The sequence below is a fragment of the Hevea brasiliensis genome, chromosome 5 (genome assembly GCF_030052815.1).
Source record: "Hevea brasiliensis isolate MT/VB/25A 57/8 chromosome 5, ASM3005281v1, whole genome shotgun sequence".
NCBI lineage: Eukaryota > Viridiplantae > Streptophyta > Magnoliopsida > Malpighiales > Euphorbiaceae > Hevea > Hevea brasiliensis.
The window spans coordinates 11,990,632-12,134,810 of NC_079497.1; the positions used below are offsets into that span (position 1 = coordinate 11,990,632).

A 144,179-nucleotide genomic window follows, 5' to 3' on the forward strand; every position below is an offset into this window, starting at 1 on the left:
TTATTGATGTTAAATACCAATTTTATAATAAAAATTACTATAATTTAAATTTTTATAATGTTGTAAAAAAAACTACTATTGATTAAAATTCCTGCACACTCTAAAAAAAACAATTTTTTGTAAGTGTAAAAGTAATTTTTTTTTTAATTATTATTGTTAAATAATATTTTTATAATAGAAATAACTGTTGTATAAAATTACTATTGTGAATCTTGAGATAATTTTTATTTTTAGGTAATTTTAATTTTTGTATTATTGTTGTTATATGAAAATCTAAATAGAAATTGATATATTAGATGTAAATACAATATTGTATTTGTTAAGTTTTTTATATAACGTGTTATAATAGATATTAATATATTAAAAGACTAATAATTAGAGTGATTGTTTGTTCATTTAATTTTATAATAAAAGAGTAATAATACGGTGCAGTGAAAGATTAATAAGTTGATTATTACCCTTGATAGGAATGGAAGGAGAGCAAATGCATAGTCGAAATTACCTGCGGCCAAGTCCATCTGATCCTTCAATACTTAGACACCAGAGACTTCATCGGTCAAAGTCTATCTGGGAAGGTACAATGCAGGAAGAGGTGATAACTTGCAGAAGACATGCAGATGTTCTTCACTTAGATGTCCCTCCACAATTGATTGTTCCTCATTTGACGAAAAGTGGTTTTATTGGAGTATCTCGAATGAGATTTTTTGCATTAGATTGGCATCTAATATCAACTCTAATTGAAAGGTGGAGACTTGAGACGCATATATTCATGTTGTCGATAGGAGAGTGTACTATCATTCTAGAAGATATCGGCATAATTACTGGATTGCCTATAGATGGTCATGCAGTAACTGGTAATTCTAGATTGGATTGGCCATCTGTTTGTGAAGAATATCTAGGCATAAGGCCACCTCCACATGTATTTAAGGGATGTGGATTATATATGTCATAGCTTATAGGTCAATTTGAAGCTATTCCTGAAGGAGCTGATGATGCCACTTTACTTATACACGCACGAGCATATATAATGCGTCTAATTGGAGGTTTACTTTTCAATGACAAATCAAACGCTCATGTTAATTTGATGTTCCTACCATTGCTTGCGGATATGAGACAGGCTAGGCAATATAGTTGGGGTTCAGCATGCCTTGCATATCTATATAGGGAGCTTTGTCATGGAGCAGATCCTGAAACTAAAGAGATATCCCGTGCCCTTTTCATCTTACAGATTTGGGCATGGGAGAGAATTAAGACGGTTGCTCCATCATTACCAGATCCAATACCACATGATAATGCTTCATTGGGTAGTAGGTACACATATTAGTATTGATTTTTTTACATGTAATACAAAATTCAAACATTTATAAATTAAGAAATAAATTAAAGGGTTACTTTACAGGTGGAGTAATATGCGACAGGTGTCACAGGTTACCACACATGTATTAATCCAAATGAGAAATGGCCCATTTACTCCACCTGCAAAGTAACATGTATGGTAACCTGTGTTAATATTTACTCCACCTACAAAGTAACATGTGTGGTAACCTATGTCAATATTTACTCCACCTCCATTCTATCAATATTATCTCATTTGGATTAATACATGTGTGGTAACCTGTGTCACCTGTCGCATATTACTCTACCTGCAAAGTAACCCATTAATTTATTTCTTAATTTATAAATGTTTGAATTTTGTATTACATATAAAAAAATCAATACTAATATGCGTACCTACTACCCAATGGAGCATTATCATGTGGTGCTGGATCTGGTAATGATAGAGCAACCGTCTTAATTCTCTCTCATGCCCAAATCTGTAAGATGAAAAAGGCACCAGATATCTCTTTAGTTTCAGGATTTGCTCCATGGCAAAGCTCCCTATATAGATATGCAAGGCATGCTGAACCCTAACTATATTGCCTAGCCTGTCTCATATCCGCAAGCAATGGTAGGAACATCAAATTAACACGAGCGTTTGATTTGTCATTGAAAAGTGAACCTCCAATTAGACGCATTATATATGCTCGTGCGTGTACAAGTAAAGTGGCATCATCAGCTCTTTCAGGAATAGCTTCAAATTGACCTATAAGTCATGACATATATAATCCACATCCCTTAAATACATGTGGAGGTGGCCTTATACGTAGATATTCTTCACAAACAGATGGCCAATCTAATCTAGAATTACCAGTTACTGCATGACCATTTATAGGCAATCTAGTAATTATGCCGATATCTTCTAGAGTGATAGTATACTCTCCTATCAGCAACATGAATGTAAGCGTCTCAGGTCTCCACCTTTCAATTAGAGCTGATATTAGATGTCAATGTAATGCAAAAAATCTCATTCAAGATACTCCAATAAAACCACTTTCCGTCAAATGAGGAACAATCAATTGTGGAGGGGCATCCAAGTGAAGAACATCTGCATGTCTTCTGCAAGTTATCACCTCTTCCTGCATTGTACCTTCCCAGATAGACTCTGACCGATGAAGTCTCTGGTGTCTGAGTATTGAAGGATCAGATGGACCTGACCGCAGGTAATTTCGACTATGCATTTGTTCTCCTTCCATTCCTATCAAGGGTAATAATTAACTTATTAATCTTTCACTGCACCGTATTATTACTCTTTTATTATAAAAATAAATGAACAAATAATTACTCTAATTATTAGTCTTTAATATATTAATATCTGTTATAACACATTATATAAAAAACTTAACAAATACAATATTGTATTTACATCTAATATATCAATTTCTATTTAGATTTTCATATAACAACAATAATACAAAAATTAAAATTACCTAAAAATAAAAATTACCTCAAGATTCACAACAGTAATTTTATACAACATTTATTTTTATTATAAAAATATTATTTAACAATAATAATTAAAAAAATTTACTTTCACTTACAAAAAATTATTTTTTTTAGAGTGTGCAGGAATTTTAATCAATAGTAGTTTTTTTTTACAGTATTATAAAAATTTATATTATAGTAATTTTTATTATCAAATTGGTATTTAACATCAATAATTAAGAAAAATGTAATATGAATAATAAAAAAAATTAGCTCAAAGTAAAATTTACCTCAAAATTCGTAATGCCTTAATTTCTCTATAGGCAGAGAGAGAGAGAGAGAGAGAGAGAGAGAGAGAGAGAGAGAGAGAGAGAGAGAGAGAGAGAGAGAGAGATTAGAGTGTCATAAAAAATTATAGTACAATAATTTATAATATGGCATCAATAATTAAAAAAATACGTCAAAATGCATTGGAACTTACTTTCACTACAGGCTGAGAGAAAGATATATTGATAGAAAAACGGAGAGAGAGAGAGAGAGATGGAGATTAAAGTGTTACAAAAAATTACATAACAGTAATTTTTATTATAAAATTATTATTTAACAACAATAATAAAAAAAAATTAACTATTACGCTTACAAAGTATTATTTTCTTTTACAGTATCTGTGAATTTTGATAAACACTAGTTCTTTACAGTATTATAAATAATTATATTATACTAATTTTTCTTATAAAGTTAGTATTTAACATCAAAATTAAAAAAAATCTCAATATAAAAAATTACTTTAAACTTCACTGCACCTATAAGTTCTCTACACGTCGAGAGAGAGAGAGAGAGAGAGAGAGAGAGAGAGAGAGAGAGAGAGAGAGAGAGAGAGAGAGAGAGAGAGAGAGAGAGAGAGATATTAGAGGATCATAAAAAATTATACTATAACAATTTATATATAAATCAATAACTAAAATAATACGTCAAAATGCACTGCACTTTACTTTTTTTATAAGTTGGGAGAAAGAGATACTGACAAAGAGAGGAGGAGGGAGATATTAGAGTATTATAAAAAATTATATTGCAGTCATTTTTATTATAAAAATATTATTTAACAACAATAATAAAAAAAATATATACTATTACACTTATAAAAAATTATTTTCTTTATTAGAGTGTGTAAAAATTTAAATAAATAGTATTTTTATTAGAGTATTATAACAAATTATACTACAGTAATTATTATTACATCATTATTATTTAACATTAATAATAATAAAAAAAATTATCTCAAAATAAAATTACCTCAAAATTCAATGGACTTTAATTTGTCTATAAATAGAGAGAAAGACACAGAGATAGATAAAAAAATATATCAAATATTATTGGATAGAGATATTAGTATATAATATTTATATAGCATGAATAATAAAAAAATTAACTATAAATATATTTATTTACCTTTTATTTCTTCTATAATCAAAGAGATAGAAATATTGTTAGTATATAAAAAAAATATATCAAATATTATTAGATAGAGATATTAGTATATAATATTTATATAGCATGAATAATAAAAAAAATTAACTATAAATATATTTATTTACTTTTTGTTTCTTCTATAATCAAAGAGAAATAAGCAAATAAATGTTTACTAAATTTTCTACACAAAGTTGATCTATAGCAAAATTTTAGAGGGAAAGTAGAGTAGGGTTGAATTTTTTTTTTCTTAAGCTAGCTGATGGGTTGCTGAGGGACGTGAGGTTGGTATAAATAGTGGACTAAGACTCTATTATTATTCACATCCACCTGCATGACGAGACCCCTCCATCACAGGTCTGACTCCCCTGACGCCTCACGGGTTCTAACGCGACAGCTGGGACAAGAGTTGACGCGCAACTGGGTGCTTCCTTTGGTAGCGACTAGCTATCGCGTTTGACGACGTGGCAGCTAGACACTACCATGGGTAGCACTCAGCTGCTCAAAATATGTGGCAGGTAGACTCTATTATGGGTAGCACTCAACTGCCATTTTCATAAAATGAAACTTTTTTCGTAAAACGAGAGAATATATACAGTTGTCGTCAGCTAGACTCTACTATGGATAATACCCAACTGCAACTGTCATTTTATTTTTTTTTTTACATTTTAATCTAAAAAAAATTATTATTACAAGTTAATCCTTAGTCGCTACTCATAATTCAGCCTACCTATCTTCCTTCATGTCATAAAAAATATCTCATTTTGATAAATATTTTCCCTCCCACCTCTTTAGGTAATTTCCCCCATCACCTTCGCTTATTGCTTCCGCTTTTGGACTCAAAGGAAAAACCATGTGGGAGATGAGATTGTCGAGCACCCCACCTCCCTTCTCTTCATTTTTTTCTTCTTCTTGTTTCCCTCCATCAGCTTCTTGTTTCTCTTCATCTGCTTCCTCTTTAGAGACCAAGTTAGAGATGATATGTTTTAGCAATCCAGGAGTTGTGTCTTGGTGATGATCGTCTTTCTCATCATCATCGTCTTCCTCTTTGGGATGCAAAACACTCTCAGCTTCAATCACGCCATGGCTATCTTCCATTTCTTTTGTTGCTCTTGGCTTCTTTCTGCCTCATCGCACGCCGATTATAAGTAGTAAGGCCAGAGACAGGGCCGTGGGACAAACGTCTTTCCCCTGAAGAGGCTTTACTAGGGAACTGTGAATTTCCTACACTTATTTCGTAAATTTTCTCTGATGGAGCTTAAAGTGTCCAACAAACAGATGAAACATGTCACCTCGGTGTACGCTTCTGAGCGTAGATTATTATCATTTCAATAAAAGGTCGGTGGGAAATATATGTTTTTAATCAACCCGATATTTATGGATAATTTTCAAAAAATTGTCCTTAATTTTAGAGATTTGTAATAAAAAATGTTTCCACACTCAAATACATAATATAAAATCTTTTGATTTTTAAAAATTTACATGGTAAAATTTTTTTAATTTTTAATAATTTATTTATAAATAATATGTTCATATAAAAAATTTCTTTAACCATCCATTATGTATTTAACACTTTATTATTATATAGAATTAAATTTTTTTTATAATTATTCTATAAAATAAATAATAATCAATTATAATCAATTTTATTATTATCACATAAGGGAGAACGAACTATTCATATCACTAAATGAATTATTGAAAATTAAAAATATTTTACTATATAGAATTTTAAAATTCAATGATTTTCAAAGTTTAATTCAGAAATAATTCGGCTACAATCTCATGGATACCTATCGAAATTTATCCCAATACTTATCGACAGAATTTTGGGTTGGCTAAGCATTTGCAACTTGTTTCCTAATCACTTCTCTTGTGCTGCCATTGCTAATATCCTCATAATGGCCAATGGCAGAAGGATTCGTTGTTCCCTTTTCGCCATATGAAGAACCTCAATAGATATGTAACTGAGTACAGTTGCGCTGAGCTCAGATGATTTTGGATTTGTTTCGGATTGACTTGTTAATTAGACAGCCTAAAAATTAAGCTTGAAATTAGCTCCTTTAATACCAAGTCCAAGCTCTTTGTTCTCTCCATTTTGCTGCAATCTAAGACAATGCAAATTTTTATCTAAACCCCAATTTAAACAAAAAAATAAATAAAAGAAAAAAGCATTCAAAATAAAGCAAGAATGTAAAGGAAAAGAAATTCTAGATCCAGACCCATTGAAGCAAACCTTGGGTAAAAACACTGCAACCATAAATAGATTTAGTCCAGCTTGCTTCCAAAAAAAATATGTAATAAGATTTAACTCCATCTTTGTGTTTTAGATGGGTCACAATGGTGATCCATGCAGTACAAAGCGTTTGATGTTCCTTCATTTTGATGCTAAAATTGCCTGCATAAGGCATGGAGAGATTGTTGAAGGTGACTCAAGATCTGCAGCACTAGCAAGTAGGAGAGGACTAACGCATCAGGGTTCTTTGTATGTGCGTCGTGGACCCAAATAAGTTTCCAGTTTCCACTTGCCTATGTGAACTGCCCTGGTGCCACACTAGATGCCACCTCATCATATTTTGGAACAAGAAATAATTAGATACACCTGAAACAATACTCTTTAACTTGTATAAATGTGGACTCCACCTCCCATGATTCGTGGTGGGATCCACATGTGTGTGAGTGTAAAAAGCGCTAAATTTTTCTATACAGGGGTTATCTAATATTCTCTCATTTTGAACACATTGGATGGCCCACCTTCAACACGATGATGCAATAACAAATAAAATGAATGAAGTTCACATAGCATGATAGAAATTAGTGAAAAGTACAATAACTAGTCATGAAATTCTCAACATTAGAGCATGAACCATGCATCTCTGAAGTGATCCCTATCTCACGAACACATGCACAGACAATATAGCTCTATTGAAGCTAGATTTTACCATTTGCCCTTGCATCATTATAAATTAGTACAAGCAGTCAAACAAAAGGGGCATCAGCTATTTAGCTTTAATTTTCATGCTTGACCAACTTTAGAGGGGGGAAAACAATAAAGCTTTGAAGAATCAAGAACTAGCTCTTATTTTGAAGTAGAACAATCACACCATTTTGTCCAAAATTTTCCATAAGCCAAATATGGCAGTAGAGAATATACTGACTAGGGGATTACCATCAGATTGTCTGAAATTCACGAACTTCAAAATTGTAATGACACTATGGATCAATCTTAAGCCGTCTGTTTAACATCATTTCCTGCTCAACTTTCTTTTGTGCCTCCCTCCTCTCCTTACGTCTGGCATCCCTGGCAGCAGCATCAGCCTGGACTTTCTCTATTATAGTATTGAAACCAGGAATTGTCCTCTCCAATTTGTTGTAAACTTGGATGCTGAGAGTGTAGAAAATGCGGAATATTCTCTGAAGCACAGGAAGTTAACTATGCTAAGGCAGATCCAATAACAGTCAAAGAAAATCTCTAGTGGACCTTTTCAGTTATAATTACCAATGTCCTTTCCTATGTCAAGCAATCCTCACTAGAAATGGTATAAGGCGGTCTGCCTAAACTTCCAAGCACCAGCAAGAAAAAAGCGTAGATAAAAAAATTCGAAGTAAAAAACAAAACATTACCTTGACATCCTTGTTCCAATGCCTGATGTATGGAGGACCTGTTGTGTAGGTGCCAAGAGGCTCACGGTACCACTTTCCGCCAAATGTTATTTTATCCATTGCTTGCTCAACACTTAGAACCTCCCAAGGCCTTAAACCAGGGATAATTTTAGCCAATTGGAGCCTGACTCAAAAAAAAAAAAAAAAAAAAACCAAAATAGTGAAATAATTGAGATGGGCAGCACCAGTTATGCAACAATCCACATGAATAACATACATGAAATAGTTACTAAAGAGTCAACAACACAACCTTGCTCTTAACCAGTTTGACTATCAACAAAAGATGCAAGGAACTGTACCTGAGATCTTTTGGAATGTATTTGTTAGGCACATGGTCAGCTTCCAAAACAATAGTAAGCTCAGAACCACTTGCCCAAAGGAATAAGGCATGGCTGGGAATTCTAACTCCTGGCCATACACCATCATTAGCTTCCAAAACAGCTAAGTCACGTCTTTTGCTCTCTATAGCCTCTTGTTGCAACTGCTTATAGGTTTTCTTCTCATGTCCCTTGAGAGGAACCCAAGGAGGAATTCCTTTCTGGAGTTTGTGTAGAAAAGCTGTTGCTGCTGCAGCAAGTCTAACTGAGATAACCAAATCATATCCAAGAGTTAAGGCATTTGAAATACTAAGTTGACATCTTACAGAAATGAAAGACACGATAAACACTAGTTAATCTTGTAACTAATGCAGTCAACAAATTTAGGGCTTGGATTACTGCCTTCACACATAATAAAAATGTTGAATATGCATGCATGGTAGCCTAGTTCAGTTGCTGTGTTCTGATTAATTTGATAAAATGATGCTCGATAATCTTTCTTTCAATCTTCAAAATCTCAACATAAGTTTTCACAAAAGGAAGTTGACCTTTGATTCCCTGCATTTGAAGCTAGGCCATCATTGTCTATATTTTTCTTCCTACTAAATAACTGTAACCAAAAATTCCCTGATAATGTGAAGCATCAGATGGCAACATGGAGAAAATTAAATATAAATATTTATCCTAAGAATGTAATAAAAGTCTTTATTTTGAAATTTCTTCCCAATACATCCTAACCTTTAGCCTTTCCAGGACCATTTGCACTTCCAGAGACACCCTAGAGAAGAAGAAGGATTAAGTGATCCAATCTTTAGAATCATAACATATCATTTAGCACTTGTCTGTGTCTGTTGCTAGACAACTTGTGTGATTTTGAAGCATTAAGTTACAAATTCAAAAAACTAAAATAAATGGACGTTCAAAATCATATTCTTCAATTGCTTAAGTATAAAATAGACCATAATATACACAAAATTGAAACTGTACAGACCTTCCCAAGTGGCAATTGCGCGTTCCATGCCATAAATCATGTGTATGGGTGCCCATTCATCCATGTCATCACCCCATATGAAAGTGTCCTTATCAATTATACCAGCACCCCATGCAGTTTTAAGTTGTATTAGCTCCATTGGTCCTCGTGTCCGGCCCAAGCGATCCTTGTAGTAAAACCCTCCACTTTTCATGATAACTGCAATAATGAATTATAACATCAAAAGAGAAGCAACATAGCAATAAGACAGGTAAACTGGTCATAAAACAGAAGTATTGTTCGGAGGAATCACATGAAATAGAGAATAATGCCTTTAAACACCACACAAACTTCTACAATTAGCTGATATTTTTCCCTTTGCGATTGATATCGACCATAAGCTTTTCTGAGGCAATCAATTCAGTCAAAAGTTCCAAACTATTTGGAAATGTCCTCACAACTTCAGTACAAATCACATATACGGAAAACAGCATTAAGAGTAAATCCTAACAGACATCCCTTCCATTAGCATACAAGAAGTTGATCACAAGTTTCATAGTGCAAACTTACAGTCATAGTATCGCTTCTCCAGCCGCTTGTAGCCAATAGCTTGAGCAACATCAATTGGTCGGCTAGATGGGTAGGGCCTCTGTCTAAACCCCCAAAGCCCAAAAAAGAACTGCCTTGCAAAATCCCAAAACTTATCGTCACTCTCTTGCTTCGTATGTATCGCCTTTCTCGGCATAGGCCGTCCGTCCGGCCCAATGACGTGAGGCACTGCTTGCCACATCTTCCTGTCCTCCCACCGGTAGGGAAGCTGGTTGGCTTTCAGCTCCATTTCGTTCATCTTATCGGCAATTTCCTCAGCTCGGGCCAAAAACTTAACCACCGGATTGGACGTAAACTCCTCCCACCATTTCTCATTTTCTTTGATTTCTTCTTCAGTTGGGTTTTCTTTTTTCTCTAAAAATGGGTGTTCGTTGAGGATCTTCTCAACTTCAGGAGCGTGACGGTAGTCGGGTTGGTTTTCGTCCTCCCAGAAGTACTGGTCCAGCATTTGCTGCCAGTAACCCGGCTGTTTGGACTCTGGTTCGGGTTTCTTGGGTTTGTTAAATGGATTTGACACGCCAATAGAAGCGAAGTTAGTGGTGTGACAGGATTTAGTGGATAGAGAGCGGATAAACGGAAGAAGGTTGATAGGAGGAAGTGGGTTCGGGGGCTTATTGAACCAGTTGTCGAAGAAATTGAAATTGATAGATGCCATTTGTACAAGATTGAAAGATTAGGGTACAAGGTTTTGGTCCTGGCTAAGAACAACAGAACCTGGATGTTGAAGACATACGGAGAAGATAGAGCGAGTGTGTGCGAAGACTGCAGAAGTTAGTAACTGGTCAGTCAGGGCCTTTAAATGGGCCGTAGAGAGTTTGAACTGTCAACTATTAAAGGCCTTTTTAGCTTCAAATGCTTCGGCCCAAAGGTTTTGCTAGTTGGATTTTTTTTTTTAATAATTTACTATTAAGTCTATGTAGAGTTCATAAATTAATTCCTAATTTATTTTCGGGCAACGATTCCGTTAATAAATTATTATATTGAATTTAAAATAAATTAATTTTTAAAATTTTATTAATTAATAAAATAGTTTATATATTTAAATTTTATATTTCAATGATTATATAAAATAATTAAATTATTTAAATATAAAATTTAAATATATTAATAATTTTGTTAATTATTTCAAATTAAAAAGTAATTAATTTACAGTTAAATTGGACGATTGTCACCAATTGTTAGTAAAATTTAAATATAAAAATAAAATTATTAATTAAAAATAAGGATTTAAATTTTCCGAATGAATATACCAGTCCCATAAAAAATATAATTGATTGATAATTTAATTTAATTGTAAATTATCCTTTGTCATTTAATTAGTTGGGAAAATCTAAATAAACTAATTTTTTTAATTAAACGTAATACAAAAAGTGAAGATTATTTGTGGTCAAATACTGGAAAAATATTTTCTGGGGTAGCTAAATTTAGTTTTATATAGAAAAAAATTTAATATTTTTAAATATATATTAAAATAATAAATATTTTAATTTTATATAAATTATATGATAGATATTTAATTTTAAAAAAATTAAACTTATAATTTTCCTTAAAAAAAAGGAAATTAAACTTATTTCTAATAATTTAGATTATTATTGAATATAATGTGAAAACAATAGTAATTAGCTAATTATTCACTTGATTCGAGACTTTGAAACTTTTGTGCAGCTGAAGCTGAACAGTTGGTTTAACCACCCATTCCTTTTGAGCTCATGTGTGGCCTCGTTAACTGTAATATATATATATATATATATATATATATATATATATATATATATATATATATATATATATATATTTATTTATACACACACTTCACTCAGATTTTTGAATATCTCATGAATTAAATCATTAAATTTAATTATGAAGTTGTTTTAATCAGTTCAACTATAAAACTCATTTAAGGAAAGAAAAAAAAAATTTATTTAAAGATAAATAATTTTAGTGAAATTATCAAATATAACAATACTTAAAATTATACACTATAAATATGAATATAATTTTATAATTATATCAATTAATAATATTTATATAATTACATAATTGATTGACTATAACTATTTATTATCTATATCATATATAAAGAGATCAAATAATTTATGGAAGTATATTATTCTCCCTAATTAATATGATATATTATTCTCTCATATCAACTCTAATTTGAGCGCAAAAAAGTTTTTACTCGAAACACTCAGTAAATGTCTGAGCCATTTTTAAAAGAATTATTTTAAAAAAAATAAAAAACAACCATGATTGTATAAAAATTTGGTTAAATTCTTTTTTTAATGGATAATTCATTTCAAACAAAATTAACAAGATTCAAATTCAATTTATTCAAATTATTTAAGTTTAAACACAATTTGATTAGAATTAAATTAAAATTTCTATTACTACTAAAATTTCATTTAAGCATTTGTTTGATTTAAATGGCCTTCTGACATTATAATTACATTATAATTAATCATGTAAATAAAATTTTAATATTTCTTAAAAATTTAAAGCTCTTGAGTTGAGTTTCTCTGAAATATCTAAACTTTGTAGGTAGTTGCACAATTTCTGCTTTGGATAAAGCTATTCCAAGTTCATAACGTCTCTAATATTGTAATGCAATTGATTGACTCTTCATGATCAGCTAAAACCCAACAAAATTGGATTTGTAACTTTGAAAACATTGTCTCAATATCAATGTCAACACTGTCTAGTTGAAAAAAATTTTAATATCCTTATATCAACATTTAATTCTTTAGTCTTCCAAATTTGTAATTTTAAATTAATTAATTATATATATATATATATATATAGTAACTAATTTCTTAAACAAATTAATAAATGCATCGCTCAGTCACACTAATTTATCTATTTCTAAATTATCTTTTTTTAATTTATCAAATTTAACACATTTTTATTGATAATTATTTTATCTTCTTTGTGAGATCAAAAAAGAAAATATTTATAATCAAGAACTTTTAACTATTTATACATATGTATAATAATTTAAAATAAAATAAATATTTAAAAAAAATATATTGGCTAGACCTCTATTAGAATTTTAGATTTCACTGTCTTGTTGTGTCACACCTTACCCCTCTGTAAGGCATAACATAATCCTGTAGAATACCTAATGAACTACCGAACTTTACCTACGGAAAACTCATTAAGTACCCTACAAGGGATTTTAAAACAATTTTCTTACTTTTGATAAGTGGTGAGCATTTTCTAATAAGTACTTAAAACATTTAGTTAAAATTAAAACTAGTTAATATTCTTGGCCCATTTTATTTTTACGTAAATTTTATAAAAATTTTGACAGAATTCTCTCTGTATTTTGAGAAAACAGTTCTTCAAATACCTGTAAAAAGCACTTCTAAAAATGTTTTCTCAACAACTACTTCAATTTTTCAATCATTCAATCAATTTCTCAAGTTCAAAATTCAATAATCCTCAAAATACTAGCAATACATTTCATTTAAATTAAATAAAATAGTTCCACTCATATTTCATTAAAGACAAAACAATTTATATACATCCTTACAAATTTACATCAAAAGAAACACAAACTAAACTTTATTAGAAACTTCATACAAATTTTGTACAAGCTGCTCAAGACTCATTTACATGTCCATACATTTATATGCAATACATACATCAAAAGAAATATTTACAATTAGGGTATAAATTATACCCGATGACTTCAAGCTGATAGCTCCTCACACCTCAGCAGCTCAGTCTACTGCTCCTCTAGTCTCTATATCTGCGACAGCAATAAAAGCCATCGCTGAGTACTAGGATTCAGTGATGCACAACATATTAAAATAATCTTTATGCAGAACTTAAAATCACATTTATTCAAAAATTTGACTGAATATGAGAATTAAAAACAAAACATGGGTTATGAGATTTTAATGCAAACCAAGTTCGTTTCGAAGTATCAAAACACATTTCATAAAACCCACAGTTAGATCATGCCATTCGAAACAAATAGAATCTCAATAGCCAGAGGCTAAAGAGAAATCACATCACAAGGCTAGCTAGCTCAAATATATGGATATCCATTCACATCCTCTTCTACTGGCACACCTCAACACTTCTCTAGAGAATGAATCAAAATTTGAAACTAATTACCCCCACTAGTCGTGCTAGTGAGGTGTTCAAATATATGGTCATGACACTGTGGTTTCAAAACTTATCTTAACAATTTGCTAAACATTGTCATTTCAAATATACACAGTAACTTTCACAATTTAAATCAAATATCATAAGAATGCCATAATCCAATATTTCACATTATTCAAAACATATGCAAAAGATGATTATAAAAAGTATACGTTGTGCACAAACCTCAAGCGAGTCGTCTCTTGGCCTTGACTCGGTTCCTCGAGTTCTTTCCCGGTATTCTTTTCAATTGAAACACACAATTTCATAGTATTTCAGTACCATAACTTGGCATAAATCCAAAAATAAATTTAACTTCACTTTTACCTAGCTGTAACGTGCTAAATTCGACGTTCTTGAAATTTTGTGTTTCGGATTACTATTCACTGCACTTTTCAAGTCAAATTATTGACTTTCTAAGGCTTAATAGGTATGGGAATTCCAACTTTACCCACATACCACATTTTGGTCACCAAACTTGTTGGTTTTGGTCATTTTCTCAAAACTTAGGTCTTTTAGGCAAAATTGCCAAATTTTCAATTTTTGTGTCCCTAATTGTACTGTTTCATTGGTCAATTTACTGTTGGAATTTGGTAAAATTTTCTTCATAGAAAATGTTCTTTATTGTCTTAAATTTATTCTCCTTTTTGAATCACCCCAATTGGAGTTTTGTAGCTCAAGTTATAAGCAAATTATATTTACTGTTCATGCTGCAGAATTTTATTCTGGCAGATTATTGATTCCAAATTCGTTCAGCAATTTGATCAAGTTAGGTCCATAATTTGGTCTAACTTTCTTCATATGAAATGTTCTACTATGCCTTAGGTTTCCATCGGTTCAAGAATCACCTAAATCCGAGTTTTCTAGAGAGAGTTATAGCCATTGAAACTTTACTGTTCATATGGCAATCGGCAGTTCTGCAGATTCAGGTTACCAACTTTGCTCAGTAATTTGATTGGGTTAATTGCATAATTTGGGTTAGTGTTCTTCGTGAAAGTTTTAAGTCTATATCTTACCTAACCACTGGTAAAATTTCAGGTCATTTTGACCTGCCTAACTCGAGTTATGACCAAATAAACAAACACTGTTTATTTGGTCAGGTTGTGCAGGGCAGCCTGCGATTTCTCAACTTCGGTCACTTTGTTCACTAGGTTTTAGTCACTTTTTGGGCAGGCTTCCCAAATAAAAATTGTGTCATTTAGTGCTTATTTTCATCCCTAATTGGTCCCATATTCATTGGACTTATAAATTTTCATTTTTGGTCCCTCAAAGGAAATTTTGGTCATGCTGCCAGCACATGACCTTATCCAATCAGAATTGGCTTTTAATTCCAACACTTCTAACACACCTCATTTGGTCACAAATGACCATTTTTCACTTTACATTAGGTCAAATATATTATTTACCAATTTCTCATAATTTTGCCTCCCAAACCCTAGGTCCAAACCCTAACTTTCATATCTTACTCACTTGTTGAATTCTAAATGCATTTTTAGTACTCATACCCTCACTTACACTTAACCACTTCATTATTTGTATCAAAATTACCCATTTCAACATTAGTTTGCTGTTGGCCAAAATTCTTAGGGTTCTAGATAGGCATGATTTTGCACGTTTTCATGTATTTCTAACCACTTGCATCTTACTTCTATACTTATAATTCAATCAAAATTAAAGAAGAGAGCTTACCTCAAATGGAGCTTTCCAACTTCTTGATTCTTCAAGCTTCTTTCAATTTTTCTCTTTCCAATCTTCTTAACAAGACTCAACTACAAGTTTTAATTAAGAAACTTATAAATTTTATGGCTCAAATCTTGGGTTTAAGAAGCTTTTAGTGAGCTTCAATGGAGGAGGTTAAGAAAATGAGAGAGATGAGAGAGGAGATGAGAGTTGACGGAAATGAAAAAAAAGAAACCAATTTTTTTTTTTGTTTTTATTTTGTCTTTTAATTATTAAGATTTATCCCCAAATTTTTAATTATTTAAATATTAGGTTTATTGCATCATGCATGATGTCATGCATGATGTAATAACCTTTTTCCAACCCCTTTTTTTTTTCTTTCTTCTTTTTTTTTTATTTTTTCTATTAGTTCTTTAATTTAATTCTCGATTCCGAAATTTTCTTTTCTCTGATTTTATTTGACAGTTAGGTCAGGAGTCAACTCTCGGGATCAATTGACCAAATTACCCTTCGCCTGTTCAACTCGGTTGGCAAATAATTCCATATTTCTTCCGGCTCCTTGACTTAATTATTTGACTGGCTTAACAGCTCTTTTTCGTGATTTTCTCTTTTTCACTGTGTTTATAAGGGTCCTAAGGACCGCAGCGTCACTTTTTACGGTTCGAAATTTGAGTTTAAAATGACTTCGCAGTCGTTCCCAAGAAGTTCACCCATCGCTATGACTCTCGTCTCTTTTAACTTCTTATATTCTATTTTTTCTTGTTTATACTTAACTAATTGGACATTACTAATTATTTGTCTAATCCCCTTAATTGTCCGGACCGACACCGGTCACCGGAACAGTGAAATCTACCAGGCTATACAAACGGGGGTGTTAGATGTTGACAATTTAAGATTCAAATATTAGTGAAAAGGAATAATCTATATTATGGTATGAGCAAAGAAAAAAAAAATGCTTATAATACCTAGGCATGTAGGTAGAGAACGGTTGGGTCTGTACAAGAATTTTCCAAATAAGGTAAATTACTGATGAGATGGATACTTGAAATCTCTCACCAGTCATCAGTCATCGTCACTTGGGAAGTGCTATTGCCACACTGCTATATCAAGGTTATAGATTTTAATTTAAATTAAAAATGGAAATAGAAGCATGACAATCAAAGCATGCAAAACAACCAATCCCTGAGAGAGTGGAAAAAGAAGAGAAAAAAAGTTGAAAAAGCAAATGAAAGAGTAAGACCACGTTGAGGGAGAGGCCCACTGTGTGTGAGCACAAGAGTTGTCCTCCTCTTCTCGCTGTGCTTTTTTAATGGTGGCATTGGAATTGGCATTGCCAACAAATGATTCTAAAAACCCATCTCTAAGAGATTCATTTTACTTTTGCAGCTCAAAAATGGCTTCACTTCGTCCACTCTTCGCTTTCTTTCTTTTCACTTGTTTATCATCTCCTTCCACCAGTCAAAATGTGACTCTTTCTTTGTACTATGAAACTCTTTGCCCATATTGTGCAGATTTCATTGTGAATCATCTGGTGAAGGTGTTTGATGGAGGACTCATTTCCATCGTCGATCTTAGGATGATCCCCTGGGGCAATTCTTTTATCCAATCTGATGGTGCCTTCGTTTGCCAGGTTACATTTCTTTTTCATCCTCAGCCTGCATTCTTTATGCTTGCTAAACTTCAATCTTATGAACAAAACCACCAGATTTTGATCTTATTCCAGTCAATTTACTTGTCGATGTTAAAAATATAAACAATTAGTAAGCTGAGTTATGCTGGGAAATCTGGTGGACACGTTCCTCTACTGTAGTCTAGCTAGTTGCTGATGATGAATAAAAACATATGATTAAATGCCAATGAGAGAGTTCAGTTCTAATAGATTTGTGTGTTTCCTTTGACCCATAGTGTTCGTTAAATTTTTTAACGGCATCAATGTTCCACTGACAGCTCCTGCCGCAAGGTACTGCAAGCTGATAGTAATCAATACATCTGTCAACAAATAGTCCCACATCACTGAGATTCATTGTTATTCTCTAATTTGAATTTGAATCACTGCTTGAGTGGGTTTAAAATTTTCTTTTAATTTGAAAAGAGAGCTAGGAAAATAGAATGAATAGACTGTATATTTCTGTGTTTTTAAAGTGCAAAGATACACAGGTATTATACATACAGACCTATACTGAACTAGAGAAGATACAATATCTGTTGTACATGATTTGTGGGTAAATAATGATAATTTAGATGGAGCAATCCTTAAAATTATGCAAATTGGACAGTCCTCTAATTATGCTGGCTGATATCCCACTGATTATGTTAATATAATTACTTATAACATGTTGCAGCATGGGCCAAATGAATGCTTCCTAAATGCCATTGAAGCCTGCGCCATAACTACCTACCCTGATGTGGTAAGCCTTCCTTTCGTATTTCTGGATAGAAAAATTGCTTTTTATTCATAGGATTAGTGTTAATTTTTGTCCTGGACCAAACACCTTAATAGTCTTCTAGTAGTGCACTAATGCTAAAGCAAAATGTCATCATACATATAGCTTAAAAACAGCAGATGGGTGCTATCATTAATCTTAATTATTTTTTCCTGATATTGCAGGAGAGGCATTTCAGTTTTATACAATGCATTGAGCGCCTTTCCTTAGAGAACAGACTCAATGAATGGGTTAATTGCTTTGAAACAGCTGGGTTTGGTAAGGATCCCATTGATTGCTACACAAGTGGATATGGGAATGTGGTTAGTCTCCTTGCTTTTTTGCTTTTGTTCTAGTATTCCAACTACTAAATTCTTTTTATTTTCTTTAATATAGTAATCAATTTTCTCTATCAGCAAACCTTTCGGGAACTTGATCAATTTCATGATAACATGCAGCTTGAACAGCAATTTGCTGCTGAAACTGCCCGGCTTAATCCACCGCATAGATTTGTACCATGGGTGGTCGTAAATAATCAACCTCTCCAAGAGGTTAGTCCATAGTTTTAAGCCTCTAATCCCACCCTCTCTTTCGATTCTCAACAATGTTTTCGTTGGCACAGGACTTCGAGAATTTTGTGAGCTATGTATGCAATGCTTACCAGGGGACTCAAGTACCAGGGGCATGCAAATCCTTTCCTAGAGAGAGCAATTCATTGCGGAAAGAAATTCCCACTAGTCTAGTTTGCTCTGCAGACAGAACAGGCAACTTCATATCCTCGTCGCCAGCAATTAATAGAAGCCCTGTGATCAACCCATGATTTATGGATTCAGTGAACTACGATGTGGAACCTTTGGTGTCATTACAATGGTATTGTAGCTAGTCCTGTAGTGTGCATATGGTAGCTGCTCCTGCTGATTATAGTATTCAGACTGGCTTGTCTTATTTGGAACTGTAGGGATTGAACTTGCCACATACCAGAAGTAGTACATATTCAGAGTAAAATCTATGTACTATTGTAGTATAAAACAAGTTTTGATAATAAATTAGAGTTTGGATGTCTGTTATTAACGTAGCAGTTCTGTTCCTCTCTGTACTATTTAAAGCTTTCTCATCTGGAATTGAAATGAATGAAATATGATCGCGGTCGAAACATGCAACCTAAATTCAATAATTTGGTTTGAAGCAAGAGTGGATTCACAGGGTAATCTTCTTGTTTTAGATATTCAAACTTTGTTTACGCTCTCTAGGGATAGTAGTCTGGTGAAGAGTTAGAGACTTGCATATTATGAGCAGATAAACCAAACTACCCTGCAAAGTTAGGTATTTTTGTCAGTTTTCAGACTTTAGTCTCATTTCTCAGTAGCTTTTTTATTTAACACATTCCAAAGAGGCGTTTCATTTGTTTTGCAATTATTATTTGACTTGGTAGTCAGTGTGAAAATATGGATAAACATATGACCAGCAATTTACAAGAGGTCACTGTGTCTATGGAAATTAAACTAAATTACTGCAGTAAACCAGGTGAACTACTAGAATCTTAAAAGACATTTCTTTCTCAATGCCTTTCTTTTTTTGTTGGGTTTTAATTAATATATAGAGAGTATTTGATTTAACTTATAAGTCAACTAAATATGCTTGTAAATAGAAAATTATAAGTTCTGATTTGAGGATTTTAAGTTAAAAAAAATACTTAAAAAAGCTAAAAGTAGCAAGTAAAATGCTTAAAAATACCATATATGGTTTTTATCGTTTTAATAGATTAAATCACTTGGAGTTGTCGTGCCTCAAGTTGCCAACACGTTCATTTTAATCTTTGGGTGAAGAATAAACAGTGAAGGTTAATAGATCAGATTAGAGTTAGACAATGAATGACACAATATACCTAAACAACCAGAATGCATCCAAATCGCGCAAACATTGATCCATCTCATGCAGGCCAAAATGACACCCAAACATTAGGCACTATCTCCTGTCCTTCTTACTAGGGTCCTATAATAATTTGAAAAGATGGGGAGCTGTAAAACAAGAAATATTAATAAGGAAGTTGATCAATATCAAGACCATAATCACCTTTTTTCTTTTGGGGAATTATGGGGTGCAGTTAAGGGAGATCTTGACAATAAAAAATACAAGTCTTACTGTGAGACTGTTACTGTACACCTGTGAGTTACAATGACTGCTATATATCACACACATAAATATAGTCTGGCTATAAAGAAGCCATCTGTTTTGCTGTGTATTACATTGACAAAAAATGACTTGCTGCTGGAAATCATTAGTCTTCTTATTCTTCATTCCTTTTCTGTTGTTCTTCTTATCTCCATCCACTGTTGCCTCTTTTTCTTCGGATGTGAAGGCTTCTACCTCTGTTAAAGTTAATCTTTCTGTCTACTATGAAACTCTTTGTACATCTTGTGCAAATTTCATTGTCAAGAACCTCATGAGTATATTCAATAATGGCCTCATTGACATCATCAGTCTCAGGATGGTACCTTGGGGTAATGCTCATATCAACAGAGTTGACAATTCCATGGTTTGTCAGGTCAGGCTTCATCTTCTCCATGCTTTTTCTTTTTCTTTTTTTCAGTTTGTTATTTTCCATTACCATCTTGCATTGACTTGATCAAGGCTCAGAATACAATAATTAGAATCTATATGGTTTATGTGGGGTCAAATCTTGAGAAAATTTTTTAGGGTTCCAATAGATTAGGGTGTTCTTGTTGAACTAGGCCATGCCATGGCAGGCAAATCCTTTACAGTGAAAGTTTTAGTTAAGCGGACTTTTTCAATTCTCAATGAGCCAAAAGCTTCAAGAGACTACATTTTCAACCTGGGTGTACTGGAAAATGAAGCTTCATTTTGGTGGTTTCCGGAAACACTCTTGACACTATAATGAGTCAACTCATTAAATAGCAGGGCCCATCTTCCTTCTCTTGATTTAGTGTTTCACCTTGTTGCTTTCAAAATTAGGAAAAAGGAAAAAGAAAAGAAGAGAAAGGGGGAAAAAAAATGCATGTCCTGTTTGCAAGACTCTATTTGCTATGATCTATTAAGCTTTTAAAGTGCTTTACGCCTCCATAGGCACTCCATTAAATGGGTTCAAAGAATTCCCTCCCACTATATGAGAAAAGTGATAATGAATGTGATACACCGACACCAAAAAAAAATTTCTGCATTTTTTAAACAATTTTGATCTATTATTTGCTTGTAATTATGCCAAAATTTGCAGAACGGTCTTGATGAATGCGAGTTAAATACTATTCATGCCTGTGCCATCAATGTCTGGCATGATGTGGTAGGACCTGCTTTCTTTTTCTTCATTATCTGAAATTCGTATATCCAAGCCCAGCAATTGTACTTTTCCATTTTTATTTTTGTGATATATACTTATATATATGTGTGTATATACGAATAGTTCAGGGGCATGTGATGTTCTGCTACTACTAGTACCTCAGTAATTGCCATTTGCCTAATCTTTTTAACAGTATGCGGTTCTTAAATCTAATGCAGAACAAATATTATGCTTTGATATACTGCATTGAGTTCCTAGCCATTGAGGGAAGGCATCGGAATTGGCAAACTTGTTTCGACTCACTGGGCTTGCCTGCAAAATCTGTTTTGGACTGCTACAACAATGGCACAGGAACAAAGGTTAGTTTCATTTGTTTATTTTCTTGAACCAAAAATGTAGCAGGAGCAGGAATGATAATGCTGTGATAACAGCATAATAATTTTAGATTTCTGCTATCCTATTTCAATTTTCTTTTTGCAGTGTCAATAATTATACATCCTAAATGATATTTTTAATTTTTGTCTCCTTCTATCATTTCTAATATCAAGTGAAATTTAATTTGCAGCTTGAAGTCGAACATGGTTATGAAACTGCACATCTTGATCCCCCTCATGCTTTTGTGCCATGGGTTGTTGTGAATTATCAACCACTTGGAAATGTTAGTCTCTAAACCTCAGTCTCTCCCTCCTTCCCTCTGCACGCTCGTCCTTGTTAATGACACTGCTGCTTTTTAGTGCAGGACTATAAGAATTTTACAACCTATATATGCAATGCTTACAAAGGCATTGTTATACCTAGTGTCTGCAAATTGCCTGCAGCAAAGATCAACTCAATTAAGGAAGCAAGTCCAGTCCGTCCAGTCTGCTGCAGAGGTGACGCTAAGAACTTGACTTCTTTGAGACCAATAAAGAGAAAATCAAGGAAAGCTTTCCAAAAGGAGGTTTCTGAAGGATTCAGGGGCTGAAATATGATACTCATATTCACGTTACAGACTGAATGGTACTATTTGAAATGATGAATGTTGCTTTTCCATCAACCTGTGGTTTGACACTGCTGAAAAACTGAAACTGTTAAAGTGGCAGTACACTTCATTTCCATTGTAAAATATAAAATTACATAGTTCAGGGCCTTGACTTGCACTTCACTGAAGTCCATGTAGATTGTTGGGGAATAAGACTAGGGAAGTTCTCTTTTCTAAGCAATATGGGACAAGAAGTTTTAATAATTTTCCACTTATTTTACAACATTACTTGCACTGGACGCCAAAACTGGAAGAAGTAGATGGTATAGGAATTCAAATGGCGCATCAGACAAACACTTAGTCATGAATGGACGAAGTAATGCCAGGTTCCCTATCAAATGCTGAAATTTTTACCAAAAGATGTGTATTAGTTTCTCGATTTATTTGCCATGGGGTGCATAAGAAAGCTTCAATGAGGATCATCTTTTTCTTAACGCATGGCTCTGAAGATGGCATTTTACAATTATCCTCTTCTCACATGGATTAGACTTTGAATTTCTTATACAACTCAACTACCTAATTGCTCTATCAACTTGTAACCTTGATGATGCTGAAAATAGAGTGATGGACATCTTAACCATGGATTCAGAATTAAAATTACAGAACAAACCCTTACTGGATTAAGGTTTCTGTATATTAGATTTGAGGGTGTTATATATAAGTTGCATGTTTTGTGAAAGAAAATGTAGCCAAAACGTGATATGAGGATTTTCTTGATTAGCAAAATCCATTCTATGTGAAATGTTGAAGCCAGGTCATATTACACCTTAATGGTGATCTGGTTAATGTTTCAGGCAAATTGTTAGCACCAGTAGCAAGGCTTAGGGTTTCCAAAGTTAATCCACGGAAGTACAGATAGTTAATTGACAGTAATTACCAGCTGAATTGCATGCAGAAAAAGAAATAATGATTGTGAATGAATGAAATTCGATTGAAGTATTAATTGATACATCCATTTTCTCTTTTTGAGTTTTAGTGAAAGAGAAATTTTATATCTGAGTTGAGCAGGAAAATGAAGTATCTGCCCCATAGGCCCATATAAATGAAAAAGCCAGAAAAAGAAATTCTTAGAAGTATCAAAAGTAACAGTTATGAACCAACAGTTTTACTTATTGAATAAAAACTACATAATTAAGTGGAACCTTATGAGGCCATGCTCCAGTGGCACAAGTAGGGAAAAGAAAGCTTTCTAATGCATGTTTTGCCATTGCAGCACAAATAAGCGTACAAGATCTGATCAGTAAACACCATAGCCCACCCCATCAGCAGCACTTTCCATGTGAATAATAGTAATATAAATTTGTTATAAAGAGAAACATACAAACAAAAGATTCACAGAATCATTAAAAACTAATGTATGACTGTTGAATGTAACAATGTACAACATTTATCACATATTTATCATCTTCCAAATGCTCTGGTAAGTATCAAAGGCAGCCATGTTTGTTGGGTCAAATTCAAATTTCTTGACCATCTTTTTATCGCTATCAACTCAACTCAACTAAGCCTTTATCCAAAAAATTTAGGATCGGCTATATAAATTCGCTTTTTCCACTCTGAACGATTTTGGGTTAAATCCTCAGAAATGTATAATGTTTCTAAGTCATGTTGTACTACTCTACTCCAAGTCAATTTAGGTCTACCCCTTTTTTTCTTTCTATCCTCTAACCTAATGTGCTCTACTTGTCTAACTGGAGCCTCCGTATGTCTACGCTTCACATGACCAAACCACCTCAATCTCCCTTCTCTCAATTTATCTTGCACCACTCCTACCTTTTCTCTAATACTCTCATTATGGACTGTATCTAGTCTAATATGGCCACTCATCCACCTTAACATTCTGTAACTCTTATCTTAGATGCATACGGCTCTTTCAGTGCCCAACACTCATTACCATATAACATAGCCGGTCGTATAACTGTACGGTAAAATTTTCCTTTCAATTTATTGGGAATCTTGCGATCACATAAAACTCCCGTGGCACGTCAACAATAGAAAGAAAATAGTTAACCTGAAAAAAGAAGCATGCAAAAGGTTGCAAAACAAGTATACGGCCTAAGATTTTGTAGTGATCATCCAAGCCTGGAATGATATTAGTGACAGAAGCATACATTGAAAGCTTCCTCCTGCAAGATGAAATAAAACTGCTTCATTTTATGATCTGTGGGAACTGAACTAACTCATTAGAAATGAAACTATAAATGTGATACGACTCACAATTGGTACATAACATAAAATCACCAAGACTCATTATCTTCAATCTGCAGAATATGAGTGGATATATACAGCTGCATAGTATGCTAATCATGCTCAGTCATTTTAATCCAATTTAAATTAGACTAGTTCCACACAATATGACCACATGTTATTACCACTAACTTAATGATTCAAGTACAAATTCAAAGATTAATGCAATAAGGACATAAAAGATAAAGATTAGACAACTCTAACAACTCTAAAATGGTGGTATTGAGGTTCTGTTTATATCCTTACTGTGCCCTCAGCTCTTCTTGCTCAAGTTTCTTTTGAGCTTGCTTTTGTTCTTCAACAGAAATCCTTAGAAGTTCAAGATCATTGATGTCATTGTTGATGACTGTGTTTACATCAAATACACATAAACAACCAATCAATTCCACCACACAAAATCAAGAATCTCAACAACTAAACAATTAAAATCAACCATATACTTATCTGAGCTCCTCCATCAACAAACGTTCTTTTTCCTGCTCTGCTTCCAATTCCTTCTGAAGACAGTCCAATTCGGACTCAGCAGGAACTTCAAGTTTTGCCTTCTCTGTTTTCTGCTTACATTCATCTATCTTTCTCTGATAATCTGCTTAATATATAAACATGTCAATTGCAAATGCATGATATAGAACAAACTGGATCAATTCGTATGATGAAAATTTTCAATAATATCCTTTAAACTTGTTCATTATGACATGGTATTCATTAAAAATCATGGAACCTTGTCTCTAACATCAACTTAACAAAAGGGGAATTCTTTCCCATTACGCTCCTGACTCATCCATGATGTTTGAAACAATGCTTCATAGACACGCTTATCAGAAACAACCAATGGTTTTTGAAAGCTTTTATACCAATGGAAAATAATTCCACATGGACAAAGATAATAAATAAATGAACAAAGCCAACAAATGTATGATTCCAGAGCGCCAAGAGATCACAGAACATAAAATCTACTGCAATATGGGCACAAAAGAAAATGTTTAGGCCCTAGTCCAAATAACAATAATAACCCACAAAACAAAGAGAAACAGCCCTTCGCAAATGTGCATGAAAAAAAAGGTGGGTTTCGATCTACGCAGGTAATCATTAAGTAAACTAAAGCAATAAAACCACCATGACAACTATAGAAGCAAAGGAGAAAGTATAGAGAGGCAACGAAAAAACCTTCAAGAAGAGTCCGAGCCTCGTTGAATTCGACATCGCAAGAGGAGCGAAGAGACTTAGACTTGTCAAGCCACTGAGTCAAAATGTTAATGTCCCTTTTCTCCTTCAAAAGAGCCACAAGATCGTTGCCATACGATATTACCTTCTCCACATCGATCTTTCCAGAAAAATCCCCCATTTCCCAATTCGATTGCAAATCAAAGTCGTTTGTGAGTCTCTAGGGTTCTAGAGTTTGTATAAATCAAATAAAAAACAAGGGAAATGATCACGAAGACCTAGAAAGGTTTTGTAATTGAATAGCAGAGAGTGAGTGTTGGTTGCTTAGGACTCCCATCATCAGATGAGCTTATCAGAGAATTTTCGTGAACAGGGAAATGAAAATGCAATGAGAGGGAAATAAGCTCGATGTCCATCAATTTGAAAAAAAGCAAATAATAAATTCTTCCAAAATAGCAATATTAATCATATTATTTGAAATTCTAATTCAACCTAATAATTTTTTTTTAATAATTATTTCTGTTTTAAAATTAATATTTTAAATTTTAAATTTTAAATTTTAAATTTTAAATTCAAATTCATAAATTCAAACATAACATAAAAGTAAGCATAGAATATTATTAAATAAAACAATTATAATTAGTCATTTTATTGTATATTATGTTAATTATTTATTATTTTATTTTAATAATATAATTTCATATTTATTTTTTATATTTTATATTAATAAATATATATATTTTAATAACAGTTAATGTAATTCTGTATTTGATAAAAAAAAATATAATGATGCATCTCATTTAATTTTAAGATTTGAAATAAATTAATTAATAAATTATTTTTATTATTTTTTAAAATTACATTATTTTTTGTTTTTAATATGCCATAATTTTTAAAATATCCATATTAAGTTGTAACTTAATTTTATAAGTATTAATATGCTATTTGACGATTTTTAATTATTAATATTAAGTTACGTGACACAATTTTACACACCATTTCTTTTTATTGTAAGCTTTGCCGTCGTTCCTTCAGAGCTGCAAACTCTGAGGCTTCAAGATGGCCCTCAGGCTTTTTAATGCAACGTTTCGAAGCATTTTCAAAAAAATTGAATATTGGTCAACAATCAATGCTCCCAAAGTGATATATTTTGCTCAATTAGCTGTTAAGATGACCCAAATTAATTCATATGGCATATGGGACTCCTAACTTTTTGAAAATTAATTTTTAAATAAATATAAAAAATTAGATTAATAAATTAATCTAGCAGTTAATATCGTCGTGCTTTATTCTCTATCTTTTTTATATAATCATTCTTTTTAAATTTAAAGAGTGTTTATTTTAGTTTATAAATTAATCAAATTAATTTATAAATTTTTAAAATAAATTGATATATTTACTTATAATAATTTTTAAATTTATAAGTTAAACTTATAAATTAAAAAGAAAACTCAGAAAAGATCAACTTTTTATTTTAATATTTACAAATCTTATACTTATAAGCTAATTTAATAAAATATTTTATCATAATATTATCATTTAGTCTTTAAAATTTTATCAAAAAAATATTATTTAATATCTTTTTTATTTATTTTAATAATAAATATACTTATAAACTATTTTTTATTAAATATATAAATTATTTATTAATCATTTATAAATATTTTAACTAAACACATTACTATTTAAAAACTTTAAATGCTTATAAGCTTAAATTGACTTAAAATACTAAACTGATTTTCATAAGCTAAGTCAAACACTCTCTTCATGTTACCTAAGTCTCTAAACTTGGAAAATTATTTCAGTATCATCGTTTTTTTTTTTCTGTCAAAAGTTAGATACACACACACAACTCAGTGGCATAACACTTGTGGCTTATATAAAAACAAAACGTGACCTTAAGTAAAAACAAAAGGTGATGCTGAATATCCCGGTGTGCCCTTAGCTGAGATCTGAGAGTGAATCAGGCGTGCCAAGAAATTAGTCATTCGAAATTTCACATCAGTCATAGACAACATGCATATGCCACTTATATGAAAACAATAACCTTATTAAAATTCCATTATCATCATTCAATTCCAATTTATTTTAAAAAATTCTCAAATTTCAATGTAAAAACATTTAGTGTTTTTTGTTTTTAGTCAAATTTCATCGGATATATCAAAATCCATTTATGATAAAAATTATTCAATTTTAGAGAAAGTTTAGATATTGTTAAATTAAAATTTAAGTATTTTTGTAATGTAAATTAAAATTGAGATATAATAAATAATTCATTGAACCGCGATCAATGAAATTAAGGGGGTGTTTGGTTTACCTGTTGGGTGCAGCTGATAGCTGATAGACACCAAAACAGGTAAACTATAGTGTTTGGCAAGCTAAAAAAAATAGAGCTGATAGCTGATGGGCAACTGATATGATACTCACAGTTTGTATCAGCTCTATTTTTAGAGCTGTTTCTCATCAGCTGATAGCTGATTTGGTTTTATTTTTTATTTTGACCATATTATCCTTTTTTATTTAACTAGAAAATTAATATTATTAATATTTTTATTTTTTCATTTTAAATTTTAACATTTTAATTAACGTATTTTAATTTTGATAAAATATTTTTTATTAATAACATAAAATATAAAATATTTATTTATATCTAAAAACTTAAAATTAATTATAAATTTTTCTATTAACAATAATAATTATTTTATTATTTTATTTATATTTTTAAAATTATTTAATTATCTTAAAAAATAATTATTTTCTTATTTCAATAATAAAATAAATGATATAATATAAAAGATTAATAATTATATATTTATTTAAATAATATAATATATTAATTTAATAATTATATATTTAATATAATGTAATAAATTTATAATTTTATATTTATTTAAATAATAAAATAAATTATATGATATATACCCTTATTAGTCATTTCACATATCAACAGCAACAGCTAAATATAATTTTACCAAACACTTAACATAAAACAGCTATCATCATTTATCGCTTATCACTATCACTAACAAGATAAATATCACTTATCGATTGTATTCAACAGTTAAACTAAACAGGCCTTAAGCCTATTCTTTTCTAATTCAACAATTATGTTAACAATACAGTTAATAAAACGTGGAATATGAAAACTAGTTTTTTTAAAAAATTAATTTTAGTCTTGCTATAAGCTTCTTAGCCCAATTTATTGTTTTCAATTAAACTTTAAAATCTTGTTAGCATGATTATTAATTAATCCGATGACTAAAATTAAAAGTAGGGATAAAATTTTTTAACTTAATAAAATTAAAATGTTTATTAAAATTAACAATATTTTTTTTAATTTTTTTATTAATAGACCTTAATAATTGAGATTAAAAAAAATCATAATCATACATTTTGACAATTGTTTATATTGTGTAATTAAGCATTAGAGAATTACAACAACAAAACAAATCTATAAATTCAATTTCCAAACATTGATTGCCGGAATTGAAATTAATGCAATTCTTTCGATAGTATCCGTCATTTATCTCACTTCTCTCTGCATTTAATTAAATGGTTATGTAATTGAAATTTATAGAATGCTATGAAAAAACACACACAAAAAAATTGCAAGAATTAACTCATTTATAGGGCTAAGTATTTGATTTAAATTAAATCGAAACAAATTAAACTATCAAAATAGAATTAACTAAATTATTATATTTTAAAAATTAAATTAAATTAAAATAAATAAAAAATCAAATCAAATCAAACCGCTTTATTTTTATTTGATTCGAGCTAATCAGTTTTTGAATTTTGATATGTTTTTTAATTTAGGTTTAATTTTTAAGTTATTTGGTATGATTTTAACCTTATTTTGAATCTAATAAATATTAATAAATGAAATTAAATAATTTATACATATAAAATTACATATAATTCATAAATTTCTTATAAAAATAAATTAATTTAAAAATTAATAAAATAATTTATTTGATTCAATTCAATTAATTTTTTTGGTTTTGGTTATGAGAATGTTCATGGAGGTTTTGGTTTTGGCAGTCGAAATGAGGAGGGAAAAAGCATCCTGGATTTTGCTATGGCATACGACCTAATACTAGCAAATACCTACTTTATAAAAAGAGAGTCACATTTAGTGACTTTCAAAAGTGGGCAACATAAAAGCCAAATCGACTTCCTCTTAACCAGGAAGACAAATAGAGCTCTATGCAATGATTGCAAGGTCATTCCAGGAGAGGCTTTAACAAGTCAACATAGGTTGGTGGTATTGGATGTCAAGTTTAGGAACAATTCAAGTAAGGTTAGAAGAAATAGTGTAGCTCGAACAAAGTGGTGGGAGTTCAAAGGAGTAAAGCAAGTGGAGTTCAAAAATGAGCTTCTCGAGTCCGAAGTATGGAAGCTAGATATGGAGGCCAATGATATGTGGATACAGATGGCATCAAAGATTAGAGAAGTAGCTATAAAAGTACTTGGAGAGTCTAAAGGACATGGACCACCCTCAAAAGAGAGATGGTGGTGGAATGAGGAAGTACAAAAGGCAGTGAAGAGAAAAAGGGAATGGTATAAGAAATTACCTAAATGTGATAATAATGAGGCATATGAACAGTACAAGATAGCAAAGAAAGAGGCAAAAAAGGCAGTTAGCCAAGCAAGAGCACAGGCCTTTGAAAAGTTATATGAGAAACTTGGAACTAAAGAAAGGGAGAAAGATATTTATAGATTAGCAAGGAGTAGAGAAAGGAAATGTCAAGATCTCAATCAAGTTAGGTGCATTAAGGATAAAGAAGGAAAAGTGTTGGTAAAAGATGAGGACATTAAAGAAAGATGGAGAAATTATTTTAATGATCTCTTTAATAATAGTCAAAATGGTAATAGCGTGAATATAGATTATAGAACAATAGAAAAGAATGTAAATTATACTAGAAGGATTCGATCTTTAGAAGTAAAGGAAGCACTTAAGAGAATGAAAGTGGGTAAAGCCTGTGGACCCGATGAAATACCAATTGAAGTGTGGAAGTATTTGGGAGATATGGGAGTGGCATGGTTAACTAAATTATTTAATAAGATTCTAAACTCAAAGAAAATGCATGATGAATGGAGGAAGAGTATTTTAGTACCTATTTTTAAAAATAAGGGAGACATACAGAGTTGCTCAAACTATAGGGGAATTAAACTCATGAGCCATACTATGAAGTTGTGGGAGAGAGTTGTGGAGCATCGACTACGTCATGATACTTCTATCTCTCTCAATCAATTTGGTTTCATGCCCATTGCTCAACTATGGAAGCGATCTTTCTCATTAGAAGCTTGATGGAGAAATATAGAGATGTGAAGAAAGATCTACACATGGTTTTTATTGATTTGGAGAAGGCTTATGATAGTGTTCCAAGAGAGGTCTTATGGAATGTGTTAGAACAAAAGAGGGTATCTATTAGGTACATACAAGTATTGAAAGATATGTATGAAGGAGCAACTACTATTGTGCGCACAGTGGGAGGGGACACGAGTGATTTTCCGATCTCAATTGGATTACACCAAGGATCAGCCATTAGCCCTTACCTTTTTACATTAGTTTTAGATGAACTGACGAAACATATACAAGAGAGTATTCCTTGGTGCATGATGTTTGCGGATGATATTGTTCTGATAGATGAGACACGAGAAGGAGTAAATAGGAAGCTAGAACTTTGGAGAAGTACTCTAGAGTCAAAGGATTTTAAGTTAAGTAGAACGAAGACAGAATACATGCATTGCAAGTTCAGTGAAGGCCAAACTGGTGATAGGGAAGGAGTTAGTTTGAATGGAGTGGTACTGTCCCAAAGTAATCACTTTAAATATCTAGGCTCGATCCTTCAAGTAGATGGGGATGTGAGGAGGATGTTAGTCATAGGATTAAAGCTGGATGGTTGAAGTGGAGACGTGCACGGAGTTTTATGTGATCGTAAGATTCCCAATAAATTAAAAGGAAAATTTTACTGCATCTGACCATACGACCGGCTATGTTATATGGTAGTGAGTGTTGGGCACTGAAAGAGTCGTATGCATCTAAGATAAGAGTTGCAGAGATGAGAATGTTAAGGTGGATGAGTGGCCATACTAGACTAGATAAAGTCCGTAATGAGAGTATTAGAGAAAAGGTAGGAGTGGTGCCAATTGAAGATAAGTTGAGAAAAGAGAGATTGAGGTAGTTTGGTCATGTGAAGCGTAGACATACGGAGGCTCCAGTTAGACAAGTAGAGCACATTAGGTTAGAGGATAGAAAGAAAAAAAGGAGTAGACCTAAATTAACTTGGAGGAGAGTAGTACAACATGACTTAGAAGCATTAAACATTTCTGAGGATTTAACTCAAAATCGTTCAGAGTGAAAAAAGCGAATCCATATAGCCAACCCCAAATTTTTGGGATAAAGGCTTAGTTGAGTTGAGTTGAGTTGAATTCAATTAATTTTTTTCTTTAAAATCAAATTGAATTAAAATAATTAAAATTCTTAAAATATAAAATAAAATTAAATTAAATTAAATTATTTTAAAAATTAAATTAAATTATTAAATTAAATAAATTTAATTTATTAAATTTAAATTAAATAGTACTCAGCCCTATCCATCTGACCACTGCTTTTTTTCTCGGCTCACTCCACCACCCACCAGCCCTCACCCTCTTTATCGCTTTTTCTCCCTGTAAGAGAGAGATGAACCCAATCAATTTAATTTGAAAAAAAAAATAAAGGAAAATGCTAATTTGAGGAAGATGCTATATATTTTAAGAGAGAGAAAAAAAAAATCGGTATCAATGTGATCCTATGGAGCTCCAGTCCAAGTTAGATTGAAATCGGATCATGGGCGGGTATAAGACATATAATGTTAAGATAAAATAATTTTATTTTAAAATAAATTTAATTATTTTAATTTTAATAATTTAAAATAAAATTTATTAATTTAATTTAATAATTAAAAATATATCATTAACTAATAAATATTAAATTAAAAAAAATAATATAATGATTATATTTAATTTTTTTAATTAAAATTAAAAATTAAAACAATTTTTTGATTTCGTAAATTATTAAATTGAATATAATTAATTAATAAATTATAAAATTTATTGAAATTAGTTGAATTGGACGGTTCTTACAGACCTAGTATCTATGCATTTAACCCATCTGACCATCAGATTTTATCGGCCCACTCCACCATTCGCCAGCCCTCGCCCTCTTTTATCTTTTTCTCTCTTTTTCCCTCTGACAAGGGAGATGAACCCACCGACCGACCATCGCATAAGACTCATCGAGCATCCAAACCCTAACATAGCCCAGAAAACACTTTACCCAAAACCACAAGAATTCTGTTCTCTGCTTCGCTAATCTATCTAGTCTTTCGCGATCGCTTCCTTTCTTTACTTGTTCTACTCGGTATCTTCTTCTGCTTTATTTCTCTATTTCTGCAAGCATTCTTTGCTTGCACTTATCTGTTTCAATTTTAAGCTTCTTAAATATTTGATTATTCGCTACTACTTGATTGGTTGCCGAGAAAACTCAAAATCGAGAGAAAATTTGGGTTTTGATTACTTTGCGTCTATATAAAGCTGTGAACCTTTGTTTTTTCTTTTTTTTTTTTTTGTGGAATAAGAACTTATAATTAACGTACCGCGTTAATAACCTTTAGATTTTTTTTTTTGAAACAATAGATATTCTAAAATAATTTACTGATAATTTTGGAAATGGGATTGGATTTGGATAGTTCACCTCACTATATGCTTCCTAGCAAGAGAGCTGGTGGAGGAGAGGTTGTACTAGAACAAGAGGGACCAATCCGCAGCGCCACGGGATCTGTGACTAAGAAAGCCCGCGTGGATCACGTCGCCTCGGCCGCGGCCACCACTGAATCACCCACAAGCACGGGGAACGCTAAGAGTACCGACAACACCACTATTGTCGCTAACAACAATAACAACCACAGTAGCGGCAACGTTGAATCATCGATCATGACTCTTGGGAATGGGAACTCGCAGGACATTGATGAGGATCTTCACAGCCGTCAGCTTGCAGTGTACGGCCGTGAGACCATGCGGCGGCTCTTTGCTTCCAACATCCTTGTATCGGGTATGCAAGGTCTAGGCGCGGAAATTGGTATGCAGGATCTTACATTTTTTTTCAATGATTTGATTACCTTGTTTTGGTTTTTGCTTTGATTTGTGATACGGGATACTGTTTTCTATTTAAACGTAGTATTTATGTGAATACTAAACATGCACTCGAAGTTTCATGCATTTATTTTACTTTTTCCCTATTAGTGTAAAAGAATGAAATTATTTAAGAAAACTGACTAATATTTGCAATACATTTTATTTTTAATTTGGGGTTTAAATAATCTTACATGCAACGTTAGGCACTGATCTATTTTGGTATTACAGATGGATGATAAATAGCAAACCAATAAGGATTATGTTATTAATTTTCGAATGAAAACTGGTTTTTAAGGAAATTGAATTTTCATGCAGCAAAGAATCTGATTCTTGCTGGGGTCAAGTCAGTGACCTTGCACGATGAGGGAGTTGTTGAATTGTGGGACTTGTCCAGCAATTTTGTTTTTACTGAGGACGATGTGGGGAAGAATAGAGCCCTTGCTTCTGTTCAAAAGTTGCAAGAATTGAATAACGCTGTAGTGATTTCCACTTTAACTACTGAATTGACCAAGGAACAACTATCTGAATTTCAGGTAATCTTTCTTTAATACCTGGATACTAATACAATTGTTCTTTGCTGCTGCAGTACGTTGCAAACACTTGCTTAATGAGTTCATCGTATAGATAGTTAAATGTATATATAAATTTCATTGATCTTATGCCAAAGTTTCTAATGGAATTCTTGTAATAGGCATTTGACCAATTTATTGAATCCTATCAAACTAGAATAATGGCATTAGTTTTACCTGACATTTGCAAACAATGTAAATGATCCCTTGTTTGATTGTGTGCAAAATGATATTGAAAAGAATTTCGAGTTCTTGTATGCCTAAGTAAATATCATAGGATCTTCTATGGTGCATAGGTGAGAATTTATGACTTCTATTTAGAATCATACACGTTCAGTTGGAAGCCAGTTTGCTGTTCTGTCATTTGCATATATATTAACATGTGACATTGATATTTGCTTTTAATATTCTTTATTTTGCATGTTAATTGACTAACAGCTATGAGTATATTTGCAAATTTTGGAATTACAAAATTATTATTGCTCAGTAAAAAATAAAATGCTGTCTTGCATTTAGATGTTTTGCTGCTCTTTTAAATTCTGTCATTTAGCAAATGATTTTCGTATATCCACAGGTTCTTCTATTTATATACATTTTTGTGGATTTTATTGTTAATAACTCTGGAATGTGATTTATATTATCAGGCTGTCGTATTTACTGACATTAGCTTAGAGAAAGCAATTGAATTTGATGATTACTGCCACAATCATCAACCTCCTATTGCTTTTATTAAATCTGAAGTACGGGGCCTTTTTGGTAGTGTGTTTTGCGACTTTGGACCTGAGTTTACAGTGCTTGATGTTGATGGTGAGGACCCACATACAGGCATAATCGCCTCTATCAGCAATGATAAATCTGCTCTTGTGGCTTGTGTGGATGATGAGAGGCTTGAATTTCAGGATGGCGATCTGGTTGTGTTCTCTGAAGTTCAGGGAATGAGTGAACTGAATGATGGAAAGCCAAGAAAGGTTACAAATGCAAGACCGTACTCATTTCAAATTGAGGAAGACACCACAAACTATGGTGCATATGTGAAAGGTGGTATTGTGACACAAGTGAAGCAACCTAAGGTGTTGAACTTTAAGCCATTGCGAGATGCACTTAAGGACCCAGGGGATTTCCTTCTTAGTGATTTCTCCAAGTTTGATCGTCCGCCTCTCTTGCACTTGGCATTCCAGGCATTGGATAAATTTATTTTAGAATTGGGACGCTTTCCTGTTACTGGTTCGGAGGAGGATGCTCAAAAATTGATATCTTTGGTCACCAGCATCAATGATAACTCAACAGATGGGAGGCTTGAAGAGATTAATCAAAAAATTCTGCGCCATTTTGCATTTGGTGCTAGGGCTGTCCTTAATCCCATGGCTGCTATGTTTGGTGGTATTGTTGGACAGGAAGTTGTGAAGGCCTGCTCTGGGAAGTTTCATCCTCTTTTTCAGGTAGTTATTTAAGTTCGGGTTGTTCTTAATGGGGTATGGGAACTTGATATAATAGCCCTTGGTTGAAACTATGTCGAGTCTATTGGGGACTGCCTTTCAATTGTGTAAACTGAGTATGATTATGAATTTTCTGTTGGATTGTGCATTACTCTTTGTTTGTAAAAGATTTTGGGGGAGAAGGAAAATAATGAGAGAAAAGTATTTAGGGAAGAAAAACCAAATTTCCTCTTGTTTGGATATTAGGGAAGAAAAAGCAGGAGTAAATCTCTATTTTAGCTTGTTATGTGTAATTAAAATAAATAATTTGAGGGGTAGAAATGTAGTGTAATTAAGTTTCCTTGCACTTTCTCTCCAAATTTCTATCCAATTTGGAGAGTAAGCGAATTGTGGATCCCATGTCTTGTTTTTCCCTACATGTCCCCATGTCTTGTTTTTCCCTCCATTATTTTCCTTTCCCATAAACCCCTAATTTTCCTTATTTCCAAATAAGAGAATGGTGGAAATTTCTTTAATTTCCTTGCCATATTTTATTTTGTCCCTTTTTTATCCCTCTTTCCAAACATTGCATTAGTCTCAAAATTTACTTTCCCTCTTTCCAAACATTGTGTTAGTCTCCAAATTATTTAAGCATCATATGTTATCTATATTTATATTATAGCCTTGCTAATGCGAATGTATCTTATTATTTTTGTGGACAGTTTTTCTATTTTGACTCGGTGGAGTCCCTTCCCACTGAACCATTGGATCCCAATGACTTAAAGCCCTTGAATAGCCGTTATGATGCACAAATTTCAGTCTTTGGGTCTAAGCTCCAGAAAAAACTTGAAGATGCTAACGTTTTTATGGTAGGATCTGGTGCCCTTGGGTGTGAGTTCTTGAAGAATTTGGCTTTGATGGGGGTTTCTTGTCATGAGAAAGGGAAGCTGACAATTACAGATGATGATGTTATTGAAAAGAGTAACCTTAGTAGGCAGTTTCTCTTCCGGGACTGGAACATTGGACAGGCTAAATCAACGGTCGCCGCTTCTGCAGCTGCTTTGATTAATCCTCATCTCAACATAGAAGCACTGCAGAACCGTGCCAGTCCTGAGACTGAGAATGTCTTTGACGACCCATTCTGGGAAAATCTAAATGTTGTTATAAATGCTTTGGATAATGTGAATGCTAGGCTTTACGTTGATGCAAGATGCTTGTATTTCCAGAAGCCTCTTCTGGAGTCGGGAACCCTAGGTGCCAAGTGCAACACTCAGATGGTCATTCCTCACTTGACTGAAAATTACGGTGCTTCACGTGACCCACCTGAAAGGCAAGCACCTATGTGCACAGTTCACTCATTCCCTCATAACATAGATCACTGCTTGACATGGGCTCGATCTGAGTTTGAGGGTTTGCTTGAGAAGACACCTACTGAAGTTAATGCCTACCTGAGAAACCCAAATGAGTACACATCTGCAATGAAGAGTGCTGGTGATGCACAGGCGAAGGACAACTTGGAGCGTGTTCTTGAGTGCCTTGACAAGGAGAGATGCGTAGAATTCCAAGACTGCATCACCTGGGCTCGTCTGAAGTACTGCTCTTCCTTGTTTCTTATGTTTGTTCTATTTCACATTATAGCGCAACTTTTTCTTAACTAGACTTCTGATGGTATGTTTTAAATGGAACCAGATTTGAAGACTATTTTGTTAACCGTGTGAAGCAATTGACATTCACTTTTCCTGAGGATGCAACAACTAGTAATGGAACACCATTCTGGTCTGCTCCTAAGCGATTCCCCTGCCCACTGCAATTTTCCACTGATGATCTCAGTCACCTCCATTTCATTATGGCTGCATCCATCTTGCGCGCTGAAATATTTGGCATTCCAGTTCCTGATTGGGTTAAGTCTCCTAAGAAGCTGGCTGATGCCATTAGTAAAGTGATAGTCCCCAAATTTCAGCCCAAGGAGGATGTGAAGATTGAAACTGATGAGAAAGCTACAAACCCCCTTCCATCATCAGTTGATGATGCTATAGTAATTGGTGAATTGATCATGAAGTTAGAAAATTGCCAGAAGTGTTTATTGCCTGGTTTCAGGATGAATCCAATTCAGTTTGAGAAGGTTTGTTACTTTTTCCTTCATTTAAATTAATTTTCATGGATGATAGAATCTTTGGCTGTGTATTTATTAGTTGACCCATTTACTGTTGTATGTCAGTATCACATAGTTCGCTGCCTGATTAGGTTCATTGTACGAATGGTTGGGTCATTTGTTAGTTATCTGTTATGCTATGTACGTCTGTTGTATGTGTCAGGCAAGAATGACACAGCAGCTTTCTTACTAGTTTTAATATTTTTGGGTACTTTTAGCTGGTTTATTAGGTTTTTGGTAATAATTATTAATACAAATTTTCCGTTGTGTAATTTTCTAAGGTGAGGGAGGTCTCTTTCTAATTATAAAGAAGTTTGGTGACAATGCCTGCCTGTTTTCCTCTCGTGGATCTTAGTATTCTTTGTTGTGCTTAGTGTTCTTGATAATAGATTTGCTATGCAACCTATTTCTGCTCTTCATGTTCAACACTAGGAATGGCTTCTTTTTGTCTTTAACTGGTTGGTTTTTGATGAATGCATGCGCCATACCTGTTTGTGCCGGCTTTATATTATGTATTTTATCCTATCAAGTACTGTATTATAATTTTTCATCGTGACATCCCAATTCGGCTTCATTGATATGAACTTTGATGATGAATCTCCTTCAACATCATCTCCCTCGCCCATTTATTATGTGTTATTTTAACCTTTAGCTCTGTTTCTTTTATGGAAGATATTTTCCTTTCATATTTTGCTTTCTCAGGTGTTTGTGACGCTTGGGAAAATTAGTCGAATGTTTTCTTGGTAAAAGAAAAAACTTGTAAATGACTCCTTTTTTAAGTGGAAAATGTTTTCCAAACTTTGATGATCTCCTTAAAAGTGAATTAACTTGTAAGGGAACCACATAAACACTTATCCGTTATTCTATTGACTATCAGTAGTCAACTTGGCTATTATTAGCTATTGACAACTTGGCTATTATTAGCTATTGACTGGTGGCACTGATTGCAAGCAACAACCACAATTACTTCTTTTTTTCTTTCCTTTTTTTCTTAAATTATATTGAACAGTAAACAGAATAAGTTGAAGTTTGTTGGATCTTAACATTTTCATAAGCTTACTATTGAAAGGATATTAATGTTTTCTGATGTATTCCAAAAATCAAAAAATAATTTTCATTTGATTTTCAATGTGGCAACCAAAAAATGGAAAGTAGTTATTTTCTCAAAAAGATATTAGTCTTGTAATTATTTTCTATAGACAAGTTATTTTATGTGAAACAATCATGAGACTTTATACTCTTTGCAATTTTTTCCATTTGCAGGATGATGACACAAACTATCATATGGACTTGATAGCTGGACTTGCGAACATGAGGGCAAGGAATTACGGCATACCTGAAGTTGACAAGCTGAAGGCTAAATTCATTGCTGGAAGGATCATTCCGGCAATTGCAACCTCCACTGCTATGGCAACTGGCCTTGTTTGCTTGGAGCTATACAAGGTTCTTGATGGAGGACACAAATTGGAGGACTATAGAAACAGCTTTGCTAACCTGGCACTCCCACTGTTCTCCATGGCTGAGCCAGTTCCACCTAAGGTGATCAAGCATCAAGATATGAGGTGGACAGTGTGGGATAGGTGGATCTTAAAAGACAATCCAACATTAAGGGAGCTTCTTGAATGGCTACAAAACAAGGGCTTAAATGCTTACAGCATTTCCTATGGCAGTTGCCTGCTTTATAACAGCATGTTCCCCAGGCATAAAGAACGCATGGGCAAGAAGTTGGTTGATCTGGCGAGGGAAGTTGGCAAGGCAGAATTGCCTTCATATCGGCGACACTTTGATGTGGTTGTTGCTTGTGAGGACGATGAAGACAATGATATTGATATCCCTCAAATTTCCATTTACTTCAGGTAGCTTTCTGGCTCTTGAAATTTAGCATTTGATCGATTGTGAGGGCTATAAAGTTTAACGACATTGGTTATGAATTTTAGTTTATATGAACGAATTTTAGATGAATGAAAAAACTGGATATTTGTTAACATTCAATCTGTGTACTATTTTGATACATCCTCTGCATTTGTTTACTTGTGCTAGAAGTTTTGTGCGGGTGCTTCATCTCTTTCATATTCGCTCTAGTTGCCACTGGGCAATATGTCCGCCATATAGTGTTGGGATTAAGAGTTCAAATCTTTGCATTTTTTAAAAATATTAAAAAATTTGTCTGATTATTTGGTAAAATAATATATAATAAGAATTAAGTTTTTATTATAATAGTTAAGATCGATTATACATATGATTTATGATCATTAATTTTGTTTAAAATCAGTTTTGTATTAATATTTTAAAATTATAAATATTTTGATTTTTTTTTGCACATCATTTTAAGTTTTTTTTTTTTTTTTTCACTCGGGCTGCTAATTTATTAAACTTTTGGTGCTAGGGTATTCGATATTTTACGTTAGGCATGATTAAGACGTAATATATTCATTGTCCTGTTACTAAATGTCTATATTACATTTATATTTTTACCATATTTATCTTGTAGATATCTTAAAAATTTTTAAAAATAAAAATCATAATTTTAAACTTCTTTTTATCAACCATCTAAAATGTTTTTTTTTTTTTAAACAAAGAAATATTTTAGATTTAAATCTCAATCTCTAATTGGCTTATGAAATGTACTCACCTGATTCACTCACTCGAGCACGTGGCGGCACTGCATCATTTGGATCGCTGGATAGATCAGTAATTAAGAGCGTGTAGAGGGCGGCGTGATGCAGAGATGCATATACTTGAAGACGAAAAAGCATATATGTACGGGCACAATATTCATTCAGAACAACACAAGCAACAAAGATATATGAATATTCTGGTAAAAAAAAAAAAAGATATATGAATATTCTGGTAAAAAAAAAAAAAAGATATATGAATGTGAATCATAGTTGACAATAGAGGATGGACTACCCGTCGGCATTAATGGGTATATCATGTTTAGTTTAAATTCCCATAAATATATGTGTATATTGAAATTTTTAAATTTTAATTTAAATAAAAAAATTTGACAGAAATTGAATTTATTAATTTTTATTTAAATTAAAAAATTTTATATATAAATTTTAATTTTTAAATGAAATTGAATTTAAATTAAAATTCGTCAATTAATTTAAACAAAAAAGTAAAAAAAATGAGCCAAACTAATCTTTCTTAATAAAATAAAAAGGCAAAATTAAATATTTTGCTAATTAGTTCATGTATTCAATTTTTGATCCCTAGGCACTTGTGTAATTAGTAAGATAATACTTTTAATTATTAAGCTTTTGATTATATGTGAGCGCATACCACATGAACGAGATTCATTTATTTATAGTTTAGTTTCATAATTTTCACTTATTTCTACATATGTTTTTTTAATTAATTTACATATTAAAAAAAAAAAAAACCACCAAATGCACGATTGCTTAGACGTATAGATTTATTTATGTATTTTTTTTTTCAATCCTACATTTGAAATTGAAGGTGGTTGAGTCCCTACGTCTCTACCAACTAATTGCAAACATTCCCGGATAATATATATATATATACACATATATATAAAACCAATATCTTTTCATGTTTAAATATCTTTTCATGTTAGTCCTATTATTATTAATAAATTATAATTATAATGAGTGAAGACTGTTGTGATGGCTTTTTCCTGCCTAGTAAAAGCCCAGGAAATTTGGGGTCTTTTCTCAAATAAATAACTAAATCATCATTCATTTATTCTGTGTTTCCTACTCTGAAATGACATAGAATGAGGGATTGTTGGTATATAGTGAGAGACGTATGGCACACCCTCACTTTAACTACTTTTTAATTAATATGGAGTTTTTGTCAATCAACTGCCTAGCGTGTACTTCCTCCTTTCATTTTTTCTAGTGTATTTGGATGATTTTTTTTTTATATATATAATTATTTGTTATACTTAAAAAATTAAATAATATTAATTATTTATATAAAAAATAATTAAATAAAATAAAAAATAATTTATTTGATTATTAATATATTTTTATTCATATTTTTGTAATTCTATCAAATTTTTTTAATCGTAACACAATCAACCAAATTTTTAAAATGCATAAAAATTTTATTCAAATTTTTCAAAAATTTAGGAAGTTCTTGTAATTTTATTGTAAATTTTTCAAAATTTTTAATCATTTGATGAAATTAAATAATTTTAATCATGTACTTTTTTTTATTATAATTATTAAATTTTATCACTATTTGATGTTCAATGATTATTAAATAAAATTATTGATGAATACGGTAATGTTAAAATTTTAATGGTACTTATAAATAAATCAAAAAATGAAGTTCAAAATTTGATCGATAAAGTTGAATAAAATTTTAATAATTTTAAAAAATTTAACTATTTTTTAATGGAGATTAGGAGTTTGGTGGAACTAGATGAAAATGATCGGTTGTATTAAGCTATTGTCGTTTTGATGTTGTTGAAGCTTAGCTTCTACTGCTTATAGAATAAGTTTATCCAATACCGCAGGAAGCCATGGTATTGTTCTTTTATTATTATTATTATTAATTTTTTTTTTTTATATTTATTCTCCTGTAGTCACCACATGCATACTCCTGTGTGTGTGCATCAGTCATATTCAATGACCGACACAAAGAAACTGATCCCCCTAAAATTTTAAATTTTAATTGAAAATAACTTATTTCTATGTAAATATATTTTTAATAAATTATTATGTTTGATCTTTTAAAAAAAAAAGTCAATTGTCATTGAATTATAATTAAAATAAAAAATTAATAGCTTATATGTTTTTTTTTTAAATTTCTTTTTAAGTAATAAAATATAATTTTTAAAAATACTCAAATTATAAGTGAAATGTATTAAAAAATACTTAAATTTAAATGCAATATTTATTACTGACCTCTTAAATTTAAGTGCAAGAAAATTAGTGTACGTTCACATACCACATTTCTTTTTTTATTTTTCTTCAACTTCCTCACATTAATTAGAAATAGTTATATATATATAATTTAATTTTTATTTTTTTAAAAAATAGAGTTTGAATTCTTGATATTTTATTCTGCAAAAATTTATTAATATAGCAATGGATTTTACCAACAGATTTGAATTCATTAGTAAATTGAGAGATAAAAAAAATTAAATGTTCAAGTTACCAACAGATGAGAAATATGTTGATAATTCTCATCTGTTGGTAATTTGTGAGATTTTAAAAAAACAATTAAGTTTTCAAATTACTAATTGATTAAAAATTGATTGATAATTTACTAATGAATTTTAAAATTCATTAGAAAATTTTAAAATAAATTAAAAATTTATTTATAATTAATGAAATATTAAAAAAAATTTAAGTGTTTAAATTACCAACAAATGATGACATGAAACTTATGTTTACCATTCATTAAGAGCCTCTAGTACTTCCATTTTAATTTATGATGATTATTATATCAACCTGAGACCCTTTTCACGTAAACAAATATGCATAACATTAAGGCAATTCTGTGGAATTTTCGTGATACTTTTATATTTAATTAATTAACATGATTATCCCCTTAAGTAATCAAGCATTGAATACGACTATCTGAGCTGCCGGTTAGATTAATGAAATTTGGGTTAATTATTAGCTGCTCTCAACTTTTATCTGTGGTTTAAAATTTGTGTATGATAATTAAAAAATAATTAAACTATTTAAATTATAATAAAATATTATTTTTATTCATTTTTATCTATAATATTTGAGTTTTGTACAGTGATTATATAAATAAATGATTAGATAGTCTCAATTTTATAAAAACATACATTTTTAGTGTAAATAGACAAATAAATATATAATTATTTTTTTTAAAAAAAAATTATAAGATGATTATAAATTTTTGAGATTTATTCATGTTTACTCATTGAAACTCACGTGTATATATATATATATATATATATATATATATATATATATATATATATATATTCACCCATTATTAAGTTGTCATTCTATATAAAATATATCACATGAAATCATTATTATATTATATAATTTCTCCATAATATCAGAATTTATTATTCGTAGAAATTTCTAAACTAGCTAGTATCCATTAAGGCGTTGTCCAATAACCAATAATATTTCCCTAATTATTCCTTAATCAATTTGATTTCTTTATTTACTAATCTCATGGACCTATGTCAAACAATTAATATAGAAAATGGGAGGTTATGTCTCATACATTTGTTTATTTATGTAAGAAAATTATAAAATACTATCGATATATATAAAAATAATATTCAATCTCTCAAAAATGTAAACCCCCTTCAATTATGAAAAGTGAGTCTTAAACATGGTGTACCTAATAATAATCTCTTCCCTAAACATGGTTTTAACTTTTGTACGTACAATATTCGAATTTTTGTAACAAAGAAACAGTCAAGGAATGGATCAACGCGTCGACGTGCCTGGTCGTCCTGAACCTTGTATTGCGTTGCATGAAATTTTGAATGTATCCTCTCTTTTGCGATATTATATTTCTTTTTCTTCTTAAATTATTGTGGAAAAAATAGGACAGAGGCCCTTGGAATGGAACTATCTCCGTAAACAACAGTAGATAGGTTAAAAGGGTCATAAGAATACTATGAAATAATTAATTAAATTTCCTTTAATTTATTTTGAAGTTGAACCTTCGTTGCCAAGAAAAAGATAGCAAGGAATCCTCAAGAAGTTGGTAATCGTTCTGGCATGAAAATATCTTCTCTTTTGTTTTTTTATGTTATTCAACCTTCATATATACCCATATCTCTTAATCATACACAAATTATAATTAAAACTCTCAAACTAGGTAAGCCCATTAATTGCCCTTCCAAAACATGTTAGAATCCCAGCTTTTCCACCTTCCATTTCCACATGATTCTAACATTGACGTAGAGTTATTTCTTGATAATCAATATGCAAATTATGCGCTAGGCAACGATGCTTATGTACATCACTCTGAGATCTCTCCTATTTTTCCTTCCAATACTGAATTTGTGGATAACATGAACTTGGAATTTCCGCTTGATAAGTGTTTGCCATTTGATTTGGAGGAATCAGAACTCTTTTGGAGTCAGGAAATGCAGGACATATGTGGATGGCTAAAGGGTGCTGAGGAAAATAATTCTTCCTTTCATGATCACCATAGTGAAGGAAAAACCGGTGGTGAAAGTTGCAGCCATAGCCCATCCATTGTCTCCGGTGATACGTCCATGGACCGTCTCATCCAGCAAACACTAACCATTCCAAATGAAGGGTTCGAGATCAATTATAAAGTCAGTGTGAACCATCTAGCCAAGGCATATGGAGAGGCGGTGGAAAATAAACTGGCCGAACTTGCAGAGGTGACCATGCGACGCATTAGTGAGAAAGTTAGTCCCATCAGTGAGATCGGGGAGCGTCTTTTGTGTTATGCATTTCAGCAATATTCGGACAAGAAGCAAGCAGACTATCTTAAACAAGAATCTGGCAGGAACTTTGCCACAGCCTTTGAGGGTTTTTATCAAATTTTCCCTTATGGGATGATTGCTCATTTCACAGCCAACTCGGCGATCCTTGAGGCTAAGCCTCATGACGCTGAGGTTCTACACGTAGTAGACTTTGACATGGGAGAGGGGGTACAGTGGTCTTCATTCATCATGTCTCTTTCCCGGCAAACTACTTTAAAGCTTACAGGAATCAAGTGGAGAGAAGAGGACTCTGATTCTGTTCCACTGAGGAAATTTGACGAGACAAGGAGGCAGCTTCAGGATTTCGCAGGCTCTTTAGGCATAAGATTGCATGTGGAGGAGATGGAGCTGCAAGATCTGGCGAGCGAGATGAAGAGAAAAACAAAAAGAGGAGGGAAGAGAGAATGGTTGGCCTTTAATTGTATGTGGGCACTTCCCCACATGGGGAAGAGAAGAAGCAGAAGGCAAGTCATGGAGTTTCTAGCAGTGGCTAAGGATTTACTAGCCGATTCGGCCTCTAATAATAGAGGTATAGTGACACTTGGCGATGGTGGCGATTGCCAGACATTGAAAAATTGTCATGGTTTTGGATCATTTTTTGAGAGTTACATGGAACGTTACCAAGCCTTGTTGGAATCAATAGAACTGAACTTTCCAGTTCTTCTTGTAGAAGCAAGATTATCAATGGAGTGTTTGTTTATTGCACCTTATGTCTCTTCTGTTACTGTGATGCAAACTTGGGAAGAAATAAAGGAAGGAAGTTGTGATTTTATGAAAGGATTAGGGTTTGAAGGGCTGATAGTGAACAACCAGAGCTTGATGGAAGCCCAAGAAATGGTGAGACAAGGAGAGACTCCATATGGAGTGAGGACTGAAGGAGAGAACAACAATGAAATGGTCTTGGAGTGGAAAGGAACTCCATTGTTGAGAGTTTCTTCATGGAGATGATGATGACGAGTTTCACACAAATAAAAAAATAATAATAATAATTAACAGAGAAGACGGCATTAGGGAATTAAAATGTTGATAATTTACTATTTATTTATTTATTTAATTATTTGTTGACTGTGTAGTATACATATAATGAAGAATTGTATATTTTGAAAAAAAAACTTAAAGAAAAATAAAATGTCTATAAATTCATTTATATATATATATTATAATTGACTTTAATTAAAATGTAAATTTAAAAATTTATAATTTTAAAAAGATTTCAATATCACTGAATTAAAAAATTTCAGTATCACCTAATCGAAACTCTTATTCATACTGTTTATATTTTATTTGTTTATTTATTAATTTTTTATCCCAAATTTTATAAAATTTGGTATACTAAAAATTTCTCCAAATGTTATTTAAAAAAAATCAAATAAAAAATTATTTAAATTTAATTTATCATAAAGTCAATATAATATATAAAATATATAATTAAATTTATTTATTAAATATATAAATGTGACATAAGATACAATAAAAGAATTAATGTAACCTTGTTGTTTTGGAAGCCAGACAACAAGCGTGTTTCACGGGCTCCACGTAGCCCGGCGTAGATCTTTCTCATACGCGCTTTACGACGGACCATCCGTCGCACGGGATGCGATCTTAGCCGATCCAATTGAATGGGTTTGGTCGAAGAGTCAAAGGTCAACGCTACAAGCAATGTCTCCCCTCTTTATATATACTTCATTTTCAGTCCTCTTTTTTCTAATTAAATTTAAAAAATATATTCATATAAGACTTTTATTAGGAAACAAGTAATTAAACTTTGATAATAGGAGATTATAATACTATAATAAATATATTATTATCCCAATAAATTTATAAAAAGTTGAAATGTCAACGTTGACTTCTTAAGTCTTAGCAATATGAAGATGAGTGCAATATGGCCAAGTTAAAACTTGATATATAAGACTTCTTTTAGTTTAAAGAGGGTATATGTAGTTGGCCTATTGGTCAAAGATAGAGCAATCATCATTTTTTTTTTTTTTTAGTTTATTGGTTATAAAACTTTGATAGAAAATATAAATATTTGAGAATAATGCCATAAGTTGGGAGAGAAAATATAAATATTTGAGAGAGAGAATAATGCCACTAACCCAATTCAGCATTACTTATGAATACGAATTTGTATTCAATTTTTAATAAGCAATGCACACGAATCATGTTTATTTACAATTATAATCAGAAAACATATTTATTTCAAGGGATTTTATTAGGTGTTCTAGGAGCATATGCTTCTTCTTTCATAATGAGATGTGGTTCATCTCTCATGATTCATTGGATAACTGATTTTTTGTGAGTATATAATGTATTAAAAATTAATACACCAGGAGTATCTTATAGTTTTTCTTATTTGAGGTGTTTTAAGAAGCTTGATTTCTTCTTTCATAATGAGATGGGGTTCATCTCTCATGATTCATCAGATAACTGATTTTTTGTGAGTATATAATGTATTAAAAATTAATACACCAGGAGTATCTTATAGTTTTTCTCATTTGAGGTGTTTTATGAAGTTTGATTTCGCTACTCAATTAGTCTATGAGAATTAAAAAAATAATAATCTTCTTAATTTTTTTTAATTTATAAATTTAAAAATAATATAAATAAATAGATAAATTTATTTTTAAAACTTATAAATTAATTTATAAGCTAAGATAAATACAACTAAAATTGTCTCTTCTTAACATAATAAACTGTTACCTTTCTTAAAAAAAAAAAATGGTTATCTTCCTAGCATCAAATAGCATGTGCAGTAAAGGGACCACTAATACTAAGTCTTTGTTTGTATTAAAGGAAATAAAAAGAAAAAAAAAATAAAATTTTTTTTTAGACATTAAATAGAGAAGAGAAATGAAGAGAATATAAGAAAATTTTGATTTTTTAAATTGTCTTATTTGAAATTGTCTTATTTGATCCAACATACTTTTCTCCAAATTCAAGTGAAAAGGAGAGAAATTAATGTGGAATAAAAGTATTATTTATATTAAAATTACTTAGATGTCCTTATACAATATAATAGAAAAATAGGATATAATAGTTATTTTCCTTTAATTTTTAAGGAAGAGATTATATTTATCTCTTATTCTAGTAATTAATCCAAATAATATAAAAATTATTAGAATTTTTTTTCCCTTTCTCCTCATTTTCTCTATTCATTTCTTACGTAATTTCTTCGGATTCGTGACTATCCCTATTAATAATATAATTTTTAAAGATTGAAACTTGAGTTTTTCTTTAAAAACGCAGTGAGTTTTACCACTAAGGGTTAGATTTAATTAGCTGATAACGAGACTGCGGCCTTCTGAAATTGAGGGTCAACAATACATGTAAAAACTTAATGTAATCGTCAATGGTGTTTGCTGAACAAGCTAGTCATCCTTACAAGACTTTGGGAACTTTGATGTGAAAATTTATATGAATAATATTTTTCAATTTAATAAATCAAGTAATACAGTGAAATTAGTAATCGTTCCTTCATTATAAAGGTGATAAAAGACTTTCCTTGTTTGCATTTTACAGGTGAAGGAAGATAACCATAAATAATATTTAAGGTCCAGAACGGACTGAAAATTCAAAGCCTAAGATATACGGCACTGGACAATGACACTAACGCCTTTTAGCTTATACACAGGTCCACGGAATTTGATGCCCAATTCCCCTTCACCTTAATTGCATCTACATGTTCTGGACTTTTGACAAATTCAAGTCTTTCATTTCTTCTCTTTATATACCCATCATCTCTTTTGATCCTTCTTGGTATTATCTTCCAATTCCACAGCAAAATAGGAACCTCCATCATGGCCTTGTTGTCCATGATCTCCTTAGCTTTGCTAGTCTTCTACTTTTCTGTTACTCTTCATGAAGCTCAATCAGAAGAATTCATTTTCGAAGGATTCATTAATGGAAATGAAAGGAGGATTCTTCTTGATAGAGCTTCTGTTTTGAAGCCTAGTGGTGCCCTCAGGCTCACTAACAAAACGAAAAATGCCATAGGACATGGATTCTATTTCAAACCTATACAAATGTTTAGCAGCACATCACCAAATGCTACTTCTTTCAGCACTTATTTCGTCTTCTCAATAGTTCCTCCTGCTTCAGGCCAAGGAGGTTATGGCCTCGCGTTCGCTATCGCTCCCACCTACCAGATCGCAGGAGCTGCTGCTGGGCACCACCTCGGCCTCTTTAATGAGTCGAATGAAGGCAATAAATTAAACCATATTTTCGCAGTTGAATTCGATACTGTTAAAGGGTTCAACGAGCCGAAAGATAGCAATGGAAACCATGTTGGAATCAACATTAACAGCATGGATTCCAAAACGTCGAGGCCTGCTGGTTACACTGACATCAACAACACACAGAAAGAAGACGAAATAGACATGCATAAAGGTGACCCAATTCAAGCCTGGGTTGATTATAATGGTGTGAGTAAAACTGTGAATGTAACAATAGGTCCGATGTGGCAACAGAAACCAGTCAAACCACTCCTCCAACATTCTGTTGATCTAACTTCAGTTGTGAAGGAGATTATGTATGTTGGTTTCTCTGCCGCCACAGGGGACACACCAGCAAGCTCTCATTACATTTTGGGATGGAGTTTTTCCACAACAGGAGCAGCCCCTCCATTGAATCTCTCTCGACTTCCTATACCTCCAGCCGACAAAGATTCATCGTCTTTCCAATTCTCATTGATTGCTCTTATCGTCGCTTTATGTGTAGTGACCGTTCTTTTGTCTGGGTTACTGCTCTTTTTCAAGCTTTACAAAAGAATGAGGCAATTTGAGACACTTGAAGATTGGGAATTGGAGTGTCCACACAGGTTTCGCTATCGAGATCTTTATACAGCAACTAAAGGTTTTAAAGATACTGAGATCATTGGAGTTGGAGGGTTCGGTACAGTTTACAAAGCTGTAATGCCTAGTACTGGAAATGAAGTTGCCGTTAAGAAGATCACTCGTAATTCGATTCAAGGGTTGAAAGAATTTGTAGCAGAGATCGAAAGCCTGGGACGATTAAGGCACAAGAACTTAGTGAATCTCCAAGGATGGTGTAAAAAGAAAAATGATCTCCTTCTAGTCTATGACTACATTCCAAATGGAAGCCTCGACTCGCTGCTATTCCATCCGAAAAATGATTCGGTATTGAGCTGGGAACAAAGATTCAACATCGTTAAAGGCATTGCAGCGGGGCTAATGTACCTGCACGAAGAATGGGAGCAAGTGGTGATTCACAGAGACATCAAGTCTAGCAATGTCCTGATAGACGCAGAAATGAACGGACGATTGGGAGACTTTGGTCTTGCTAGGCTATATGATCATGGCATAAATTCACACACCACAAACGTCGTCGGCACTATTGGGTATATTGCGCCAGAGTTGGCACGCACAGGGAAGGCCTCGACTAATTCAGATGTGTTTGCATATGGGGTTCTGCTTCTTGAAGTCGCTACAGGCAGGAGGCCTATCGAGTCAGGCCAGTTCATATTGGTAGATTGGGTAATGGAATGCCAACAAATGGGAAGAATTCTTGATGCAGTTGATTCAATGTTGGGGTCAAGCTATGTAGAAGAAGACATGAAGTTGGTTCTGGAATTGGGTCTTCTTTGTTCTCATCAGAGAGCAGAAGCGAGGCCTAGCATCAGGCAAGTTACAAGGTATCTTAACGGAGATGAGAAGCTTCCTTCAGTAGAAAACTGGGGGTCAATTGATTCTAGTCGTCTGAGCGAAATAAACGCAAGATTGATGCAACTGAGATCAATTGAAATGACAAGCACATCGTATAACTCATCTTCCAATAGATTCATGTCCACAAATTCTATAGATGCCGGAAGATAGTTCTGTTTGACTTGCAATGTCCACAAATTCTATAGGTGCCGGAAGATAGTTCTGTTTGACTTGCAGTTTTTCCATGTCGTTTTGTTGTTCATCTCCGATCGTTTTAGAAATTAGAACAGGATTGATTCTTTCTTCTTATTTTTCACACAAAATTCTTGTATAGATCTGATTTATCATAAATTTAATATATAAATACATGACATTCATATATTTAATATATAAATTTTACCATACATCTTATATTTTAAATTTATAAGAATCGTGTGCGGATAAAAAAGATACTGACTATATTAATTATTTTAGAACAAGATAACTTTTTACTATTTTGTTGTCCAAGTTCTATTCATATGGATTTATTCAATTAGAAATATAAATAAGTTTTATAAAAAAAATTCACAAAAATTAAAATTGCAAGTCAATTTTTTTAAAATATATTATTATTATTATTAGAAAATCATTTTATTAGTCTAATTTTTTTTATCATTAAATTAATTTCAGATGTATTAAAAATATAATTAAATAAACATTAAAGCAACTAATTTAAGAAAGAAAAATCATAAAATAATTTATACTATGCAAATAAAAATTAGTTGTAAAAAATGATAATTCTTTTTTTTTATTTGACTCCTACTGAAAAAAAATTATTTAATAATGTATATAAGTGACTTTTTTCATAAAAAGAATAATTTATATCAATGATATTTAAAGAAGATAATTCTAAAACAAATAATGTGATTGACTTCATTCAATAAAAGAGTAATTTAATGAATATGAATCTAAAATATATTTTCTCTAACATTAAGAAATTTTATTGTGAAAACATCCTACTTTGATATAGAGCAAGGGTAAATTTTATCCGCTAGTCATGAAGTACAGATCACAATTAAATATTCTTTTTACTATTTTATATTATTTAATATATATTGTTTATTTTTTTATTTATTGATGAATTCTTAATTTAAAAATATATATATATCTAATTTTTTTTATATCTTTTATTAATTTTTAAAAAGAATATGAATAATAAACTTGGGTGATTTTATCATAATTCTTTTTAGCTACTATCCACCTTTCAAACAATGAATTAAGAAGATACTACTTTTTCATCCATGAATTATGATTGTGACACTTGAGCCTTTAGGATGAGTGATTAGTAGGCTACTTCTTATAGGTTTCTCTTTTAAGTACAATCAATTTAATTTAATTGTATCAATTATGATATATAAATAAAAAAAATAATTCATAAATTTTAATTCCATCGTACACTTATTTATTTATTTGCATCAATTTAATCATTAGTTAAGAAATTAATCTTTTAGAAGGTATGAATTTTTAAAATAATAAATGCAAGAATAACTTATTATTTAAACATTCAAAACCCCCAATTTTTCAACCCATTAATTTAATAATCGATAAGAACTTGATATTTTTATCACCAATTCAACCCACCAAATTTTCAACCTACAAATTAAATAATTGATAAGAAATGTTTCATCTATAAGAGGATTTTAAAATGTTAATTATGACTTCATATAGGGAAAAAGAAGTAAAGGTAATTAAAATATTTTAAAAAAAAATAAAGATGGCTAATAAAAATAGATGAATGATTCACATTGGGAATTAATTAGTCTTAAGGCATAAATTATAATTTATTGTCTGTTGATTTTCTATTCAAATATTCGTTGACAATGCCTGCAGACGGAAAAATAAGGTTGAGAAACAGCAGGAAATAATGGGCATCCCCAACGCCACACAAGAATGAGATGATGAATTCTTCTTATTGCCTTAAAAATCAACCAGGTAGAAAATTCCAAAACGCATATATATGGGGATGGCAAAAGAAATCAATAAATAAAATGACCTAATAAACCACCGATCAGTGGCAGAGTTCAACAAAGCACTTAACCAAGAATCTCTCCCATCCCATACAGAGTCCACTAAAAGGAAATCATCATGATTCTCATCCGCAAATACAAAAGACACAGGGATGCATGGCCTCATTCTCTTTCTGGGCCCTTGACAATTTTTAACCAGAGACTTAATTGGAAAAAGAGCTAAAAAGAAGTGTCCCATTTTGAACTAACCAGAAACAAATCAGCATAAACAACTAATTTACTCACAGACTGATCTATCTACCTACATCTCATGAAACCATAACCCTTGCAATCATCACCTGGGTCCAATTCGCGGTCTCCTTGAGCTGTTCGTCATCAGATTGAAGACACTCACCAAGAAAATCGACATAGAATGTGTTGTCTCTAAACAAAATCTTTGTGTTGGAACCAAGAGAGTCTGCCAGATCACCCATCACTGCAACTGCAGCTTTTGTCACACTCTCATCCCTGCAAAACATGGGAATAAGATAGTAATATTAGTAAGGAAGAGAACAAATGAATTACAAGAAATCAGTGAACAAAACAAAGGTCAGCAAGGGGGATAGAAAATAGGAAAACATGCCTTTGACTCTCTCTGAAAACCAGTTCTATGAACTGCAAAAGATGTCCAGCATGTGGAAGCATCACCTCTGGCTTGGAATTTTTGAATCCCTGAAGAATACCAGAATAAGCTTCAAAGATGCTACGTTTGAGCTGGTTGCCATAGTCTATAAACTCCTCATCACTGGTATTCATCTGGGCACAGATCTGAGCAGCACTGTGCATCATTGTTATCGCAGACTCGATGTACTTCAAGAATTGCTCCCCTATCGCAAGGGCAATGTCCCCGAAACAAGAGAATATGGGAGGCTTGACAGACCGGTGAAGTTCAGCACTTTGGAGATCATGGATAAGGTGGCTCATGATCCCATCACAGTAAGGTAAAACCTTGTCATCCATTGCACGGCATATATCACCAACCACTCCAACTGTGATGGCACAAACCTGATACTCCTCAAAATTCTGCAATCCCATCTCCAGATACTTGTATAACTCAGGCATGTACTTGCCAAACTCTGGCCCAGAGGCATAAGCCAGAGCACCAATTGCAAGCATTGCTTCCTCATGCACGGTAGAGCTCCGGCAAGCCAACACTCTGAGGAATAGAATCATAATTGGATCTGAAGCCTGGAGTATAATGGGCTTGGTCTCATCAGCACTGCTAAGTTTCTGGATGATGACTTGTAGAACACCACAAAGGGAAGCCTGCACATCTCCTTGCTTCTCCCTGTCATCTGAAGTTACAATCTGAAGATCTAGGGTCTGCCCCAACTTGTTCATGATGACTGGGAGCAGCTCCGTAATAATATGAGATGTTTCCACAATATTGGATGATCTGACAACCTCATTCAAGGTTTCATATGCAGAAGACCTGAGCTTCGAGTCACCCCCATCTGTACGCTCAGCAGTTTTAAGAAGTTGAGAGATGATACCAGGAAGGCAAGGGCTAAGAAGAGAGGAGCCACTTTCTGCATCCTCATATCCCTGGGCAAGGTAATAGATTGCTCCACAAACCTTCTCAGCTACATGTGGAGCATCATTAACACTCTCCAGTAGAACTGCCACAATCCGGTGGAGGTTCTCAGGACAAATCACAGAGAATCCATTAGCGGGACTGTGCAACAACTCAAATACACGACTGAGAGTCCATGCAGTTGTGTCTTTGACATGGTTATTTTCATCCTTCATAGCATTAAGCAGAAAATCCAAGCCAGCATTAACCAGTGGGGTAAGCTTATCAATACTTGGACCTTCAAGAATTGAGCCAAATGCAAATGTAGCTGCTTCACGACAATGCCAATCTTGCTTTACTATGTTAGCCTCCACAAAAGGCATTACAAGGGGCACAACATCATCCCCAACAGTTCTAGCAACAAGACCAAGACATGTCCCCCCGGCCATGGATAGATTCCAGATGCTATCATCCTGATCTTGATCCTCTTCCTGCTTCAATAATGTTTCCAGCAACATAGGAACAAGAGATGAAAGAGCCTTCTTTATGAACTGGGAATGAACAGGCCCAGAATCCCCACTTTCAGTACTCATATACTCTTGAAGCTCTATCTCTTCATCACAGATGGAGCTCCAGAACTCAATTGCTTGGAGGGCAACTGTCTCTTCATCTCCTTTTACCGCATTTGATGTAAGTTGAAAGAGGGTTTGCATATATGGTTCAAGCACGTCATAGTATGTTGACGCTATTGATACAAGACACTCAAAAGCAGCCTGTCTTATCTCTGCCTCTTTGGACAAGGCTGTCTCACAGACCACCTTCATTATGTAATTTCGCTCCATTTCATTTTCAAAGTTGGTCTGTGCAAATTCCAAGGCATTATATAAAGCCCTTGTTGCAGCAAGGCGAACTTCAGGACCATGTTGTGCAAGGTTCATGCCTTGGACAACTGCAGTCAGAACATTGTTCACTTCATCTTGCACAAGTTCCTGACTGGATATTTCCTCACAAACATACCCAAGAGTTTCCAGGGTTGCCTGTTTTAATGCTGCAGGACCATCTTGCTGGGTCATATTGTTAAGCAATGATCCAATTAGCTCAGGCCATTGCTTCCGGGGAACCTCAATGGAAGCAACTTTGGCAATTACCTGTGCGGATGTATGTCTTGCCTCCTGTACAGATGACCCAAGGGTTCTCAATAACAAGTCTTTGATTTGAGATTTAATAGAAATTTCAATCACCATCCATTGTTGGACAAGATGTTCCTTTCTCATGGCATCTTTTGCATCCAAGGAGTTCTTAAGCACAATACCAGCCAACCGACGAGATTCATTAGGTTTCTCATTGTTTGCAAGTTCAACTGATAAAGACAAAAGGAAAAGAGGCAAATTCTGCTCTTGGAACTGCCTAAGATTAGCCTCTGCCTCATTTCGGACTTTTGCATCCAGAGATTGGGCAGACAACAGAATTGGAGTGATCTCCATAGCCATTTCTTTCAACACTGTAGCAAAAAAATAAACAAAATTCCGTAAATGTAAATGCTAACAATAAAGGTACACACATTACCAAAATTAACAGTGCAAAGAAACATTCCAGAGGTTGGAGAACCACAGAATAGCGAAGAAGCAAACGAGCATATAGATAAAAATAAAACCCCACTTTGAATGATGAGGGGACTTAAAATTACATCAAGCTACTATAGCACATGCACACATGTTACAATCTATGTGCATCTGGTTGAAATTAAATCTCTAAATTCTCTGCATTTCAACGCTGAGACTTCTAAAAAATAAACAAATAAATAAATAAGAAAAGCACACTTCAGCATGTTATAAATTGAATTATGAAAATGATCCATATCTTAATCGAAACACCAATCAACAGAGGATTTGGATCAAAAGCAATTACTAGGTGTTCCAATTTAGCAAAACCAGAAAAAAAGAGCAGCAACTTACAGCCCACCTCAGTAAGTAACTATGAAATTAGACTGTGTATCTTGAAAACTAATTCTACATGCAGAATTTCCTAAAACTTCAAGCTGCTAAAGCAGAAGAGTTTTATCCAAGGAGATGTACCTCATAAAATCATTTTCCAACAGAAATTGGAAACACAACCAAGTGCATAATTCTATTACCTATAAAGGCCATACCCCTATCCCACATTCAAATTTTATATCTCCCTACTTCTCAGCCAGCAAGTAAGCAAACAAGGCCTGATGAAAAGCATTAATATCCTCTCACTCTCTCTCCGCTATATCATGCAAGAGCTTTTCTTCTTTTTATCACTGACTTCGAATGACCCAAAAACAAAGCAATTGCTTTTCTTAGACACTTAAATCTCAAAAGAAGAAATAGACAGCAGGAGAAAAAAAAAAATATTACCATCAAGCAAGCCATAAACAGTCCAAAGACAAAACCAACAACAGCAAGAAGAAGCGATTCATAAAAACAAGCAGCAGGAACTAGATCCTTTGATTGAAGCATAAGAAGTAACAAAACCCAAAAACCCTAAAAAGTCATAAATTCCATTGTTGCGCCACAAATAATCAAACGAGAAACCAGATATAAGCAAAAATATGAAACAGATCTCTTAGTGAAACAAAAAATCAAAAGATACATATAGAGACTAAGATCAGAAAAATACCTTTCAGTAGGAACGTGATAAAACCCTATAGAAGACCAAAACCACGCCGAGAATGAACTTAGGGCTCTCTCTCTCTGTGACTCTCCGCGCCCTCTCACTGTGCTATCGTCGAGCAAAACGAAGAGAAGATAAGAGAGGGATTGATGATTGGAGTATATAGGATTTGAATCTGGGAGTTTTTGGGGGGTATTATATAATCTATTTCGAATGCAGAGAAGAAGCGGGAGGTGGGGACTTTCTTGGGAAATTATCGGGCCGGGTTTTGTGGCTGCCCGACACTGCCCGAGATCACCGACCCCAAAAACCCTAGATTTTTGAAATTTCTCACGCTGTCACACGTGTGGACTTTTAACGATAAAAGAAAATTAATTTCTCTATTGGGCGGCTTATAATTTTCGATTTCATAAGTTTCCGGCCCATCACCCTCTTCCTCTTTTTTTAATTTTTTTTTTAATTTTTAATATTATCGTTGTAATGTCCTAATAAGTTTTTTCCTTCAATTTTAATAATTCTACCACAAATATTAGTTGGGAAATTAGTATAAAAAATTAAATTTTTATTGAATATTTTTTTACTAATTTTAATTTTAACTTGATCATAATTTTTTTTTATTGTTAGATATTATTCGAAATATTAATTTAAAGGCATTGCATTGCAGTGAAGACAGAATACATGCATTGCAAGTTCAGTGAAGGCCAAACTGGTGATAGGGAAGGAGTTAGTTTGAATGGAGTGGCACTGTCCCAAAGTAATCACTTTAAATATCTAGGCTCAGTCCTTCAAGTAGATGGGGGATGTGAGGAGGATGTTAGTCATAGGATTAAAGCCGGATGGTTGAAGTGGAGGAGTTTTATGTGATCGTAAGATTCCCAATAAATTAAAAGGAAAATTTTACTACGACCGGCTATGCTATATGGTAGTGAGTTTTGGGCACTGAAAGAGTCGTATGCATCTAAGATAAGAGTTGCAGAGATGAGAATGTTAAGGTGGATGAGTGGTCATACTAGACTAGATAAAGTCCGTAATGAAAGTATTAGAGAAAAGGTAGGAGTGGTGCCAATTGAAGATAAGTTGAGAGTGGTCATGTGAAGCGTAGACATACGGAGGCTCCAGTTAGACAAGTAGAGCACATTAGGCTAGAGGATAGAAAGAAAAAAAGGGGTAGACCTAAATTGACTTGGAGGAGAGTAGTACAGCATGACTTAGAAGCATTACACATTTATGAGGATTTAACCTAAAATCGTTTAGAGTGGAAAAAGCGAATCCATATAGCCGACCCCAAATTTTTGAGATAAAGGCTTAGTTGAGTTGAGTTGTATTAATTTAAAGGCAATGCTATTTGCAATACTCCATTAGTTATATTGTCCCTTCATATTATTATCTTATATATTGAATTGATAAAATTATTCTTACATATATCATTTAATATTTAAAATGTAATAATTACTCCATTAAATGTTTTATAATATCTATAATCTCTTTGTATTAAAAATAATATATTTTATACTATAAAATAAATGCTCGACTATTAAATTATACCTGTTTCAACTTTCAACCAAATAAAAAAAAAAAAAAACTTTTCTCATAATCCAATATCAATAATATATAGCACGTAGCGTTTAGACTTTGCTTGAGGGATGTGTGAATTAATTAGTCTCGAAATGCATATAGAGGCTGTTGAGAAACATTGCCTCTGAAGAATATGATCCCCCAGCTGTTTGTGAAGTATGCTCCTCTGCAAAAATAAGGAAGCTTTCAAATTCTTTGACGAATAGAATGCAAATGATGCTGAGAGCAGTGAGATTTTTCCTAGATGGGAGCTTAGTTCTTATTGTCATTTTGTCTATTTTAATGTTATTTTGTGGATTTTGCTACAAATCAATTGGCATGTTAGTCAACTTGCGTTAGGTTCAAATCTGGTCCTTGAATTGGGGAATATAACCATGATTCACCTATGACTTTATTACTTTAGTGGTTCTCTTGCATGAAAATATTAATGAAATCTCTCTTGCAAGCTACTGAGGGAAGTTTATCAGAAGAAACACTTTCTTTTCAGTTTTTCTCTGTATTTCAGTGCAGCAATTGCAACAGTTACAGCCAATGCATTAGGAAGAAATCGCTCGATCATGAAATTCGATGACTTCCTACCTCTAGACTCCACACTCTCCAAATTTGTCTTGTCTAATCCGTGATGACTTTCAGTTTTCTGGACAATGTCTATTGCTTCTGTCAATGATAGCACATCCACAGCATCTGAAAACAAATCATCCTTGTGTTCAGCATCATCGACATCAACATCGCAACCATCAGCGCCTTCATGAATGCCAACAGCATTATTTGTGCTTGCCTTTGACTGTGGCTGCCATCTACATGGTGGGAGCCAAGGACGCGGAGTGTCTCTCTGATGGATGCCATTTCTCTCCAGGTTATTTGGGTTCCCAACAAAATGGAATCCCATCACCTGTATCCTGGGAAGCAATATGTGAGTTTGTAAGAGGGCAAACACCGGACCGCCTAGTTGATAAGAGTGGCAAATTGAAGTCCAGCTTTCTGGGACAATTTGTATTCATAGTGTTGCGGTCCACGAAAGTTACTCGTGGACCTGCAAAACAAATAATAAATGAATCAAATTGATTAGGGAGAAAGGACTCCTCTCTATAGATGATTTGATCTTTTTTTATATAAGATATAGATAATAATTGATTATGATAAGTCAATTATGTAATTTTATAGATATTATTAGCTATAATAAATATAGGATTATATTTTTATTTATAATACATAATCATGAACCTTGTTATTTTTGACAATCTCATCAAGATTTTAGATTAATTATATATATTTTAAACAGCTACACCATATAGCTTCTTTCAATGATTGTTTCATATTGGTATTCAGCAGTTTCATTCCACCTAAGAGACTTTCCATGGAGAAAAAACGGTGAAGTAGATGCATTTAGAAGAACGAAGAAATGTGATAAAAGGCGGTTAGATGATATTATCAGAAAGCAGTTGAAACTATAGGTATCTCGGGCAAACCATTACAATCTTTTTTCGACTATGTTTAAGCTCACAGGTGGGGCAGAAAAGACTCCCAGGATTGAAAGAGACAGTTGTACTCTACTTCTACACCAAAAAGGAGTTGCTTCTAATAATTATATGCGCGCCTATTTCAACTTACCTGCTCTGAGCTTCTGATGAACATAACTAAGAAATTCAAGGATGTAATTACTGCTAGGAGAAACCAAGAATAATTATAATAATATAGCATATACATTATGTAGTAACAAATTATTTCCAATGACGTAAAAGTAGCGTTGAATAAATGAGAAATAAAGAGCTGTGTAAATTAAGTCTTTTCCAAGAGTAATTGCTATGCAGGAAATTTGTGAAGCTCATAAATCAATACAATGAACAGTATCAGAGAAGTTACAATACATTGTAAACCCCTTCGCATAAATTAGATAAAAATGAAAACAAAAAAAAATCTGCGAACCTCTAAAGGGGACAGACTTCATCACTAGCTGCCATTTCATGTACATGTTTCTATTGACTCTGGCTCTTCCGTTGCAAAATTACAATCTTTACTGAAGTGAAATGTTGGGGAATAGCAGAAGCAGTCTGCAGCACTTATGTCATACGTTGATCCCACAACATAATAGAGCACAGATATATATTTACACGCTATCTCACTCTCTACTTTTCCTCTTTACTTTTTTTTTTTTAATCCAAATTCCCCGTTCCTTTTCTATGGAATGCCCTGGCACATCTGCATCTCAACGTTCCTAGATAGAGAATCCATAAAGATTCTATGCCCATACAAACCCTGGCCTTTGTTGTACTCAGAGGAAAGAAATAAAACAAAGATGTGGCAAATATATTATTGCCCAGATAATGAAGATACGATGCCAATCTTGTTTTCAAATTCTCGTTTTTGTTGTTCATCAGCCTGCTTCCGTGCTCTATTATAGAGCTCAATAGTCTCACCATGGCCTGAATCAAGACAAAGGGCAGCTTCACAATCTTGAAGGGCGGAGATATTATCACCCATAGAGTCATAAAATGCAGCACGAAGATGTAGCAGCTGCAGATCTGGCTTGAAAACTATAGCCTTCGACAGCTCTGCTATGGCCTCAGCTTCTCTGTGGTCATCCATTAAAACTGAAATAAAAGTATTAGTTGTAGTTAGTTCAATGTCTCTCCACGTGCCTACAAACATATTATAAACACTCGCGACAAAAATCAAGTTTCCAAATTTATAGTTTTTTCAGATTTTAAGAATATTATTGAATTCATCTCAAACTCTATTTGACATAAATAAATACAAAAAGGCACACAGGCTATGCCTTGGCTACTTCAGAAACATTTAGCAAATAGCATTAGATGAACTTTGATCCAATGCCCATTCCAGTCAAGCACTCTACTAAACCATTGACATTAAAACTTATCCCATCAGCACCAACCTTCAAGATTTAGGCGTTTGGAACTTGGAAGCCCAACCTGACATAAAGGCTCAAATAACAAAACTAGATTTCCAACAGTTTAGAGGAAAAAGTTCTCTTCTAGACATAATAACATCAGCAAGACCATAACACAAAACAATTGTCCAGTTTAACCACCTTCAATTTCAAAGGCTGGCAAAAATGACTTGTAGGATAATTTTAAGTTTATAACACGACTTAACATCCTAAAGTCAATCCAAGGCAACTTTAACCATGGCCAAAACCCCTATTTCAGATAAATTCAACAAGATCAGGAGTTGCAAGGATCTCACAAAGTCCCCCTTAGTGCTTGTAGCTATCAAGTATCAAATGCATCTAGCCAGATATAATCACATTTTAGCTACATATTGTGCAACTGCAAGATTGAAGAAAAATAATAATAACTAAAGGTCAACTAGCATAGAAAACAGAATATTTATTCTATATTGACCGTGGCTATTAGAGTGCAGGGTTCCAAAAATCGACAAACAAGGGCAATGGAACAAGGGCATCACAACAACTCAACTCAACTCAACTCAACTAAGCCTTTATCCCAAAAATTTGGGATCGGCTATATGGATTCGCTTTCTCCACTCTGAACGATTTTGGGTTAAATCCTCAGAAATGTGTAGTGCTTCTAGGTCATGTTGTACTACTCTCCTCTAAGTCAATTTAGGTCTACCCCTTTTTTTCTTTCTATCCTCTAACCTAATGTGCTCTACTTGTCTAACTGGAGCCTCCGTATGTCTACGCTTCACATGACCAAACCACCTCAATCTCCCTTCTCTCAACTTATCTTCAATTGGCACCACTCCTACCTTTTCTCTAATACTCTCATTACGGACTTTATCTAGTCTAGTATGGCCACTCATCCACCTTAACATTCTCATTTCTGCAACTCTTATCTTAGATGCATACGACTCTTTTAGTGCCCAACACTCACTACTATATAACATAGCCGGTCGTATGGCTGTACAGTACAATTATTGGTGAACAGCTAAATAGCAATGTCCAATGTAAGCATTGAACAGTTTTTATATGGTGAAAACTAAAAGTAGAGGCATTAATTTAACATGGGTGACCAAATTCGCATTTTTAATATTAACTCATGGCTACAGAAAATGGACTGATAATTTACACCTCATTATTGAATAGACAGATTACAGCAATTAAAAATGAACTCCAGAAAAGTACATACACAACTCAAAATAGGAGGAGAGAAGTCATTAATGATAAGCAAGCATATTGACATACAATACTGAAGAGACCTATCTCTTATGTATTTCATGCACTCATGGCCCATGCATATCTCCACGGGAATCAACCGAATAAAAGTAGTACTTTTTTTTTTTTTTACCCCTTTCTAATTAAAAACACAGTTCTGAGGATTTAACCCAAAATCGTTTAAAGTAAAGAAAGTGAATCCATATAGCCGATCCCAAATTTTTGGGATAAAGGCTTAGTTGAGTTGAGTTGAGTTGATTAAAAACACATTTCCTCCATCAGAGTTAAAGTTGGCTTAAAACTCAATTATACCCCTGTACTTGATCAATTTAACCCATTTTCAACTTTTTATCCAATTTAGCTTAGAAGTTTCAATTTAAGCTCAATTTAGCCCAAAAATAAGAAATTGAGCTTCTTGATTTTTAGGTTTAAATCAAGAAATAAAGAAATTTAATCCCAAAATTAAGAAATTAAACTTCTTGATTTTTTATTTAAATCAAGAAATCAATAAATTTAGCTCATAAATTTTAATTTTTAGGTTAAATTGAGCTTAAATTGAAACTTATGTGCTAAATTAGACAAAATGTTGAAAATGGGCAAAACTGAACTTTCACAATAAGTACAGGGGCTAAATTGAACATTTTGCCAATTAAAGTTAGACATTTGTAGATAACTGAAGCCAATCTTGACCTACAACCTGAGTTGATCTCATCAACACCACTCTATCTTGACAAGAAAAAGAGATCTCGGACAATTGGATTACTTGACTCAGTCATCCCAATTAATGATCTGGAATTAGAACATTGATTGAGGATACTCAATCAAGGATTAGAACGTCTCCATGGCTTAAACAACAAAAGCATCACTAGTTCAACATTGAATTCATATTGCCACAGAATATGGTGCTATTGATCATCATAGTAGCATCGACTTATAAAAATCTTAAGAAATTAGAATCAATATCACAGGACTCACCAGCTGCCCTGTATCTGTAAGTATAGGTCCTCAAGGGATCAAGTTGAGTTGCCATACTAAGGTCGCTCTTTGCCATGTCACGATCACAGTACTCAGAACGCTTCTCATACGCAGATGCATTATTCCTGGCTTTTTCTATTAGTTTTGTCATCTCATCATATGCAGCTTTGCGTTGATTTTTCAGATGATATACTCGTGCCAGACCTTGATGTGCTCTTGTATGCTTGATATTGAGTGCATTCATGTAACAGTCAGCAGCAAGATCCAGTTTACCACAATCAACATAGACACTCCCTAGATTATTCAGTGCCTACAGAGCATAAAAATCACCCAACTTAAACAATATCCAGTTGCATTCATAATAATAGGATTGCTTCAGTGTTGGCACTCACTTGTCCTTTCCTGAGGCCATCTGAAGGGCATCTAAGAGCTTCCTCCAGAAGTTCAATAACATACATTGATGACTTAGAATCAAGACTTGAATCTGCTAAAGCATATGCCTTAAGGAAAAAAGCCTCAAATGATCTCTGAATTGAAACGGACTCCTCAGCCTTAGCAAGGGCTTCCTCTCGATGGCCAGTGTCATACAAAATCCATCCTTCATAGACAAGCCTTTCATGCTTAGAAGTAGCACAATTTCTAGCCAACCGTAGACAACGCATCGCAGCCTTTTGGCAATTTAACCTATACCATTGAGAAATAACAAATTGCCATTGGAAACAAAATAATAATTATTAACAAATAAATAAATAAGATGAGCCCAAAAATAATTGGATTAGGAAGACAAAATTCTACTGTATCTTGAAACTGTATTCTAGATAATTAACAGTGCGGTACATTCAATATGCATACATACATCTATTTCTTTTCCTCTTTCTTGATTGCTGCCTAATAATCAAAAGTCTATGTACATGAGAAATTGGTTGAGGAAAGTACAACAAAAATTAAGAAACAAAGAAAAACTCCAAATAATCTATAAGATCATACAACACATAAATATAAATCATAAAGTGACTTGCCAATATGTGTTGCATCTCGGTGAATCACATTGAAACCTTATCAATCATAACTAAAACTAAATGTTTTAAATGCCAAGAAACATTTTCCATCAATTATTATAACTTAGCCATAATAACCTTTCATGATAAAAGATAATTTTCCCATAAATTTTCTATCACTTCCTGCACATTAGAATTTCAATGCAAATGGAGAGCTGTAAATTTTCTATTGAAGGGCATCGAACTTGTCCCAGAAATTTTCTATCACATCCTGCATATTACTTTTTTTTCCGTAATTTCAACCACCTTCTTCATATTTTTACTACTCCTCCTGAAAAGTATCCAGAAAAGAAAAAACAAAAGCAATCCAAAAATGGAGGTCTGAGAGATATCCAGAAAAGGAGAAAGTAAAAAAAGATAGATGAAAAGCAGGGAAAAAAAGGAACAAGAGGCAAGCAGCAGAGACTCCCTCTGCAGAATGACGAAAAAGGGGTCCTGGGCCGTTATTTTCTATTTGAATGAGTGAAGGGGTATGATAGATGAGAAAAGAAAAGGAAAAGGAGGAAGGGAAAGGGAGCGGAGGGGAGGGGAGGGAAGGGAGAGGAGGAGAGCAAGAAAAATAAGGGGCGAAAAGACTTAGATAGTTGGAGCTGACGAAAAAGGAAAATTTTGAAAGTGAAGAAAAAAATATAGATGGATGATTTGGAGAGAGAGAGAGAGAGAGAGAGAGAACCTAATTGTGTAAGTATAGAGAAACCCTAACCAGCAACAGTTTGATTTCTTACCCCTTATGTATAACAGCTGCAATTTCTCATCTAATGATGGCTTCTATGTTTTGTTGCTTTAATTTGATTTAGTGTGCAATATGTTAAACTCACATACATAGTCAAATCAATAATGAAAATCTACAGATGAAACAACATTATAGAGTAAGAAAAAGAGAGATAGTGCCTGGCTGAAAGCACACCTGGTGATTCTCACCTGCCTTTTGCTGGTTGATGACTATTATTTGATTTCATAAATAACTAGAAGATTATACATTTTATTGCAATATCAAGTGATGTTGTACACCACCTCTACTGATTGATGTCCTTGCTAAGTTTTCATTCACTACAGGACAATAATAATGGACATTAGCAGAAATTAATGTTTAACTAGCACTGTCCTCCCCCCCACTTATATATAAACAAATATTATTGTTTGTACAATCCTCTCCAAACTGTTAGCTTTCCTACTTAATTTCGGCCAGGACAATGAGAAATAATAAGAAAAGAGGACAGATGGAAAGGGATGGAATGGGCTGGGGTACATGTTTTGATTTTATAGCTATAAAGGGTGTAATGTTTGTAACCTAATGTTTCAATTATTTAATTTACCATTCTGTTACACATGCAATGCGCGCAAAGGTACATTGCTGAAATAGCAACTAACACAAGCTTTGTGCAGATGTAAGATGTCAAGTTAAGGCACTTGCCTGCATAAATATGAACTCATAGCATACAAATGCCAACAATACAAGATCTTTAGCTCTTTAAAAAAACATGAAATAGCATAGATCTTATTAAAGCTCAAAAAATATTATAACTGAGCAGTATAAAGAGAATTAATAAGATAGTTGAATGGACACTTACCGTAAAAGCAGAAGGGATTGCCGAAAACATAGAAGGCTCTTCCCAGGGTCATTTGCCAGCATATGGTGTACAACAGCCAAGGAGCCTATATCATCAACAGAGGACCATCTATCATAAAGATGCATCCAGCAATCAGCCTGACTCCACTGCTGGACTAAAGGATGAAGAAGTTCTACCAAGTGATTCCCATGCATTTTCCCATGAAACATAATATAATTTGGGTCTAAAGTCAATAATGCCCAGATATCTCTGAGAGCTCCTTCATAGTCCTCCAAAACAATTGAAATCCAAGCTCTTAATTCAAGGCAATCAGGAGAGACCTTGAAACCAATTATTTTGTTGAGCTCTGAGATTGCTGCTCCAAGTCTGTTCTCCTGCACCAACAAAACAGCCCTGTACTTGTATGGAAAAGAAAGAGTTGGATCCAATTCACTTGCTGTGTTCAAATCCATCATCTTCTCCTTCCCAACACAATATAAAGACCTTTCCTGATACATCCACCCAGCTGGTTTATAATCAGAAACCAGTGAATTCATCATCTTGTACGCTGAATACTTGTGACCACGTTTGCACCTGGCCCTTGCAATACCAACTGATGAATAAACATGACCTACCTCAACTGCCGCTACAAACCAATTCTGGGCGTCTTTATATTCTTTCCTTTCAAGCATCACAACACCTAATTGGTGATAAGCAAGTTGTTTCTGCCAAACTTCAGTTGCACACTCTGCCAACCTCTCCAAAAGCATCACCGCTGCATTGGATTTCATGTCTTCCTCCAAAGCAATCTGACTCAAGAAGTAATACAACAAAAATGAAGCATGTCCAACCAGAGCCAATTTCTCCCTACCCTGTGAACTACAAAACAATCTCATCACATTTGAATTGTACATTGAATTTGGAAGCTCTCTCAAAAACACCTGTAAACAAGCAGCTACTAACAGATATGCAGTCTCTTCCAATCCATACTCAATTAAAACCAACGCCTCCTCCATGTCAGAAACCAAAGATGCCAAATGAGCATCACAAGCAGACTTCATTTCCTCACAAAAAAACCTGTTAGTCAAAGAAAGAAGCTCTAATACGATGGGCAGATCGAAAGAACCTAATCTTTTCGTCCTGCTAAAAATCTCCGCTGCTCTCATCCCTTCTGCCGATATCCCATTATTAGAGAAATTTATCTTCTCCCTCCATGACTCCGTGAAACCACCATACAACAATGCTCTAAATGGTCTCGAAAGCAAAGCAATATTGTAACGCACACATCTAATCTCATCATCACCAATGCAAAACGACATATCACCATCTTCATCGGAAGTTGAACATTCCTGCTCTCCAGTTGAAGTATCATCATCGCATTCCACTCTAGGAGACCTCGAACACATACAAGAATCATTTACCGATTCAGGATCGTAACCGGACACCAAACAAGCCCTAGGGCATTCTAGATTTCTTCCGCAACAATCCATGGCGGATGTACCAACTAGTTCATCTTGTCTCCTCTCAAACCTTAACCACGAGGCCAGCACAATTTTCGAGTGCACGTCGACGGCGTGCTGTCTGGCTGCACGGAGGCTCCGCCGAAACATTTTTGGATCCGATAAACTCCTGAATATCGCGGATTGCTCTAAGTACACCGCGTGTTTCTCGAATTGGGGACAATTCTCAATTTTACGATATAAATCCGCTAGAGTTTGCACAAAATCAACATACCTAAGACAAGGGTCGATCTGCGGTTCGAGGAAATCGACGTCGGGGAGACCGGAAGGAAGTAGATTTTCAGCTGAGACATTATTTGTAATTTGATTAGGCGATGATTGAAAAGTTCGACTCGGTTTTGGACGAGCCGAGTTAATTCTGAAGTCTTGAAGCTGTTGCAGAAACTTTTCCCCCACACCACCGCAGCCGCCACCCGCGGCGGTGTGGCCATCGGGATTAAGGGCATATATCTGTGTGGTTTTACACCCTTCTATGAACTTCAAGCTACGCATTGAAGTGAATATATTATGCTGCATCTATATATAATTCAAAACCTTTCCTAAAAAATGGGAAGCAAATGGTAAGCTCGGGAGAAAGGGAAATGTGAATTATGAAGAAATTCAAATAAAATTACCTGACAGCCAGCAAAACGTAGATGCAGGCTAATAAAATTTTCTAGAATTTTCCTTTTATTTTCTCGAGAAAGATGAAATTTAAAAAAAAAAAAATTGTGGGGGAATGAGTGGAACGAATTTTCTGTTAGGGTAGAAGAAGATTGATGAGGTGGAGGTGGCCGTTAAAACGGCCACGCTCTTTCTCGTTTCTCTTTTTATCAGTTTCTCTGGATATATATGATTGAATTGATTGATGTAGTTTTGGTAATTTGCATGCATTTTTCCTACCTGAAAATGATATATTTTGGTGGGTAAATTTTCTATACTATTACTATTTTTAATTTTATTATTTTTACATATTTAATTAGAAACTAGTTGGAAGTGGACCACATGTCCAACAATTTATGACAAGGTAGATGAGAGTAACATGGTTGGAAACTACTTGTCCAGCTTGATTCTTAATAGGCCAAATCCTGGATCACGTGGACAACTAAGAGCAAGCGTTCGACCTATGATTTATTTCCGTCTTTATTATTATTTTTTCCTAAATAAAGAAAAACACATTTGCTTTTATATTTTTCTTAATATATATGAAAATCTATAAAAAAAAAATTTCATCATAAAAAATGACGTCAAAAAATTTGAATTCTATCTCATAAAACATTATTTTTTTTATCATAATGAATAATTCACTTTTTTTTCTTTAAATTTTTAATTTAAAAAATAAAAGTCTTCCAAAACTTCAACTCTTGAAAGCTAAAAAATCAGTTCTCTAAGTATTTGTACACTGACAAATTGGTAAACCCTTAATACCAAAGCACAAAACTATTTATTGTAAAAGATAGATTCAAAAATTGATCTAATTGTCATTCAAACTCAGTTAGCTGAAATAAAGGTAGATTCTCTCTCGGCTCAAGTAGCTAATTAGATTATCTATTTTCTTTGCTAAAATTCTTCTACAAAAAGGAGACAGGGAGAGGTAGCCATGAGAAGATTGATAATGTCAGTCGGTGCTTTCTCAAAATCATTGTCGAAAGAAGTGGAAGAATTATTGATCACTTCATCATCTTCTAATGTTTGTTCAGACTCAGCCTGTAGGATTGGAAATTGGATGGTCATTTGTGGAGGAGGTGAAGGTTTCATTGATTGTTTATTTTTTTTTTTTGGGAGATAAGGGTTTTCTTCTTCTTCCATTAATTCAAAGAAAAAAATACTTTTTGCAAGTTTTGATGGCTATGTGTAACTCTGGTTGCACTTTTCTGATAGAGAAGCAATATAAGTGCTTTTTAAATTGGGCTCATAAGGTCCACTACTTTGACAATTATAGGTTCCTTCTCCAAAAAATTCTTCTAAGAAAAATCCACCATGAACTGTTTCAAAAGGATCATATATTTGTTCTTATTTCATATCTTCTACATTCTATACATGAGAAGCTTTGATACCAATGCTGGTTGAGAGCTCCTTACCTAGATAAAATATGACAATACTCATACGAAATGCACTCTAAATTATTCATAATTTTATCTTATATTTTTCTTATATATGGACAACACCATCAAAGCTCACTTTCGTGTAAGATCTCCATTGTACTAACCGTACAATGCTCTTGTGCTTCAATAAAGAAAAATAAAATTAATTAATGTTATTCAATTTATTTATTTATTTTTTATACATTTTAATTAAATCCAACAAACTGATGCTTCTCTTTAATCATAATCCTTCATCATACATGTACTCTTAGTCAATGCTCTTCCTACAATAGATGTTAGACCAGCCCAAGTCTAAAAATTATAGTTTGAACTAAGTTATTATATGAAATAATAGTTGAGGTTAGACCCTCCTCCATTGGCTATGATTGGGCTTCCTCGAAACATGTAACAGAAAATTAAATAGTTAAAACAGTTGTTAGGCAAATCTTAGGTTCATGACCCATTTGCTTATGAAAGCCCATGTAAGAAGTAAGACCAATATGCCGTTCCACTAGGATGAGCAGATTTCGATTTAAATCGAAAAATTAAATTGAATTGAATTGAATTGATTCAATTCGATTTAATAGGTTTAATTTTAAAATTTAATAGAATCAATTTTAAGATTTAATAAATTCGGTTTGATTTTATATTATAAAAATTTTAGTTATTTATGTTCGGTTCGATTTTGAAAAAAAAAAAATCGATTAAACCAAATCGAAAAAAATAGTAATTTTATAAATTCAAATCAAACCAAATAGAATCAAATTGATTTTTGAATTGATTTATTTTTATGAGAAATTTATGAATTATATTTAATTATATATATATATAAATTTTTTAATTTCATTTATTAATGGTTATTAGGTTCAAACCAAAGTCAAAATTAGACCAAATAACTTGAAAATCAAGTCTAAATTAAAAAATCAATCAAAAATTAAAATCATTCTGTTTGAACCGAACTGAACTGAAATAGAACGGTTCAGTTCGATTCGATTTTTCATCCATTTCAGTTCAGTTCGGTTTTTAAATTTTGTAATTCACTTTTAGTAATTTAATTCAGTTCGATTCGGTTTGAACCAAATGCTCACCCCTAATTCCACCACAAATTATAACACAGTTTTGGTATAATTAAATCAAGATAAAACAACTTTAATTTCAATATTTTCTAATTTAAATTTTTATATGAATTAAAATTTGACATAAAAGTTTCACTTAGAATAAATTATTTGATATAAAAAAAATTCAATGCAATTCTTACACAATAATACATCATTTTTATTTATTTCAAAATAATTTTTTTTTAATTAAAAATAATTAAATTGTAAAAAATGCGCTCTAAACTATTCATAATTTTTATAAAATTCTAATTTCCAAATAAAAAGAATATGCTGTTCCATTTCAGAAAAATGAAAAATATTTTCATCCATCTTCATTATTCTTGAACTTAAAATATGATGACCTTGTGGAGATGGTTAGCCCCTCTTTTGGTTCACTTTTATTTGTTATTTAAGGTTTTTTACATGATAATTAAGGTTTTTACATAATATTTCTTTGCTATTAATTTTTAAGTGTTTGTATCATTATTACTATTAATTCACAGGTGAATTAATTTAGCTTAATTAATGATAGAAGTGATCAATTATATGTTCCATTGTAAATTGGAGGTCACGGACTTCAATTATGAAAGCAGCCTCTTTAATTATATACAAGAAAATAGATTTAATTAGTGCTTGTGAAAAAATACGTATAATTGTATGACATCAGGGCAGAATAATAATAATAATAATAATAATAATAATAATAATAATAATAATAATAATAATAATAATAATAATAATTATTATTATTATTATTATTATTATTATTATTATTATGGAGCATTAAATAATAGCAAAGATGATAGTATTTAAGTGTAATTGTAAAGCATATTTGGGTACAAATGGAGGGAATAAGGGATGTAACCTTGTGTTGGAACCATAAGATATATGAAAGGGAGGCAATTTATCCCTTTGACGTGAACTTTTTTTTTTTTTTTTTTATTCATAACACAGCTTGCTCTAACAGGGAGGGGATTTAATTTCAGAGCATGAAAGCTAACCTGAGAATATCCTGACATTCACCTTGGAAGCCAAGCTACTACGCTCAAAAGCGTATCCTGAGATGTTGCCATTGAAGCCTGCAAGTTTTGTTTCTAAACTATTTGATCCACACCTCTTTCATTTCCCAACCAAATTAAAAGTTTTTTGGGTTTTATCGATAGTCAGAACACACAAATAAGCTTGTCTTAAGTTGCACTGCCATTGGAGAGAATCTTGAAGACAGATGAATTGGAATCATTAAACAATGTAAAAAAACCATAAGTATCAGAGATAAATTTAGTGACGGATTAAAAATTTGTTGCGAAAATATTAAATAGCAGTGGATTTGCAATAGATTAACAACATATTCACCGTTGATACTTCACTGATCCATCATTGATACTTTAGCAATGAGAATTTCAGCGACTGATTTTCAAGTCAATTTTTTAAAATTAGCTACGAATTATAATCGTTACTGAAAATCTTTTCGCTAATAGACTTTAATGATTGATCTGTCGCCAACCCATATTTTTGCGATGAATTAGCAACGAAGTCAGCGACGAATCTATCAATTCATTGTTGATATCTTATTTTTATTTAAGTGAAATTTATCATGTAGATTCTATTTAACTAATTCATTTATTCTTAAATGCAAGATTTTATATATTGTTTATTATACTTTTGTTATAATTTTAATAAATTTAAATATTAAATAAATAATTTATGTATTAAAAAAATGGCGTAGAAATGTATTTGATTTATTTAATTTCAAAATTGTGCGATGCATTACCATATATGTTCCATAATTACCTAGGGAAGGCCAACTAATCCATCTTATGATAATAATTTAGTTTCTTTCTTTGGTAAGAGAATGAGTCTATTTCAAATCAGAGAATGAGTCTATTTCAAATCAAAGAATGAAATAGCAATGGCCTCAGAATATCCTTAATTCTATTAATAATTAATATAGTAAAATAATCAAAGAATATAATGAACTGCATGGCCATCCAACAAGACGTCACTCTATCTACCATATTCCCACCCGGCCCGTCCCTTTCCCTTTTTATTAAATTAAATTTCATCAATTATTTTATTATTTTTATTTGTAAATACATGAACGGAAATACCTACCAAATAAAATTGGGGAATACTCATTCAAATACATTAAAAGATCAAATAAAAATTGGAGCAGGTTTGAGAATTGAAGCTTCTTCGAAACTTCAAACTATATTAATGGATATTTATTTGTTCATAAAATTTTTATGTTTCGGTTGTGTTATTAAATTTTTTAGATATTTTTTTAATTTCAAGGAAATTAAAATTTTATTTAATAATATAAAAAAATATTATTAAGATTTCATATCCCATGATAAGAAATATAAAAATTAAAGGATGAATATAAATAGATAGATTGTAATATTAACTTGGCTAGTTATTTTAATGCGTAAAACATCCTAATCATTTGTATAAGTTTAGATTAAGAATAAACTAATAAATATTTTGGCCAACATTTTTTCTGAATTTAATATATAATATTAAAATCCGATTTGAATTGTGGGTTTCAGCTACGCGTAAAAGTTATATAATGGAGTCATATTGGATTAAATATTTAATAATAATCAAGTGATAACCATATAGCTGCACTTGAGGAGAGAGTATTGGTATTACATATACATAAAAAAATTATAAAAATTAAAAAGTAAATGTAAGTGTATGGATTCCAACATTGACTTGACTAATTATTTTAATGTATAAAGTAATTCAAATACTAATATAAACTCAGATTAAAAATGAATTAATATATAATTTACCGAGTACTCTTTCCAAACTTAATAAATATTAATAGCAAGTGTTTAAAATAATTATTAATTAATATAATGTAAAAATTATTAAAACTAAAGAAGAGGGAAAAAATGATTTTCTTGACTATAAACTTCTCAAATTTTGTCTATTGAGTAGTGAAATATTTTTTACTAAAATTAAGAACTTATCTTTATTGGCTACCAAGGACATGAACGTGCACATGGCAAACATGCATGCATGCATGCATGCATATATATAGGGTGATGAGAACATGCATACATGAATGGAAATATTATTATTGTTATTATGGAAATAGAATAAAAAAATGATGGATAGATAGATGTATATGGATAGTATAATTTTAAAAAGAAAAGGAGAAAAAAAAAATGGTGGGTGAACAGACAAGTTGTATAAAACGACAGACATCCTCATTCTCAAATGATGGTAGATCCGCATTAATAGGGATCACGTATTCTCATGCAATAATAATATTACAAAAAATGACAAGAAAAAGCACTGTTAGGAGTTGACTCACAGGCTAGCTGTTGGAGTGAACCTTTCCAGGCTGCACCTCTCTTGTTCCTTTCCCTTCCCTCCATTTTTCTTTTTATATATTTTTCTTACACTTTCTGCTTTAATGGTGGATATTAGATTTCCCACATCCATATATGCTCTTTTATTTTAAAAGCAATCTTCATATATAGTTAATTTTTGAAGTCTAGTGTTTGTTTAATTGAGTAATATTAAATTTATTTTTAATTTTTAGATTTTCAATCATTAATTTAAAATAAAATGCTTTTTATATAGCATTTTAAATTCACACACTTAGACACCATTTGTTTCACGAAAAATATATTGTATATGAAAAATATTTTCTATGAAAAATATTTTTTATTATTTAGTTGTAATATCAAATTAATGATATTTATTTATTTCATATATGTATAAATACGTTTATATTTTAATAAGATTTTTAAAGTTTACGAAATGGAAAATGACTTCCTCTTTTGAAAAATGAAAGTCATTTTTCTTAAAAATGACTTAATTTTCTTTTGACCGGGAAAATATTTTTCATTGATCAATTTTTTTGAGTGCCCTCAATCACCAGAAAATATGGAAAATGTTCTCCAAAAAAATATTTTTCATGAAATAAACGGAGTCTCAGATAAGATGTTTTTCATATTTACAAGTCTAATATAAATTTATGACTTTGATTAATTGAAAGAAAAACCTAATATAAATTCATTGTTCTAATTAATCAATCGAAGAAAACATAATTTTATCAATTTCAAATTTTAAATTTTCATCCAAATGCAAGGTAGATAAACATAAATATAAATCAGTATCTAAATAATGGATTTTCCAAGAAGAGAAAATCAGGATTCTTGTGAATCATATATAGGAGCAGCAGAAGAAACAGCCTTTCGTATGACATATCTTCTCCAAATGACAATAAATTTAATGCTAGGCTTGTACACGTGAGAGGAATTAAAAAGCTCTACCTTTTGGATGAATCCCATTCACGCGCGCACGCACGCACGCACGGGGCAAGAGAAAAAATCATGTATGGTTTACACACAAATTTAATTACCAACTATTAAATTTTAATCAAATTTTTATACTCTAACTCTCTATATATATATTTCTCCTAATTTATGTTATTTTTTAATTAAAATTTAAATTTAAAATTTTATAATTTAAAAATATTTTTTAATAAGTATTTAGAAATTTAGATAAAAAAATATTTTCACTTAGTGTCTGTTAAGCATTGAGAATAGAGAGTCACAATTATTTTTCAAGAAAAAAACCACCATTTTAAATGCGGTTGAAAAAAATAATTTGAAATTTATTTTGTTATTTTAGTATTTTTTTATGATTAAAATTTATTTTTAATTATATTTTAATACTTTTAAGTAATATATTTAAAAAAGATTTTTTTTTTAACAGCAACTTTAATAATAATATTAAACAGGTTTTGTCGATTCATATTAGATACCCTAATATTAAAAGGTCATATAATAGTTAAATTTTTAATTATGTCATAATATAAAATTGTGAGTTTAAATTTTAACTTTTTAAAAAGAAATTTAAAAAATATGATTATATATATATATATAATGATAGTACTTTAAAATTTGTCCTGCAGAAAAAGATAAGAGGTGATCAAATCCCCGTGATTCCCTACGAAAAGCCAATTTCTAAATCTTCTTTTGTGTAAGAGATACATACAGCATCAAACGCATGCGCTTCCCCATATAATTATTCTTCACCTTTATCATTTCTATTAATTATATATATATGATAAAAGATGGAATCAAATTATAATTATTTATGGAATAAAAAATAATTTTATAACGATATTTTGAATTTAATAGTTAAATTTTAATATAAAATACCATAATATTTATTATTTTTTCTTTATATGTATAAAATTAATTCGAGGCTACACGATGATATATATAATTTTCCTTCCCTTCTTGAGTTTTATTATTTCCAAATCAACAAAATAATAAAGCAGTTTGTCAATCTCAAAATTCAATCCTTAAATTTCTTTTTCCTGAATTGTATGTGTAACAATACGACAATTATTATAAACTCGTTGTATATATTTTGATTTTATTAAATTAAAATTAAAAAAAAAGACCCCTACCAATATTTTTTCAATACCTTAATTAATTAATGACATTTATATATCTTTTTTTTTAATTATTTTGGTGGGTGATGAGAAAATTGAATTAACCAGAAAATTCCTACCTAAACTTGATCTCGAGATATAAATATATAAAATTCATATATTTAATAGGTGAATTCTACTTTATATCTTGTACATTGGATATACAGTTAATCAAGTTTAGAAAAAAAAAATTTTAAATCTTGGTTACAAAGAAAACAAATGGAATAAGCTACTGGGCAATCATAATACTGTTTCTTACCCAGTTAAAGGATAAGAAAATGCAGAATTGAAAAGTAGATTAAAGTTCTTAACAATTGCTAAAAATAGAAGAACTACTTCATTTTTTTAATTAATTATTCTTTTTTTTAAAAATCGTTTTTTATGCTTATAGTACACGAGAAAGGGTTAGTTTTCTAGCAAGTGTGTTTCTTGCGTTGCATGACATCCATGCAAATGCTTACACACATGTATATCATCATATTATTATGTAAAATATAAAAATCATTATACATAAAATCATAATATTATTGTACGTACAAAAACTTGGGTTAATAATTGTTTACATTTCCCAAAGAGAGAGAAAGAGAGAGAGAGAGTCAGAGAGTCTTGTTTGTCAAGATCTAGGGTTTCCTATCTCCTCTTTTTTCACAGAGAACTGCAGACCCATCTTTGGTTGGTCTTTTCTCTATTTGATGAATTTTCATTTACCAAGATCGATGCCTCGTGTCTTCTAAACAATAGTTTTTTCTTTGTCCTGCCATGGAGTAAGACGAGAGAAGCTACTTTGATTAATTATGGTCACTTCTGATCATGGCCCTAATCCCTAGCTAATTCATTTTACTTCTAGTGAGTCTCTAACCCTAAAATTTCTTCCCAGGCCGCGTGTCTGTAGCTCATGGGAGTGAGTTTATTCTAGTCTTAGGTTTGGAAGGAAGGAAAGAAAGAAAGCAGAAAGGAGCCAAAAAGAAAAGATGGAGGGAAGTGACCAAACTGGATGCTCCAAGACAAGAGCCTCCAGACAATATCAAGATGACAGTGTGAGTGGAGCAAATGATGAAGATGAAAATATGCCTAAAAATGGAGCAAGTTCAAGCAATAGCACTGTTGAAGAGAATGACAAGAGGACCTCAGTGAGGCCCTATATCAGATCCAAGATGCCGAGGCTTCGCTGGACCCCTGAGCTCCATCTTTGCTTCGTTAAAGCTGTGGAAAGACTTGGCGGACAAGATAGTAGGCTCTATCCCTACTATATTTTCTTCAATCTTATGAGATCTTTAATCTCTGATATATGCCAGAAAGTGAACGATACTTATTGCTTTCTTTCATTATTTCTTTTGGTGCAGGAGCTACCCCTAAGCTAGTTCTTCAACTGATGAATGTCAATGGACTGAGTATTGCTCATGTCAAGAGCCATCTACAGGTTATTTTACTGAAGACTTGCCTTGAAAATGAATCATTCTTTTTGATTTTGCATCTTGAGATGATTTGATTGTTCTAATATACTATATTATTTACCATTTCTTGGCTATTTATGTTTGGTGGTGATTTTCAATAGATGTATAGAAGCAAGAAGTTCGATGACCCAAGTCAAGGTAATAAAGCGATTTAATTTTCCAATCTTAATATATTTCTCTTAGTCCTGATCATGATCATGGGGAAAAAGGTTTTTGATCGTGTTACTAATGCATAAAGGTGGCCTTTACATGACAGTCATGGCATATCATAGGCATCTTGTGGAAAGTGGAGATAGCAATATTTATAAACTTCCCATGCTACAAGGATACAACCAACGCCATGGTTCCAGCTACAGGTATCAAAGTTCAAAATCAATAATCAATATGCATATTCTGATCAATTCTAGTTTTCTAGGGTTGCCCCCCTTTTTTTTTTCCTTTTCTCTTATTTTTTCTTTACCTTGATTATTGAATTTCATAATAAAAATATCTTCTTTTCTGAAGATATGGAGATGCTTCTTGGAATGCTCGCGAAAACTTTGTTTATAATCCTCATATGGGTCGGTGTTTAGTCGACGAAACCAGACAAGGATTATATGGGACAGTAGCTGAGAGGATCTTTGGAGGCAACAGTAATAGCAATGGGACCAATTGGAAGTTCCAAACAGGTGCTTCCTCTTTTGGTTCACAGTCTAGTTGGAAAACGGAAGAGCTACTGAAAGGTGAACTACGACCATCGCACAATCCAAAATTTTGGCAACCCCAATCAAGTTCAAGCTTCACTGAGCTGAACCCTGAAGCTTACTTTCTGAAAGCCAAAGTTGGGGAAAGCGCTCTTTTTAATAGAAGTAATATCCTTATTTCAGATATGAAATCATCATCAGCAAGTAATCTACAAGATCAGTTGAAATCCTTGAAAAGGAAGGCTACAGATTGCAATCTTGATTTGGATCTGTCACTGAAGCTAACAGTACCAGCAAATGATGATAGCCTGCGAAGTTTGAAGGACAGTGAAGTTGATAGTGAGTTATCTTTATCCCTGTACTCACCATCATCCTCAAAGATTAGCAGATTGAAGGGAGGAGGAGGTTGATAATTATAAAGAAAATGCAAAAAGGGCAAGTACTCTGGATCTGACTATATGAATGAGACAATTCTAAGTGAGATCTTGAGGTACTTGTTCTAAACAATGCACTTCGTTATTGGTTTTTAAGTAATACAAATTAACACCAATCATTTTCTTTCCCTTTTTTTACCCTAACATTTGATCTCTTTTCCATATAATGCAATTTTTCATTTTACATTAGGGAGATCATGCATGGTTGATACATTAAAAATATGAGGAATTATTTAGTTTATTTAGTGCATATATTCTCTCACTCACATAAAATTAGAGTCGCCCCTGTTTCATAGAGGATCTACTTTTATGTGAGTAAAGAGCACTAAATTTATGTGCTCCAATTCTATAGAATTTTCCTAAAAATGAAGAAAGGATATATATACTCAACCAATCACTAAATGTTATTTTAGCTAAAATCATGTAAGTATCATATAAATATACTATAATAGTTTTTATTGATCACCTATGCAAACACCATAGTGTAGGTAAGGATTTTTTCATGAGTTAGAGAATTTGCAAGGGAAAAAAAGTTTAGATAAATTTTCCTATATCATGCCATATTAGGATAGTGATAGATAAATTTATCAATTGTTTATAATTATTTTTAAATTGCAAAAAAATGTAAAAAAGAAATCATTAAATTAGTTCATAATTGCATTGTTGATTAAGTTTACACAAATACATATATATTTTTTAAATTCTTTATTTTGGTAGAATTAGAATCTTCATCAATAAATTAAAGCCGAACAAATAACACACTCCCAACCTAATTAAGCAAACCCTTGCATGTTTTCTTAAGCTCCCCCCTTCATCACTACGTAACACATTAAGGATACTATAATACTTTGAATTGTAATTTAATTATAAACCTAAGGTTTAGAGAACCAAAATATTTGAGATTAGACATCCTTTTTAATTAGTATTTATTTTTTCTAGCGGGTATATATTGTATTTTGTGCCTATTGACTTCACATCCCAGCTGCTGTTGAACCCGTAAGAAAAGCACTTGCTTTTATTTTTCTTCTAGCTTCTAGCTGCTTAATTACGGGCCTGGTTCAGTTTTTCTAGCTCTTCCTTCAGGGCTTGAAATTCATCTGCAAACCACACAATAAATATAGTAACCTAATTAATGAATCATAAAGTACGAGTAGATTATGAAAGAAACACAGTACATTATTACCTTCTTTACGAGCTTTCTCATTCTCAAGAACTTCTACCTTCTCCTTCATTTCGTTGTTCTCCTTTTCCAGAATCGCGCATTGAAGTTCATAGTAAGAAACTTGCGGAGATAGCATAGACAATTTGGCCTGTATATTTATTCAGAAAAAAGAGAGCAAATTATGCATATATGCTAGCTAGACATATTTAATTACCTGTAGTTTCAAGAAGGAGATGAGAATTTTAATTACCTCTTCGGTTTCTTGATACGGTGTCCGCAAGTGCACGGGTCACAGTAGTATAGTTTTAAAAATTGATATCGATCCCACAGGGAATTGTGCTTAAATTGGAAATAAAAGTATAAGCAAATTAGAATGACAAAAATTAAAAGATATTAAAAATAAAATCTAAAAATTAAAATTAAGACAAAAATTAAAGATGTAAAATGAAATTTGAAATTAAAATTGGTATTTGAGGAATTAAAACTAGATCAATCAATTAACTAAAATTAATTAAACTAGATTACCCAAAAAATTAATTTGAAATATCTATTTATGAAATTGAGAGAAATTAAATCTAAATTCAATAAAAATAAAAATAAAGTGATTATAGAAATTGGATTTAAATTGGATTTAAATTTAAATTGCTATTTATGAGGTTTGGAGGATTTATATCTAATTTCAATGAAAAATAAATTGATTCTAGAGATTGGATTTTCAATATTGTTTGCATGTGGTTTTTCCCTAATTTAGCCAAACACATGAGAATTGCAATTTTGAGGGAAATCAATTCTTAAATTTTTGAAACATTTTTCAAGCATCTCAAAATTGGTTTTCATTAAATCAAACCCTGTTTTCACGGTATTTAAAATCTAACATAAACCCAATTAATGCTATAATTGATTTTTGGAAAGTTCCCCTTAATCTTCTTAGCTTATTTCTAACACCAAGAAAATAAAGTTTATTGCAAGATTATCCATCCCCAATATTCACTTTTCAGTCCATCTATTAAGGATTAAAACTTAACTTAATGAGGGCCCATTCATCAAGCAAGGAAATAAGCACACAAGCAATAAATCAAAATATAACAATCTTCATTTAAATGGCTAAATCAGTTCAAAACCACAAAACAAATCAATATTTACAAACCCATCTCTAGAATCTCAATCAACTACTCACAAATCATTGTTTAAAGACAAACCCAAATGAAGAAATGAAGAAATAATGGAAAAGTAAGCTAAAGTGTAGAAAATCACAGAAATTTGCAGCAGGATCTCTGCAGAAAAGTGCGAAACTTGATCCTTCTTCTTTGGAAGAAGATGCAGAAGATGCTCCTCCCTTTTCCTCTTTCTATCTTTCTAAAAATGCCTCCCTTGCTCTCTTTCTATCTTTCTAAAAATGCCTCCCTTGCTCTCTATGCTCTCTATGCTCTCTATGCTCTCTATGCTCTCTATATCCCAAGAAAGTGATAAAATGGGTCTTTATATAGGCTAAGGGATTGTTCTAGAATGGGTAAAAGGGGGAAGGATCTAGAAAAAGTGAGGTAAAAAGGTGGAGTAACGGAAATGCCACGTCAAAAAATTTTCCAAGAAACGACATAAAGTCGGTTGTGTCATGGGTTGTGTCGCTCTACCATTTTTTCTCAACTTCAAAATTTTCTTTTGCAAGTCGATTTTAATCTCCTCCAAATGGCTACTCTGATCAAAATACATCAAATTTCTCCAGATTTATCCTACAAAACAAATAAATTCCAAAAATTAAACTAAGAAATGTGAAAATTGTAAAATTGACTAAATATATACTAATATCTAAAATAATAGCTATGAATAAGGGTAAATTATGTGCAAAAATTACTCCTAAATGATGATATAAAATGCATGCATCAAATTCCCCCATACTCAAACTCTTGCTTGTCCTCAAGCAAAATTTCATTAAAACTCATTTGGAAGGGAATAGAATCAGTCTTTGAAAACACAAAATTCACTAATCCAAACCACCAACTTACCTCTAGCCACCAACATTCCAAATTCCCACCAGGAAAAGCACAAAGAATGAAGCAAGCACTCTCAACTATTACAGAATAGCTAAGAATTAACCAATCAACCCAAGCAACAAATACCAACCAACTACAAGAGTCAATTGTGCCAAAACAAACCTAAATGAAATAGATAGCCAATGTGTCTCAAATAGATGGTGAGTAATGTATGGAAGATTATATTGCCAAACCCATATGCAAGCATAAAAGATCTAACTCTACTAATGTAACAAGCATTTTTCAAAGAATCATTAGGTCTTTTTAAGGGTTGTAATGGGGTCTAATAGGGTAAAATTGTGGTTAACAAAGAAAGGGAATAAGGTAAACAAAATATGAGAATAATATTAATCATGAAACTCAAAGTGCATCCAATATTTTTTTTTTTTTTTTTATATCAAGAGGAAAGAAATTCACAATGAATCTCAAGTGCTATCACAATGATTATACAAAGGGACTATTTTTTTTATGCTTATTTTATTTTGATTTTGTATGTGTCCCTATTTCATGTCACACCCAAAATTACCTTTGGGATATTTTGGTGACCTTTTCAACTTTTGACAATTACTCTAGCACTTTTCAAGATGTTTCAATCCTCCGAGATTTTTTTTTTTTATTATTATTTTATTATTATTATTATTATTTTTTATATCATTATCATTTTTTTATGCACTTAATTGCTAAAATACTATTCTCATAGATAGGTGGTAGTGTTTAGGTTTAATGGCTAGGTAAATGATTTGGGTTCCAAAGAAATTAGGAGATTAAGGTTCAAGGGGGTTTGCAAGGGTTAAAATGAAATTGAGGTAGGTTAAGGCTAAATGTGAGGTTTAAAATATGAAGGAATGCCTAAATCATATTCTTATCAAATGCAAGTTAAAAATTTCGCTTTGAAAGATCTAAGATGCTTGTTATAGGAATGGTGAGACGACAATGACCATTTTCTTCCTTAAAGGCTTATCCAGACACTCAAAACTCAAAATAACTAACTAGCACTGCATACCTAAATTGATATATTAATTTTCAGCTATTAAGTAAGAGAAAGAATAATGCTTAAGACTTTGTACAATGGAACTTTCATTCCACTAACCATCTAAAGGCAAGTGGATTGCTTGAATAAGTGGCTTATGGAATTCAAAGACTAGTTTAAAAATTCAAAAATTTTAAATGAGTGAATGATATGCATGAGTGTAAATGTATAGTCAACCTAATTGCAACTAAGTATGTAATTAAGTATCTGTGTCTATATGCAAGTGTATATACGTAGTAATGAATGTGTCACTCTTTGCAATTGAAACAGGAATAATAATTTTTGCAAATCATTTACCCTCTCCCCAATACTCAGAATGAACAGTGTCCTAAATGGTAGAAGAGTGCATGGAATGGGATAATGTGCGAGAAAATGGGTAGATCATATGTGCATAAAGAATTATTACCTGTTGCATAAGCGATAGCACAACTTGTGTTGAGTGACACAAGTGAGATGAGAATTGTTACCTCATTGAAGTGCACCAATTTAATTAGATAAAATTTGGACAATTCTGCACTCATTGCAAAAGAAACAGTGCAATGGAATCCATTAATTAAATCGATTAATCTCAAAAATTTGGAATAGGAAGTTAAGCTCAAAAATGTAACCATCAAGTGTAAATCCGAAGTAGCACATAAAAGCAAGTGAGCAATGTACTAAAAATATAAAGGAAAAATGTATTTTATGAGGAACTAAAAAAACTGAATAAGTAAATGGTTCAAGTAAAATAAAAACAACACAAGCAAAATAAGTTCAAAATATGAAGTAATTAAGCAATGAAATTAAAGACATGAAATGTTTTTTTTTTTTTTTTTTTAATTTTATATGCTCATTTGCTTGCAATGCATTGTATCCCATCTGCACAAGGAAATTAGAACAATGTTAAACTCTGAATAAGGAGTATATAAAAAAACTTAAAACAAATGAAAGAAAAATTGGGAGTTATGCACAAAATGCTAAGTTTAGGTCTTTAGCTTGACCATACTTACTCAAAATTTCATGGAGAATGAGAAAGATAGCAAGTTGCTATTTTCTCAATTGGCTCACCACTAAATAATGCCTCAACCTTTGTCCATTTACCTTGAAATTACAGATTTTTCACCAAAAATTTCCACAAAGACCATGAGGTAAAACTTTCACAATTTTGAATGGACTGACCACCTTGATTTTAATTTTCTGGAAAAAATTTTAACCTTGAATTGAATAAGAGAACCAAATCTCCTTCTTTTAAGTCTTTTTCTTGATATGCTTATCATGCCATTTTTAGTTCTTTCTTTATAGATCCTAGCATTTTCATAAGCATCAAGTCTCAATTCTTCTAATTCATCAAGTTGCAAAAGTCTTTTATGTCCAGACTTGCAAATCAAAATTGATTGCTCTAATGGCCCAATAAGCTTTGTGTTCTAATTCTACTGGGCAAATGGCATGATTTCCCAAAACTAACCTATAAGGTGTAGTTCCTATGGGGTTTTAAATGCTGTTCTATATGCCCAAAGAGTGTCATCTAATTTAAGGGACCAATCTTTTACGGACTTATTGACGCTTTCTCCAAGATTTGCTTGATTTCTCTATTTGTGATTTCTACTTGGCCATTTGTTTGAGGGTGATATGGTGTGGCAATCCTATGCTTTACCCCATATTTTCTCATCAACTTTTCAAATTGGTGGTTGCAAAATGGCTACCACCATCACCGATTATGGCACGTGGGGCACCAAACTGTCAAAACAAATTTTTTCAAATTTTACCACAACTTTTGCATCATTGGTAGGTGTAGCTATAGCTTCTACCCATTTAGATACATAGTCCACCCCTACCAAGATATATTTATTCCCATAAGAAGATGGAAATGGCCCCATGAAATCAATTCCCCACACATCAAATAATTCAACTTCTAATATGGACTGTTGGGGCATCTCATCTCTCTTGGAAATGTTGCCTACCCTTTGGCACCTATCACACTTGCTTACAAAATCTCTCACATGTTTAAACATTTTAGGCCAATAGAAACTTGATGTCAAGACTTTTTCAACAGTTTTTGAGATACTAAAATGACCACCATATTCAGAGGACTGACAATGGTAAATAACATCATGCATTTCTTCCTCGTATACATCTTCTAATTATTCCATCATTGCATCTCCTAAACAAAAGAGGTTCTTCCCAAGAATAAAATTTAACATCATGCAAGAATCTTTTCTTTTGCTGCCAAGACAAATCAGGTGGCAAGACACCACAAGACAAGAAATTCACAATATCAGCAAACCATGGAAGTGCAGAATTCAACACATACAACTGCTCATTCATGAAAAACTCATCAATTGGCACAATTTCATCATCTTTATTTTCGCTTTTATCCTAGAAAGGTGATCAGCCACCACATTCTCAACACCCTTTTTATCTCTTATTTCCAAATTAAATTCTTGAAGTAATAAAATCTATCTAATCAACCTAGATTTAGCTTCTTTCTTGCTCATTAAGTACTTTATTGCTGCATGATCAGTGAAAACAATTACCTTTGAGTTGACCAAATAAGAACGAAATTTATTGAGTGCAAATACTACCGCAAGGAACTCCTTTTCAGTTGTGGCGTAATTGACTTGAGCTTCATCAAGGGTTCGGCTTGCATAGTAAATGGCATAAGGTTTTCTATCTTTTATTGGCCAAGGCGGCTCCAACAAAGAAACTCACTTGCATCACACATAATTTCGAATGGCAAATTCCAATCTGGGGTTAGCATGATAGGAGCTGTTGTTAATGCCGTCTTTAACCTGCAAAAAGCAACCATACAATCTTGATTAAAATCAAATTTAACATCATGATTCAAAAGATTTGTTAAGGGTTTAGCAAGTTTAGAAAAATCCTGAATAAATCGCCGGTAAAACCCAGCATGTCCAAGGAAACTCCGCACTCCTTTGTGATGGTTGGAGGGCATTTTTCAATAATTTCTATTTTGGCTCTATCCACTTCAATTCCCCTTTTTGAGATTAAATGCCCTAAAACGATTCCCTCTTGGACCATAAAGTGGCATTTCTCCCAATTCAACACCAAATCATTATCAGCACATCTCTGCAAGATTTTAGACAAATTAGTCAAGCATGAATCAAAATTAGTTCCATATACTGAAAAGTCATCCATGAAGACCTCCATAATTTCTTCAATAAAATCAGAAAAAATAGCCATCATGCACCTTTGAAATGTGCCAGGCGCATTACACAATCCGAATGGCATCCTTCGATATGCAAAGGTGCCATAGGGACATGTAAAGGTAGTTTTTTCTTGGTCATCAGGATGTATTGGAATTTGAAAGAAACCAGAATATCCATCTAAGTAACAAAAGAATGAATGCTTGGCTAATCTCTCTAACATTTGATCCATAAAAGGAAGAGGAAAATGGTCTTTTCTTGTGGCATTGTTCAACTTCCTATAGTCTATGCACATTCTCCAACCTGTAACAGTTCTAGTGGGTATCAATTCATTATTTTCATTTTTAACAACTGTCACCCCACCTTTCTTTGGTACAACATGCACAGGACTAACCCACTCACTGTCAGAAATAGGGTAAATAATTCCAGCAGCTAGTAATTTTAGGATTTCCTTTTTCACAACATCCTTCATTGTAGGATTCAATCTTCTTTGATGTTCAATGGAAGGTTTACTATTTGGCTCAAGGAAAATCCTATGCATACAAACTGTTGGACTAATTCCTTTTATATCATCAATTGCATAACCCAAAACTCTTCTATATTCTCTCAATACTCTCAACAATTTGTCATTCTCAATATTAGTCAAACATGCATTAATTATAACAGGATATGTTTCATTGGGTCCAAGAAAAGCATACCTGAGGTTGGAAGGAAGAGGTTTAAGATCTACCTTTGGGGCATCCTCTACCTTTAATGATGGTGGTTTGATCTCCAAATTTTGCACTCCTTCAAGTTGAAAAATTGTGGCTTGGATGTGGTGGAGAGCTTTCCAAGTATTGCAAAAATAGCCATGTTATCATCATCAATGCTCCCACCATGGACTAAGCAATTTTCAAGTGGGTCTTGTGGATAGCTTTTTCTGAAATGCTCTTGAACAATCTCATCAATAATGTCTACCCGCAAACAAGACTCAACTTCTTCATGTTTTCTTTTCATGGCTGGATTGATGTTGAATATCATTTGATCATCTCCCACTCTAAGTGTCAATTGCTCACCCTTTACATCAATTAATGCACCAGCTGTTGCCAAAAAGGGTCTTCCCAATAAGATAGGAACTTTTGTGTCTTCTTCCATATCCAAAATGACAAAGTCCACCGGAATGTAAAATTTTCCAACCTTGATAGGCACATTTTCAAGAATGCCTTCCGGATACTTAATTGAACGGTCAGCCAATGAGAGATACATGTTTGTGGGCTTCAACTCTCCCATATTCAATTTTTCATATATTGAAAGAGGCATTAGGCTGACACTAGCTCCAAGGTCACATAAGGCATTTGCCACACAGTTATCACCAATATGACAAGGAATGGAAAACACACCCGGATCTTTGAGTTTGGGAGGTAACTTCTTCTGGATTATAGCACTGCATTGCTCTCCCAAATTGATGGTGTCATAATCTTCTAGCCTTCTCTTGTTGGAAAGAATCTCCTTCAAAAACTTGGCATAACTCGGCATTTGGGATAGTGCCTCAGTGAATGGCACATTGATATACAATTTTTTTAGCACTTCAAGGAACTTGCCAAATTGCTTGTCTAGTTTGTGCTTGATGAATCTTTGAGGGTAGGGAAGGGTGGGTTTGTAAGGTTCAGGTGGGATGTATGGTTTCTCTCCCTCATCTTGCTCACTTTTGCTTTCTTCTTCTTTTTCATTTTTCTTGCTCTCAACTGAATTTTCTTCTTTTGTGCTTTCTTTTTCTTCTCTCTTGTTTTCACTCTCTTGACCTACTTTCTTACCACTTCTCAAGGTCACCAACTTACATTGTTCATGAGGGTTTTGTGGTTGGCTAGGTAGTTTCCCATAGGAATTGCTTCCTGATGAGCTTGCTTGTTGCGCCAATTGAGTCTCCAACATGCGGTTGTGGACTTGTAATTGATCCATGGTTTGTCTCATGTGTTGCATTTCTTCCTCCAATTTGCTATTCATCTTGTTTTGTTCAGCAAAAAATTTCTCCATCATGTTCTCCAAGGATGGCTTCGGTTCATGGGATGGAAGGGATTGTTGTGCTCTTGCTTGATATCCAGGTGGTGGCTGCCTTGTGGGCTGAAATTGAGGCTGAAATTGAGGCTTGTTCTGCTGCATAAACTGCTGGTTATGAGCATAATTTGAGCTTTGGCCTTGTTGAGCAAAAGTTGCTTGTGGTCTCCATGTTGAGTTGTTCATATTAGAATAAGAATTTCCCATAGGTTTTTGTTGATAACCTCCTGCATAAGCAGCTTGCTCTTGCAAATAATCATCACCATAAGAAGAATAATTAACTCCACAACTTTGAGTTCCATTTGTGAAGGCAACTTGTTGCATAGTTGTAGGAGTTGAGGTTGTTGCCTTTGTGCAAAAATCACTAAGAAGTCGAGTCAATCGATCAAATTTTGCATTCATGTAGTTAATCGAGTCAAGTTCATAGATCCCACTTTCTTTGGCTCAAGTGCTCTAGGATTTCCCCATAAATGGGTATTGTGAGCAATCTTCTCTAATAGATCATAGCATTCTTCACTTGTCATTCTCATGAAATCTCCTCCGCTTGTGAATCAATTGTGTTTCTTATGGTCGAGTAACTCGTGTAGAAATTCGAACAATCATCCATTTGGGTATTTCATGATGAGGACATTGCCTTTCAAGCTCCTTAAATCTCATCCAAGATTCATACAAAGTTTCATCATCTCTTGGTTTAAAAGCTACCATCAAATTCCTCAATGAGTAGTTTTCCTGTGGGAAAAATTGAGATAGAAAAGCTTGAGATATTTGCTCCCAAGTAGCTATAATAGCTTGTGGGAGTGAGTCATACCACTCCAATCTTTGAATCTCAAGAGAAAATGGAAATAATGTGAGCGAATAACTTCATCGAAACTCCAGGTTGTCTTTGTGTACCACATATCATCAAAAATTTCTTCAAATGAGAATGAGGATTTTCAAGTGGGCTACCTCCAAATTGTGAATTCTGAACCATTTGAATAAGACCGATTTTAATTCAAATTGATTAGCTCCAATAATAGGTGCATTATCTCTCACATCAGAACATCTAGGAAAAGCAGAGTCTAACATGGATCTTCTTTGATGATCATTTTGTTTAACCACAGCATATTGCCCGGATTGCTCATTTGCTCCATTGTTTCCACAAATAGCTCAATTTTGATACTCCATATTTTCTATTGTCTCGTCTTGATAAAATATTTGTTGTTCTTCTTTTCGCTTCTTTTCTTCTCTTGTACTCCTTTTGTTGGCTCGGCAGAATTTTTCAATTTGGTTGAACAACAATTGATCACTTGTGCTTTTCGATCGTCTCATAAACAAGAAAAGTACGAAAAACACAAGGAACAATAGTGAAAATAAAAGAAAATAAAAATTCTAATTAGCTTAAAACAATTAAAATCCAACTTAAAAATAAACAATTCCTAAGACGGCGCCAAAAACTTGATACGGTGTCCGCAAGTGCACGGTCACGATGAGTATAGTTTTAAAATTGATATCGATCCCACAGGGAATTGTGCTTAAATTGGAAATAAAAGTATAAGCAAATTAGAATGACAAAAATTAAAAGATATTAAAAATAAAATCTAAAAATTAAAATTAAGACAAAAATTAAAGATGTAAAATGAAATTTGGAATTAAAATTGGTATTTGAGGAATTAAAACTAGATCAATCAATTAACTAAAATTAATTAAACTAGATTACCCAAAAAATTAATTTGAAATATCTATTTATGAAATTGAGAGAAATTAAATCTAAATTCAATAAAAATAAAAATAAAGTGATTATAGAAATTGGATTTAAATTGGATTTAAATTTAAATTGCTATTTATGAGGTTTGGAGGATTTATATCTAATTTCAATGAAAAATAAATTGATTCTAGAGATTGGATTTTCAATATTGTTTGCATGTGGTTTTTCCTAATTTAGCCAAACACATGAGATTTGCAATTTTGAGGGAAATCAATTCTTAAATTTTTGAAACCTTTTTCAAGCATCTCAAAATTGGTTTTCATTAAATCAAACCCTGATTTCACGGTATTTCAAATCTAACACAAACCCAATTAATGCTCTAATTGATTTTTGGAAAGTTCCCCTTAATCTTCTTAGCTTATTTCTAACACCAAGAAAATAAAGTTTATTGCAAGATTATCCATCCCCAATATTCACTTTTCAGTCCATCTATTAAGGATTAAAACTTAACTTAATGAGGGCCCATTCATCAAGCAAGGAAATAAGCACACAAGCAATAAATCAAAATATAACAATCTTCATTTAAATGGCTAAATCAGTTCAAAACCACAAAACAAATCAATATTTACAAACCCATCTCTAGAATCTCAATCAACTACTCACAAATCATTGTTTAAAGACAAACCCAAATGAAGAAATGAAGAAATAATGGAAATGTAAGCTAAAAGGGGTAGAAAAACCCAGCAAATTTGCAGCAGGATCTCTGCAGACAAGTGCAGAAACTTGATCCTTCTGTCTGGAAGAAGATGCAGAAGATGCTCCTCCCTTTCCCTCTTTCTATCTTTCTAAAAATGCCTCCCTTGCTCTCTTTCTATCTTTCTAAAAATGCCTCCCTTGCTCTCTATGCTCTCTATGCTCTATGCTCTCTATATCCCAAGAAAGTGATAAAATGGGTCTTTATATAGGCTAAGGGATTGTTCTAGAATGGGTAAAAGGGGGAAGGATCTAGAAAAAGTGAGGTAAAAAGGCTGGAGTAACGGAAATGCCACGTCAAAAAATTTCCAAAGAAAACGACATAAGCCGAGTCGGTTGTGTCATGGGTTGTGTCGCTCTACCATTTTTTCTCAACTTCAAAATTTTCTTTTTGCAATTCGATTTTAATCTCCTCCAAATGGCTACTCTGATCAAAATACATCAAATTTCTCCAGATTTAACCTACAAAACAAATAAATTCCAAAAATTAAACTAAGAAATGTGAAAATTGTAAAATTGACTAAATATATACTAATATCTAAAATAATAGCTATGAATAAGGGTAAATTATGTGCAAAAATTACTCCTAAATGATGATATAAAATACATGCATCATTTCTATATCTCTTCTGAGTTTTTCTAGATAGGGTAGAGAATTTCGAGCAGGCACTCTGTCGCCAAGCATTCTACAAAACAAAGTCCCAATCCCGAATACATGATATTTTGTTTATGTGAATTAATTCTACATTAAAAAGCATTAAATTATATTGTAATCAAGAAAGAAAATGCACCCATTAATTGTCATCATATTCAAATTAGTCTCGGAGTAATGATCCCTTTTGCATTCAGTATCAGTCCCATCTTCAGTATGCTTAGAGGAACTTCCTTCAGCATCCCAGCTTGATTTATCACATGATGATGTAAATGAAGAACACATGTTCAAGTTGTTAATGACTTCTTGAGTATTGAAAACATCATTGCAGAGCAAGTGTTTTTCATCAGTGAACTCGCTGACGTCACTGTAACCTGAAGGTTCCATTAAATAAGGCATCTTGGATAAAGCAATTAGGGAATCACTGGCTGATCGTTGGTGTTTAGAAGCTTTAGGCAGTGAGGCCATCAGCTGGTTAATGCAGGAAGATGAGAAACTTCTATTAACTCAAGGAGTAATAAGGACGAGTCCGCCTCTCAGGAGAAATAAGGATGCCGTGTTTTTAGGCTTGAGTAAAGGAGTGATAAGGTGAATTCTGTAAATATTGTATATTTGAATGAGTCTTTGTGGTTGAGATTCTTTGGGTAATTCGTTCCCTTCCAAGTGATAGTCTTCATTATTTTTCTCCTCTTTTTCAAAGAACCTCTGTATTATTCTTTTTATTTAAGTTTGAATGTATCATCAATTGGATCATTGAGGTTTCACATTAATAAAATTACATCTTCTTCACTTTGTGATCTTGGTATCAGAGCCTCAACGATCTGCTCACCATGGCTTCTTCTCTGAATGTAGCCAATTTTGTTACCTTAAAGCTCATACAATCAAACTATCATCTGTGGAGAGAATAACTTTTGAGTTTAGCTGAAAGTCAGGAATTGTCGGATCATTTGGTTAATGGCTTTCCTGAAGATCAAAAATTCGTTACCCCTCCCAATCCAATTCCAGAAAACTATCAACCACAAAGAATCGTGCATCTTCAAGGCGTGGCAAAAGTCCGATAGATTACTTCGTGGTGGATCTATGGCACCCTTAGTGAGGAATCACTCGACTTGTCATCGGACTAAGCGATTCATCTTGTTTGGAGTGCATTAAAAGATGCATATGCACAAGATTCTCAAGAGAGGGAATTTACCCTCGAGCGACAATTGACCTATTTTCGCAAAGATGAAAATCGGTCCATCACCAACATCTGCGTTTGTTTAAAGAACTCGCGACGGTTTAGTCGCTATCCGGAAAAAAGTACCCGATGAAGAAAAAGTCTTTTGTCTCCTTACGATGGGACCCGATGCAAAGCGTTTACTACGACGATGCTTAAACCACCGCGACCCAATTTTAATGAACTGGTCTCTCAACTTAAGAATTTAGACCCGGTGACGAGTGTGGTTTTCCACGTAACGAATCTGGTCTTGATCAAATTTCGCATGTGGCTTTTTATGGAAATCAACGAGAATTCATCCAGTAATTCCTCGAATCGGCGTCTAGATTTAATTCCCAAGGCGTGGTTTTCAAGCCCAAAGAACGCAAAACCCTTTTCCAAACAAAGAGTCGTATTCTTCCCAACGGCGACCTCCGGTGGTCGTAGAAGAATGACACCACCGAACGAGAGTGTATAAGAACGCGAAGTGTGTCAATACCGCAATGAGATGGTCACATCGCGAAGATTTCTTGGTGGATTCCACAAGAAAAACAAAGCGACTGCTCAAGCTCTTTCGGCACTCACATTGGATACCGATGTTGTAGATATCGATGGGTTGCGCACTCTGCATCGAATCATATGACAGGTAACAAAAATCTATTCCATAAACTTACTGACTATTATGGACCTGATTCCATAACCATCGGCGATGGAACGTTTCTATCCATCGATGGTGTTGGAATGACGTCTATAGAAACGAAGCAAAATTATCACTTTCAAATGTCTTTTACGTTCTCGCTCTAAAAAGAATTTACTTTACGTAGGCCAATTAACAGATGATTATCACGTGAATTGTGAATTTTCTAATGTTTCTATTTCATTAAGGATCGGCGACGGACAGTATCGCTACAAGGGCCACGGAAAAATAACCTTTATATCTTGTCAGGGAATCGAAAGCATATTTTTCCAATCGATTTAGGTCTGGAACAGCAGACATATGGCATCAACGATTAGGACACCCTCAACCTTCTGCGATTTCTATTTTGTTTAATAAGAACCTTATTGATGTTAAAGGTTCCTTGCATTCTAAATTTTTATGTGATAGTCGCCAATTAGGCAAATTGAGCAAATTTCCATTTAGTTTGTCTTCCAAAAAAAGTACCACTGTATTTGAAAAAGTTCATTGTGATTTATGGGGACCAGCCCCTGTTTTATCTTTTGCCAAATTTAAATATTATGCTTGCTTGGTAGATGACTATTCTAAATACTCTTGGCTTATACCACTAAAGAAAAAATCGGATTTCTTTGTTGCTTATAAAGCTTTTGAACAGTTTGTGCTAAGACAATTTGGGAAGACCATCAAGGTTTTCCATTCCGATGGAGGAGGTGAGTTTTTGAATAATGCTTTATCTTCACATTTTCTTTCACAAGGTATTAAACATCAAGTGTCGTGTCCTCATACACCCGAGCAAACAGGTGCTGTCGAACGACGACACCGTTTTATTCGTGAATTAGGATTGACGATGATGTATCATAGTCATGTGCCATTGTCTATGTGGGTCGATGCTTTTCAAACTGCTTTTTTAATAAATAGGTTGCCTACTGCTAGGGAATGAAACACCATATTTTAAATTGCATGGAACTCATTTTGATTATAGCTCCCTACGTGTCTTTGGTTCTAAGTGTTTTCCATATATATGGGACACAAGAGGTCATAAGTTTGATCCTAAGTCTTGTTTATGTGTTTTTATAGGGTATAGTGAAAAACACAAAGGTTACAAATGTTTCAATCCCAAAACTAAGAAAATAATAATATCTCGACATGTGAGCTTTGATGAAAATGTTTTTCCGTATAAATCTGCATCTCCTAATAAAATGTTTGTTGACAAGTTTATGGATTCTTGGTTACCATCCACGAGATTACCGATTTTCCACTAAGTTACGAAGAAAGTGCAGTCCGGATGTATTACGGTTCCTATACCAAAGAACACATGACAATCGGACTATAGGAGATCATGAAACAGACCGATCCTACAAGTGAGTCTCCACTAGCGACTCATCATTCACACTCGATCTCGTTCAAGATGACGGATGCATCTAGAACAGTGAGCAGGAATTGTCTCCACCTCCATTGTTTTTGTCAAATAGAGTTGAAGACACAGTTCAAAATTCCTTAGCGCAGAGGACGTTGTTGGTAAACAAGTTCTCGCAATTGAATCGACTTCGGTGTTTTGTCATCTCCAACTAATACTCATGTACCGGTACTTCTATGATTGATGGTATCGTAATCGTCTACCAACATTCATACGGATCAAGAAGAGTTGCTTCACGAAGTCTGCTCATCATCTTTGGCTGAAATATCACCGAACAAGTTCAGACGAAGCATTGCGACCTCGACATTCGATGGTCACTGTGTCACGATCCGAATAGTTAAGCCAAACCCAAAGTATGCTTTACATGTGTCTATATCTCCTGATATACCTCCTGAGCCTAAAACTGTTAAGAGTGCTCTTGCACATCCAGGTTGGAAACAGGCTATGATAGAGGAGTATCAAGCTTTACAGTCAAACCACACTTGGGAACTTGTTCCTAGACCAGCGCATGTAAATATAATAGGGTGTAAGTGGGTTTTTAAAGCTAAAATAAATTCTGATGGGCATTTGGATAGATTGAAAGCTAGACTAGTTGCCAAGGGGTTTCATCAACTAGATGGTGTTGATTACACCGAAACCTACTCCCCTGTTATTAAACCAGGAACCATACGCTTAGTTCTTTAATTGGCATTAGTGAAAAATTGTCAAATTCGCCAAAAAGACGTGAAAAATGCATTTTTGCATGGATTTATAACAGAAGATTTATATATGGATCAGCCACCTGGAATGAAAGATCCTAATTATCCTAATCATGTTTGCAAATTACAGCGAGCATTGTATGGTTTAAAACAGGCTCCGAGAGCCTGGTTTAATAGGTTGAGTATGTTTTTAATTGATTATGGTTTTTTTTGCAGTTTAGCTGATCCATCCTTGTTTGTCATGCATACATCGACAGGTGTATTGGTTTTATTAATTTACGTGGATGATATGTTGTTAACAGGATCGTCTATGGCTCTAGTTCAGAATTTTTTGCAGGTCTTAAGCAAGGAGTTTTCCATGAAAGACCTTGGGCCATTGCATCATTTTCTAGGCATTCAAATTCAATCGACTGACTCTGGGTTACAATTGAATCAAACCCGTTATGCCTATTCAATTTTGGAAAGAGCTCAGATGGTGGATTGTCAACCGATGCCCACTCCACTTGTTCAGCGACACGATGCTGTTACAGACCCGACACCAGTAGCTGATCCCACCTTCTTTCGAGGGCTTGTGGGTTCGTTACAGTATTTGACACTAACCCGACCGGATTTGTCCTATAGTGTCAACTATATTTCTCAATTCATGCACAGTCCAACTTTGTCTCACTTAAAATATGTTCGTCGTATATTACGATATCTCAAAGGAACAATACATTTTGGCTTATTTTTTAAAAAAGATACCTCACTTGTTCTTAGTGCATTTTCTGATGCAGACTGGGCCGGATGTCCAACCACACGACGGTCTACTACAAAGCATCAGATTTCTTTTCTTGGTTGCAATATCATTTCTGGTGTGCCAAGAAACAATACATCGCTGCGCTGCGTTCTAGCACCGAGGCCGAGTATCGTTCCATGGCTCACATCGCAGAGCTTACTTGGCTTGGATATCTCTTACAGACTTGCAAATCTATCCCAAGCGCCGCCTATTTTATATGGTGATAATCTTAGTGCACTACATTTAATACCAATCCAAGATTACATTCACGCAGAAGCATGTTGCTCTTGACTATCACTTTGTTAGAGAGCGTGTTGCTCAAGTGGTTTTTATCTAAAGATTCATTCCCTCAGCATATCAAATCGCTGATATATTTACGAAGTCCATGACAAAGGCTCGCCTAGCACAATTTCGACGCAAACTATGTCTCCACCCTGGACATAGTTTGAGGAGGGATATTAACTCAAGGAGTAATAAGGACGAGTCCGCCTCTCAGGAGAAATAAGGATGCCGTGTTTTTAGGCTTGAGTAAAGGAGTGATAAGGTGAATTCTGTAAATATTGTATATTTGAATGAGTCTTTGTGGTTGAGATTCTTTGGGTAATTCGTTCCCTTCCAAGTGATAGTCTTCATTATTTTTCTCCTCTTTTCAAAGAACCTCTGTTATTATTCTTTTATTTAAAATTTGAATGTATCATCAATTGGATCATTGAGGTTTCACATTAATAAAATTACATCTTCTTCACTTTGTTATCTACTTCTTCTTTTCTGCATTTCTTTTCCAGGCTTGCAATTGGTCACTACTCATCACTAATTTATATGATAATCTTCATAAGTTCTCAAGGACATATACATGGAAAGCTTGTATCTATAACAATTAACAAACAAAAAAACAACTTGGCTCACCAAAATTGAACTTAAATGCCTAATATGACCTAGGCCACAAGCATGTACATGGGGATTGTATCTAGCTAGGAGGCATTCTTTGTGTGTATCTCATATATTTGAACTCTTAATCTCATAAATTACAAAATAGACCTTCAATCATTTGACTATAACCTCAATAATAACTTACAAGTTTGTCAATAACCTAAGGAGGATTTTTTGACCAAGTCCATATGGTAAATGGTTCTTGATTGGTTCAACTTTAATGCAGTCATATCTATATATATTTAGTGTTCACTCATTACTTTTAAAGAAAACCATAAAATTAAACAGGATAAATTATGAACAACTAATTTTTAAGTTAAGCAATTATTTAATGATGTTGACCTACCTTGGTGGACCCAGGATTTCATATTAATATGGCTATCATCTAAAATTTATGGTCCTTTTGAAGAAAAATAATAGGGTTATTAATATAGTAAGTGTTTGGTTGGAGTTTTATATATTTGATCCTACAACTTGCATATGAATCTAGCACATATTTGGCTTATCTCTCAACAGGCCAGTTTTTTGGAATCTCATATAGGTTGTGGATGGGTGTGTACGTGAACTTATAAGGGTTAATGTGCCATAATAAAATTGTCATGGTTTTACTAAAGAGTGTATCCCTTTCTGAGTCTGTGTGTCTGTAAATTTATTTTTGATAAAAAAAAATCTAGCACATATTTGTAAAATAGGATTAAAAGATAAATTCCTCATTAGATTCAACTTCTATGCCAATTTCTTGATTTATTAATTAATATTTAGACAAATTTCTAAATTGTACTCTTATCATTTTGACCTAAAAGATATTAGGATTTGTTGTTTCATTTGTATGCATTTATATTGTGATTCATAATATGATGTTAATTTTCATTATCAACGTCTAAATTCTTTTTGCTGAATGCTAAAACAGTACTTAAGAAAAAAATATTTAGTATACAATCAATATACAATAATTTTATTATGATCATTGACTATGATAAATTTATGTGGATCCTATCATAATCAATTGTCAGATTATATATATAATATTACACTGAATAAAATTTCCGGATTTCACTTTGCAAACTAAAATTTATATTTGTTTTTAAGAAGTAAACATATTAGAGGTAAGTGACAATCATTTATTAATTAAATATAAAATACTCAAAATATTTGACATTTATTTATTAATTTAATCTCTTTTTCTATATATATATATATATATATATATATATATATATGTGGTAATAAGGTAATTCCAATAGTCTGATATGTGATATTCTATTTTATAATACTGTCACATAATTAACACGTGACATTCTCTATTATATATAAATTATAAATTATTTAATAGTTATTATATTAATAATATAATAAGTAGTCATTATTATAAGGTAACTTACAATATATTAACATATATTAATTATATATATTTATTTTTATTTTTATATTATATATAGATGAATTTTAATTATTTCTATTATTAAAAAGTTTAAAAAATAAAAATAATAAAAATAAAATTTGAAATAATTAATAAAAATTTAAAATATTATATTATTTTTATATATTAAAATTAAAAATATATAAAAATTAAAATTATTAATAATCACGTACATTAACACAGATAATACTCTGATATAATACAATAATTAAATTTTTTCAAAATAGTAATGCATTCATTAGGCATATTATATTTATTAATTCAATGATTTAATATATGTCTATTAATTGGCAATAAAAAGAACCAGGAATTTAAATTCATATAATGTATACCTTATTGTCCTTGGCAATCCTCCACGTACCATTCATGTTTTAAAAACAAATGGGAAAAATAAATTATGGCCCATGCAGATCTCGAACCTGCGACCTTCGCGTTATTAGCACGACGCTCTAACCAACTGAGCTAATAGGCCAATTGTTTACAATTTTTCAAAACACTTTATATTACTTAGAAATAAATAATTGGACATACTGGTCAGCCTTTTGTTTCAAAGAACAATTGGAAATATCTTTCATCATTATACTGTTGTTTTGTCTGCTATGATTAATCATTGCCAACCTGGAAAATGACAAGACACGAGCAGTAGGGATGGGACGTTAATGAATAAGAGAAGATTATTATTTTTTTTTAAATAAGAGAAAATTGTTTTTTAGTCCTTAAAGAATGTTATAATTAATATATATGTCTCATTATTTTTAAAATTCAACAATTTCACCCCTTATGTCAAAATCAAAAGTTGATTTTGTTAGTCAATGGGTCAATGGAGAGAAAATTATTTCGAATTTCTAAAACGCCTCATTATTTTAATATAGGTAATAATAGTAAAAATACTAAATTATTTTTTAATTTTTGAAATATGTCAAAATTAATACATGTATCTTCAAATTTTAGAAGTCAATGATTTTGTCCTTTCCTCCTCTTTAACTCAAATAGCCCCTTAATTTTATAAATGTGAGTCTTATTAAATTAAAAAAAAAATAAATATTAAAAATATAAATTAATTATTTTTAATTCTTAAAATTTTTAATTAATTATAAAATTGTGCATATATTTTAACAAAATGTCTTTAAATATCATAATTACTTATAAATTAATATTTATATCTTTTTAATTATAAATTCATTCTTTATTATCTTTTTAATATAAATTCATTCTTCATTCTTTAATTAATATTTGGGCTAATCTCTCTGTCTCTCTCTCTTTCTCTCTCTCTCTATATATGTATATATATCTGCATCGAACGAAAAATTAGAAATTATCCATACAATTCTTAAAAAAAAAAATTTGTTGAAATTAGTTGACATAAGATTATAAATTTGTTAAAATGATGACTGAATATTGTTATGTTGATTATAAAAATTTATTTGTAAATAATTGTAATACTTGGGGATTAATTTATAAAAATATAACAGGCACTATGTGGGTTCAGATTTGTGTGGATAAATAAAAATGGCTTATTTCTTGAAAATTTAATTTGATAATATAAATCAAATAATAGGGTTTTTTTTTTATTCTTCGAAAAATTTTATTTCATTAATTTATTTATCATCAATCAAATAAAGCTTAATAAAATTATATTAAAAAAATAAACTAAACTAATTTAATTTATTATTTAGTGTAATTCTCTTTTGATTATTACTTTTAAAAAATTCAAATTTTTAAGATTACCACTTGCAGCTTTTTTAACAAACATTTCACTAAATTAAAGAAGTTAATCTTGCGATCTCCTGATCCTGCAATCCAACTTGGTGGGAAATATTATCCCCTGGCGTGTTCTTGTGATAATTTAAACTTCAGGTACGTGCTTAAAGATAAGATAAATCAAGGGAAAGTTCCACCACTTGCCAATTAAACTGTATTAATTGATTGGAAAGAATAACATCTATCAATGGAGTTATGATTGCTGTAAACTGTAAGCAATGAAAATATGAAATATTCAGGATTTGAACTCTGAATTACTTGATTTATTAATTAAACAAAATGTCCAATACAAGCTTCTAGTTGCTTTAAATACAACAAGGAACTCAAAAATTACGAGGAAACTGATAGATATTAATTTGCCATTGCATCCACTCATTGAATTTTGAAGCCATCTAATGAGCATATAATATATATACATGGGATAGTTCATTAGCTTTCAACCTACTGCGCAGATCTTGTATATATAAATAAATTGCCTGCAGGATAAATTGCAAGCTGCCACTGGGTTCAATATTCAACTCTTCCAAAGATTTGGCAAGCAATGATTTGCAATTCCTGAAGTCAGGAATCAGCAAGAGATCGAGAAGAGTGGCCAAGAGAGGCACTGTGAAGTGCACCTTTGGCTACAGTGGTAGCTTGGTAACTGGCATCAGATTGGTGCCATCTTTGAACTGAATCTTAAACATAGTGGCCGGAGTATTCATCGGATAAACAAGCTCCGATTGGCTGAGCTTGGGGGAATCATATTTGGACCGCCTTTTAAACAGCAAATAGGCAAGAAACAGAAGAAAGAAAGCGAACAGCAAGAGTAGAACTAGCAGCATGATCTCACCGTGGATGGCGAAGTTCCGGTCACCGGAGACGAGGAGCTCATCTTTCTGGGGATGGTTATTAGGGGTCAGTGCTAGTGAAGCTGATGGTTGTTCACTAGCATTATTATTAGCCATAGAAACAAAGGCCATGGTCACCTCTCAACTGAAACTTCTCCAGGCAATGAACTGCAGGCCGCAGCCAGTGGGGTTAAATTGATTGTTTGTGTGCAACTTTTATCGATCGGGCTCACTCACGTGGTCTCAGTTTCATAAGCTAAAAGTGTTGGGTTCAGTTTGGGTAACGTAGAAGGGAAATGAAATGATTGAATGCAGGAGATTAATATAATAAGGTGAATGACGCTTTCTTTTTAAAAGAGGAAGAGGGAAAAAGAAATGGGTGTTTGCTTGGATGGTGCTAAGAAAGTGAGAAAGAACAGGCTGTCGGTACTGTGTACGAGGATGACCAATGACAAGACGTAATTGAATGCAGTAGCCAATATTTACATAGAAATGTGGTCCTTTTCGCGACTGAATTGTAGTCTGGTAGATAAGCATCTTGAATTTTTTTATCAAAAGTGTGTAATAAAATAATTATTCTAAAAAAAATAAATTATATTAAAGTAGAAGATTTGAAAATTAAATATTAATTATAATAATATTTTAAAAGTTGAATGTTATTATAAATAATATATAATATTTAAATAAAATAAAATAATTAAAAAATTTTTAAACAAACTAGACGTTAACTGAACCAATGCATATGTAATTCGCATTCACTATTACATTAACTTAATTCAGTTGCTTTATATAGTGACAGAGAGGATTATATTACTTAATAAAACCGTAAGTGCATTTTTAAATCAACCCATTTATTAGTTTTATCAATTCAATTAATCAATTTTTTTCAGTTTTTCAATGGTACAAAATCAATTTATAATTATTTATACAAATTTGTAGTAAAAAATTATAAATTATTAAAAATATTAATATATTCTTATTTTGCAGTAAAAAAAAAAAAAAAAGGAGAGGCTTGAGAAGGTCCCACCTGGATGGAGCAAATTTTGGCTAAACGTAAACTCATAAGGCAGTACGTTTCCCTTGTCCTTCTCAAGTCGGGCGCATGTAAAAATAATTATTTTTAATTTCTTTACTGCTTGTGGATATGATCTCTTCATTAATTAATTCTTCTATTTTGGATTTTTCTTCTTAATGTCTTGTGAAGATATTTTTAACCATGTCCTCTGGTGACTTCCTTCAGTTTGACCAAATTAATTTTTTATTATTTTTATTTAACAAAATTTAAAAAAAAATTAATTACCTTAACCCGAGCGAAAATAAATGAAAAATAACCTATGATATCTATTATTACAAAATCCATGCTTTATTTTATTATTTACAAGTTTCATTAATTTAATCATTAAAAAGAGTGGTTATTATCTAAAAAAAATTATTAGATACATTTGAGTTTTTTTTATATTCACAAATATGTGAATTCCTTAAAAAATTAATATATTTAATTAAGATAAATATATAAATTATTATTTTTTATTTTTTTATATGAAACTAAAATATTGATAAAATAACATATATTAATAAAATATTATTTTAATATTTATTACTTTTACGGATTGTTACAAATTAAATTTTAATTAATAATAAATAATATATATATAATTAATAATTTTATTATTAAATTTAGTTAAAATAATATAATTTTATTCATAATAATTATTAATTAATTTAATAATAAAAGTAAGAAAGAGAAAAAGAAAGAAAAAATAACAAAAGGATAACTTTATTTTTTTAATTTAAAAATCTGTTATTACACATCAAGATATTTCTTCTAAAATAAAATTATAATTGAGAAATTTTATTTTAATAAATTAAAATTGAGTTACTGAAATAAAATAATTACATAAATTAATAGATAATTATTACAATTTATCCAAATTAAATAAAGGAAGATGAATCCAATGAGTGAATAAACATTAGTTTTGATATATTTATTATTATTGAAAATAAAAATTTCAATAATCACAATAGATTGAAAATAGATTTTGATTTTGAATCCTTAAAGTCAGAATTACATTATAAGTTCTACAACCTTTGTTTATATGATAAGAGTTATGAAATTGAAAATTTTAATTTTATTGTCTAACTCATACAATTCATTTGATCTCCACAAAAAAATATATACTATTCTTATTATATAATTTAAAATTTTAATCATTGGATGAAAAAAATTCACATCTTAGATTAATTGCAGCCAAGTATGCATACATATATCGTCCATTATCTTCTATTTTTACAAATAATGAATTGAAAGGCTTCATTCGTCTTATGAATGAATTCTATCATTTTAGAAATATTTTAAATATATATATTTTTTTTTTATAAATTCATTTGAATTATGGGGTGATAGTGAAATAGAAGAGAATATCTCAAGGAGTAAGCACTTGCTTCAAAGGGAAAAGGGAATAATATATAACTGTTTGGGTATCAGCAAAAAACGTCTCCATCTAAATCAATTACAAGAGCCGCCGGATATGGGTTAATGGCAATCAATTGGGACTTCTATGAACCTTCTTCAATCGTTACACACACCACAAGACAAAATTAACACTATTTCTTGCAATTAGACCAGACTAAGAGCCGATTCAGAATCCAAAGCAAACTAACTTAAATTGAGTTGGAATTAGATTGTAATTAATTAAATTCATTTTTAACTTGAACCATAAATGAATTGAATTAAAATTGAATTGGAATTGAACTAGATGGTTCTGGGCTAAACCATTTTTCTTTTTATTTAAAAATTAAAAAAAAATTTGAAAAAAATCTGAACCATTCAATTTAAATTTAGATCGAATTGGAACCAAAATTAGACTAAAACCTAAATCGAAATCTTAGGGTTCATAATTTCGGTTCCGAACTAGTTCGAATAGGAACCGGCTTGGTGGTGAGTCCACCCGTAATATGTTGGCGCCTCCAAACTTTGCTATATATGATATGTTTCTATTACAAGGAAAAAAAATCCCCTCATTAAATTTGTATTATTTTTATGGTGCTACTCTTAGTATAAGAAGATATTATTTAAAGTTCTTTGAAATTAATTAATCAAGGGTTGAAATGTGAAGACAACAATCAATACATAAGTAATTTAATTTAATCAATCAACTTTGATTTGGTATTAGATATTATTTAATATTTTTGGTGGTTATAAATTTAAATCTCAATAGTCAACTCAATTATGAAATAATTAATTTATTAACTCTATTTATAGTGAGATATTTTCAATCAAATAATTAAATAATAATTAATAGTGATTATGGTAATAGCGTAGCCTTAGAGCATTGGTGGTGGTAATAATTATAGTTACAATAATAATAATTAGGTGATAATAATAATAACAGTGTAATCATTGAGTTATAACAGCAATAGTAATAATAATGATATTAGCATGATAATAATATTGACGATCACAACGACGATAGCTAAATAGTTATTTTTAATAATGAAAGAAATAAATCCAAATAAATAATAATTATTTTCGTTACATTATATCAGCTTTAATTAGGTAGCTGGTGTCGTTGGGGAGCATCCCGGATCCAATCATATCATAAAATGGGAACACGACAAAAGCTATACTGAATCATATCAAATCGTATTGCTTGACTTGATGTTCCAACTATTCTGCAATTGTTTTTGCTCTGGAATTAATCATGATAGATGTTTTTCTTGGAAACTGAAGATAATGTTAAAACAGAAAAAGAAAAAGTAAACTAAAAACAAATTCTTATTAACCATAGAAGATGAGCTTTAGTCATTGAAAAAGATCAACTGAAACAGGAGAAAAGAAAAAAGAAAAAAAATCAAGAACATTGCAATGGATATGGCTCCTTCTAACATAAGATAATTTCTTGCCTTGTCGTAACTTGATCGCAGCCAGGACAGTGTGGGTCATTGACAATTATATATTCCTGATTTTTTTTTTTCTTTTACGAAACGCACTGAAAATTGGCCATGTTCTCATAGGATACCAATTGTATGACAGGGAAGTTTTAAGGGGACAGTGAAGTCCAAACATTTTCTATACTTGTCAGGTATCCATCTTTTGTAGTGAGACGCATCGCACATTTTTCCTCCCTTGACATCTTCTTGGATTGGCAGAATGTAGCAGGGAAGGTAACTTCTGAATCTGCTTACATGCGCGAGAAATATCCATTCTCCAACAGCGTACATGAATTATTCTTTAGAGGTTTTATTTGATTTGGATATGCACACTCTGTACGTTTGATTCTAGTCTTTGAAATATAAGATTTGAAATTTTCATTATAATTGTTTTTAGCTTTTAATTTTGACAATTTAAAATTGATTTTGATCAATTTCTATTTTATCAATTTTAATTTTAAATTAAATCAGTTAAATTTTATTCCAAATCCAACCATAGCCTAATGAACAGACCAGCTTATTAATAATGTGGGATCATACGGCCTGGACTCAAACGTTGTTACAAATTGATCCAAAGGAGTAAGGTCCAGAGACACATAAGTCAGCCCATATTTTCTGTTTTACGCCCCCCACCAGCACTCTTTATTTCTTCAATTCCAAAAAAATTACTCGTCAAACAACACAAATTATAGTCCTATTGTAGATGGTAAATGGGTCAGCTGGAACAAAATATTAATTTTTATTAGAATTTCATATTGATCTGATGAACTTAAACAATTTGATTTCTGTTATGTTATTATGAGCTTTCCAGTTGATCCTCAATTGCAGATCATTCGAATTAGTGCTATTCTAAGTTTTGTATGAATTACAGATTAAACGAGTTGGAATGAAATTAAAATTTTATCAAATATCCGTCATATATGTGCACTGGGAAAACCATTATACATATAATTGGCTTCTTCTTGGCGGTGGTTCAAGAACTGATGATCCTCCCATTTTTATAGAAGATATTATATGCACATCTTGGTCTTGTAAGGTTTCTGTTAGACCCTACATATATCTTCAGTTACCTTATAAAAAAAGAATTAAGCAAAGTTATATAATTAATCATGTACTATTTTTTTTTTATAAAATGTATAATTATTATGAGACTTAATCATACTAAACAGTTAAACATTTTCACTCTTTTACGATTTAATTCGATCGTTTCAATTTTGACATAAAAATATAAATCTTCAAAAATTGAAATTTTTTTTTTAATTGTAAAATTAAATTTGAGGTAAATTGATGTAGCATGCCACCTGATATTTTTTATTATTAAATAATAGAACTCACGTATCATATCACTTAAAGTTAAAGGTTAAATAGTAGAATATATATAAATTTTTACATATATTGTTCATTTTATTTAAAAATTTTAATCTTTAATAATTTAATTATAAATTTTAAAATTAAAAAAATATATATTAAAAATACCTACTTTAATTTGGGAATTTTGATTTTTACGATATAAGATGCCAAGTTGCTTAACAATACAATTTGCAATGCATTTTCCAGACGTATTTCCGGCTTTAGAATCCCATTCTTATTCCATTGATCGAGTGAATATGCTTAAACCACTATAAGAGGCATCTAATTATGCTTCTATATTCGTTCCATATCCAGCAACTTAAATAATAATAATAATAATTTGTTAAGGTTAATTTGGGCTTAATCTGTGTGGATTGTATCATTGAGGAAACGAGAAGATTTTCTATACCAGTTTATTGATTTTTTTTTTTCATTATAAAGAGTTTGAATCTCCTTAAAAAAATGAAAATAATTTTAATTAATTAATTTACTATTCTACATTATCTTTAATATATTTTGGTGTAAATATATTGGTGTTTTAATCAACAATATTTATTTATTGTGGGTGGCTATCAACCTTATATTTTGCATAAAAATTCGAATCGGGCAATTATAGCCGCAAATTCACTGCAATTATAACATACAACTTGGCATTAAGAATTTGGCAAATATATTCACCATTAAGATTCTCGTCTGTAGATTAATTAATTGTTCTTCATGTACATGTAAATATGCCTCACAATCTCTCAAAAATGAATTTGATCAGTAACTTGCCAAGATCCAACTATGATGTGGCTCTGGCTCCTACTATGCCCTCTACGTGCATGGAAACAGACATGGGTTGCTTCACAGAAGGAGCTCATGGCAGTCCAACTCTCCAGAAGCTGGCGAATCAGCTCCAGTGTTTTAATCCGATAGGTGTGATAAAAGTAGGAAAACAATTCGACGATGCTGCAGGCTCAAAGCTTGAGGTCGCCGACTCTTTATCAGCAGAAGAAGATAATAAATTGTCCTGCGTGAAGTGGAGGACGAAAGCAGCTGTCTTGATTTGTCTTTTTGAGGGATATGAAGGCGAGCTGCGTGTTATTCTTACTAAGAGATCTATGAAGCTCTCTTCTCATCCTGGTAATTAATGAATTTTTATATATGCTCAAAACTCATTTTTTTTAATTAATATGAATTAATTTCAAGTACTTAACCATTTCAGGCATGAAATTTTGGTTAAGAATAGCACTTTGTAACATTTTTATATATATTATTTTCTGTTAAAAAAAAAAAAGGAGATGTAGCTTTACCAGGTGGAAAGATGGAAGAGGAAGATGCAGATGAATCTGCAACAGCATTAAGAGAAGCCATGGAAGAGATTGGCTTGAATCCTCATCTCGTTCAAATTGTTGCAAAATTAGAGCCTTTTACTTCCCAGGTACAGTTTCACTAGTTGAATTTGAAGCTGAAAACATCTGATGATATCCTAAACCTAAGATTTTCATGCATGCAGCACCAACTGAGAGTTGTCCCTGTGGTAGGTCTACTTGCCAGGATACAAGATTTCAAGCCTAGACTAAATATTGATGAAGTTGATGCTATTTTTGATGCCCCATTGGAGATGTTCCTTAAGGTCCTCAATATGTGTATCCAATGAATTAATCAAAACAAAGTTTCTACAGTAATCAAATAGTTAAATGCAAGAACAGGAGTTCAAACGATAACTTATATGTTTTTGTTATGAATGCAGGAAGAAAATCATCGATGTGAAGAGAAGGAATGGATGGAGTGGAAATATATTCTCCATCTGTTTGATTTTACATCAGAGCAAGGGGTTTTCCAGATATGGGGTTTGACAGCAAGCATTCTTATTCAAGCAGCCTCAATCATCTACCAGAGGTCTCCATCCTTCAAACAACATCTCCCTGACTTCCAACAACTACAAAAAGCTTTAAAAAATGCAACATGACAAATTTCAATAAACAAAATTTTTTACGCAAAAAGGATTAGCTAACATCAAACTGAATCAACCAGGTTGAAGTCTCTACTCCTGCGGTATATATTGTAACGCTATAAATGGATTTAACGGTACTAAACTTAACATAATTAGCACTCGATTATAAAAATATTAATCAGTAGCAGATTTATCTGAGATTTTTTTTCTTATGCTTAATGTCAAATACTTGTGATGATGTTATTAAAGACTTATAGCTATGATGGTTTTATGCATATCAACTGGTACTTACGGCTAATTTCTTTTCAACATTTTTTTTTAGCAAATAGAACCTGACATTAAACACCCTTTTTGTTGCAGTGCAATTAGATGATATTTGATTATTTAAGAGTACAGCATTGTAGAGTTCTTTTAAGGTTCTTTACTTGATCTAGCTCCAAAATCATGATCATCTCCAAACAGAAACTATTGTCTTTAAAGTCCCTCAGGAAACCAAATTACAATTCATATATAGGCAGGAACTGTATTTTAAATGCTCTGAAAAACAAAAAGGAAAGTGTATTTTAAATTTTGAGACCCATACTTAACAAGAGACCCATAATTAGGGGTCTAATCGATTACGGTAATAATAACTATTTTAGTAATTGTTTGTTGTTTTAATAATTGTCAACTGTTTTACTAGTTGTTAACAGTTAAATATTAGCTTAGCTGTTTATATAGTTATTTAAAACATAAGTGTTAGATAAAAAATAGCTAAATATTGATATCATTTTTTTTTTTTACTTTAATCAAAATGCTAAACACTATTTTAAAATTTATGGGAGTAATGTTTCATGATTCACTCTCTTAATACTAATATAATTACTTATGTTGCTGAACAATATAATAAGAGAGGTAGTACTATTTTGAACCTAGTCAAAATACTAAATATTAAGGCTGTGCATGGCTTTTGTTGTTCACGAACTGAATTGAAGAATCGTAACGAATCTAAAAAAATCATATTGAACATAAATTATTTTGATATTTTGATTTTTCACTAAAAATGAAATCGAAATAGTATTGAAACCGAATTTACACATATGTTTTCTATGATTTTTAGATGTATTATATACTTTAATATACATATATATATATATATATATGTGTGTGTGTGTGTGTGTGTGTGTGCAAGTGCACGAATTCGTGTAAATAATAAAGAGTGAATAAGACACATTCCCATAAGAATTATCTTTAATTACTAAAATTTATATTAATTTTACTAATATGTGGATAATTGAATTAGATTAAATTTAAAAAATTAAAATTGAACTAAAAATAAAATTAACTAAAATTAAAAATTAATTAATAAAAGTAATAAAAACTTTTAGTTTAAATTCAAATAAAAAAAATACCTAAAAATATTAATTTCACTTGACACAATAATTAATTTTAATCAATTTTATCAATAATCAATTTTAACTACTAATAATCAATTTTCACTTGAACTGAATTCTTGTCCAACCACGCTTTGACCGACCACATCTTGTATTTTCACCGTTGCTTCACTGTGGACGACGGCTAATTATAGTGCACCATACACTTTTAAATGCTTCTCGTAAATATATAAAGTATTGGATACACAAATGTTAAAAAGAGAACTTTATATTAGAATAAAGATAAATTATTAAATATACTCGGGATATATATATATATATATATATATATTATTTTTTATATTATAAAAAAAATTTATTTTTTTTATAAGAAAAAAAATATTATATTTTAATACTCCAAGAACATTTAATAATTAGCCTATAATAAGAGCTTGGAGGCGATGGAAATCTTAAAAGCCTACTTAGAGGTGACTCCATCAGTCCCTTCATGGCTAAACAAAGGAGACAACGCATGGCAAATGACGGCATCGGCTCTTGTAGCCATCCAGAGCATGCCAGGGCTTGTCATCCTCTGCGTTAGTATCGTCAAGAAAAAATGGGCTGTTAACACTGCCTTCATGGCCCTTTACGCCTTCGCCGCCGTCCTCATTTGCTGGGTTCTTCTTTGCCACCGCATGGCCTTTGGAGACCAGCTCCTCCCGTTCTGGGGTAAGGCTGGTCCAGCACTTGGCCAAAAGTACCTCGTTGACCGAGCCAAAGTCCCTGAAACTACCCATCAAAATGAAAATGGAGAAACTGAGACGGTTGAGCTTTACTCCGCCATGGCCACTCTCGTCAACTTTCAATTCACTTTTGCTGCTACCACGCTTATTTTGATAGTGGGTTCTGTTCTTGGCCGCATGAATATTAAGGCTTGGATGGCTTCTGTACCTTTATGGCTTATATTTTCTTATACAGTTGTTGCTTTTAGTCTCTGGGTTGAGGACTTTCTTTATCAATGGGGTGTCATCGATTACTCCGGTGGCTATGTTATTCACCTCTCCTCAGGAACTGCGGGCAAATGACCGTACTAAGGTAACTCAGAAACGAAAAATACCAGAATGTGCTAACAACTCCAAAAATTATGAAGAGGGGGCAGGTGGCAGTGGTCAGCGCCCCGAACGCTGTTCAAAATAGCGCCCGAACTCCGGACGCTATTTTGAATAGCGTCCGGGTTGAGCCACCTACAATAACCCCTGCACGCGAGGAATATTACGTCCCATCTCGTCCCATCTGTAACAGAGTAGCTCCGGATGCTAATTATATTAGCATCTTGTAACTCCGGACGCTAATATAATTAGCATCTTTGTGCATGGCGTGCAGATGTCCGGTCTCGTCCCAAGTCTGTCCCAAGTCCAATCTGAAGGCAGGGAATCTCCAGTGAAGGGGGACTCTATTTTTATTAGCGTCCTGTGTTCCCATTTTTACCGCTGCTCTCTCTCCCTGCGCTCTCATTTACGGCTTCCATTTCGCCCTCAAGCCGTCGCTCATTCATTCCTCATCCATTGTCTCCCTCGCTCATTCATTCCTCATCCATTGTCTCATTTTGGTGGAGCAGCTCGGGTGGAGCAAGAAGGAGAGGAGACAGGTGCAGTTGCAGTGGTAGATCACAAAGAAAGAAAGAAGAAATTTGAAAAAAAATTATAATAAGGTATGTATTTTGACTGTTTAATAATTTTTAACATGTAATATATGAAATGCTTAGGTGATAATAATGTTTATTATTGTGAAAATAATGTTTTTTTTTTTTGTGCATGTTTGTGAGAAACTTTTGGTGAGCAAGTTGATATTTTTGTAAGCATCACTTAAGAAATAAATTTTCGTTACAATTTTTAACATGCAATATATAAAATGCTTGAGTGTTAATGTAATTATTATGCTGAAAATAATATATATATATATATATATATATATATATATATATATATTTTATGCATGCATGTTGGTAACTCCGCCTAAGTAGTTTGCGCTTAGCCGGTCCCAAGCCCGGATAAAGGAGGAGGGTTGCGGTAGGTGACAACCAGCGTAAAAATTTCGTCACACCCTATGATATGGATTCAAATGATATAAACGTTGGGGCGTCCTCTACTAACGACGCGCTACATCGGAGCCCGGGTGTAGTGATAAATATGCAAGGGTGTAGGGCGTTCACCGAAAGCGACGCGCCATGCCGGCGCCCGGGTGTGGTGTTAAGTGAGCAAGGGTTCCCACATCATGGACGGGTGTGGGTAAAGAAGTTAGTCCATAGGACAGATAATAGAACAAATAGTGGAACAGAACACAAGATAGTCATAGAAAATAATAGAAGATATTATAGAAGGAGACCAATTAGGAAGGAGCAGGATAGGAGGAGGATCAGGGTTGGTACTTGGAATGTTGGATCACTTACAGGAAAATTAATGGAGCTTGTGGATACCTTGGAAAGGAGAAGGGTGAATATTGCTTGCATTCAGGAGACTAAATGGGTAGGAGAGAAAAGTAAGAAAGTGGGTAATTCAGGTTACAAATTGTGATTTACCGGAAAGGAGAGAAACAAGAACGGAGTGGGTATAATCATAGATGTGACATTGAAAGACGCAGAGTAAATGTGAAAAGAGTAGGAGATAGAATTATACTAGTAAAGCTAGTACTAGACAGAAGAAACAATAAATATAGTTAGTGCTTATGCCCCACAAATAGGACTAGACAAAGGAGAGTAAACAAAGGTTTTGGGAAGATATGGATGATTTAATGCAAAGCATACCGAATGAAGAGAATGTTTTCATTGGTGGAGATTTGAATGGACATGTAGGAAGTGATAGGCAAGGTTATGAGAATGTTCATGGAGGTTTTGGTTTTGGCAGTCGAAATGAGGAGGGAAAAAGCATCCTGGATTTTGCTATGGCATACGACCTAATACTAGCAAATACCTACTTTATAAAAAGAGAGTCACATTTAGTGACTTTCAAAAGTGGGCAACATAGAAGCCAAATCGACTTCCTCTTAACCAGGAAGACAAATAGAGCTCTATGCAAGGATTGCAAGGTCATTCCATGAGAGGCTTTAACAAGTCAACATAGGTTGGTGGTCTTGGATGTCAAGTTTAGGAACAATTCAAGTAAGGTCAGAAGAAATAGTGTAGCTCGAACAAAGTGGTGGGAGTTCAAAGGAGTAAAGCAAGTGAAGTTCAAAAATGAGCTTCTTGAGTCTGAAGTATGGAAGCTAGATATGGAGGCCAATGATATGTGGATACAGATGGCATCAAAGATTAGAGAAGTAGCTAGAAGAGTACTTGGGGAGTCTAAAGGACATGGACCACCCTCAAAAGAGAGATGGTGGTGGAATGAGGAAGTACAAAAGGCAGTGAAGAGAAAAAGGGAATGGTATAAGAAATTACCTAAATGTGATAATAATGAGGCATATGAACAATACAAGATAGCAAAGAAAGAGGCAAAAAAGGCAGTTAGCCAAGCAAGAGCACAGGCCTTTGAAAAGTTATATGAGAAACTTGGAACTAAAGAAGGGGAGAAAGATATTTATAGATTAGCAAGGAGTAGAGAAAGGAAATGTCAAGATCTCAATCAAGTTAGGTGCATTAAGGATAAAGAAGGAAAAGTGTTGGTGAAAGATGAGGACATTAAAGAAAGATGGAGAAATTATTTTAATGATCTCTTTAATAATAGTCAAAATGGAAATAGCGTGAATATAGATTATAGAACAATAGAAAAGAATGTAAATTATACTAGAAGGATTAGATCTTTAGAAGTAAATGAAGCACTTAAGAGAATGAAAGTAGGTAAAGCCTGTGGACCCGATGAAATACCAATTGAAGTGTGGAAGTATTTGGGAGATATGGGAGTGGCATGGTTAACTAAATTATTTAATAAGATTCTAAACTCAAAGAAAATGCACGATGAATGGAGAAAGAGTATTTTAGTACCTGTTTTTAAAAATAAGGGAGACATACAGAGTTGCTCAAACTATAGGGGAATTAAACTCATGAGCCATACTATGAAGTTGTGGGAGAGAGTTGTGGAGCATCGACTACGTCATGATACTTCTATCTCTCTCAATCAATTTGGTTTCATGCCCGGTCGTTCAACTATGGAAGCGATCTTTCTCATTAGAAGCTTGATGGAGAAATATAGAGATGGGAAGAAAGATCTACACATGGTTTTTATTGATTTGGAGAAGGCTTATGATAGTGTTCCAAGAGAGGTCTTATGGAATGCGTTAGAACAAAAGAGGGTATCTATTAGGTACATACAAGTATTGAAAGATATGTATGAAGGAGCAACTACTATTGTGCGCACAAAGGAGGGGACACAAGAGATTTTCCGATCTCAATTGGATTACACCAAGGATCACCATAAGCCCTTACCTTTTACATTAGTTTTAGATGAACCGATGAAACATATACAAGAGAGTATTCCTTGGTGCATGATGTTTATGATGATATTGTTCCGATAGATGAGACATGAGAAGGAGTTAATAGGAAGCTAGAACTTTGGAGAAGTATTCTAGAGTCAAAGGGTTTTAAGTTAAGTAGAACGAAGACAGAATACATGCATTGCAAGTTCAGTGAAGGCCAAACTGGTGATAGGGAAGGAGTTAGTTTGAAAGGAGTGGCACTGTTACAAAGTAATCACTTTAAATATATAGGCTCAGTCCTTAAAGTAGATGGGGGATGTGCGGAGGATGTTAGTCATAGGATTAAAGCCGGATTGTTGAAGTGGAGACGTGCCACGGAGTTTTATGTGATCGTAAGATTCCCAATAAATTAAAAGGAAAATTTTACCGCATGACCATACGACCGGCTATGCTATATGGTAGTGAGTGTTGGGCCTTTGAAAGAGTCGTATGCATCTAAGATAAGAGTTGCAGAGATGAGAATGTTAAGGTGGATGAGTGGTCATACTAGACTAGATAAAGTCCGTAATGAAAGTATTGGAGAAAAGGTAGGAGTGGTGCCAATTGAAGATAAGTTGAGAGAAGGGAGATTGAGGTGGTTTGGTCATGTGAAGCGTAGACATACGGAGGCTCCAGTTAGACAAGTAGAGCACATTAGGCTAGAGGATAGAAAGAAAAAAAGGGGTAGACCTAAATTGACTTGGAGGAGAGTAGTACAGCATGACTTAGAAGCATTACACATTTCTGAGGATTTAACCCAAAATCGTTCAGAGTGGAAAAAGCGAATCCATATAGCCGACCCCAAATTTTTGGGATAAAGGCTTAGTTGAGTTGAGTTGAGTTGAGTAGTATGCATGCATGTTGGTATGTTTGTGAGCAAGTTGATATATATATAGTAATAGCATAATACTGATAAAATGAGTAAAAGTTATTGGGAAAAATAATACAAGAAATTATATTTTTAGTGTATAATAGTAAAGAGGGTAAAGAAAAAATAATATAAATTTGTAGTATTAAGAAAATGTTAGGAAAGAGAAAATAAAAATTATAAATGTAAATTATGTTACAAAATAAATTTTATATTAAGTCATATAATTTTTGTATCTCATAATATAATAGTTTAATAAGTTGAACAGAGAATATTAGTATAAAATAAAATAATAGTTTAAGTTTTAAAAATTAGTAAAAGCTATAGAAGAAAGGGAAAAATTAATAGAAAATTGAGTTCATAATATATTATAAAAATGGATGTAATAAAAATAAAATATAAATTTATATAAAATATTATTAAAAAATGAAAAATTAGTAATATAAAAAATTGCCAAAAAAAATAAGTAGCATTTTAATTAAAATGTAATTATTAGAAATAAAATATTAATTTATTTTATTAATTAAAATTAAAAGAATAGAAAAATTAGTAATGTAAAATGTTGTTGAAAATAATTTCTTTATTAATAGAAAATTGAGTTCATAATATATTATAGAAAAGGATGTAATAAAAATAAAATATAAATTTATATAAAATATTATTAAAAAATGAAAAATTAGTAATATAAAAAATTGCCAAAAAAATAATTTCTAAAATGTAATTATTAGAAATAAAATATTAATTTATTTTATTAATTAAAATTAAAAGAATAGAAAAATTAGTAATGTAAAATGTTGTTGAAAATAATTTCTTTATTAATAGAAAATTGAGTTCATAATATATTATAGAAAAGGATGTAATAAAAATAAAATATAAATTTATATAAAATATTATTAAAAAATGAAAAATTAGTAATATAAAAAATTGCAAAAAAAAATAAGTAGCATTTTAATTAAAATGTAATTATTAGAAATAAAATATTAATTTATTTTATTAATTAAAATTAAAAGAATAGAAAAATTAGTAATGAAAAATGTTGTTGAAAATAATTTCTGTATTAATAGAAAATTGAGTTCATAATATATTATAGAAAAGGATGTAATAAAAATAAAATATAAATTTATATAAAATATTATTAAAAAATGAAAAATTAGTAATATAAAAAATTGCCAAAAAAATAAGTAGCATTTTAATTAAAATGTAATTAATAAAAATAAATTATAAAATTATATGATTTAGATAATATTAAAGAAATAAAAAATAGTAAAATAAAAAAAATTGGCGAAACTCAATATAACAATTAATATGTAATTATTTAAAAAAAATTAATATTATTAAAATATGATTAAAAAATTAAAACAATAGTAACATAAAAATTTATCGAAATCATTGCATATTTAATTAAAATTTAATTATTAAAAATAAAATATTAATTTATTTTATTATTTAAAATTAAAAGAATAGAAAAATTAGTAATGTAAAATGTTGTTGAAAATAATTTCTTTATTAATAGAAAATTGAGTTCATAATATATTATAGAAAAGGATGTAATAAAAATAAAATATAAATTTATATAAAATATTATTAAAAAATGAAAAATTAGTAATATAAAAAATTGCCAAAAAAAATAAGTAGCATTTTAATTAAAATGTAATTAATAAAAATAAATTATAAAATTATATGATTTAGATAATATTAAAGAAATAAAAAATAGTAAAATAAAAAAAATTGGTGAAACTCAATATAACAATTAATATGTAATTATTTAAAAAAATTAATATTATTAAAATATGATTAAAAAATTAAAACAATAGTAACATAAAAATTTGTCGAAATCATTGCATATTTAATTAAAATGTAATTATTAGAAATAAAATATTAATTTATTTTATTAATTAAAATTAAAAAAATAGAAAAATTAGTAATGTACAATGTAAAACTTATTGTCAACCAGACCATTTATGCTGATAGTTGTTGCGATTTTTATTTTATCAGAAATGTCAATTCCAAGTTTTGCTACTTTATATTGGGATGGAGAAATCATTATGGATGATGAAGGCTATGAATATTATGGGGGTTCATCAACCGTTATTACTATTGGTAAACGTATGGATTTTGGTACTTTAGGAATGAAAATTGTCCGTGGAATTAATCTTAAAAGTGGACATGAATTTATATCGAAAATCTTATTCAGACAACCCATTGAAAAAAATGGCTCATTTAAATGGGATTGCATGGGGTTGGCAAACGATGACGATGTGAATATTATGTTTAATTTCATTGATGAAATTGGAGGTATGTCATCGATTGAATTATATATTGACATTTTTCGACCATCTGCAAATGTTGTTGATGAAGCGAGCCCATCAAATAGTTGTTACACTGAAGCACTTAAGTGTACGGATGATTTTGAATCCGCTAGCAATGATTATTATCCTGATGATGATAAGGATGATGCGGAGTCTGATGAAGAATGGATTGATAGTGATGACTGGGTCATGAATGAGGATGGTGGTCATCATAATGAGTTAGTAATAGATTTGCCTTTTTACTATAATACTCATGTTGCAAACCCAATAATGCCGCTTGTCCCTCCTCCGCCTTATAGTGAAATAGATTTTTCATTGCTAACGGTTGATCCATGGTCAACACCACAGTGTAGTTCAATGTGGGATCCATTAAAAGAGTTTGAATTAGGAATGATATTCTCATCTAGAGAGGATGTCCAAAAAGCTGCCAAAGAATATCATTTACATAGGCACCATGAGTTTTGTAATGAGGAGACAAAGAGTAGAACATATGCCATCAGGTGCAAAGACACAAAGAGCAATTGTAAGTGGAGATTGCGTGCCTCACGAGGGATAGGAAGTGATATATGGAAAATTACGCGATATAATGGACCACATACATGTGTTAATCCATCACTGTCACAAGATCATAAGCAATTGGATAGCAAATTTATATCTGATTTCATTCTCGCCATTGTACGTGAACAACCCAATGTGAAGATAGGAGCGTTACAGTCTGAAATAAAAGATAAGATTGGATATATGCCTAGTTATCGAAAGACCTGGAAGGCTAGGCACAATGCAATTATTAAGATCTTTGGTGATTGGGACGAATCTTATGGAAGGTTGCGATAATTTATGCTTGCTTTATGCAAACAGAACCCTGAAAGTATGTTCTTCATTGAAGATGATCCTTTTTTCGTTAATAATAGATTAGATCCTGCTTATCGAGTTTTCGATAGAATGTTTTGGGTATATAAACAAACAATAGAAGGATTCAAGAACTGTCGACCGGTTATATTCATAGACTCAACTTTTTTATATGGAAAGTATAAAGGATGTTTATTTTGTGCAACAACACTTGATGGTAATAACCATATTTTCCCAATTGCGTGGGCAATAGTCGACAGTGAAAATACAAGGAACTGGGATTGGTTTATGTCTTGTTTGAGGGTGTTTATGATAGATCGTAAAGGAATATGTGTTATATCAGATAGACATATTGCCATAAAAAAGGCAATGAATCAAGATTGGTGGCAGCCTCCTGATGGGCATCATCGATACTGCTTAAGACATATCATCAGCAATTACAACACAAAGTTTAAGAATACTAATATGAAAGAAGCTCTCCGAAAGGCAGGTTAGTTTTCTAAGTTGACTAGTTATTGTTACTGTAATCTAAATATAAATTTGACATGTGTATCCAACAAATAACATGGCTTTTTTATTTTTACAGCACAACAATTGGAAAAAAAAAATTTTATGAGGCCATGAACACAATCAAGAATGAGCATCCTGATACATTTGAATGGGCTACAAAGATACCTTTGGAAAAATGGACACGTTCTCATGATGGAGGGAAACGTTATGGCTCCATGACAACTAATACTGTTGAGTCTGTTAATGGAATACTCAAAGGGATCTGTGCTTTACCCATAACTACAATGGTAGAAAAAATATTTTTCCAGTGTGTTGATTATTTTGACAGATGCCGCATGACCCTCCGTGAGCAACTGCAAATGGGCTTCAAATTTACACCAGCATGTCGTCAACTATTACTTGACAATTTAAATGAAGCAAACTCATATAATGTTCGAATCTTTAACCGCGATTGTGGTGAATTTGAAGTTTGGAAGGGAAGATCTGAAACGAAGCATGTGGTCAAACTTGATGAAAGGATATGCACATGCAAGAAGTTTGAAGAAATACGCATTCCATGTTCTCATGTGATTGCTGCATGCCAAGCAATGTCAATTAATTATGAGCAATACGTTTCAAATTATTACACGTTGGAGCGAACGCTTAAGTGCTATGAGTGGCAGTTTCATGCTCTTGGACATCCTGATGATTGGCCAACAGACAATTATCCAGTTCTTTTACCTGACCCAACCCAGAAAAGGTGTAAAGGACGACCAAATTCGTCAAGGAAGAAGAATGAAATGGATTGGCGTGTAAATCATTGTTCGCTATGTCATGGACAAGGACACACAAAAAAAAGTTGTCACATGCGAAGGAACAACATAACTTAATTATGTTAATATGTATCATTATTATAAATTGTTGCGGACTGTATTTATTTTTATATTTTAATTTTATGTGTGTAAATGTAACATGTATTATTATCAAGTACATTATCTCCCATAATGTTTGCATTATCATGTGATTCTCATTTATTTATTTGTGCTCCATTTTGTTTATGTCGTAGATAATATAATGGCTCGTATAATGCGCACTCCAAAAAGGATTGTCAATCAACAACAAAGAGCAAGGGTACATGGTCTAATTAAGAATTTGATTAATCTACCAATGGAAGTAACACCCTCAACTACAGGGAATTACCTACTCTGCATTGTTAAGCATATGATAAGGGTCAACGGGCTCATTCAACAAATCATATGGGAAGGAGAGCTATTAACAGATAAACCTAGATATTTGGCTTTAAGGTCAGCTTTTAGCTGTATCTACGACAAGGGTATACTTGACCGCGTATGGCAAAAATTAGAAGCTAACCGTACCCTATCATATTTACTGCTAATTAAGGGATTCACAAAAGAATATGCTAGTTGGGTCGCTACGCGGACAATGTGTCGGTCAACTGGTATAAAAATTCGTGATAGTAACAAACATACTCTGTTGAAGTTCATGTTACCTAAAATCAACTACACATTGGACAAAGACCTTTATGATGAGCTAATTAGATCATGTCCTGTGAATCAAATAGTCAGGGTGACCTAATTAGTTTTAATATTTATATGTGTTGTTCATGTATATTAATATGTTTTGATGATGTACTCAACAATATTGTACTTTGAAGTAATGTATTGACTATGTTTATTTATATAATTTAATTCCTTCATTATATGTTTTTGTTACCATTCGTGTATTAATTAATGTACAAGAAACATATGTGCATTGTTTTACCTATTAAAAAATCCATTGAAAATGTATATTTTGTAATACTAAATAGGTATGACTACACAACAAGAAAGAAGAGATTACATTGTGCCTGGTCCAATTGATAAAGAGCTTCTTCAACTCCAGCCACAACACCGTTCTGAAGGGATTTGGAATGGTACAGTTGAGCATGAAGTGGTTACATGCAGGAGGCAGGGGCTAATATTACATACTGACATTGATGACCGAATTGTTCTTCATCTTCGCGATTCTGGATTTATTAGTATTGCTTGACTAGGGTTTTTTTCTCTTGATTGGCACCTCATCAGTGCCTTTGTAGAGCGATGGCGACCGGAAACCCATACGTTTATGATGCCAATTGGTGAGTGCACAATCACTCTTCAGGATGTCAGCATTATTTCTGGTTTGCCAGTACATGGGTCTCAGAATCCGGAATGTCACGCCGATCGCCGTAAGTTTGTGAGACATTATTGGGAGCTAGACCACCCCCAGAAATGATCCGAGGACATACACTAAAATTATCGTGGCTAGCTGATGAGTTTGGAGATATTCCACATCAGGCTGATGATTTAACCGTATTATGGCATGCAAGAGCATTCATATTACGACTCATTAGTTCGATATTTCTCGACAAGACAAACTCACGTGTCAACTTGATGTTTCTACCCCTTCTAGAAGACTTGAGGGAAGCTACGACATACTGTTGGGGTGGAGCTTGCTTAGCCTTCCTTTATCGTGAGCTATGCCGTGTTGCTGTTACCGAAACAAAGGAGATTTCAAGACCACTATTCATTTTGTAGATCTGGGCTTGGGAGAGATTTAAAATAATCTCTCCATCAATAAGGGATCCATCAGCACCTCATGATGCACCTCTAGGTGCTAGGTATGTCATTAAATTTATATTTTTATCCATTAAGCAATGAATAAATTGCCTTTTATTGTATTATATTTTTAATTTTCTTATCAACTAACAGGTGGAGTAGAGCTCGACAAATCACTGAAGTAACAACCCATGTACTGCCACAAATTCGGTACAACCTTGATCGGATGCGACCTGAAGATGTAATAATATGAAATAAAATTCCATACATAAGTCAAAATTCCATAAATCTGACAAAAAATAATATGTTATATTTTTCCGTACATTTATAATCACTTCATATTTTGCTAATATTCACTTGTAGATCACTTGGGAACCATATAGTGAGGAATTATTGGATGAGCTGCCAGACATGTGTATCCAAGGTCGTCCCAGTTGGAAGACAGTGGTGCCATTAATTTGCTTTCATATTATTGAATGGCACCAACCTGACAGAGATGAGGCAGTTTGGTTTGGCCCAGCCTATTCCAGCACCACCAATGCAAACAGATGAGTTGCACGATATTACTCTCCGACTCAGTGAGAGTAATTGGGCACACCACCATGCAACATATATTCATCGTTGGAATAGGCGAGAACAATATATTGTTCAAGGGCAACAAATGGGACAACCACTCCACCATCATTCTGAATATATGGAGTGGTACCGTCGAGCTGCTAGACGTTGGATCTCAATAAGTGGAGCTACTATTGGTTGTGTGGTAATGATTAACAACATGTATTTTTTTCATTATTAAATACTTATAATAATAATTTTATATTTTTTAACCTAAAATGTAACGTTATGTATATATTTTTTATTTTTACAGGAGGACGCAATTGAGGATTGTTTGATAAAATTACAAAATCCATCAACACAAAACGTGGCAGAAGTTAAGCGTACATTAAGAAAAATGATGATTGCTCTGGAATAAGAAAGTAGGCTTTGCCAAATGCCACCTCTTTAGTCTGCACCTCAAGCAGCAACTTTTAATGATGAATTGGAAGAGGACCAACCCATCAGCCAACCTGGGCCCTCACGTAGACTAGCACGACGTCAATCACGTCCTCCTCGACGTCGTCAACATCAAATGCATCAATCCTCTCCACCTGATGATGTTATGCCCCCACCTGTCGCATTTCACCCTTTCTGCATGGCATCAGCGGCTGGTCCTATTCCCTTAGCTCCTGCACCGTCTCATCCTAGTCCATCCACAGTATTCCAACCATATTCAGAAACTATCCCCCCACATTATACTGGTTGGATGCCTACCCCATCAATACCTGGCCCATCAACACCATGGATGTCATATCATTCTCATGTGTAAAGCAGAAGTACATTTGACTTCACTGAGAGTCAGCAGCCACAAACACCAATGAGTAGCTTATTTGCTCCATTTGGCAGACCATCTAGCATTGGGCCATCACAATATGCTTCGAGTCAATTTGGCGGATATGGTTCAGATCAATACTATGCACTATATCAGTCTGGTGCCTTAGGCTATATTCCATCTGGTACAGGTCTATTTGGACACCATGAACAAGGTGCTATGCATTATACTGCAGGGAGGGAATCATCAGGACAACAACAAGGGCAACCTGGCCATCCCCAAGATGCACAAGGTGATCCAGAAGAGCAGCAAGAAGGGGGACAACATCGAGTTCTTCACCCGAGACGACATATTCGAAGACCTGGTTGTGGCACATGACTAATTTAAATATTTATTTTTATTTGTATAATAATTATGAATACTTATCTTAATTTATATCTTGCTTTAAGCCAATTGCTCGTATGACATGTTAGTAAACATTTTATATATATATTTTTAATTAATTTGAAAATAATAAAGTAATTAAAACTAATAAAGTAATTACATTTATTAATTGCTATGAAGAAAATATATTATCCATAATTATAATAAGAATAAAAATTAATATTAGTTATACTTTAATAACTTTTAACGTTTATAACTAACATAATTTTAAATTTATCAATCTACTATGTTCTAAATATTAGAAACAAAAAAATTCCTATCACTACAAGAAATTAAAAAAATAGCTACAAAAATTACCGACCAAATATACTGAAATTTCGTAGGTAATCAGAGATTACCGACGAATTACCGACGAAATTTTTTCGTCCACAAATACTAGCGTAGGTAATTTTTACCGACGAAAAAATGTCTTCGCTAAATTTACCGACAAAAAAAATGTTGTCGCTAAATTTACCGACGAATTATTTTGTAGGTAAATCTAAATTTTTTTGTAGGTAATTTCGTAGGAAATTTTGCTCTTATAAATTACCGACTATTTACCGACAAAATTTTTCGTTAGTAATTACCGACGAAAACAAATTTTCGTAGCTAATTTTTATTTAATCTTTTTTAATTTAGTCATTACTTTTTAATTTAATTTAATTTTTAATTTTTTCTAATTTAAATTAACTTTTAAATTAAATTAAATTTGTAATTTTTTTTAATTTAAATTAACTTTTAAATTTAATTTAATTTAAAATGTAATTTAAATTTTAATTTAATTTAATTTAATTTAAAATTTTCAAATTAATTTTTTAATTTTTTTTTATTTTTTAATTTTTAAAATTTTAAATTAAATATTAATTATTAATTATTTTAATTTATAATTTTTTAAGATTTAATTGACTTAAAAAAAATTACTAGTGGAGCCCAACGTAGGCCCCATATATGTGACTATGGCATAATTGCTCTATATTGGAGAGTAGTTCTTCTTTTATAGACAAACTCACTACCCTCAAATCTATTCTCAAACGATGTGGGAATTTCACATTTTTTGTGATTTACCGACGAATTACCGACTAAATATATTTCGTAGGTATTTTTTTAAAATTTTATTTTTAATTTCTCCTTAATATTACCTACGAAAATCGTTTCGTTGGTAATTACCGACGAAAACAATTCGTAGCTAAAATTTTTTAAGTTTTTTAAAATTTTTTTTCCTATTTTCTTCTTAATATTACCTACGAAAAGTATTTCGTTGGTAATTACCGACGAAATACTTTTCGTAGGTAAATTTTTTTAATTTTTTAGAATTTTTTTCTCTATTTTCTCCTAAATATTACCTACGAAAAACTTTTCGTTGGTAATTACCGACTAAAATTTTTTCGTAGGTAAATTTTTTTTTGTTTTTTAGAATTTTTTTCTTTATTTTCTCCTTAATATTACCTACGAAAAGTATTTCGTTGGTAATTACCGACGAAATACTTTTCGTAGGTAAAATTTTTTTAGTTTTTTAGAATTTTTTTCCCTATTTTCTCCTAAATATTACCTACGAAAAGCTTTTCGTTGGTAATTACCGACTAAAATTTTTTCGTAGGTAAAATTTTTTTAGTTTTTTAGAAATTTTTTTCCCTATTTTTTCCTTAATATTACCTACGAAAAGCTTTTCGTTGGTAATTACCGACGAAAAATTTTTCGTAGGTATTTTTCTTAGTTTTTAAGAAATTTTTTTCTCTATTTTTTCTTAATATTACCTACGAAAAACTTTTCGTTGGTAATTACCGACGATAAATTTTTCGTAGGTATTTTTTAAAAAAAAATTATTTTCTATTTTCTTCTTAATATTACCTACGAAAAGCGTTTCGTTGGTAATTACCGACGAAAAAAATTCGTAGCTAAAATTTTTTCAAGCTTTTTATATTTTTTCTTCTCTATTTTCTCCTTAATATTACCTACGAAAAACATTTCGTTGGTAATTACCGACGAAAAAAATTCGTAGGTAAAATTTTTTAGCATTTTAGAAATTTTCTTCTCTATTTTTTTCTTAATATTACCTACGAAAAACTTTTCGTTGGTAATTACCGACGAAAAATTTTTCGTAGGTATTTTTTTTAAAATTTTATTTTCTATTTTTTTTTACTATTACCTACGAAAAGCGTTTCGTTGGTAATTACCGACGAAACATTTAGTCGTTATTTTTATTATTTAGTCGCTAATTTTACCGCTAATGTTAGGCACCACTTTTACCTACGAAATTACATCGTCGGTAAAGTTTTAGTCGGTAATTTCGTCGGTAAAAATTAGTTTAAATTTTATTTCTCTTTTCGTCGGTAAAGCGTCGGTAATTCGTCGGTAAATTACCCACGAAATTCTGTAGTCGGTAATTTTCGTAGTTATTTTTAACTTTTCTTGTAGTGTATTAAGATGTATAAAATATACTATTTCAAATATTATACATTAATATTTTTAATCTATAAATTAAGAAATATTTTTATGATTAATAAATTTTTTTTTTACAAAAATATGAAATTAATTTTTTGAATATAAATATTTTTTAAACCGTACAATTATATTCTATTTACAATATATAAATAAAATTAATTTCATAAATATATAATATTAAATAAATATTACTACTACTAAAACATAAAACAAACTTTAAAAAAAATCAATCTATATATTTTATAAAATATAATAAATAACTATAATTAAATGATCAAAATATTATAAATTTAATATATTTTATAAAATCAATTAAATAAATAAAATATAAAAATTGTGCTGTTTTGGGACGCTAATATGATTAGCGTGTTTCTGCTTTGGGACGCTAATATGATTAGCGTGTGTCTGCTTTGGGACTCTGCATGGGGTGCATGGCGGAGAGGCGCTCTGAGACGCTACTATAAGTAGCGTTTTTCTCGTTGGGACGCTACTGGCATGGTGCTGGTCGTGGGGACACTATTTTGAATAGCGTTTTCTTTGGGACGCTATTTTAAATAGCATTTATGTGTTGGGACGCTATTTTTATTAACTTTTTTTGGTTTCCTCATCCCTTCCCCGTAATTTTCCAAAATTCTATCCCGTTTCGGTATATTATTTTTTAAATTGCCCCTGTACGGTCAATTGCCCCAGGAACTGCAGGGTTAACCGCAGCTTATTGGGTACGTACTATAAAATTCCTGAGATCTAGCTAATTGATCATTCTTTATATTTTTCATTTTTCAATGATGGAGCACCATATGCAGCTACTATAAATGCTTCGATTGCGGTATTAAACACCAACGTAAGTGCAGCGACAAACTTGCTGTTATGGACGTCTCTAGATGTTGTGTTCTTTGGCAAACCATCGGTGATAGGAGCTGTTCAGGGCATGATGACCGGACTAGCTTGCATTACCCCAGGAGCTGGTGAGTGTCAGAAGGTTTTCTGAAATTATTGAATATATTGTGGCAACTGAAATTGACGAATTAATTTATGGTGTTTATTTACATTATTGATTCAGGGCTGGTTCAATCTAGGGCGGCTATGGCGATGGGAATGCTTTCAGGTAGCATTCCATGGGTGTCTATGATGGTGCTCCACAAAAAGTCTTCGTTGCTACAGAAGGTTTTTTTTTTTTCATATATTATTGCCCTTTTTATTATTATTTTTTTCACATTCAAAAATATATTGGGTTTTTTTTAACCATTGTTCTTAATTAAGACACTAATTCAGAAGTAGTTTTATATACTTATAATAACAGTATAACATTGTGTTTATTAAGATTAATTAAATACTATTATCAATTACAAATTTTATATTATAAAATAAAAAATTATATTTTTATATAATATTATATCTTTTTAATATATTTATATATAATATTAATATTTTTAGTATAAAATTAATAATAAATAATCATATTTAATAAATTTTAGTAAATATGATGTTGAAAAATCGAATTTTATTACAATTGATAGCAACTTAAAATAATAATTAGAGTGTATTGTATTCTAAAGAAGTGCACATCACATTAATATGTGAAAGATCTATTCACACTTGCAATCACAATGAATATCGTATCATGCCCAAATAGAAGAGTCTCAAAAATATTATGTAATTTTCAACAATAGAAAAGGTAGATTATGATGACGACGACGACGATGAAGGTATTCAATTAAATCACTCATCTCATGATAAGTTGATCAAGTTGTCAGCAAGAGTACCTAGCTAGTTATAAAATATGATTAATGAGTAGCAATTCATTTCAAAGTAGAAAAGGAAGCAAAATATATAAAAATTTATGGTAGATGATGAGGGAAAATGCAAGCATATGAGAGTTAGATGGAATTAATAAAAGATAAAAATAAATTTTTCTCAAAAGAAAAATCCACCATCGGTTTAAAATGATAAATTCTTCGACAAAAATATTTTTGTCTTGAATATATATATGCAATAAATTTCTAAAAATGGACTTTTGTCAAGTTGGTGGAACCTTTTGTCTTTGTTCTTGAAAATTCTTGCCTACATTTAGTATATTATAGATTTAGTATATTATAGATTCAAAATATAAGATATATAGTAAAATTTATTTATTAAATATATATCTCATCTATTTATATTTTAAATTCATGATAAAACAAATCTAAGTAAGAAAAATTTCCACTTATCTTATGTTTTAACCATTAAATTAAAACATTTAATCAAATTTCAATAAGGAAATAATGACCCTATGTAATCGTTTCTTCAATCTTATAACATTCTTTGTCTCATCATTATTTTTTTAAGAATTTTTTTTTATAAAAAAAATCATCACTGATCTTAAAGGTTTCTCTTGCTTTTATTCCTTTTTTTTCCTTAAACTATTTACCCTTTTTTAATGTAAAATAGAATTCATATATATCTTTTTATAATTCATCAATTCATTGTTTATTTTATAAAAAAAAAATAACTCATATATATCTGTTTAATAAGTTTTCAATACATTGAAAACATTAAAGAAATTATTTAAGTGCAGGTGGATGACACCTTGGGTGTATTTCACACCCACGCGGCGGCTGGGCTATTGGGTGGTCTCCTCACAGGGCTTCTGGCAGAGCCAGATCTTTGCGACCTTATTCTGCCAAAGAAAACAAGAGGTGCATTTTACGGTGGAAATGGTGGGGTGCAATTCTTGAAGCAAATGGCTGCTGCTTCCTTTGTTATAGCGTGGAACATAGTCTTCACAACCATAATCCTTGTAACTATAAGACTGTTCATGCCCTTGAGAATGGCCGAAGAGCAACTTGTGATCGGAGACGATGCCGTTCATGGAGAGGAAGCATATGCTCTTTGGGGTGATGGAGAAAAATATGACCCAACTAAGCATGGTTGGAATACCAGCTGTGTGTGTGGACAGGAAATTGCACCTTCCCCTTATGGTAATGGTGCAAGAGGTGTCACCATCAACTCATGAGGCATGCATATTTTTGCGGTATTCGCAACAAATGTGTACATATTTTTGAAAATGTAAAATCTAGTTTATTATAAACTCAAAATATAAATTTATGAAATTTATATATTTAATGAATAAATTTTATTATTTTATATTTTAATTTCATGATAAATCAGTCTAAGTTAGAAAATTATTCATAAAAGTTGGCTCATGACGATATAGGGGAAGTTTTGATCTCAATATTGCTCCAATTCTAGATGTCTTGGAAGAAATTTTAAGAAAAAAAAAAAGAAAGAGACAAATTATGGAATTATTAAATTATTATTTTATTTGCATGTATATTTTTTTTTCTCTAATCATATTTACCTAAATTTGATAATTGATAGGTGAAATTTAATTAGTAGTTAGATGAATAGCGTCACACGTAGATAGTATTTACATTTTTTTAATGTAATTAGATGATTAAGAAGTAGAAAAATAAATTGTTTAATTATATATCTCCTTATATATGACTTTTATCTACTTTTTTTCACCTCAGTTAGACATGAACACAACTCGGATTTAATTTAAAATGGACTAAAACTAGTCAAATTCAGATTTGATCAAAATCATCTTGAATTAACTAAATTAATTTTAACCAATTTTGTAACGCCCTCATATTAGATAGTTCGTACATTTTACTGTTTCGGTGATCAATGTTTGTTCGGACAGGTAGAATGTTTGGAACTATATTTAAACTAGAGTGAGGAGTCATAAATAAACCAAATAATGGTAAGAAAAATTAAGAAAAAAATTTAAGCAATGAAATGTACTAAGGTTAAATGAGCCTAAGCTTCGGTGATGAGTTACCTAATCGGAAGTGACTGTAAAAGCAGTTAGCAACCCTAGACCCGAGGGGAACCCTATAAAATAATTTTTGGGATTTCAGTGAAGAGTTATAGAGCCTTAGATAGCGATAGAATGCCAAGAAAACATGAAAAAAATTTTCTAAATCGGTACAGACAATTTTAGCTCGTTAAGCTAAACGAATATCATTTTGGTGATTTTACCTTCAGAGATCATTTTTTACTAACTTGTCCATTTAAGTAAGTGAATTATATGACACAAAATATGAATAAATATTGATGAAAAATTAATTAAAAATGAGTAGAAGAAAGAAGAAAACAAAGAGAAATAAAATTCAATTATAACATCATGCTTGAGTAAGCACGATGCAATTAAAATTTTTCCACCAATCAAAATTTGACAAGCACTTCAAGAAAGAATAAAAGAGATAAACTTGACCAAAATTTTCAGCTTTTTCTTCTTCCCTTAACTTGGCTGATTCCTCTCTCTCTCCTCCTCCATAGCTATTTCTTCTTCCTACCTCCAAATTTCTTGATTTCTCACCACCAAATCCATAATTTCTTTCATCAAAATTTGCCATCTTATCTTGTTAGAGAGTTTGGCTGCCAAGAATCAAGGAGAAAATAAAGATTTGAAACCCTAGAAACTTTGCTTCAAGAGGTTAGTGCCCCTTTTCTCTTCTCTCTCTATGAATTCCTTGCTAAGATCATGAAATTGATGAGAAATTTGTAGAATTTAAATAAAATTTTGCATGTTGGAATATGTTGGAGTTGAAATGGAAAAATCACATGAATTGTATGGTGTATGCATGAACTAGGGATTTGAAGTTAGGGTTTTGTGACTAAATTGGGAATTTTGTGCTATGAAGTTTAATTGGTGTTCTAATGGTCAATTAGTGACCATTTGAGGTGAATTGACCATGATTTGAAATGAATTGTAGCACTAAGAATTGATTTGGTATGCTGCCCCTATTGTGCCAGAATTTATGGACTTGAGTCCAGTGTGGTTAGGCTATAATAACTTGACTTATGTAGCTTCAATTGATACAAGGCTAATTAGAGGTGAAACTAGACACATAATGGCATATTTTTTATGAAGAAACCCTACCTAGAAAACCAACTTAGGATGACTTAAATTCTGCCTCAATCCGGATAACCAATAGACTAGACCTGAAAATTGATTATATAAACAGTGTTTGTTTATTTGGCCATAACTTTGTATAGAAAGGTCTAAATGACCTGAATTTTAAACCAATGGAAAGCTAAGACAATTTAGAACAATTTTCATAGAGAATAGAAACTCAAATTTTGATCATAACCAATTCAAATTGCTAGCCAAATTTAAAATACTAAAACTGCCAGAACCAATTTATGCCCAGAAATTCTGGGTATTGACCTATCTAGCCAATTATGGTAAAAATATTATAACTTGAGCTACAAAACTCCAAATGGAGTGATTCAAAAAGAGAATTAAAGAAGACACATAAAGGAACAACTTTCATGAAGAAAGTTTAGCTAAATTTCTACTGTAGATTAGTCCAATGGAATAGTAAACATGGACCATGAAATCTGAAAATTTGAAATAACAATCAATGGGCTATGAATTGAGTTTGACGACTAATGCAAATAAGTATAAAGTTCAAAATGTGGTATCTTGGTGGAATTAGAATTAACAAATCTATTATGTATGAAAAAATCAACATTTGTGTGTGAATGGTAACTACCAAACCTCAAATGCAAGAAATTAAATAATTAACTTTATAAAATGCCCTAGTATGCCTAGAATGATTGGTTTTGATAGGTTGGCATGCTAATAGGTTTCTGATAGCAGTACTATATATGATATTATGCCATTTCGTGATTTGTGATATTTTATGTCATTTTATGATATTATGGCCTATAGCCATTTTGCTATAATTGATACATTCGGCTTTATGCCTGATTGCTTATATGGCTTGTTAGTCGTTCTGTTGCACACCTGGCAGACACTATGTGACCGATGGTGTGACGGTCTGAGGTACTTGGTACCCAGTGCCAATTTACCCGTTTATTAAGTACAGTCGACTAGTATAGGGTACTTGGGCTACTGAAATAAGACTTAATAAATTATAACCAGATAATGAACACATAATGTATTAAAAGTTTTACAATGATGAACAATTATCATAAATTCATTCTATATGAAATGATAATATAATATCTGCATATTTATTTATTTAGTTTATTTTTATTTTATATTGGCACCACTAAGCTGTATTGCTTAGCACATCACTTTTGCAATGCGTAGGTACTGGTGAGACCGATAGAGAGCCTAGCAGACCTCAGACTGAGTGAGCGTCTGGATCTGTATAGTGTACAGTGTCACCACTTCTGCAGTGTTCTTGGTAGGACTCTAGGATTTTGTTCTGTACTTTATATTTTGTATTTTGTACTTAGATTTTCATTGTGCCATGTGAATTGTAAACTCCTGTAATTAATGTAAATTATGTAATTAACAAGATTTTTATATTTTATTTTTGAAATTTGAGTGTGAATTTTGTTTATATATGAAATTATTATTTGCAATATTGAGATTTGATGAAATTTAGTTGAAGTTGATTGGAGTTGAGATTTGAAGAATATATTGGAAGTGTTTTTTTTTTTTAAGAGGTTCCGAAGAACTGTTTTTTCAATTTTTAGCCTGCACTCTGCCGAATTTTCTGTAAAATTTTCAGAGTCACAAATAAATTCAAAATTTCAATAAATGGCATAAACTTCACTTAGGGGCTTTTAATAAATAAATTAAGAACTAGAAATTGAAATAAGATAGGATAAGATGCTCCGGCACACTGTGCGACATATCTTGCTCGGCTACACTATAGATGGATTAGGGATGTCACAAATTCGGTTTAATTCTGAGTTAAAAATAGATTTTTCACTTAAAAATTTTGAGAATCAATTTTGATCAAATTGAATCGAATTGAGTTGAACCAAGTGAATCAAACAAAACTGGATAAAAATAAAAATTGATAGTCCCGAATCCCTAACCTTTCAAACCAAAACCATCAGTCTACTTCCGATTTAAAACCAAACGATGCTCTAGGCTATGTCAAACCCTTCCGCTCAAAAATTAAAGAAGATATAATTCCAATTTCCACATGTACAAGTTTCACTTCCACAGTCATACATCCATTTTTTTTTTCCTTTAAGGGTAGAAAAATAACTTTCAAGTATAACAATCATTGCCCATAGGTTTAGGGTTCGTGAATAAACAGTTTTATAGCCTCTAATTAAATCCACCCATAAGAGGATTTACCACCGATCCTGAGGTGGATCTCAATATGGCGTACATGAAATAACTCGCCGCCAATCAAATTGGGATTAGGACCATACCACCACACCAAATTTATTACCGGCAGGAATAGCAATAGGTCAGGTATTTGTGAATATCCGACGTAACTGAATCCTAATTGGATAGGTTTAGGTAGCATATAGTTATGTTTGGAATAAGTTTGGATTTGAGATATAATACCCATGTGGCTTTGGATTTTGTATATTGGATATACGTTATCCCAACCTATTTATATAAATAATTAATTAAACATAAAATATGTTTTTTATAATATTGATAAATTTTTATATATTATACTTTAAATAAATAGAATTATTAAATTTTTAAAACAGAAATTATTAATAAAAATAATTTTTTAGTAGATTATTAATTAAAATATATATAATTATACGGATTTGAGTATTTTTTAGATAACAATAATTAAATTTTAAATAAGTTTAGATATTTGAAAATAAATTTTAATCAGATTTAAGATGAGTTTAAGTATTTTTTAAGTAATAATAATTGAGTTTTGGACGAATTCGGGTATTAAGACGGATTCAAATATTGAATATATTGATAGGCTCAAGTTTGAGTATAATAATCTTGATAGATATCCTACCGTTGCCATGAATAGGCCTTCATGCTTGGTGATAATTATCCATCTCGTTCCAGAAACTATTAATGGACACATCTTTAAGAACCCATATCAGCAACTGGATTGTTGTAACTGATTTTTTTAAGCCAACACACACATATAAAAAGAAGCCAACCGAGTGAAGAACACACAAGCTTCAAATAAAGTAACCTTCTCCTTGCAAAACTTGAATTAAAAAAAAAAAAAAAAAAAGGATTTATAAATATGAAAATTATGAAGTAGAGAATACTAGAATGCGCAAGGAGATTAATCATATTAAGTCTGATTAGTAGTGTATACCCATATGTCCAGCCATTTGTTTTTTGATTAAATAAAATTATCAGTACATGAATTCTTAATCTTTTATGCTATAACGGAGTAAGTATTCAATCACCGGCCGTAAGTCCAATGATAACACCCACTTTGGATACAAAAAGATTGCATTAGAATTAATTATTGCCTGTCACGAACTTATTAAGGTGGTTTCCCGGTCATAAGTTACTTGCACCCAACGGCGAATGGACCATCTTTGCTAGGGAACCGCGCTATTAACTTGTAGCTTAATAGGAACGGAATTTCGAAATTTGTCTAGTTTCAACTTGTGACTCTCAGGTTTCAACTTGTCTGGTTTAAGCAAAATTTCCACATAATCTTTCATGGGCTCTTTCAAGAATACTAATTATCAGGCATTTGCTGACCCTACAAGTTGGTCGTCACTCAATAGTAACAACCAGTGTTTTTTTGTGCAAAATTTTCCACCTTCAGCCCCACCATCTCCGGCGAGCTTTTGACCATGGATAAAAGACAAAGTAATTGAGCCCGCATCTTTAATTAGCTGTCCTTGTGTATTTAAGGATTCTTGACTTTGGGATGAGATTCTGTAAGAATCTTTGGATTGGGCAAAAGATTCTAGTCAATTACTGAAACGATACTCAAAATGACAATAAAATATCAAGTGGTAAACCGTAAGTTAGCTTGGATGACACTGGCACCACTCATTGCACATGACTAGGAAATGTCATAACATGGGAATTCTCCACAAACAATGACAAACCAGACAATCAGTAGAATTTTAAGGCCCCTCTTATTTTACCCCTATATAACTAACTAGGATCCTCTGTCTGATATAGGTACCTCTGTAAAGGTGATGCTTTGAATCCAAATCCTAGGGCTTCCAAACCAACAATGGCTGCTGCTACAGTTGTTCCAGTAGCATACCAACAGGGAAGCCCAGCTGCACCTGAATGGCTGAACAAAGGCGACAATGCATGGCAAATGATCTCTGCAACATTAGTCGGCATGCAAGGCATGCCAGGGTTAGTGATCCTTTATGCTGGCCTCGTCAAGAAGAAATGGGCTCTTAACTCAGCATTTATGGCACTCTATGCCTTTGCCGCTGTCATGCCTTGCTGGGTCCTTTGGGCTTACAAAATGTCCTTTGGTCATCAGCTCCTTCCATTTTGGGGCAAAGCTGGCCTTGCAGTCTCTCAAGACTTCTTGATTCCTCAAACTATTCTCCCATCAACGGATTACAAAAATGTTTCTGCAGCTCAACCACTGTATCCCACATCTACCATGGTCTTCTTCCAGTTTGCTTTTGCAGCCGTGACAGTTATACTCCTTGCTGGATCAGTTTTAGGCCGGATGAGCATCAAAGCTTGGATGGTCTTTGTACCACTATGGATCACCTTCTCCTACAGCGTTGGAGCCTTCAGCATATGGGGCGGAGGCTTCCTCTTCCAATGGGGTATCATGGATTATTCAGGCGGTTATGTTGTCCATCTAGCTTCTGGTGCAGCAGGATTCACAGCAGCTTATTGGGTAAGCACCTATATATTCGCCTTTCCTGTCCATGCACTTGGAATTTTTCAACATTTGATGACACAAGTCAACTTGCTTTATTTCTCTTGTAGGTTGGACCAAGACTAAAGGAAGACCGGGAAAACTTCGCACCAAATAATCTCTTATTAGCATTGGCTGGCGCTGGTATTCTTTGGATGGGCTGGACCGGTTTCAATGGCGGAGATCCTTTCACTGCCAATGTAGACTCGTCCTTAGCGGTTCTCAATACTCATATCTGTGCAGCGACAAGTCTCCTTGCATGGACCTGTTGGGATGTCCTCTTCTTCAAAAAACCCTCTGTGATTGGTGCCATTCAGGGAATGATAACTGGGTTGGTGTGTATTACTCCTGCTGCAGGTAAGACCCTTCAATTCGAAAAGCCAACTTTTTAAACTTCTCAATACAAAGCTTTCTTCATTTCCCAAAATTTTCCCCCACAGGTCTTGTTCAAGGATGGGCAGCACTAGTAATGGGTTTAGCATCAGGAAGCATCCCCTGGTACACCATGATGTGCTTGAGCAAGAAGTTGCCCTTGCTGCAGAAGGTTGATGATACCCTGGGTGTATTACACACTCATGCTGTTGCCGGAACCTTAGGTGGGGCTCTGACAGGGCTCTTTGCACATCCATACCTCAGTGGGTTGTTCTTGGTAGTCCCTAATTCGAAAGGGGCATTCTATGGTACTCGAGGTGGAATTCAATTTCTAAAGCAATTAGCAGGAGCAGGTTTTGTCATAGGGTGGAACGTATTAGTTACATCCATCATTCTTTGTGTGATAAAATTGTTGATACCCCTGCGGATGACTGATGAAGAGCTAAAAGTTGGCGATGATGCTGCTCATGGAGAACAAGCGTATGCTTTAGCTGGACAAGGACAAAAGGAAAATTCTACAATGATAAGTGGAAACCATGATTCTGTGGAGCTCCAATACCCCTATGTTTAATTTAAGATGGAAATAGTATGCAAATAGCCATTGGCTATTGCATAAAAATAAGAATTGATTCAAAAGTGTATACTAATAGATCTTCAAGCTCTTAAAGATGTAAGATCTCCCGCCAACAGGAGAAAAAAAGAAAAAAGGCAATATAAATGAGACATTATGCCATAAAAATGAGTTCTGCATTCTGAAATTATATATTCGACACTTAGTTCTGGAGGCTAAAATAGTCAAGAAGGTTCCTAATAAAACCTTTCCCAATCCTGATTAATTCTTGTTGAAGATGAGACTGAGGGTGGAGATGGACTCGAGCTTCCTAATCCAGAGTCAAAGGTCTCCCACTCAGTTGTCACTGACACAGCATTGCTGCTACTGCTAGTGCTAAATGGCTTCGAATTACTAGCCTTTAGGTTGTCCAGCAGATCATGGTAGTTCTGGACACAGTGTAACTGTTCATGGAAGCAAATTTGTTAAAGGCAACAGCATTTGATGACAATGTAAATAATTCTCAGCTTGAATATTGAAATTCAGAATTTTTCAAGTTAAAACCTATTTATAAGAAAGAATACAAATTAGCACGCACAGTCTGCTACTTGCAGAAATTCCTTTTTCAATCATGAAGCAGGATATGATGCAAACAAATAAAGGTCAAGAAGCTTCATGGCAGGATTTTTTTATTACTTTTTATTTTTCTTTTTTAAGGGAACAGGTGGGGGAAGATGGGATAAATGAGATCATCATCTATGAAGGAATGAGAAGAAAGCCTAAAGAAGTAATAACCAAGCATGCAACATGTAAATGAATAGACCTATACCATGAAAAATGCATTAATGCAAGACAAATAAAAATGCAAATCAGTAAAAAGCAATGATTTTCAAGTCACAAGGGTGGAAGATAATATCTTTTATGCTTTCAAAATTCAAAGTTCAACCCAATTAAATTCAGGCTTCTGGGTTTTTAACTTGCCAAGTAAAAAGAGGTAAGGTGGTTTTCTAGCTCTATACACAAGCCCCAAAAGAGAAAATTACAGCTTGTGTTATCAGTACAAGTATCACATTTAACAATAAATGGTCAAGTCAAATCATGTAAGACCTAGGAAAAGAAAAAGTTAGAACAAAAGAAGAAGAAAAATACCCATATTCAGCCAGGAAATGCTAAATACAAGTAAAATGAGGTTTCTCAGCACATGGAATGGCTTTTACATTGGGCAATTCTCACAAGATCTTACAAATCCTCAATCTGAAGACTTGAAAACCTTAATTACTACAACAAATTAAAATTCAAAAACAATTATACTGAGCATGCCCAACTAATCGCTAGCCCATTTTCTTCCTAATTTGCTCCATTTCCCTCAAACTTGTCTGCACAGTCATCTTAACATTTGCCAACCACATTTTTCTAAGTATAAGACTTCGATCTCAAATACTGGAGATACAAGCCATACTTGTAAGAACTTTTCAGTTGAAACTCATAAGCTAGATTATTTGGAGGATAATGTGGTGAATAAACTTGATCAAATGCAACATTGCACATAATACTAACCTCAGCCTTCTGCTATACCTTGGGTTCTCCTTCAGCCTGAATAGTGTCCAATTTCAGCAATTGCCTCATCAGAAACTCTGATGACACAGAAAATTCCTCCTCCACAGTCTGGCCCCCACCCTTCACAGCCACCACTAAGGCAGAAACCTAAAAAAAATGAAAATTTTAGTAAGATTTCACACAGAAGGCATCCATGATTAATTAGCCACTGGAGCAAACATAGACCTACTCTTTCTACAAGCTTATTGACCTCTTCTCTGACTTCAGCAATAGCTTGAAATGCTTTTGACATTTCTTCTCTTCCTTCATCTCCACAGGCTTCTCCTCTTCGCTTACCATGCTTTCCAAAACCAAAAATCTTCTACTTATCCTTCACACCTGCCTAATGCAAATATTCCCTTGTCCCCTAAACAAAATCTTTTGCCGTTTAGGCTCCAGACCCCTTTTTTGATTCAATAACTTCTTTCATATATCCTGAAATAGAAAAGCAATTAATGACAAAATCCAATGGCGTCAACAGGTAGAAAGAAAGCCTATTTTACACTCAAGATTAGATCATTAAAGGAATAATCTTGTAATATTTTCTAATCCAGAAAATTAGAACTTCAAGGATGACATTTACAAAAATTTCTAACCATGAGAAGTTGTTTCCATTAAACAAGGAAAAAGTCATTCGAAGATAATAAAGCAGAAACAATTTCAAAGAGTACAAAAAAAAAAAAAAGATTAGACTCGAGTTCAACATGAATGCAATTAAGCCAAAATTTGCTAAAGGGAAAAATAACCTCAAGAAAGTTCTGTTCATTCAAGGATGCAAAGCATTTAGTTCAAAAAAATGGGAAAGTTAAAAGTCTAGCAATTAAAAATGAATAAACTCGAAAGAATTTCACTTTAATAACTTACAAAAAAAATAAATAAAAAAAAACAAAAACACTTTTCATGGGGTAGAACATGAAGGAAACCCACTTGAAAACCCCCTAATTTTACACAAGAATCAAACAACAAGAAATCCAGTAAACCAAATCTTCCAGAAGAGAGGTCAAGATAAAAAAAAATGTAGAAAATAGAAAATTTAAAAATAAAAATAGGGAATTACTGAAAGTAGATTGAGCGGGTACATGCTGGGAGGGACCATGAGAGACGTTGATCTTGATCAAGGGCCCAAGCATCATCAGAAGAAGCAGACTCTCTTCTCAGGACGAGTATGCCACATGGCCTGACCTCCAAAACTTCAATCAAGGAATACGAATTCTTCATCTGGATCTGGAGTTGGAGTTGATTACTGGATGAAATTGTAGACTGCTTTTACATTGCCTTGTTGCTTACTAATATCAAATGCTAGGGAAACTGGGGATTGCTGGTTGCAACAACGACCCCTGTATCTTTTTTGTCATATTTTCTAGTGATAATTTTTCTCCTTTATTTTATTTTTTATTTTTTATTTTTTATTTCTACACAAACTGTATTTGACTACCTCTTTTCACTACAAAAATGGCCAACTAAACTATCCTACTCTAACATTTCCATTTTTTTTTCTTTTTTTTTTCTAGTGATAATATTTTTTTAAAAAAATTATAACTTTAATGTCATGCAAAAATGTATAAATTGAAGTTTGATTACGAAGGATGCTAACGTAATATATGCTTATAATTTAGTATAGTTATACAGTTGGGTAAAGATTTAGATTTCTTCAAGTCTTAATAAACGAATTTCCTATTCAGTTAGTACCAAATACAACATGAAGTACGAATTCTGCCGAAAAGAATTTGGCTGCATCGCTCCAAGCAGAGATGCACAACCTCAGCCCAGCACGCCTCGCCAACCAAACTTACACCCAAGGTTTTTTCGGTAAACATCACACAAGCGGTTTAATTTTATGAGTGTTTTTAACAAAAGAAATCTCTGAATTTTATAAATAAAATTATTTTATCTTATTATTTTTATTTAAAAAAATTGCATGAAACTCAATCCTACTAAATTATCATCAAATCCTTCAATTTTTTTTTTCTTATCAAATATTACTAATTACATAATTTTATTTATAAAATAATTAATAAATTAAATTAAAAATATTTAATTTTATTTTAGTTATAATAATTTATAAAAATAAATTAAAATTTAATAAATTTTATAAAATAAATTAAAATTTAATAATTTTTTATAAAAATACTAGTAAAATTAAATCATCATCCTAGGTAATAATTACATAATTCTTTTATATCTAAGAAAAATAAAAGGAAAAAGAAAACCTACTGAATTTCATTGGTTCACCACAATCGTCAATACAAATCCAGGCAGGATGAACATCGACACAAATACATAATTGCATATATCAATTAGCAACTAATAATATTAAAAACATTTCCAAAACTTTGAAATTTCAAGTTTGAATGGCACACTTCATAGGGAAACACCTTCCTCATTGTGCAGCACATTCAGACCAATGAAGTGGTACACTCATGGAACAAGAGCCTAAACCTGAGACAATTCCCAAAGTAACGCCGACACAGCTGCAAACCAGTTTTATATAAAAAAAAAAATTATTAAATAGATTTAAAAATTTGTACATGATAAAAATATAATAAATATTTATAAAATTCTAAATCTTAAGCTACTTAAAAATAAATTAAAAAGTTCTAATCTAAATAGAAAATATATTTAAAGACTTAAATTAAATAGAAGTAATATTTTAAATTTCTAAATAAATTAAAAAATATAAATAAAACTTATTTAAGAAAATAAAAAATTCATTTATAATCAGAAATCTTTGCAAAATATAAAAATTATAAATTTTCGAGTCTAATATTGATTCACGCAACACATCCACGGTACAACAAATCCGTTCACAATACAAACTGTCAAATTTGGGAAACCCTAGCACAAAAAGTGCAATCATGTGCTAGTCATATTTTCCAACAAAGTTAGTAATTATTTCCATGAATCTAAAAGTTCAGCCAAAAATGATCTCTGAAGTCTCTAATCACAATTTCATAAAACAAATCTAAGCTAAAGATAATAATACAAGATTAAGTACAGGACAATCAACTACATTAACATGGAATAAACTTGAAGTATCAAACTGAAAAAGACAATTCTAATGCAGAAAAGCTTGTAGAGAACACTGCCATATTTACATGATGGCCTCAAATAAATATCTAAATTTAAAACATCAAGCTTTTGACCTTGCGGCAGGAGGTTTCCATTTCCCTAATCTCTCCTACTATGCTTCCTGTTTCTTTCATCTCTATCATTTCTACTTCGCTTCCTGCTTCTTTCATCCCTATCACCTCTACTCCTGCTTCTTTCATCCCCATCACTTCTACTCCGCTTCACGTGTCTTTCATCCTCATCAGAACTTGATGAATCTGACTCTGATTCAGACTCCGAACCACCAGACCCTGATTCATCATCTGATTCAGATTCTGACTCAGATTCTGAGACAGGTTTTTGCTGTTGCATGATAAGCCTTGGCATATTCTTCAAGTATTCGCGCAAATTTTCGGTGATGCCACCAAGCCCGATGGATGTGAAGAAATTGATGGAAAAGCGTGTATTCTTTGGATTATCTCTAGGGAAAATAGATTCAAATGAGTCTTGCATGGCAGGATCTGTAAGGCGCTCATTCAATGTGCGGATTCCCAGATGCTCTGACAACTCCTGCACCAGATAATATAAAGTTGAACTCAACAAGTTATCAAAAGACTGATAAAAAACTATCAAGTTTAAAGTAAATTTTCTTTAAGTTAGTTCGGTCCTCCATAACTTGTTCTAGGAGAAAAATGATGCATAACATAAAAACATTTACATTATTATTGCTTTTATTTTTCTCTATCCATTGGATGCTTGGTTATAATGCTTAAAATGGTTATGTTATAATCAGTTAGCAACGACTGAGATCATAGAATTAGATTCTCATCTACAGGATCTGATTTAGCAAGGCATATCACAATATAGCATGATATTAAAAAGAAATATGGGAGGACACCATTTCAAATTGGCATCTATTTTCTCACGCCATTTAGCATCAATGCACACAGAGCTAAACTAAAATAATCATTTTGAAGTTAGAGATACAGATGACACTTTTTAACATGTAAAGCCAACATCATATCCTTGGGGAATCTCTGTGGATCAATGGTTGGGAAGATTTAATTCCACACCTGAGAGTCGCCCAATAATGCTTCATCGTTGTTTACAATACCTCCAAATAGATATCGTTTTGATTTCTCTCCTTAAAGTTATCTAATGCTATTTATTAGTTTTCATGAACTACTTGTTGCAAATGATGTTGTTAATCAAAAGTCTCTTTCTGCATAAGAGCTGTGTGTAACATTTGGATATCAAGAAAAGGCAGAAAAAAATGAACTTATCCAAGCCCAAATGGCCTGTTAACCATCTCTTGTTCATATACTAGAGAAGGGAGGGTGTCATGCATGTGCTTCTTATCCCATATTTTCTTTCAAACAGTTGTTATTATCATAAGGAACCATTTTCAGGAGGCTTGGAACAGTTTCATGAGATCTTTTTTTTTTTCCAATCTAAATTTAAATACAGTAAATCTATATTTGCAGCTTAACTTTAACCCCTAAAAATTAAATGCCCTAAATCCTGAGAAATTAAATAAAACAATATATTCAAGGCAACCACATTGGAGATACATCTTCATCAGAGTTTCTATAATTTAAACAGTATAACTAGGCCCCTCTATGTGTAGACTGCTTTCTGGTTTACCATTGGGGTTTTATATTCTAACCTCTTCAAGACCATTTTGTATTTTAAGTTCTCTCTATTCCTATGTCCACAAACACATCTCTCTCTCTCATTCACTCACTTCACTTATTTTTCTCTATGCTACACTTGTACTTCTATCCTATGTTTTACTTTCCAACAAACATATTTCCCATATCCCACTTTTAACATATATGCCTATTTGTTGCCATTTGGGAGTATTTAATAAGATTCTAAACTAAAAAAAAAAATGCCAGATAATGGAGGAGGAATGTTTTAGTACCTATTTTTAAAAATAAAGGAGATATACAGAGTTGTTCAAACTATAGGGGAATTAAACTCATGAGCTATATTATGAAGTTGTGGGAGAGAGTTGTGGAACATCGACTACGTCATGACACTTCCATATCTCCCAATCAATTTGGCTTCATGCATGGTCGTTCAACTATGGAAGCAATCTTTCTCATTAGAAGCTTGATGGAGAAATATAGAAATGTGAAGAAAGATCTATACATGATTTTTATCGATTTGAAGAAGGCTTAAGATAGTGTTCCAAGAAATGTCTTACAGAGAGTGTTAAAACAAAATAGGGTATCTATTAGGTACATACAAGTGTTGAAAGATATGTATGAAGGAGCAACTACTATTGTGCGCACAGTGGAAAGGAACACAAGAGATTTTCCTATCTTAGTTCGATTACACCAAGATTTAGCTGTAAGCCCGTACCTTTTTATATTAGTTTTAGATGAATTGACGAAACATATATAAAAGAGTATCCCTTGGTGCATGATATTTGCAGATGATACAGTTCTGATTGATGAAACGCGATGAGTCAATAAAAAGCTAGAACTTTGTAAAAGTACTTTAGAGTCAAAAGGCTTTAAGTTAAGCAGAACAAAAACAAAATACATGCATTGCAAGTTCAGTGAAGGCCGAACTGGTAATAGGGAAGAAGTTAGTTTGGATGGAGTGGTACTGCTCCAAAGTAATCACTTTAAATATCTCGGCTCAATCCTTCAAGTAGATTGGGGCTGTGAGAAGGATGTTAATCATAGGATTAAAACCGGATGGTTGAAGTGGAGACGTGCCACAGGAGTTTTATGTGATCGCAAGATTCCCAATAAGTTGAAAGGAAAACTTTACCGTACAGCCATACGACCGGCCATGTTATATGGTAATGAGTGTTGAGCATTGAAGGAGTCATATGTGTCTAAGATAAGAGTTGTGGAGACAAGAATGTTAAGGTGGATGAGTGGCCATACTAGACTAGATAAAGTCCGTAATGAGAGTATTATAGAAAAGATAGAATTGAGGATAAGTTGAGAGAAGGGAGATTGAGATGGTTTGGTCATGTGAAGCGTAGACATACGGAGGCTCCAGTCAGACAAGTAGAGC

The 144,179-nt window shown here is 32.4% G+C and overlaps 15 protein-coding genes, 2 non-coding genes and 1 pseudogene across 22 annotated transcripts in view; 10 read left to right on the forward strand and 8 right to left on the reverse strand.

Moving 5' to 3' along the window:
- Positions 1-6,506: 6,506 nt before the first annotated feature.
- LOC110640671 (protein TIC 56, chloroplastic) lies at positions 6,507-10,589 on the reverse strand. Of its 2 annotated transcripts, none has more exons than XM_058146999.1 (6): positions 9,790-10,589; positions 9,241-9,438; positions 8,232-8,514; positions 7,894-8,056; positions 7,439-7,683; positions 6,507-6,823 (listed from the first exon to the last, which is right to left on the reverse strand). In XM_058146999.1, exons 1-5 carry the CDS (start codon positions 10,481-10,483, stop codon positions 7,483-7,485), a joined length of 1,539 nt encoding a protein of 512 aa, XP_058002982.1. In that variant the 5' UTR covers positions 10,484-10,589; the 3' UTR covers positions 6,507-6,823; positions 7,439-7,482. The 2 variants fall into 2 exon arrangements, with proteins under 2 accessions (XP_058002982.1, XP_058002983.1); XM_058147000.1 differs by having other exon boundaries at positions 6,507-6,834.
- Positions 10,590-16,839: 6,250 nt separating this feature from the next.
- On the forward strand, positions 16,840-19,155 carry LOC110640668 (gamma-interferon-responsive lysosomal thiol protein). Its single transcript, XM_021792060.2, has 5 exons — positions 16,840-17,287; positions 18,000-18,065; positions 18,266-18,403; positions 18,539-18,631; positions 18,703-19,155. Exons 1-5 carry the CDS (start codon positions 16,967-16,969, stop codon positions 18,898-18,900), a joined length of 816 nt encoding a protein of 271 aa, XP_021647752.2. The 5' UTR covers positions 16,840-16,966; the 3' UTR covers positions 18,901-19,155.
- Positions 19,156-20,205: 1,050 nt separating this feature from the next.
- Positions 20,206-22,577, forward strand: LOC110640669 (gamma-interferon-responsive lysosomal thiol protein). 2 transcript variants are annotated; one of them, XM_021792062.2, is made up of 5 exons: positions 20,206-20,625; positions 21,313-21,378; positions 21,594-21,734; positions 21,941-22,033; positions 22,115-22,577. In XM_021792062.2, exons 1-5 carry the CDS (start codon positions 20,338-20,340, stop codon positions 22,337-22,339), a joined length of 813 nt encoding a protein of 270 aa, XP_021647754.2. In that variant the 5' UTR covers positions 20,206-20,337; the 3' UTR covers positions 22,340-22,577. The 2 variants fall into 2 exon arrangements, with proteins under 2 accessions (XP_021647754.2, XP_021647755.2); XM_021792063.2 differs by lacking the exon at positions 21,313-21,378 and having other exon boundaries at positions 20,218-20,625.
- A 1,091-nt stretch (positions 22,578-23,668) lies between these two features.
- On the reverse strand, positions 23,669-26,233 carry LOC110640670 (kinetochore protein SPC24 homolog). The gene is made up of 4 exons (XM_058147001.1): positions 25,811-26,233; positions 25,087-25,229; positions 24,890-24,990; positions 23,669-24,522 (listed from the first exon to the last, which is right to left on the reverse strand). Exons 1-4 carry the CDS (start codon positions 25,986-25,988, stop codon positions 24,336-24,338), a joined length of 609 nt encoding a protein of 202 aa, XP_058002984.1. The 5' UTR covers positions 25,989-26,233; the 3' UTR covers positions 23,669-24,335.
- A 6,736-nt stretch (positions 26,234-32,969) lies between these two features.
- Positions 32,970-40,116, forward strand: LOC110640667 (ubiquitin-activating enzyme E1 1). The gene is made up of 7 exons (XM_058146998.1): positions 32,970-33,215; positions 33,544-33,932; positions 34,304-34,521; positions 35,202-35,996; positions 36,695-37,563; positions 37,662-38,094; positions 39,388-40,116. Exons 2-7 carry the CDS (start codon positions 33,557-33,559, stop codon positions 39,982-39,984), a joined length of 3,288 nt encoding a protein of 1,095 aa, XP_058002981.1. The 5' UTR covers positions 32,970-33,215; positions 33,544-33,556; the 3' UTR covers positions 39,985-40,116.
- Positions 40,117-44,678: 4,562 nt separating this feature from the next.
- On the forward strand, positions 44,679-46,617 carry LOC110667270 (protein NODULATION SIGNALING PATHWAY 2-like). Its single transcript, XM_021828066.2, has one exon. It carries the CDS (start codon positions 44,948-44,950, stop codon positions 46,505-46,507), a length of 1,560 nt encoding a protein of 519 aa, XP_021683758.2. The 5' UTR covers positions 44,679-44,947; the 3' UTR covers positions 46,508-46,617.
- Positions 46,618-49,121: 2,504 nt separating this feature from the next.
- LOC110667267 (lectin-domain containing receptor kinase VI.3-like) lies at positions 49,122-51,600 on the forward strand. Its single transcript, XM_021828063.2, has one exon. It carries the CDS (start codon positions 49,357-49,359, stop codon positions 51,388-51,390), a length of 2,034 nt encoding a protein of 677 aa, XP_021683755.1. The 5' UTR covers positions 49,122-49,356; the 3' UTR covers positions 51,391-51,600.
- A 1,616-nt stretch (positions 51,601-53,216) lies between these two features.
- Positions 53,217-57,687, reverse strand: LOC110667258 (importin subunit beta-1). Its single transcript, XM_021828055.2, has 3 exons — positions 57,421-57,687; positions 53,848-56,278; positions 53,217-53,732 (listed from the first exon to the last, which is right to left on the reverse strand). The coding sequence occupies exons 2-3, from the start codon at positions 56,265-56,267 to the stop codon at positions 53,534-53,536; spliced, it is 2,619 nt and encodes an 872-aa protein (XP_021683747.2). The 5' UTR covers positions 56,268-56,278; positions 57,421-57,687; the 3' UTR covers positions 53,217-53,533.
- A 1,765-nt stretch (positions 57,688-59,452) lies between these two features.
- On the reverse strand, positions 59,453-59,878 carry LOC110667269 (uncharacterized). Its single transcript, XM_021828064.2, has one exon. It carries the CDS (start codon positions 59,876-59,878, stop codon positions 59,453-59,455), a length of 426 nt encoding a protein of 141 aa, XP_021683756.2.
- An 842-nt stretch (positions 59,879-60,720) lies between these two features.
- On the reverse strand, positions 60,721-69,075 carry LOC110667257 (ethylene-overproduction protein 1-like). Of its 3 annotated transcripts, none has more exons than XM_058147002.1 (5): positions 68,842-69,075; positions 66,729-68,766; positions 64,492-64,783; positions 64,100-64,409; positions 60,721-61,580 (listed from the first exon to the last, which is right to left on the reverse strand). In XM_058147002.1, exons 2-5 carry the CDS (start codon positions 68,741-68,743, stop codon positions 61,300-61,302), a joined length of 2,898 nt encoding a protein of 965 aa, XP_058002985.1. In that variant the 5' UTR covers positions 68,744-68,766; positions 68,842-69,075; the 3' UTR covers positions 60,721-61,299. The 3 variants fall into 3 exon arrangements, with proteins under 3 accessions (XP_058002985.1, XP_058002986.1, XP_021683746.2); XM_058147003.1 differs by having other exon boundaries at positions 66,729-68,711; positions 68,842-69,073; XM_021828054.2 differs by having other exon boundaries at positions 66,729-69,075.
- An 8,323-nt stretch (positions 69,076-77,398) lies between these two features.
- LOC110667266 (putative Myb family transcription factor At1g14600) lies at positions 77,399-79,544 on the forward strand. The gene is made up of 5 exons (XM_021828062.2): positions 77,399-78,075; positions 78,189-78,265; positions 78,401-78,437; positions 78,556-78,655; positions 78,804-79,544. The coding sequence occupies exons 1-5, from the start codon at positions 77,817-77,819 to the stop codon at positions 79,390-79,392; spliced, it is 1,062 nt and encodes a 353-aa protein (XP_021683754.2). The 5' UTR covers positions 77,399-77,816; the 3' UTR covers positions 79,393-79,544.
- A 9,884-nt stretch (positions 79,545-89,428) lies between these two features.
- LOC131180484 (small nucleolar RNA R71) lies at positions 89,429-89,535 on the forward strand. Its single transcript, XR_009149252.1, has one exon. It is a non-coding gene; the product is annotated as a small nucleolar RNA R71 (small nucleolar RNA).
- Positions 89,536-99,413: 9,878 nt separating this feature from the next.
- On the reverse strand, positions 99,414-99,487 carry TRNAI-AAU (transfer RNA isoleucine (anticodon AAU)). Its single transcript has one exon. It is a non-coding gene; the product is annotated as a tRNA-Ile (tRNA).
- Positions 99,488-107,578: 8,091 nt separating this feature from the next.
- LOC110667272 (nudix hydrolase 11) lies at positions 107,579-109,102 on the forward strand. 2 transcript variants are annotated; one of them, XM_021828068.2, is made up of 4 exons: positions 107,585-108,011; positions 108,167-108,309; positions 108,385-108,504; positions 108,622-109,102. In XM_021828068.2, the coding sequence occupies exons 1-4, from the start codon at positions 107,618-107,620 to the stop codon at positions 108,838-108,840; spliced, it is 876 nt and encodes a 291-aa protein (XP_021683760.2). In that variant the 5' UTR covers positions 107,585-107,617; the 3' UTR covers positions 108,841-109,102. The 2 variants fall into 2 exon arrangements, with proteins under 2 accessions (XP_058003832.1, XP_021683760.2); XM_058147849.1 differs by lacking the exon at positions 108,385-108,504 and having other exon boundaries at positions 107,579-108,011.
- A 1,536-nt stretch (positions 109,103-110,638) lies between these two features.
- Positions 110,639-128,989, forward strand: LOC110667268 (ammonium transporter 2-like). The gene is given in 5 exon segments (XM_058147004.1): positions 110,639-111,254; positions 126,672-126,737; positions 126,740-126,937; positions 127,033-127,136; positions 128,527-128,989. Coding segments are annotated over 5 exon segments (1,422 nt in total). The 3' UTR covers positions 128,965-128,989.
- Positions 128,990-134,611: 5,622 nt separating this feature from the next.
- On the reverse strand, positions 134,612-139,492 carry LOC110667256 (BAG family molecular chaperone regulator 4-like; annotated as a pseudogene).
- Positions 134,921-136,741, forward strand: LOC110667255 (ammonium transporter 3 member 1). The gene is made up of 3 exons (XM_021828053.2): positions 134,921-135,556; positions 135,649-135,934; positions 136,018-136,741. The coding sequence occupies exons 1-3, from the start codon at positions 134,921-134,923 to the stop codon at positions 136,518-136,520; spliced, it is 1,425 nt and encodes a 474-aa protein (XP_021683745.1). The 3' UTR covers positions 136,521-136,741.
- Positions 139,493-141,017: 1,525 nt separating the features above from the next.
- Positions 141,018-144,179, reverse strand: part of LOC110667254 (uncharacterized) — a 9,397-nt gene continuing 6,235 nt past the window's right edge. Inside the window, exon 7 of the mRNA XM_021828052.2 lies at positions 141,018-141,713. Within this exon, the coding sequence (XP_021683744.2) occupies positions 141,264-141,713 (450 nt within the window). The 3' untranslated portion in view covers positions 141,018-141,263. The remainder of the gene's footprint in view (positions 141,714-144,179) is intronic.

Coding starts and splice junctions, on each gene's coding strand:
- LOC110640671 (XM_058146999.1), bottom strand. CDS start 10,483: ATGGCATCTATCAATTTCAATTTCTTCGACAACTGGTTCAATAAGCCC. Junction 8,515..9,240: donor CGCAATTGCCACTTGGGAAG/GTCTGTACAGTT, acceptor TGGTTATCTCAG/TTAGACTTGCTGCAGCAGCA. Junction 8,057..8,231: donor TACATTCCAAAAGATCTCAG/GTACAGTTCCTT, acceptor TTTTTGAGTCAG/GCTCCAATTGGCTAAAATTA.
- LOC110640668 (XM_021792060.2), top strand. CDS start 16,967: ATGGTGGCATTGGAATTGGCATTGCCAACAAATGATTCTAAAAACCCA. Junction 17,288..17,999: donor ATGGTGCCTTCGTTTGCCAG/GTTACATTTCTT, acceptor AACATGTTGCAG/CATGGGCCAAATGAATGCTT. Junction 18,632..18,702: donor ATAATCAACCTCTCCAAGAG/GTTAGTCCATAG, acceptor TCGTTGGCACAG/GACTTCGAGAATTTTGTGAG.
- LOC110640669 (XM_021792062.2), top strand. CDS start 20,338: ATGACTTGCTGCTGGAAATCATTAGTCTTCTTATTCTTCATTCCTTTT. Junction 20,626..21,312: donor ACAATTCCATGGTTTGTCAG/GTCAGGCTTCAT, acceptor CAAAATTTGCAG/AACGGTCTTGATGAATGCGA. Junction 22,034..22,114: donor ATTATCAACCACTTGGAAAT/GTTAGTCTCTAA, acceptor TTTTTAGTGCAG/GACTATAAGAATTTTACAAC.
- LOC110640670 (XM_058147001.1), bottom strand. CDS start 25,988: ATGGGGGATTTTTCTGGAAAGATCGATGTGGAGAAGGTAATATCGTAT. Junction 24,991..25,086: donor TGTTGATGGAGGAGCTCAGA/TAAGTATATGGT, acceptor GATGTAAACACA/GTCATCAACAATGACATCAA. Junction 24,523..24,889: donor CAAGAAGAGCTGAGGGCACA/GTAAGGATATAA, acceptor TTCATCTTGCAG/GAGGAAGCTTTCAATGTATG.
- LOC110640667 (XM_058146998.1), top strand. CDS start 33,557: ATGCTTCCTAGCAAGAGAGCTGGTGGAGGAGAGGTTGTACTAGAACAA. Junction 35,997..36,694: donor AGTTTCATCCTCTTTTTCAG/GTAGTTATTTAA, acceptor TTTTGTGGACAG/TTTTTCTATTTTGACTCGGT. Junction 38,095..39,387: donor ATCCAATTCAGTTTGAGAAG/GTTTGTTACTTT, acceptor TTCCATTTGCAG/GATGATGACACAAACTATCA.
- LOC110667270 (XM_021828066.2), top strand. CDS start 44,948: ATGTTAGAATCCCAGCTTTTCCACCTTCCATTTCCACATGATTCTAAC.
- LOC110667267 (XM_021828063.2), top strand. CDS start 49,357: ATGGCCTTGTTGTCCATGATCTCCTTAGCTTTGCTAGTCTTCTACTTT.
- LOC110667258 (XM_021828055.2), bottom strand. CDS start 56,267: ATGGCTATGGAGATCACTCCAATTCTGTTGTCTGCCCAATCTCTGGAT. Junction 53,733..53,847: donor GTTTTCAGAGAGAGTCAAAG/GCATGTTTTCCT, acceptor CATGTTTTGCAG/GGATGAGAGTGTGACAAAAG.
- LOC110667269 (XM_021828064.2), bottom strand. CDS start 59,878: ATGGGATTCCATTTTGTTGGGAACCCAAATAACCTGGAGAGAAATGGC.
- LOC110667257 (XM_058147002.1), bottom strand. CDS start 68,743: ATGCAGCATAATATATTCACTTCAATGCGTAGCTTGAAGTTCATAGAA. Junction 64,410..64,491: donor ATGGCCTCAGGAAAGGACAA/GTGAGTGCCAAC, acceptor TATGCTCTGTAG/GCACTGAATAATCTAGGGAG. Junction 61,581..64,099: donor TTACAGATACAGGGCAGCTG/GTGAGTCCTGTG, acceptor CTTTTATTTCAG/TTTTAATGGATGACCACAGA.
- LOC110667266 (XM_021828062.2), top strand. CDS start 77,817: ATGGAGGGAAGTGACCAAACTGGATGCTCCAAGACAAGAGCCTCCAGA. Junction 78,076..78,188: donor AAGACTTGGCGGACAAGATA/GTAGGCTCTATC, acceptor CTTTTGGTGCAG/GAGCTACCCCTAAGCTAGTT. Junction 78,438..78,555: donor GTTCGATGACCCAAGTCAAG/GTAATAAAGCGA, acceptor TTTACATGACAG/TCATGGCATATCATAGGCAT.
- LOC110667272 (XM_021828068.2), top strand. CDS start 107,618: ATGCCTCACAATCTCTCAAAAATGAATTTGATCAGTAACTTGCCAAGA. Junction 108,310..108,384: donor TAGAGCCTTTTACTTCCCAG/GTACAGTTTCAC, acceptor TCATGCATGCAG/CACCAACTGAGAGTTGTCCC. Junction 108,505..108,621: donor CATTGGAGATGTTCCTTAAG/GTCCTCAATATG, acceptor TTATGAATGCAG/GAAGAAAATCATCGATGTGA.
- LOC110667255 (XM_021828053.2), top strand. CDS start 134,921: ATGGCTGCTGCTACAGTTGTTCCAGTAGCATACCAACAGGGAAGCCCA. Junction 135,557..135,648: donor GATTCACAGCAGCTTATTGG/GTAAGCACCTAT, acceptor TTTCTCTTGTAG/GTTGGACCAAGACTAAAGGA. Junction 135,935..136,017: donor GTGTATTACTCCTGCTGCAG/GTAAGACCCTTC, acceptor TTTCCCCCACAG/GTCTTGTTCAAGGATGGGCA.